The sequence below is a fragment of the Malania oleifera genome, chromosome 2 (assembly GCF_029873635.1).
Source record: "Malania oleifera isolate guangnan ecotype guangnan chromosome 2, ASM2987363v1, whole genome shotgun sequence".
NCBI lineage: Eukaryota > Viridiplantae > Streptophyta > Magnoliopsida > Santalales > Ximeniaceae > Malania > Malania oleifera.
The window spans coordinates 3,250,773-3,394,951 of record NC_080418.1 but is presented as its reverse complement, the minus strand read 5'-3'; the positions used below and the strand labels follow the sequence as shown (position 1 = coordinate 3,394,951).

The window sequence follows — 144,179 nt, the reverse complement described above, 5'->3', positions numbered from 1 at the left end:
CTCAACTTTAGTTGGTCTTCATGCTTGAAGACAAATATGAGCACATCATTTTTCTATACACTAGTTGAAATGCTACCTCTGTCTCGAAGTGGGAGATTGTTGAGATTGCAGCAGGTGGAGTCGTCGGCGGCATCTTCCCCGCAGCTTACGTTGAAATAGAGACCTACAGTAAATGGAGACTAGTAGCCCTCCACTAACCTTGCCAACCATGGCTGACATTAAGCCATCAACCTTTGAATTTTACCCCTTGTCCATGTATATATATATGATATGTGTGTGTGTATAATTTGTGTGCAGTGAGAGCAGAGCTGCGTGCATGAGTGTGTGAGGCAGAACAGAGTATTGTGTGTGTGTGTGAGAGAGAGAGAGAGAGAGAGAGAGAGAGAGTTGAGTTGAGTAGTGTGGCTCCTCCTCCTTGTATTATTCTCTCAATTATAGTGACTTGGTGTGTGTTCCGTGGACGTAGGTCGATTCGACCGAACCATGTAAATTTAGTGTTCCATTATTGTCTATTTATTTTTTCCCGTGTGTGATTGTTGCTTCTAGATCCACCCCAACATAAATAACATTATAACTCTTAGTAAATTTTAATTAAATATATTTTATACAAATCAATAGTATATTGCCATAATTTAATTTAAAATATTCAAATTTATTTTATAATTTTTATATTTTTTAAAATTACAAAATACAAATATTTTTATAGATATGAGATTCTATTAAGCCGCCATATAATTAATATGGCGACATGAAAAATATTTATTTTTGAATAGATAGAAAATATGAGGAGGTACATGGAAGGCGATGGAGGGGAGGAGCATGGTGGAGAAAGCTCCACGAGGGGCTGGGGCGCCTGATCCGGTTCTGGCGTTAGGTGTAGGAGCAGTGGTCAGACAAGTTGGCTAGCATATACGATGTGATTGTCGGGCCCTGGCCCATTGGGCCCACCCCTTAATTCCGGCCCATCTACCACCTTTTATTTATTTATTTGCTTGTTTGTTTGTTTTTGCCTAATATAATTTTAAGACCAAATTGTCCCTAATATCAACAAACATCATCTACTCATTTCCTACGCAATCGCATTATTAATTTTGAAAATTTTAACCCTTGTGTTGAAAATAAGAGTAGATTTAATGGAACCTTTTTCTTCCAAAATTGATTTTTTTTGGAATATTTGCTTTTAATTCACTCTTTTCACTTTTTTAATGACAAATGCAAATGGGTTTGTTTAAATTTTTCGCATATGATCTTATCGGGTAAAAGAAATTTTAAGCACAATCACGATTGATATAATTATTTTATTTTTGATATTTATACCTTAATTTTGTGGTCTTTTCTTTAAATTAGTGGTTTTATTCGGGTTGAATTAATTGCCAAGATGGTAAAATAATCAAACCCGACTCAATTAATAATTTTTAAGATCTAAAGTCAGACTTAAACTCAGTCAATCTCATAGGCATTAAACTTAATATATTTTCATTGCAAGATTTTAAAATGGGATCGACACAATTAAGTTAATTCAAAAACTCAAACTATTAGTAGCTTATTAAATTCCTCCCTAGATGCTCCCTAATAATTATTGGTGACAATTACGGATAGGGGTGGCAAAATGGGTTAACGGGTCGGGTTCGGGTGGATCATAAACGGGTCAAGGTTAAATGGGTTCAGGTTGACTCGTTTATTAGCGGGTGACTACTATATAAATCCAAACCCGTCCGTTTAATAAACGGGTCATAAAAGGGCCACCCGTCTAAAAAAGTAATTTTTTTATTTCAAAAAATAAAAACATTTCATATAAAATGAAATATATTTTTTATAGAAAAAATATACTCCATTTTTTTTAAACGGGTCACTTGGCGGGTGATCCAACCCAAACCTGCCTAACCCGTTTAATAAACGGGCCATATCTGGGTTGACTCGTTTATAAACGGGGTTGTTTGTATTAAACCCAAGGGCGCGCCATGTGTCACCTATTGGGTTTCGACTCGTTTTGCTACCCCTAATTACGGTCCATAATTTTTTTTTAATAATAAAGCTATCATAGTTTGCAAAATCCATAAAGTTTAATGATTATTTTTTTAAGGATCGAAAACTACGACTAGGTGGATAAAAAATTTTGACTAAAGAATTTGTGCATAAATGTATGTTGTTACGCTATAAATTCACTTTAATGATAAAAGAATCTTATATGTACAAAATATTAGGTACATGTATGAACGCTATGATATATATTACTTTCATAATATAAAAATAGAAAATTAAACAATTTCGATTAAATTTATGAATAGTATATAAAACCCAAATTAGTTTGAATGGAATCAAACTAAACAAAGTTTAAAAACAAGTCAAGATTAAATTGCGCGTAGCTTGATTTAATTCATTTATAGGCTTCTAATCTTAGATTAATAGAAATGCTCAAAAGAATTACAATTGAAATAATAGTTTATCTTTTTTTTTATACGTTAGTCTTCTGGGTATGCAAAAAATAATGTGTATATGGGTTCGGTTTCTCCCCACGGAGTTTACCAATCTACTCACCTTTTAGTGTTTTATTTTTAACCTAATATGATAAAGTGAAATGGAAACACAGTTACTTTTAATATGATTGTCTACTTTGATTCTCGTGTATTATTTTAATGCGTATGCAAAAAATGATAAGCATATGGGTTTGGTTTCTTTCCAAAGTGTATGCACATGGGTCTAACCCTCTCTCCTTTTGATGTTTTACCTCTAATCTTACACACCAAAAAGAAATGTTACACACGATAACAATTGATATGATTGTCTAATTTTGACTTTCATACGTTAGTGTTGTAGGTATGTGTAAAATTGTATGGGTTCGGTTTGTCTCCATATTCAACTTTTCAATTCTTAACTCACATAACCAAAAGAGATGCTACGCAATGTTTTAGCTCGACATTTGTATGATTCAAGATATTATATGCATGAAAATTCTATTCTTGTGAATAATGATGCGTTTTTTATTAGAATGCAAATTAATTACTAAAAAATAAGATTGAAATGAATGTTTTGATTCTCGTTTATTATTTCTCGATAAATGAATCTTGAGTTTTTAATTAATTTAGAAATATAGAAGTTTTAACATACCAAAATATCACTGTTAATAAATAGTGATGTGTGCGTCATGAGTTGCATGATTAGTGCATAGAGCCGATTATAGAAATTGTAGCTGAGGATGAATTGATGAAGTTCGAGTTCTTAGGTCAAACTATATCTCCAAGTTATTAGAGTGGGTCAATTAAATTTCAAGTATAAAATCACACATGATTAACGGTCAATGAAAAAATACCAATTTTTAATTTATGCTCACAACGAACTCATGCAGGACTATGAGATATGACAATTTTATAAAGTAAATACTTTTCATGATCCGTAAGATAATTTTTTAAAAAAATATTGTCCACACCTTCTGAAATATTAAAAAATTTTAGAAATCATATTGAAATTTTAAATGTTTATTTATTTATTTTTTTAAAATTTACGTAGGTCAAGAGAACTAGGTGGAGAAGGGCGAAGGGCGGGCCGGGAGGGCAGTAACCCTGAGCCTGCCACGTGGCAAGAATAGGGTCTGGGCTGGTGATCTATAGACCGTTGATTTGACAAATTAAGGACACCCTGCCCTTAAGTCCTTAACCCATGCACGCGCTGACCCTCATGTTGCCTTAAAGTTGGTCTAAACTCTGAAAGCAGAGGTCTGGCTCTTACTCCAGTCCCCACGCGGGGCGCTTAACCAAAATAATCTAAATGCTGGGGCCAAAATGGAATTTTTTAAAAAAAGTGCAAAAATCTTGCAGGAGAAATCTCAGATTAATAAGAAAATAACAATAATAATTATTAAACCTAGTCCAGCAAAGTAGGCTAAGATAAAGGAGCAGTCGGCGATCGAGTTGTCTAAAATGTAGAGAGGTGGTCTCCCCGCCCCTCACCTCTTAATTTTCAACAAGATATCACCATAAAGATTGTCATGTCCTCCCATATATATATATATATATATATATATATATATATATATATATATATATATATATATATGTACAATAGATAAAAGAGTAATATACGAATATTAAGAGCATATGGGCCCGTGTTAGATGATATTTGACGAGTTTGCCCCTTAACTTGGTGGTTCGTACTATATCTATGTTTTTATTTTATGAAACTCTGGTGAATTTATGTTTCTTAATTTATCTTGTCATTAGAATGATATAGTGTACAATTAAGACTATTTTTTTACGAATAGTTATTCATAAAATTTGAATTTTGAGAGTGCAAAGTGATCTCATATTTGCCTCTCTAATTCTTTTTATTTCTATCGATTCAGTTGCCCGCCTAAGAATGTGTAGAAAAATATTCATGTAGTTTAAGTGTTGCAATAACTTTTTTTTAACGAGTTTATTCATTAGTTGTAGTTAAAATTAGTGGAATTAAGGGTGGTTTGGTGTTCCTTGTTGCAACTAAGGCGTACTAAAAGCAGTATTGAAAAAAAGAAAAAATCTTATTTTTCACTAAAGGGGTTCTTCTCCTCATAATATTATGCTTTATGAGTGGTCTTAAATTTTCATCGAGCCCCTTAAAAGGAGATGCTTGTTTAGAAGAGTATCCCTCTAAGGGGAAACTCTTTAATCGCAAGAAGGTTCTTGTCCATAAAAGATATCTTCCCAAATGTCCCATTGGAAGGGGTAAAATCCTCACTTAAACTTGTTGAAGACTCATTTATTAATAAGGAAGGAGAAACCAAGTGACTTTAAGTTTTGGAAATCAATTATGACCACCATTCCAGAAGTTATGGATAATGTTAAAATTTTGGTGAGAGGTGGGAACTCTTCTTTTTGGTTCGACAGGTGGCTGTCATCAGGCCCGTTATCTATGAGCACTGAGGATATTTTGAATAAGAAACTATGTATTAAGGATTGCTGACTAAATAATAATTGGAACTCTGATTTAGTACGAGAATTGGTGGGTGCTGATAAAACAAGAGAAATTTTGCAACAGGTGCTGGCGGGTAAAAGTGAGCAGGATATTTTTGTCTAGAAGCTTGTCCCGGACAGTAATTTTTCTACAAAAACGGCTTGAGAGGCAGTGAGGAGTAGAAGTGATAATTTTTTGTAAAATGACTGGTTTTGACATTCTTTATTGCCCAGAAGAATCTCAATGTGTTTATGGAGAGCCTGGTTTAGATGCTTGACTGTAGATAATAGAATTCAGACCAAAGGAATATCGATGGCTTCGACTTATGATTGCTGCGTTCAAAGAAATCAGGAAAACATTGATCATATTCTTTCTTTAGGAGAGGTGGCTTCAGAGGTTTGATGTCGGGCTAGTGTGGCATTGGGGATTTCTTTCCAACGATCTCTTCCTTGGAAAAATAAAATGGCAAATTGGTTCCACTATGCAAAAAAATCGTCTATCAAAGGTATTTTAATCTAACTGATTCCATGTTTGATTACGTGGTGCCTCTGGAATCGAAAATGTAAAGCGAGAATGGAAGGAGTTTATCAAAGTGCAGACAAGATGTGGAGAAGTGTTCGATTTTGGGTTAGTTTTATTGCTGAAAGCACCATTTCTTTTCAAAAATTGAAGAAATCGGACATTAATATTTTGAATGAGTTTCAAATTAAGCATCGGGGAGTTTGCGATAGGTCTGAAAAAATTATTTCATGGGTTAAACCTCCAGTAGGGTGGATAAAACTTAATTGTGATGGGGGTTGTAGGGGCAATCCGGGTACTTCAGGAGGTGGAGGAATTATTTGAGATTACCATGACATGGTAAAAGCGATTTTTTTCAAGTTATTTTAGCAATGGTACGAATAATAGTGCGGAATTAAAAGCAATCAGGGAAGGAATTCGTTTGTGTAAATGTTTGCATTATATTAATGTGATTATTGAAAGTGACTCGCGAATTGTAGTTGATTGGTTTCGGAAAGGTAGATGTACTTTGTGGTATCTTTGGGAATTTTGGGAGGAACTCGTGGCATAGTTAGAAGAAGTGAATGTCATGGTGATGCATCAATATAGGGAAGACAATAGTGCGACTGATTTTCTTGTTAAAGAAGGAGAAATGGGAAACAATGTAATTTACGAAGAATAACACCTTCTACCACATTATCTGAAAGGTATCTTTCGGATGGATAGGTGGGGTCTTATTTTCGTTCGTCGTTAGTTCATCTCTAGAGTTTCGTTTGGTGTATTTCGTTTTGTTTTTGGTTGTTTTTATGTTTTTATCTCATTTGTTAGTTATGTTTAATTTTGTTTGTCCTAATTTGGTTGGTTGATTTTAACTTATAACCACGGTATTCCTCCGCCAAAAGTGAGGATTTATTAATAAATAAATGGAGGTGCCGCCCTCTTTTATAAAAAAAATAAAATAAAAAAAATTTAAGTATATACTTAAGGTTGTTCGCCATCCTTCTTATAGGGTGCAAAGCCTTGGGTCTGGATGTAAACACTTCCTTCTAATCATATCAAGTAATAATTTTTCTCATCTTCCTAAAAAATTTACCTATACACATAGGGCTCGTTCAATCAAAACTTTTGCTTGGGAAAAGTAAAAGAAAGGAAATAAGAAGGAAATTGATTTTTTGCTGTATTTTCCTTAATGCCAAAGACTATTAAAAATGAAAATTTGATAACCAAATATGAAAAAGTAGATTCCTTCATATTTTCCTTTCTTTTCCTTTCAAACAGGCAGATAAAGATTCATTAGTATAGTGGGTCATAGTTCCAATGTTTGTGTCATTTGATTCGTACATTTTTAATTACAACTAACATGAGGTATGTTTAGTTGGTTTTCTTTTGGTATTGATATAAATTTGTTTTCTTCTTTTGTTTGGTTTGATGCATGAAGTGTTATTTATTTATTTATTATGTAAGCCTCAAGTATCCTTTGTTTCCACGATATTCCTCTACCATAAGTGAGGGTTATTAATAAAATTAAGCAAGGAGGTGCCGCCCTCTTTTACCCAAAAGAAAAAAAATGACTAACATGACATGCATGTATTTAGAAAAAAGCTTATTTGAAATCACAATATCTGTATCATATGGGATATAGAGCCCAGAGGTTGTAGAAAATATCAAAGCTACAAGAAGCATACAAGTTTTACCAAACTCAAATGTTACAAATTAAGTGACTTTTAGGTTAAGTATAGTCCTAATCCAAATGTACTTAATAAGTTGTAAGTAGTCTGCAAGTTACAAGTATACAACTAAAAGTTGTAGAGAGTTTGGAGGTTAAAGGCTAAGTAAATTAAAGGCTACAAATGACCTAGAGGATGTGGCTAGTATAAATGTCGGAAATAGTTCCAAACTTGCCATTTCAGGACTTATAATTGGAGCTTAGTTATTGTTAATGAGATTTCTGAGTTTAGTAATTGTTAATGAGATTTCTTACTCCTGATAGAAACTTATATCGACATTATTGTAAGCAAATTCTTTTTAAATGCATAGGCTTTGACGAGATACATCATACATACACATACATATTTGTAGGGGTGAGCATAATTCGGTTAAAATCGAATTAACCAAATTAATCAAGTAAATTCGGTCGGTTCAGTTCGATTTTCATTTTTGTTGAATCTCAATTTTTGATTTTTGGGTTCGATTAACCAAATTAACCAAAGTATAAATTAATAATAAATAATTATATATATTATAAATATTAAAATTTTGTATATATTATATATATATTAAAAAAAATATATATTATATATATATTAAAATATTAAATATGTTAAAATTGGTTAATTGATTTAACCGAACTTCGGTTCGGTTGGTTTTGAATTTGATTAAATATGGAATTTCGGTTGGTTTAGTTAATCAAACCGATCGAATGCTCAACCCTACATATTTGTATGTTAGTTGTTATATATTTATAACACATCCTTCATCTCAAATTCCTTCTCAAGGTTAAAATTGAAAATATTTTATATAAGTCTCGTTATGCAACCATTGAGAGTATGTCCTAATATCCCTGTCATATTTTACTTGAAAGAAATACTTGAAAGAAACGATTCTATCCAGATGATCTGATTCCCACATCAATTTAATCATGAGCTGAATACCAAACACACAAAATCTACAACCCCTTTTTTGACAATTGCTGGATATTGGGGTTACCATTTTTTTTTCCTTAATGGTAATCACCTACAATGCTTAAAAAACCTATAAGTGGAGGTAGTATTTTCCAGGAGACTGTGAATTGGTCAATTTATCATTATACATTTTGTGAATTCAATGCATTGATCACGTACAAGAGCATAATTAACGTGTGTATACACTATGCATATTAGCTTCACGTTGCCGACGGAGTAACCACAATAAAAAAATATTGAGTTTATAAACTAAGAAGTCATGATTATTATCTTGACCAATGTAGGGCTACAAAAGTAAAGCCCTTTTGAAAATTGTTTCCTTATGAATTAAAGTAATGGGGAAAAAACTACAAGACTTTTCAGAGCCATGCACCAATATCTCTCTGCGCTGCCCTGCCCAGCCGAGTTAACTCAAGTGGTAAGAACGAACTTGTGACTTTGGAGATTCCAAGGTCACATGTTTGATTCCTTCCTAAAGAATTACGCTGATGAATTGCTAGAGGTGCGTCAATGGGTGGGCTACTTTTATCCCTAGGTTTGGTGTCGCACCATCGTGTTTAATGTGGCGCGATGGTGACAGGAGTCCCCGAATTTAAAAAAAAAAAAATCTCTATGCCCAATTTGAATTTATAGAGATTTGGGGTTGTTAGTGTTTAATTTTTAATATTTTTTTTACAAATTTTAATAATGATATCGAATTAATTTTTTAGTTCATTTAAGAGCCATTTGGTAAAATAAAGTATTAAGTTTGAATGTTGAATGAATTTATGAATATAGTAAATCGAATTATGAAAAAATGTAATTTGAACTAATGTTTGAATTTGTATGTTGAATTGTTAGATCATTGATTTTTCAACGTGTTTGTTTTGTCTATTTTAATTGTTTGAATAGTTGAAAATAATTTTCGGTATAAAATTTATAAAATACTAAGCAACAGTTATTGAAATTTAAATATTTTTATATTAACAAAATTATTCTCTTTAGGATTTGTTTGAATAATAGATATTTGAAAAAGAAAAAGGGTAGGAAAATAAGACAGAAAAATCACTTTATATTATATTCTCTTTATATTAAATATAATGTCAAAAACTAATATGAAGAAAAAGAAAGTAAAATCAAGTATTAATGTTGTGAAAAATCATATTTGTATTCCTTAATTTGCTATATCATTATTTTCTTTCTTATTTTTTCTGATAACTAAATATGAAAAATTAATTCTTTTGTATTTTTCTCTACTATCCGTGATATTTTCTTAAATGAAGTGAAGAGTAAATTCCCTTTCAAGAATATTAAAAAATATAAAGAATAAAAAAAGACTTCCTAAAATATAGAACATTTTTGTCATTAAAAAGGAAAAGAAACATATTGCTTGATTAGCCATCAAAGATTGATTGATTTGATTTGAAAGTAACACCTTTGATATTAGAAAATCTAAAATACACAAGATATAATGGTAGTAGGCATGTATATTGTGCTTGTGTTGTGATTTCGGTTGTTTGTGGAGATGGTTTTGTTCATATCCCTACCATGTATTTAAGTATGACTTGGAATTCGACACATAAAAATTAGTTTCCTCTTCTAGCATTTTCACACCCTAGATTTTGAGGAATTAATATTAATTTTGATTTTACTATTAGGAACCATTGTTAGCGATCTGCAACACGTAGATTCTAACTCTTGGATTAATTTCTATTTCTACTTACCAAACATAAGCTCGAGTTGTATTCTTCATTCAACATTTTCTTGTTTGATCATCTCAAGGACTTAGACTTTATGCATCTCCTAGTAATTTATCGCACTAGTGATATACCTCATTCATTTTGGGAAAAAAATAATCAGGTTACACTTAACATCACGTCATATTTTAGACAATCAATATCGTTGTTGAATCATATATATGTGGGTGTAGTAAGTCAAATTACCTCATAATTCTAACAAGAAAGAGCAAAATCAAAGAAGCAATGACGCAAGAGAGTGCCGCTCTTGTTAGACCAATTTTGCATCAAATTAACTTAAAAATAAGATAAAAAATACTATATAATGTAGTTTAAGAGAACTAATATCTTTACCTAATAATTTCTCTTGATTGTGTAAAATTTGCGATGCATCCAAACAACCAAACTCATTGATATCAAAATAATACAGTTTATGTGACAAGTGGTACAACATGACCAATATTACTAGTAGACAAATTATTTAGACGATACTTACATGCAGGTCAATTTTAATGAACGAGACAATAGTAACTCGTGACATGTGAGTCTTCCTCGAATCTACCAAATATTGGTATGGTGTGTAGGCCTTTGAAAAGTAAGAGGGGATTAGGTGTGGGAATTCAATTCCCTCGCTCCAACCTTTCCCCCAAAGGAAAATTTTTAAATTGAAAATATATTAAGGGGAAGATCGGTCAATGGGGTTTCCCGGCAGATTATGCTGCAATGGTGGAGAGAATTAAGGGTCCCTCGCATCAATACGGCACCGTATCCCAAGACAAGAGATAGAAAAAGAGTGATTAGATTCATTGCTATTTGCTGCTGGTACCGTAGTCGGCAAGGGGGTATTTTTAACTTTAAGTTTTAACTATTTAATATTTATTTGTGGAAAAATTTTTAAAGTAAAAACCCAAATAATTCATTATTTTTTTTAGGTTTTAGCAAATTGTCAAATCTGTTGGATCATCATGGCCCAATAGCTACACCCCACGTACGTCCTCTTCTTGCTATATATACATCTCTCCCTCTCCTCTCTCTCCCACCATCTCCATACATATTCATATGTAAATTTAGGGTTAGGGCTCTTAATTGAGTGATGAAGATGCAGTCCATGATCTATCTCCTTCATTACAAATCTACATACAGCTGCAGCAGCAAAGTATGGGAGATTCTGTAAAGCTCAGGAGGGATAGCGCCATACCTATATACTCTCTCTCTCTCTCTCTCTCTCTCTCTCTATATATATATATATATATATATATGTATACATATATATGAGATTAGATTATGAGTAGTGGCGCTATCCATCCTGAGTTTCACGGCTTCTTCCTACTGTATGATTATCATATCACGGGTACGTACGTAGCTGATCCATGCTGCTGAACATATATATATATATATATATATATATATATATGTATGTATATACATATTCATTCATCTGGGGTACGTATGAAATTTGCTTTTAAATGTTTAATTTGTTCTTAGGTTTGGAAATGAAGTTCTGATCACGACATATTGCTTCTTCTTCTTCTTCTTCTTCTTCTTCAATATCATCATTACCTTATGTTTCTGCTTCTGAGTTTCTTCTTATATCTGCTGTAATTAATTAATTTCTGGTTATGAGATATATATATATATATATATATTTGTGTGTGTGTGTGTGTTTACTATGAGTTTCTTAGATCGCTTTTTGGGTTTTTTTCTTTTTTGGTTAGTGTTTAATTCTGGTGTGGGGAGTGATGATGAGTGGGGCAGTAAGGACTTTAATGGAGGGTCTGAAACCCTAGCTGGCCTTCTCCAGAAAGAACCTAGCCTTTGATCAGTACGTTATGGCCTGCACCTTCTGCAGAGACCACCTGGCTATCTAACTAGCTAGGGTATTTTTTTTTCCGAAAATTGACTTAAATTGCTGCTGCAGGTTTCATAATAATAATAATAATAATAAGTAGTGGGTGTGTACATTAATCACTGTGGATGTTGACCCTTCTAATTTCCCACTCACCCCTTTTTCTTCTTCTGCTTCTTCTTTTCATCTAATCCCGTAGTTATGCAATGGTGTTTGGAATGATCAATCAGAGAATTAATTAAGTAATTAATTAGTTAATCAATTAGTATAGTTTGATCAGCAATTAATTGACTAAGGACTTAAGATGATGCACGATGCTGGACACGTGTAGGGCTGGGATGCATCTGGGCGAGGCCAATTGCGAGTGTTGAGAGGGTTGATTTAACTTTAGGGTACAAGGTGTGTCCTAGTGTATGGGGGACAAAGGAACCAGCAGCATTACCTGTAACAGATCAATCTCCATATATTATGTAGATCGCTAGCTAGCTCGGATCACATCATACATATAAAAATTAAGCTAAGGTCCTACCATATATTATGAAGATAATGTGCCACATTGTGCTTGAATAGAACCCCCCACTTTATTTGGCTAGGGCATTTTCCCCCTCTCTCAAGTTCCATACTACTTAAGTTCCATACTACTTTGATCAATTATGTTGATCTCTCTCTCTCTCTCTCTCTCTCTCTCTCCTGAAATACAAAAATTACTACATGTTTAGTGCATAAAGGAATCGAACTCTAAGGCTTTGGCCGGGTTGATTAGACTCATATTATCTCTTAAGGGCACGAATTTCAAATCTTGAACTTGGATTTGAACAAATTTCACTATAATTTTGTATTACCCTCTATCCAAATTCAATACAAATTCAGATCTAAGACTTCTCCGAATATAATATTAGTGTTTGAGTTCCGAAATTTAAACAAATCCGCACAAATGTGTGAAATTCATTCTCCAAATTCAACTTAAAGATCATTTAAACCTATTTTTATTATTGGGTAAATTGCATTGGGATGATCCCATATCATTGAGGGCACTTGCAAAGGGAGCTCGCCTCCAAGTGAGGGCCAGAGACATGCATCAAAAAGGTAAAAAGAGAAAAAGGGGAGATAGGAGTGGATTGTTGGATCACAGTATTCTTATTGCAGCAGTTAGAACATCACAACATGTGTACGTAGGTGCCATTAAGTGGTGGTGGGAGACCAAATTATTTCGAATTGAGATATTTATTATCCCAAAATTTTAAATTTGGTCCCACTGCCAAGGTACCACACTGCATGCATATAGTCCTTTGCACTAACTACACTTAAGCTTCAGCTGAATTTCCACTTTTGTGAGGGTGATTGCTAGAGGTGACTTGGTGGTGGCCGGTAATGCACTGTGGTGGTGGTGGCCGCGGCCGCAATGGTGGTGGTGGTGGTGGTGGTGGTTAGGTGTAGAACACTTGTCTTAATGATTACTAAAAGAGCATGATAAGTGGGTTTAGTCAAAATAATAATGACGTTTAATTACAAAGTTATTCATCAATCAAAAAATTATAACTAAAGGGTTACTTTTGATGCATATGTAATATATTATGAAGGAAAGCTAACGAAAGTTATGATTTTCTTTGAAACTTTTTCTTTGAAACTTTTCTTTTATTTGATGTTAATTCGAGATCACAAAAAGTAAATTTTACCCGTATCTTGAAATGTTGTTTACATTTTCAATGAAAAATTTGCTTGGTATGAAAAAAAAAGGGGGGGTAGACTCTAATGTGGGAGTGTCGATCCAAGCTCAAGATCTAGACTCTACCTTGAGATTCTTTCTACTCTTCCACTCGAAGTAAATAGCTCGTATCCTATTTACTATTATTACAATTTCGATAAATTTCGTAAAATAGTAAGTTATTTAAGCTTTTCAATTCACTTGTTTTTACTAACTTAAGTGTTCAGGGATAAAAAATTCCTCTAAAACTGTGTTTTGCTTGTTGCCTTTTTTTTTTTCTTTTATGGGCTTGTTTGCTCTCAACCTTTTTGAATATTTTTAGAGGAGAATTGGATTATCGTAGAATTTGAAACATAATTTATTTGAATTGTGTGTAAGCATTTTAAATGTTAAGTTTGATTTTTTTTTTTTCTTGATTTAGCGAACAGGTCCTTAAAGTGAAACATAATTTATTTGAATTATGTGTAAGCATTTTAAATGTTAAGTTTGATTTTTTTTTTTTCCTGATTTAGCAAACATGTCCTTAAAGTGAAGTGATCTATATATGGTGGGAGATGACTAGGCTTGATGCCTTGGAGATAGGTAATCAATTTACAGTTGGACTCTATATATATATATTTATTGAAAAATGACGTGTAGAATGATAATAACTTTCATATAAAACGTCAAATCAAGTAGAATTTGTCTATGATAATTTTAAAAAAGAACAGAAAAGTTAATCTAGTCTGTGTATGTAAAAATTGAGTTACTTATTTTTGTTATTATAACGTTTAATGGACATGAACTACATGACTCGTTGAGATAATCTATCCGTCCTTATGAACTTGAATATCCTTTTTCCATCATTGTGGCATATATTCATTTATGAATTTCATGAATGACTCGAAAAGACAAAGTATGTGTGGAGAAACTTGTGTAGTTCCAATCAAAATTAGAGATTCTTAATTTCTTTAATTGTTAATCTTTGCAGTTTAGAATTTAGAATTTTGTATTTATAGATCAGACTCATTTATTGATGAAATGTAGCGCTACATAAAAAAAGTTATATATATTTTTTAGAGAGGTAAATTTTTTTACTCTTAGAGGTAAAAAACAATAAGAAAAAAACCCGTTACAAGATATCAAAAAAATGAAAAAAAATAAAAAATTGACGTAAACTCTTATATTCACTTGAAAATTGCTTCAAAATTTTCTACTTGAAAATTTTCTACTCAAAAATTGCTTCAAATCTTCTCTACAAAGACCATTTCACTTGAAAATTGTACCAAAATTTTCTACTTAAAAAGTTTTTACTAGAAAATTATTTTGAAATTTCTCAACTGAAGATCATGTCATGCACGTACACACCCACATATATGTATTAATTAGATGCTTTTGGTCCAAACTTATTAAGGTATTGTTTGCATTGTCCCAATGTGAAGTAGTGATAGAAAAATTGAGCTACCATTGAAGAATTTATTGCTAAATTAAATGGAGAATGCAAGTAGGTATCACCAGCTAGCTTTAATTTATTCCTTTCTTCTTCCACTGAAGAGTCTCAGTAGTACAATTGGATTTGAACATGTGCTGTCATGTGGATGTCTCTGATAATTCCCATGTAAAATTTGTTATCCTATGGAATATTGACTCAATCACAAAATGTGATGGACCCTCCTGTGGCTGTGGGTTCTATGTGGTTCACCACCCAATATCTCAATTAATTCACCTCTGTTGGTGGAGAGGATGCAATGCATGTGCTAGCTGCTCCTGCACATTACATGCGACGCATTTAATTTTAATAATGTGCATCCTTTAATCCATATTACAAGTTCAAATCTATCGCACCTTAACCATTTCTTGTTTGGCTAGGGTTTAATAGGGTTCTAACCTTTTGTTCAAAAAGTTTAAATTTTTCAACTCCTAGGTCTCCTTGTAGGAACACCTTATTCGGCTAGGGTTTAATAGGGTTTGATTTGTTCATGTAAAGTTTAATTAAATCGGTTGAATCGTAGCTGCATTTAGTAGGGACACTTGCTTCTTGTTTCATTAGGGTTGGATTTAATTTCTTGATCGATCCTCATCAATGTGATCGAGTGATTAAGGGCCAAATCAGCCTAAATGAGTGAAGCTAGCTTTGAAACTCAACTTGACTTGATGTTGTTCGAATTTTAACGATGTTCATCTTTGGAACCATTCGACAAGCTTAAATTTGACAAACCCTTATTTCCTGTTCGGCTGGGGTTCAATAGGATTCTAATATTTTGTCTGAAAAGTTTAAATTTGTCAACTCCTAGGCACACACGTTGGTAGGGACACCTTGTTTGATTAGAGTTCAATGGACTTTGATCTTTACACGTGACTAGTTTAATTAAATTGGTTGAATTTGGTAGGGGCGCTAGCTTCTTGTTTTGCTAAGTTTCTATTTATTGGATCAGCGTTAATGAGTGAAGAAGCTAGCTAGTGCATATCACAACGTGGTTAAGCTCGACATATTTTGAAACTCGACCTGCCTAGACTCGTTCAAATTTGAATCGAGTACGAGCTCGAAAAGTTTGACAAGTTGAATTAGAGTTTTGACAAAGGACCAAATAAGTAATTAGCCAGCCAGCTGCACTATAGAGGAGCAAGTTGGGGCATTGCAGCATCTGCCTTCTGCGCTGTAAGTTAATTATATGGTTGCTATAGCTGTCACACACCTACACTCTATTAAATTTCATGCCCTCCAGGAGGAAACATCTGCCCTAGTTTTTTGGTAATCAAATCCTCCTGGGTGGTGATGGGCCCAAGATGGGGACACTATCCAGCATCACCACTTGTTGTGGCCGGCCCAAACCATTTTTACTGGGCTTCAGATGAATATCAATTCTTCTTGGGCCGCCTTGAACGTTTTTGTGGGCCGGCCAGCAGCTCCATTTTTATCCTTGAAATGGAAAATGGGCATTTTTTATTTTTTATTTTGTTACTTGTCCATGGAACGTGCATTGCACGTGTGTTCTGTTTAATTAGAAGGAGAAAAAAATATTGTTGCCGGTAATGTATAATGAAATTATTGATTGTACAAAATTTTGCATTTAAAGAGGTTCTAATGATAATGGGATATTAGAAAATAATAGCTTAGATGATTTATCTTATCGTAGAGGTTAGAGTTTAAAGGCACTACAAGAAATAAGGGTATTAGTGACGGTTTTAAATCGTCACTAATACTCAAAAAATCGTCACTAATACTATTAGTAACAGTTCTCTCAGTATTAGAGACGGTTTTACCTTTATTGCCATATCTGCGGATACTAATATTTATTAGTGACAAAATATTCAAACCGTCACTAATAGTTGAATATTAGTGATGGAAAAGAACCGTCACTAATAAACTATGACCGTCACTATGAAATTGCACATATGGTCGGCTAAGCTTCGTCACTAAAGCGCATATATTAGTGACGGATTTAATAATCGTCACTAATATGACTGTAATAGTGACAGTCAAGAAATCGTCACTAATAGTACGCTTTTTAGTGACAATTATTAAAACTGTTCTTAATAATTGACTATTAGTAGCGATTATAGAACGGTCATTAATATTTGACCCCCATAAGGTTGATTCTGTAGTGACGGTTTTGGTCATTTAGTGATGGTTTTTAAACTATCACTAATACTTCATCTTCCCATTATTAGTAATGGTTTTGAAAACCGTCACTAATGCTTTGAAAAAATTATTTTTTTTAAAAAATTCCTGTAAAAACCTTTAATTACATTTTAAAATACATAAAAGTGAACTTGAATTACTAAAACATTCATAAATTATTAAAATTTAAAATACAAATTGTTCAAAATCAAAATACATACAAGTACAAATTCAAATTAAAATATACAAATTCATTCTGTTCAGTTAATAAGAAATACAGGAAAAGTAAAAAGTTGCGTGCATTCAACCCCGACTAAAGTATCTGCCATCGTCGTAGTGTTCTAAGAGTCGCAAACCCAACAAAATTATAATTTCTTAAGAAATTAGCTAGCTAGTATACAATGTTTGAACATATATATATGTATATAGCATGATTTTGTGTTCATTACCAAAGAACAATCTATATTTAATCACTTAATGTACGCACTTTATAACCATTTTATCATAATTTATTTTTAGAAAAATCAACTGAAATTTCGGCAGCATGCCGTCTGTAAATAGAGTATTTTTTTCATAACAAAACATACATACAAACCCGAAAGCAATTCAGTATACTCAATATTTCAGTAATAATCCATTCAACACAAGCAGTTCAGTATACTCAATATTTGGCAATGTTCCATTCAACACAAGTAGTTCAGTATTGTAGCGACCTGGAAAATGGGAAAAATAAGAAAAACAAAGGAAAAGAGGAATTTAGTTTGGTGTAGACCAAACCATCGACGGTTTTGTTATTACTGTGGCAGGGTAAGGGTAAAACAGTAAAAACGACTTCGTTAAAAGACCAAACTGTCGATGGTTCCAGGGAAACCGTCGATGGTTTCCCCTGTGCCAGTAACCCTATATAAAGGGTTTAAATCATTTTAATTGATTAAAAATCAAACCCTCTCTCTCTCTCTCTCTCTCTCTCTCTCTCTCTCTCTCTCTCTCTCTTCATTTTCTTGCCTGACTTAAGCCCGAATCGAAGAAGGAACGTCATTTCAGGATCCTGACAATATTCTCTACAATTTAACCGGAGCGGTTTCGAAATTCAAGCATTTCAGGCACTACTCCAAAGTTAGGGTAAGGTGGTTATTCTTAAAAGTTTAACTAGTTATTGGTAATATATGAGCCTAGGTATGTTGAATGACCGTTATTCTGAGGTTAAGTTGATTGAATTAAGGTTTATGGATACAAGCTTTGTGCGGGCGCCACAAGCATAGTATTGGATTCCTTGCAGGCATAGTTTCAGGAAACAGGTAAGGGGATAGATTATGTCAGGTATTTTCAGAAAGTTCACCATTTAAAATACAGTATTTGATTCAGAAGTTGTATATATGAAGTATCTGGATATTTAGATTTATGGAAACAAATTTAATATTATTTTTTATAGAAAATATAATCTTCCCAGGTAATTAGCATATTATAGAATATCACTCACTTGTGTGGCATAGTATAAATATTTTACTGCAGATATTAGCATGTCAGGTTATTTTATGGTTATACAGAACAAGCATGTTTTATAACGAATTTTTAGAAAATCTATAAACAGTACATAACTTATAATATTTTCAGTATATTATAATTATTCAGCTGGCCCAAACGCTGTGATATTTCAGCTGGCCCAGATGCCATAATATTTCAGCTGGCCCAGATGCCATGATATTTCAGCTGGTTCAGATGCATATATATTTATAACAGTTTATTCAGAAACATTATTATGACATATTTTACATTAAACCATGAAACAGTTATATTACAGTTATTTATGAAATGTACTATATGATAGCAAAACTCAATTGACTTAGTCTAGTTTCAGAGCACAGTACCGTAGCTATCAGTTCAGATTAGTGCCATCACACATCTCAGATAGAGTGTCGGTGTATGGAGAGTCGATTGAGTCCAAGTAGTAGTGTGGCCCCCTGACAGTCAAGACTAGGTTGGGCAGACCAATCATACTTACAAACGAGTCAGTTTTGGCTTAGCATGGTAGGCCAACCATTGCTAGACCTTGCTTATGAGCTGCACAACCCAATCATGTGGGGGTAATACATGATATCAGCTAGCTATCCATCATAGGGATGATTTCAGTATTATACAGATATAGCAGGTAATTTATATGCGTACAGAATTTCAGTATTATACACATATAACAAATAATTTTTATACATATAGAATTTCAATATTATACAGATGATTTATATGCATACAGAAATTTATTATGACTTAGTATGTCTATGTTGAAATATGATTTCTTCATATTTATACATAACAAATTTACTTGATTTTTCAGATGCAGTTAATTATGTACAGTATATGTTTATAATATAATAAAACTCATGTGCCACACACTGATGCTAATCTATCCTACTTACTGAGAGGTGTCTCACCCCATAATTCAAACATTTCAGGAAACCCAGACAGACGAGCGAAGCAAGCTCCAAGATAGAGGACGTTTTAGTACTGCCCTAACTGCAGGGTAAGTATTTGAGTTAGAAGAGAGATTTTGTGTCCCTAGAGTATTTTTATGGATTTTTGGGGATGTATATGTATAATTATGAAGTTAGTAGGACTCTAGTATTGTGTATAAGGTTCAACTATATCATGTTTTCCTGCTGCACAGTTGATATGTATTTATGAACAGGTGTATCCCCGGTACCCCACTTTGGGTCCGAGTTGACTTTGTTTACAGTTTGTGGTATCAAAGTCTAATAAGTAAAATGGAAAAAAAAATATAGCCATAATTTTTGGGGCGTTACAATGTGGTATTAGTGCTTAGGTTGTAAGGTTTTGTAGACTTTATGCACAACGGAAAATAATACCAGAATATAGGAATAGATCAGGATTTTAGTGAGTCAATGTTGGAAGTTAAGATGAGAATTTAGGGTTTAGTTCCGCAGTTTGGAGGCAGGAACTTCGGGGTGGTTTTTGTGTTTTTCCTGAAATAATGATTTCAGGAAAACCATGGTAAACTATCGTCGGGTTTTGTTTTTAAATTGCAGGACTGAATCTTAAATTGAGAGTAAGGACGTTAGGTAAATGGGTTATATGAGGTTCTTAGATAGATTAAAGTATTAGTAATGTTATGATGTTAGGATTCTAAGATTATGTTGTTTTGTTTTCAAGATGGACCTTGAGAGAGTGATAACACAAATGCTAGTGGGGGTAATGGAGTCGGGCCTTCCAGTATGGGCGGCGGTGATTTTGATGCTGTCTTGGGTAGTGTTGCTCAGTAGGTTATGGTTGAGATAGCACAGAGTTCTAGGGAGCAGGGATGCCCGTCAGGCTGCACTATAAAGTTGTTCATCAAGATTAATCCTCCGGCCTTTTCAGGGAGTGCAGACCCGATTGTGGCTGAGAACTAGGTCCAAGAGATTGAGAAGATACTGACAGTGCTGCACTACACTGATCAATAGAGAGTTTTGTATGCCATATTCAAACTGATAGGGGAAGTTGAGCATTGGAGGTATACTATGAGACTCCTGGAGGAGCAGAGACCAGTACCTATAGCCATAACCTGGAGCCGATTTAAAGAGATATTTTTCAACCAATATTTCTCTGCCACCATTAGAGTAGCTAAAGTGGAGGAGTTCTTAAATCTAACCCAGGGGCATCTGAAAACTTAGCAGTACGTGGCAAAGTTTGTTGAGCTATCCCGTTTTGCCCCGTACATAGTCCTAGATGAGGCGAAGAAGGTAAGAAAATTTGAGAGAGGCTTGAAGCAAGAAATTTATGAACATGTGGTTGTTTTGAAGGTGCAGAATTGATAGATAGGGCTGCTGTAGCGGAGACGAGTAGGCAGAGGGGTGTCAAGGTGCAGAGTTAAAGGAAGATGCTCACTCCTCCTGGATTTCAGGTAGGTACTAGTCGGGGCCCATGGAGGAGAGGCAGATACAACGGGGGATAGAGACAAGAGATGGAAAGCTGTAGATTTGAGGGCTAGTAGACATACCCTATTTGCCCTAGATGTGGCAGGAGGCATGTAGAAGAGTGCCAAGTGGGAAGGAATGTCTACTCCTAGTGCGGTAGATCGGGTCACTTGGCACGAGATTTTCGTGCACAGTCGAGAAATGCTCCTGCCCTCAGACAATTCTGGGGAAACAATCAGGCACCTTGAGGTGGCCAGTAGAGGAATACCGTGCAGGCGCGGGTCTACGCACTGACACCAGGAGATGCTGAGGCAGCTGGCGATGTGGTGACATGTATTATTCCTATGCTTTCAATTAAATCTATTGTTTTATTTGATTCAAGAGCCACACACTCTTTTGTATCTTCAGGGTATATCAAGTTATGTGGGGTAGAAACTCAGTTGCTAGACACCAAATTATCAGTAACCACACTGCCAGGGATAGTAGTGAGGTATCAAAGGGTACTTAAAGGGTATCCAGTGGATATTCAGGGGAGAGTGCTACTAGTTGACCTCGAAGTGTTAGACATGCATGGATTTGATATGATATTAGGAATGCACTGGTTAGCCACCAACTATGCCAACATCGACTATCATTAGAAAGAGGTGGTATTCAGACCTCCTGGAGAGCAAGAGTTCAGATTTTTGGGGTCGCACGTGCATTCCTCACCATAATTAATGTCATTTGTTCAAGCAAGGAGGCTACTCTTGTACGGATGTCAAGGATACATAACTTGTATGAAGGAAATGCCAGAGAAAGAATTGAAACTTACCAATATTCCAGTAGTGAATGAATTTTCAGATGTCTTTCCAGGGGAGCTACCTGGATTACCTCTTGACTGTGATATTGAATTTGCTTTTAATTTGCTTCTAGGAATGGCACCGATTTCTAAAGCTCCCTACAAAATGGCTCTAGTAGAATTGAAAGAACCAAAAGATCAGTTGCATGAATTATTAGATAAGAGATTTATCAGACCTAGTGTATCGCCCTAGGGAGCATCCGTTTTATTTGTAAAGAAGAAAAATGGCTCATTGAGGATGTGCATTGACTATAGAGAGATAAATAAAGTGATAGTTAAGAACAAGTATCCTCTTCCCCGTATTGATGATTTGTTCGATCAGCTCCAGGGAACACGAGTCTATTCTAAGATGAATTTTCACTCTGAGTACCATCAAGTGAGAGTCACAACAGAGGATGTTTCCAAAACAGTGTTCTGAATTCGGTATGGCTACTATAAATTTTTGGTTATGTCATTCGGACTGACGAATGCTCCTGCTGCATTCATGGACCTGATGAACAGAGTTTCCATCAGTACTTGAACTAGTTTGTGTGGTTTTCATTGATGATATACTGGTATATTTGAGGATTCCTAAGGAGCATGAGACACATTTGAGGCTAATACTTCAGATACCTAGAAAAAGGGAACTATATGCCAAATTCAAAAAGTGTAAATTTTGGTTCAAGAAAGTTACATTCCTTGGGCATGTGGTATCCAAAGATGGTATCTTAGTAGATCCAAGTAAGAAATAAGCGGTGGTGAATTGGGCGAGACCGAGGAATGTTCAGGAGATAAGAAGTTTCTTGGGACTGGCAGGATATTATCGTCGTTTTGTAGAGTGATTTTCTAGGCTATCAGAACCTCTAACACGACTAACAAGGAAAAATGCTAAGTTTGAATGGAATGACGATTGTAAGAAAAACTTCCAGGAATGAAAGTAGTGGCTCGTCTCTACACCAGTTTTGACTATTCCATCAAAAGATGATGAATTTGTAATCTACAGTGATGCATCTCAGAAGGGGCTCGGATGCATGCTAATAGAATAGGAGAAAGTTGTAGCCTATGCTTCTCGTCAACTTAAAGAGTATGAGAAGAATTACCCTTTGCATAATTTAGAGTTGGCTACAGTGGTGTACGTATTAAAGATCTGGAGACATTATCTGTGTGGGGGAAGGTGAGAAATATTTACAGATTATAAGAGTTTGAAATATTTCTTCACGCAAAAGGAGCTGAATATGAGACAGAGGAGGTGGCTGGAATTGATTAAATATTGTGATTGTACCATCAGTTACCACCTAAGGAAGGCTAATGTGGTAGTTGATGCATTGAGTCGTAAATCAGGGTGCGCATTCATATCAGCAATAGTAATTGCACCTCATATCAGAATGTATTTAGAAAGACTTGGTGTAGAGCTGGTAGAGGGTAGTCATCAGGCATTAATTGCTCATCTGGTACTTCAGCCGACTTTGCTGAAGAAAATTAAGATTGCGCAGATGCAAGACGCAGAATTAGTAAAGATCAGAGATAGAGTGCAGAGTGGACAAGGAGCTGACTTTAATATTTCAGATGACAGAGCTCTGAGGTTTCGTAGTAGGTTGTGTGTACCTGATGATGCTGGAATTAAAAAGACGATTTTGGAAGAGGCGCACCGTTCCCTGTATATGATGCATCCAGGAAGTACGAAAATGTACATGGATTTGTGAATATCCTTCTGGTGGAGCAATATGAAGAGAGAAATTACTGAATATGTAGAGCAGTGTTTGACATGTCAGCAGGTGAAGGCTAAACATCAGAGACCGACGGGACCATTGCAATCACTTCACATCCCCAAATGGAAGTGGGAGCATATGTCTATGGGCTTCGTATCGAGGTTACCGCCGACACTTCATGGACAAGATGCCATCTGAGTAGTCTTTGATAGATTGACGAAGAATGCCCATTTTCTTCCAATCAAAGGTAACTACTCCATAGGTGGATTGGCAGAACTGTATATACTGGAAATAGTCAGACTGCATGGAGTACCTATGTCCATCGTTTTTTACTAGGATCCATGTTTCATGTCTCATTTCTTGAAAAGCTTACATAAAGCTTTGGGATCCTAGTTGGCTTTTAGCACGACCTTTCATCCTCAAGCCGATGGACAGACAAAGAGGACTATACTAATATTGTAGGATATGTTGTGTGCCTATGTGCTAGATTTTGGAGGCAATTGGATTCAGTACCTACCACTAATGGAATTTTCTTATAACAACAGCTACCAGGCCAGTATTGGGATGGCCCAGTATGAGTCATTATATGGTCGGATATGTCGATCTCCATTATATTTGGATGAAATTGGAGAAAATCAGATATTAGGGCCAGAAATGGTATAGTGAGCTTCTAAGAAAATCAAGCTTACCTAGGAAAGAATTAGAACAGCTCAGAACTGACAGAAAAGCTATGCAGATACCCGTCAACGAGCGCTAAAATTTGATGTAAGTGATAATGTGTTCTTGAAAGTGCACCAATGAAAGGGGTAATGAGATTTGTAAAGAAGGGTAAACATAGCCCTAAGTATATTGGGCCGTTGAAAATATTGGAAAGAGTTGGTTCAGTTGCCTATAGGTTAGCATTACCCCCAGCGCTATCCAGAATCCATGATGTATTTCATGTGACCATGTTGAAGAAATACGTCTCAGACCCCTCTCATATAATAAGTTATAAGACACTGGAGATTGGTGAGACCTTATATTATGATGAAGTGCCCATTCAGATCTTAGATTATAAAGAGTAGGAATTACGCACCAAGAAAATACCACTAGTGAAAGTACTCTAGAGGAATCATGCAGTTGAGGAAGTTTCGTTAGAGTTGGAGGGGGAAATGTGTTGAAAGTACCCACATTTATTTCGTGGGATATAGCATTAGCCGAGAAAAGGTAATGATTCAGGTAAGAAATCATGTATGTAAGTAGATTTTGTGTAGGATAATTAGTTGAATGTAATAGTTTTCTGTTTTGGTCGGTTTTAAGAGAGTTTTGATTTAGTTATTGTAATATCCCAGAATTTTATATGTAACCACGGTATTCCTCCGCCATAAGTGAGGGTAATTAATAAAATTTCAGCGTTTTTCTTTAAGGTTGGTGCAAATGAAAGATGACAAATTTCGAGGACGAAATTTTTATGAAGGGAGAATGTAGCGACTCGGAAAATGGGAATAGTAAGAAAAATAAAGAAAAATAATAATTTAGTTTGGTGTAGACCAAACCGTCGATGGTTTTGTTATTACCACGGTAGGGTAAGGGTATAACAGTAAAAATGACTTGGTTAAAAGACCAAACCGTCAACGGTTCCAAGGAAACCGTCGACGGTTTTGTTTGTGCTAGCACCCCTATATAAAGGGTTTAAATCGTTTTAATTGATTAAAAATCAAACTCTCTCTCTCTCTCTCTCTCTCTCTCTCTCTCTCTCTCTCTCTCTCTCTCTCTCTCTCTCTCTCTCTCTTCATTTTCTTGCCTGGCTTAAGTTCGAATCGAAGAAGGAACGTTATTTCGGGATCCTAGTGATGTTCTCTGTAGTTTAACCGGAGCGATTTTGAAATTTAGGCATTTCAGGCACCACTCCAAAACTAGGTTAAGTTGATTGAATTAGGGTTTATGGATACAGGCTTTGTGCGGGGGCCGTAGGCATATTATTGGATTCCCTGCACTCAGAGTTCTAGGAAACAAGTAAGGGGATAGGTTATGTCAGGTATTTTCAGAAAGTCCACTGTTTAAAACACAATATTTGATTCATAAGTTATATATATGAAGTATCTAGATATTCAGATTTATGGAAATAGATTTAATATTATTTTTCATAGAAAATATAATCTTCCCAAGCAGTCAGCATATTATAGAATAACACTCACTTGTATGGCATGAGTATAAATATTTTATTGCAGATATTAGCATGTTAGGTTATTTTGTGGTTATACAGAACAAGCATGTTTTGTAACGAATTTTTAGAAAATCTATAAACAGTACAAAACTTATGATATTTTTAGTATATTATGATTATTTAGCCGGCCCATATGCCATGATTATTTAGTCGGGTTAGATGCCGTGATATTTCAGTTGGCCCAAATGTCGTGACTAGATATATATATATATATATATATAACAGTTTATTCAGCAACATTATTGTGACAGATTTTACACAGAACCATGAAACAATTATATTACATTTATTTATGAAATATACTATATGATAACAGAATCCGGATGACTTAGTTTAGTTTCAGAGCATGGTACCGTAGCTATCAGTTCAGATTAGTGCCACCACACATCTTAGATAGAGTGTCGGTGTATGAAGAGTTGATTGAGCCCAGTGTAGTAGTGTGCCCCCCTGGCAGTCCGGACCAGACTGGGCAGACCAATCGTACTTACAGACGAGTCAGTTTTGGCTTAACATGGTAGGCCAACCATTGCTAGATCTTGCTTACGGAACGCACAACCCAATCATGTGGGGGTAATACATGATATCAGCTAGCTATCTATCCTGGGGATGATTTCAGTATTATACAGATATAGCAGGTAATTTATATACATATAGAATTTCAGTATTATATAGATATAACAAATAATTTTTATACATACAGAATTTCAATATTATACAGATTATTTATATGCATACATAAATTTATTATGACTCATTATGTCTATGTTGAAAATGATTTCTTCATATTTATACATAACAGATTTACTTGATTTATCAGATGCAGTTAATTATGTACAATATATATTTATTATAACACAATAGAACTTATGTAGAGACTTGATAAAATAATAGTAATAAATAATAAAGGAAAAGGAAAGAAGGAAAAGGAATTTTATTGAGGAGCGTCAGTAGGAGTTCGTCGACGAAGCCAGGGTTCTCGTCGATGAACGCCCTTCTAGATTTCCTCAACGAAGGACACGTGTTCATCAACGAGAAGATACCGAGAGCAGGGAATTCAAGCCATCAAAGGTTCGTCGACGAATTCATTATCTTCGTCGACGAACACCCTTTTGCAATTCGTCGACGAATACACGTGTCTTATCAACAAAGCCACGTGGCAGGCCGTCTATATATATATATATATATATATATATATATATGCAAAAATCACATCTTCAGCGAGAAAATTAGTTTTTTTCTGTTTCTCTCTCTAAATTTCAGGCACCTTACCTTCTCTCTACAATTTCGGCTCCATTTTTCTCCGTTTCGACGATCAGAGGTTACCACATTGATCCTAGGGAAATTCTCTACAACTTAGTCGGAGCAAATTGTTGGTTTAAAGTTCTTGGATTCCATCTCAAAATTAGGGTAAGTGAGTTATTTTAATATTTTCATGAGTATTAGATATTTTTGGACCCATTTGAGTTGCTTAAACTGGGGTTGATCTGATTTCAAGGTTTGGAGTTTTGGCACGCCGTACGCGTGATTTAGGATTTTAGTAGGTTTCCCTGGAAACAGGTAAGGGGATAAACTAAGTCAGGTATTTTTAGAAAAGCATTATTCAATATTTAGTTTTTAATTCAGAAATTATGTATAGTTTTGGGAATACTAAGATGGAACTGAGGAAACTTTGAAAAATATATTTAATATTATTTTGTCAAAAAAATATGTGTTTTTAGGCCAGATAATATGTTATAGTATAGTATTCACTTTTGTGTGACATGAGTATAGATTTTTAATGCAGTTAATAGCATGTTAGAATATTTCATAAAAACATAGAACGAACATGTTTTAACGACAATTTTCAGAAAAGTTATAAACAGTACATAAATTGTATTTTTACGTATATTATGAAATTCATTTGGCACAGATGCCGTAACTTTTAGTTGGCACAGATGACATATTATTCAGCCATCTCAGATGCCAAGATATTCAACCGGTGTAGAAACCGTGATCAGTTTTAATATAACAGTTTACTCAGAAATTATGAAATGACAGCCTTTATTCATAAATACGTAAAAGCTAGATTTTATTTCAGAAATATATATTATAAGAAATGTATTATATAATAGAAGAGTCCGGATGGCTTAGTTTAGATTTAGAATACGGTACCGTAGCTATCAATTTAGACGATGCTACCACACATCTCAAATAGAGTATGGTAGTTTGGATAGTCAATTGTGCATCAGCGTGGGAGTAGTTGCCCCGTGGAAGTCTGAACCAGGTTAGGCAAGCCAGTAATACTTATAGAATTTTTAGTTGACTAAGCGTGGTAGGCCAGCCATTGGTAGGTCCCGTCAACAGGCTGCACAACCCAGTCATGTGGGGGTAATACATGACATCAGCTAGCTATCTATCCAAGATATGATTTCAGTATTATGCAGATATAACAAATGATTTTTTATGAATACAGATGTTATATGAAATATGATCTGTACAGATTTATATAGAATAGTTTATCAGTTTTATCAAATGCAATTGAATTATGTAAAGGTTTTCCCTATTTAACATATATAATATACCATGTTTAGTATATATTTATATTACAATGATATTCACGTTGCCACACACTGATATAAGTTTATATCCCTTACTGAGAGGTGTCTTACCCTAGCATTACAAATATTTTAGGAAACCCAGATAGAAGAGCGAACCGAGATTCGAGGTAGAGGAGACCATTTTTATACTACCTTGTCTGAAGGGTAAGTCATGGGAATTGTGTTCAAGATGGATTTTTAGGGTTATGACCCTGGGATATTATGGTTCTTTTTGGGGATGAATATATGTGTATTTATGGACATAGTAGAACTCTGGTATTGTATATATATATATGGTTATGTAAATTATAGTTTCCACTGCATAGACGACATATATGTATAGAAAGGTATATCCCCGATACCTATGGTTCTGACTGAACTTTGACTTAATTAGTATGCATTGGTATTAGAGTTATTATAATAATTTTTATGAGGAAAAAATATAGCATAAATTTCAGGTCGTTACATTTTGGTATCAGAGCCTAGGTTGCTAGGTTCTATAGACTTTAGTGTATAACGGAAACAAGACCAGAGTATAGGAACAGAATTTTAGAGAGTCAGGGTTAGATGGTTAAAATGAGAATATAGGATTTTGTTCTGCAGCCTGGAAACAGGATTTCCGTGGTGGTTTCTGTGTTTTTCCTAGGGTGACAATTTCAGGAAAGTCATAGTAAACTATTGTCAGGTTGTGTTTCTAAATTGCAGGATTGAATCTTAAATTAGGAGTAAGGACATTAAGTTAATTGATGATCTTAGATTTTAGTCAGCTAAATATATATTAGTTATGTTAAGAAGATAGGGTCCTTAGATTATGTTTATTGTCTTTTCAAGACGGACCTTAGAGGTAGCAATGCTCACGCCAATGGTAATGATGGTGCGAGGCCCTCTAGTGTGGGCGGCAGTGATTCTGATGCCGTTTTGCGCAGCATAGCTCAGCAGGTTATGACCGAGATTGCATGAAGCTCCAAGGAGTGGGGAGGCCCATATGCAGATTAGGGTTGTACCATAGAGAAATTTACTAAACTGAATCCTCTGGCATTCTTAGGGGGAGCTGACCTTGCAGTTGTTGAAAACTGGGTGTAGGAGATGGAGAAAATACTAACAGTGATGCATTGTACGGATGATCAAAGGGTCTAGTATGCCTCCAATAATTTAATAGGTAAGGCTGAGAGATGGGGGAGAGTTATAAAATTACTAGGGGAACAGAGACTCGTACCGACAATCATAACTTGGAGTCGATTTAAGGAAATTTTCTTTTATCGTTATTTTCCTGCCACCGTCAAAAAGGCTAAGGTAGTAGAATTTTTGAATTTGACTAAGGGAAATCACACAGTTCAGCAGTATGCGGCGAAGTTCATCGAGCTATCACGTTTTGCTCCTTACATTATACTGGATGAGGCTAAGAAGGCAAGAATGTTTGGGCTTGAAGCAGGATATCTTTAAACAGGTGACATTTCTAAAGGTGCAGTGTAATGAACCGAATAATAATGGGATTTAAATAATAAAGAGGAAGGGAAATGGAGACAATAATAGAAGGAGGAAGTCGACGACATTGCACTTTGGAAGGAATAACCGAGGGGAAACATTAGGGCTTCATCGACGAATATAGGGGATTCATTGACGAGACCTTAAGAGAATTCGTCAACGAAGACTGAATTTCGTCGACGAAGAAATACCGAGAGAGGTTTTGTATGGACAGTTAGATTTTGTGGGAAATGTCCCTAGATCTTATTTTTGGGATGTATATATGGAAATACTGTGGATATAGTGACTCTGGTATTTATAGTAATGTGATATTGATATTAATATTATATTTTTTAAAAAAAATATGGGAAAATAAGCAGGTCGTCACAGTTTGGTATTATAGCCTAGGTTGCTAGGTTCTGTAGACTTTAGAATGCAGCGGAAACAATACCAGAGTTTAGGAAATGATTTAAGATTGTTCTACAGTTTAGAGGCAGGACTTCCATGGTAGTTTTTGTGTTTTTCCTGGGATGACGATTTCAGGAAAACCATAGTAAGCTATTGTCGTGTTGTGTTCCTAGAATGTAGGACTGGGGGATTAGAAAAGAGTTAGAAATATTAAGATAAGTGGTGAGGATAGGTGGGTAAATTATAAGGATAGAATTACTGAATTGTGTTTGTGGTTTCAAGATGGATCGGGGAGGAAATAATGCCCATGCGAGTGGCAGTGATGGAGCAGGACCATCGGGTGCAGTTGGGACCGACTCTGATGCAGTATTACGTAGCGTGGCTCAGCAAGTTATAGCTGAGATCGCTAGGAGCTCGAGGGAGCAGAGTGTTCCATCTGCAGGCCATGGGTGCACTATAGAAAAGTTTACGAAGATGAATCCTCCGGTGTTCTCAAGTGGAGTTGATCCTATAGCCGCTGAGAACTGGATGTAGGAGACCGAGAAAGTCTTGGCTGTATTACAGTGTATTGAGGAATAGAGGGTCCTCTTTGCCACCTATAGATTGACAAGAGAGGCCGAGAGATGGTGGATTGCGGTGAGACTGCTGGAGCAGCAGAGGGTGACTCCAATAGCCATGACATGGGATCGATTTAAAGAGTTGTTCTTTGATAGATATTTTCCAACTACTTTTAGGGAAGCTAAGGTAGAAGAGTTCCTGAATCTGAAGTAAGGACAGCTATCCGTCCAGCAGTATGTGGCGCATTTCATTGAGCTCTCTCGTTTCGCCCCGTATATTGTTCCTGATGAAGTGAAGAAGGTGAGGCAGTTTGAGAGAGGCTTGAGGCGGAGTATATTCAAGCAGGTGGTGGTGCTGCTGATCCATGACTTTGCTAAGTTAGTTGACAGGGCAGCTTTGGCAAAGATTGGCGAACGTCTAAATGTAGAGGAGCAGGGACAGAGGAAGAGGTCTGCATCTACGAGCTACCAGCAGGGTCATAGGTCGGGCCAGTGGAGGAGAGGAAATCATGGCAGAGGGCGGAGACAAGTGACGAGAGGACGCGAGGTGTAGGTAGGGCAGGGTGCTCCAGTATGTCAGAATTGTGGTAGGAGGCACTAGGGAGAGTGTCGAGCTGGTGGTGTGGTGTGCTATCGCAGCGATAAATCGGGGCACATGGTGCGAGATTGCCCTACCCCACCAGATGTAGTTCCAGCTCCTATACCATACTGGAGAGGTTATCAGATGCCACGTGGGGGCTAGCAGAGGAATATGGCTCCAGCCAGGGTGTTTACTCTGATGCCGAGTGAGGCTGAGATGGCAGGTGACGTGGTAACAGGTATGGTTATTATTCTTTCTTTTAAAGTTATTGCATTGTTTGATTCATGAGCTACACACTCATTCGTGTCTTCGGGGTATGTTAAATTATGTAGGGCTGAAACACAATCATTAGATGTTGAATTGTTGGTATCTACATCAACTAAGTTAGCAGTGAGGTGTAGTAGGGTGTTCCAAGGTTGTGCAGTTGATATTCAAGGAAAGACTTTGTCTGCTGATCTGATAGTGCCAGACATGCATGGGTTTGATGTTATATTTGGCATGAATTGACTAGCAGCTAATTTTTCTAGCATAGATTGTCGAGCATGAGAAGTGATATTTAGATCTCCGGGGAAAGCGGAATTCAACTTTGTAGGGTCGCGAGTGCAATCCCCGCCTTAGATAGTTTCAGCTATTCAAGCCAGAAGACTACTGCTGAGTGGTTGTCAGGGGTTTATGGCTGTTGTGAAGGAGATGTCGGAGAATGAATTGAAACTTGCTAGCACGCCTGTAGTAAAGGAGTTTATAGATGTTTTCCCAGATGAGTTACCAGGCTTGCCACCCGATCGTGAGGTAGATTTCCCTATTAATCTACCTTCTAGTACAGCACCAATTTCTAAAGTACCTTATCGGATGGCGCCAGTAGAATTGGCAGAATTGAAGAATCAGATGCAAGATTTTCTTGATAAGGGCTTCATACGACCTAGTGTATCTTCGTGGGGAGCTCTAATTTTATTTGTGAAGAAGAAAGACGGGACTATGAGGATATGTATAGACTATAGGTAGATTAATAAAGTGACAATCAAGAACAAGTATCCTCTACCTCTTATTGACAATCTATCTGACCAACTCCAGGGTACACGGGTGTATTCAAAGATTGAACTTAGATCCGGCTGCCACCAGGTAAAAGTGAAAGCAGAAGACGTCTCAAAGACAGCCTTCAGGACTAGGTACGGGCATTACGAGTTTCTTATTATGCCATTTGGTTTGACGAATGCTCCTGCGATATTTATGGACTTGATGAACAGAGTCTTCCACCAATACCTAGACCAGTTTGTTGTTGTTTTTATTGATGATGTACTGGTCTATTCGAGGAGCTATGAGGAGCATGAGACGCACCTGAGGTAGGTTTTGCGGACACTTCGGGAAAAGAAGTTGTACGCCAAGTTTAGTAAATGTGAATTCTGGCTTGAGAAGGTCGTGTTTTTGGGGCATGTTGTATCTGGAGACGGTATTTCTGTGGATCCTAATAAGATTGAGGCGGTAGTGAATTGGGCTAGACTGAGAAATGTTTAGGAAATTAAGAGTTTCTTGGGGCTAGCTGGCTATTACCGCCATTTCGTTGAGGGATTCTCAAAATTGTCAGGACCTTTGACACGACTGACGAGGAAGAATGTTAGATTTGAGTGGGACAACAGCTGTGAGTAGAGTTTTCAAGAACTGAAGCGAAGATTAGTCACAGTACTAGTATTAGTTATCCAATCAGGGGGTGAGGGGTATGTCATTTTCAGTGATGCGTCCTTAAAGGGACTTGGCTGTGTATTGATGCAGCATGGCAGGGTAGTGGCGTATACGTCCAGGCAGTTGAAAGAATATGAGAAGAACTACCTTACACATGATCTTGAATTGGCTGCAAAGGTGCACGTATTGAAAATTTGGAGGCATTACCTGTATGGCGAGCAGTGTGAGATTTTCTCCGACCACAAGAGCTTAAAGTATTTATTCACGCAGAAGGAACTAAATATGAGGCAAAGAAGGTGGTTGGAGCTGATTAAGGATCTTGATTATATCATCAGTTATCACCCAGGGAAAGCAAACGTGGTAGCTGATGCGTTGAGGAGGAAATCGAGGGAACCAGTGTTGGCAGTTATGGAGATCCAGTATCTGATCATGATGGATCTGGAGAGACTCGACATAGAGTTGATAGAGAGTGATCCTCAAGTATGTATCGCCAATCTAGTGGTACAGCCTACTCTGTAGGAAAGAATTAAAACTGCTCAAAAGGAAGACCTAGAATTAGCAGAGGTGATAGACAGAGTACATAATGGTCAGGGGGAGGAATTCAGTATTGCAGATGACAGAGCTTTGCAGTTCCGTTCCAAATTATGCGTTCTTGCCAATACTGAGATCAAGAGAACTATTTTAGAAGAGGCTCATAGATCTTTGTATATAGTCTGTCCCGGTAGTACGAAGATGTACAAAGATCTGCAAGAGTCGTACTGGTGGAGTGGTATGAAGAGAGAGATCGCTGAGTATGTAGCCCAGTGTTTGACGTGCCAGTAGGTAAAGGTTGAGCACCAGAGGCCAGCAAGGCAGTTGCAGCCGTTATTTATCCTAGAGTGGAAGTGGGATCATATATCTATGAACTTCGTGTCAGGACTGCCAACGTCATTACATGGCCAGAATGCCATCTGGGTGATTGTTGATCGTTTGACTAAGACCGCCCACTTTATACCTATCAAGATCAGCTATCCCCTCAGCTGGTTTGCGGAGATTTATGTCTAGGAGATAGTTCATTCTCATGGGGGTGCCAGTATCGATTGTGTCAGATTGAGACCCGCATTTTACGTCACGTTTTTGGAGGAGCTTGCAAGAAGCTCTAAGGTCTCAGTTATCGTTTAGCACGGCATTCCATCTGCAGTCAGATGGGCAGATTGAGAGGATGATAAAAACATTAGAGGATATGCTCCGTGCGTGCATATTAGATTTTTGGGGTAATTGGACTCAGTTCATGCCGCTGGTAGAGTTCGCGTATAATAATAGTTATCAGTCCAGTATTAACATGGCACCGTTTGAGGTTTTATACGGTAGGAGATGTCGTTCTCCTTTATTTTGGGATGAAGTGGGTAAGCAGCGAGTAGTGGGGCCAGAGCTTGTACAGCAAACGCGTGATAAGGTTCGGCTTATCAGAGACAAGATCAGTGCAGCTCATAGTCGACAGAAAAGTTATGCTGATAATCGCTGCAGGAATCTAGAATTTGATGTGGGTAATCATGTGTTTTTGAAGATAGCTCCGTTGAAAGGGGTTATGCGAATTGGGAAGAAGGGTAAACTTAGTCCTAGGTTTATCGGTCCATTTGAGATTCTAGATAGAGTGGGGCCAGTAGCCTACAGGCTAGCTTTACCACCTGTGTTGTCCAAGATCCACGACGTATTCCATATTGCTATGTTGAGGAAATACGTCCCAGATCCTTCTCATATCTTCAGTTATGATGAATTAGAGCTTAGTGATTCATTGGTGTATGAGGAGGTACCAGTACAGATTCAGGATAGGAAAGTGCAAAAGGTACGTAACAAAAAGATTCCTCAGGTAAAAGTTTTGTGGAGGAATCATGCAATAGAAGAGGCTTCTTGAGAATCCGAGGAACAGATGAAACAGAAGTATCTGCATCTATTCCAAAAAGTTTGATTGGGTAAAATGTAAGTAGTTAGGTAGTATTTCTTTTGCAGGTACATGTAATGGTTTAATTAGTGTAGCATTTTAGTTTTGGGGGAAATTTTTCTTTTGTATATGTAATCTCCTAAGACTCGGAATGTAACCACGGTATTCCTCCTCCATAAGTGAGGATAAGTAATAAAATGAGTAGACCCTTTTCTTGTTAAGGGATGACGAGTTACATGAACAGTAAATTTTGAGGACGAAATTTTATAAGGTGAGGAGAATGTAACGACCCGAATAATAATGGGATTTAAATAATAAAGAGGAAGGGAAATGGAGACAGTAACAGAAGGAGGAAGTCGACGACATTGCACTTTGGAAGGAATAACTGAGGGGAAATATTAGGGCTTCATCGATGAATACAGGGGATTCATCGACGAGGGCTTAAGAGAAATTGACTGAATTTCGTCGACAAAGAAATACCGAGAGAGGTTTTGAGCCGATTGAATTTTGTCGACGAGGACTGAATTTCGTCGAAGAAATTATAAAAGGATTCGTCAACGAATGACGTGGCTCGTCGACAAATCTAGTTCTATAAATATCAAAAATCTAAATTTTTTACTTTCTAATTAGGAAATCTCTCTCCTCTCTCTCTCCCCTTCGGTTCTCTTTCTCTCTTTCGTTGATTCCGAGCTAAATTTACGCCGGATCAACAATCTAAAGCCACCACGATGCTCCTGAGGAAGTTCTCTCCAAATCTGTCGGAGCGGATCGTTGGTGAAAGCAAGGTGGAAACCATCCCAAATCCAGGGTAAGGCTTTCTACTCAATATTTGGATTTTTGACAGTTGAGGAAAGTGTTATACACATAGAAATACTAAACTTTAGTACTGAGAGTTTTCATTTCTAGGGTGTTGAGTTGGGAACCCTGCGGGTGCAAGACAGATTTTCTTAGGGGCTTTTCAGGAATTAGGTAAGGGGATAAACTAAACTAGTATTTTATGGAAAATATGTATATGGTTATAGTATTTGATTTCAGGAAAATAAATATATTTATATATGATTTATATTTGAGAAAATACTGTTGAAAATGATCCTATGTTGAATATGCGAAAAATTTGTTAGTGTGGCATGAGTATAAAATGTTATGAAATACTATTTTCTGGAAATGTGATTATGATATGGATTTTTATAATGGAAAACTGGCGTACGGGCCGAGATTTTTATATATGATTTGCAGGCGTACGGGTCGTGCTATGTGTATGATTTGCCAACGTACGGGCTATGCTATGAATATATTTTTCCGGCGTACGGGCCGAGCTATGGATGTGATTTTCTAGCGTACGGGCTGTGCTATGATTTGCCGGCGTACGGGTCGAGCTATGATAAAATGTGTAATACCAGTGTACGGGCCGATAACTTTCATGATATACGTATATATGTAGAATGACATGATTGATTTGATAATTAATGATATAAAATATCCATGTGTCACAGTTTCAATATATGTTATATGATATCAGAACCTGGTTGGCTTGGTCTAGGCTAACACTTGCACGGTACCGTTGCTATGTGTCCATGGTCTTCGTGATCATGATATTTGTGTTAACGCCGTTGAACGGAGTAGTGTGAGATTGGATGGTCGATGTGGTTTTCAATAAGTGTGTGATCGCCCCTGGTGTACGGACCAGGTCAGGCAGACCCATCAGACTTACAGACTGTACTTTGACTTGGCAGTGGTCGGCCAACCATTGTCAAGTCCCGCCTTCGGGCCACATAACCCAGTCATGTGAGGGTAATACATGACAATAGCCAGCTAACCTATCAGGAATGTTTTGTATTATTATTATATGAGATGAAATATGTTTATGAAAATGCAGTATGTTCTGCTATGTTTTGATGATATATATGTTTTCCCAGATTTGACAAAACAATTACTGAATATGTTCTGTATGGTGTATGTATATCACAAAATACTCATGTTGCCACACACTAGTATCAGTTTATTTCCCTTACTGAGAGGTGTCTCACTGCTAAATTTTATAAACGTTTCAGGAGCCCAAGATAGGAGAGTGGGAAAAGCCCCGCTAATCTAGTGCTGTTTATCTGCCCTTTTTGAAGGGTAAGTTTTTGTAGGGACAGTTAGATTTTGTGGGAAATGTCCCTAGATCTTATTTTTGGGATGTATATATGGAAATACAGTGGATATAGTGACCCTGGTATTTATAGTAATGTGATATTGATATTATTATTATATTTAAAAAAAATATGGGAAAATAAGCAGGTTGTCACATGCAGGATTTCTCTGAATTAGTAGACAGGGCCACAGTAGTAGAGGAGAGCAATCAGAGGGATGTGGGAGCACCGAGCCAGATAAAAAGGCCCACGCCTTCGGGATTTCAGGCAGGTTCCAATCGAGGCCCATGGAGGGGAGATCGATATAGTGGAGGCCAGAGGTAGATGATGGGATACTGTGGTTTTCAGGGTGAGCAGACTTACCCCATCTGCCATAGGTGTGGCCGGAGACATATGGGTGAATGTTGGATAGGAGAGAACGTTTGCTACTAGTGTGGGAAATCCCGCCATATGACACGAGCATGTCCTGGACCGTTGGGTTAGCCACCAGCTCCTAGACCTTTCTGGGGAGGTCATCAGGCACCCCGTGGAGGCCAGCAGAGGAATGCAGCCCCGTCGAGGGTTTATACATTGATGCCAGGAGACGCCGAGGCTGCAAGTGACGTTGTGACATGTATTCTTATTGCTTTATCATATAAAACTGTTGTTTTATTTGATTCAGGTGCCACCCATTCTTTCATATCATTGGGGTATGTCAAATTATCTAGAATTGAGAAACAGTTTTTAGATATTGAGTTGTTAGTAGCCATGTCGACTGGATCAGTAGTGAGGTGTAGAAGAGTTCTTAAAAACTATCCAGTGGACATTCAGGAGATAATTTTACTAGATGATCTCGTGATATTACACATGCAAGGGTTCGATATAATATTGGGTATGGATTGACTGACAGCTAACTACGCCAGCATTGATTGCCATAAAAAAGAGGTGATTTTCATGCCACCAGGAGAGCAGGAATTCAAATTTATGGGATCACGTGTGCACGCCTTGCCACAGTTAGTGACGGCTATTCAGGCAAAGAGGCTGCTTCAGAATGGTTGATAGGGGTATGTAGCTTATGTAAAGGAGATGTTAAAGGGAGAATTAAAGTTTGCTGACATTCTAGTAGTCATAGAATTTCTAGATGTATTTCTAGAAGAGTTACCTAGTTTACCACTAGATCGGGAAATTGAGTTTGCTGTGTAGTTATTTTCAGGGTTAGCACCGATATCTAAAGCACCCTACAGGATAGCTCCAGTCAAACTAAACGAGCTGAAAGACCAGTTGCAAAAGTTATTAGATAAAGGGTTTATCAGGCCTAGCGTGTCGCCTTGGGGAGCATCGGTTCTGTTTGTAAAAAAGAAGGATGGAACGTTAAGAATGTGCATGGATTATAGGGAGATAAATAAAGTGATGATCAAGAATACGTACCCTCTTTCTAGAATCGATGACTTATTTTACTAGCTCCATGGAACCCAGGTCTATTCCAAGATTGATCTTTGGTCAGGATACCATCAAGTGAAAATTAAAGTTGAGGATGTTCAGAAGACAGCATTCAGGACCAAATATAGTCATTATGAGTTTTTAGTTATGCCATTTGGTCTGACTATTGTACCCGTAGCATTTATGGATCAGATGAATCAGGTATTCCATCAGTACCTGGACCAGTTTGTTGTCGTCTTTATAGATGATATACTGGTTTATTCAAAGAGTTTTGAGGAGCACGAGGATCATCTGAGACTGGTATTGCAGGTGTTTAGAGAAAATAAGATGTTCACCAAGTTTAAGAAGTGTTAATTCTGGTTGAGATAGGTCACTTTCCTCGGGCATGTGATCTATGCGGATGGCATATCAGTATATCCAAGTAAGACAGAAGCAGTGGTGAATTGGGTAAGACTGGGAAACGTACAGGAAATCAAAAGTTTCTTAGGTTTGTTAGGGTACTATCGGTATTTTGTGGATGGATTTTCTAGATTATCAGGTCCACTGACACAACTCATGAGGAAAAATGTAAAGTTTGAATGGACCGACGAGTATGAGAAGAGCTTCCAGGAGTTGAAGAGGCGCCTTGTCACTACATCGGTATTATTGATAACATCAGGAGTGGATGAATTTATTATATATAGTGATGCATCCCAGAAAGGTCTCGGGTGTGTGTCAATGTAGCACGGGAGGGTTATTGTATACGCCTCTCAGCAACTTAAGGAATATGAAAAGAACTACTCGGTATATGATTTGGAGTTAACTGCAGCGGTGTATGTTCTAAAAATCTGTGATGAGTCCCTAAAATATATGATTTTGTACCCTCATTTACGTATGTTTATCCTCATTTTATTATATATTAACCCAGAGTTATCATTGTTCAGAGTTATGCAAGGTTTGTTTGTATTTTCAAGAAAAACAGGTTAAAACCATGGAGTTAGACATTACAGGAAGCCAAGGAGAATTTAGAGGATTCACGCTCGAATTCAGGCGTTTAGCCAAGCTCCAGAAGCTTTAGAGTATAAGTGGACATGAAGATGATGCTCGATCATGTGGCGTGACCAGCAAACCACAGGAGCGACTTAGTCTTCCACTACAAACTCCAAGGGTCAGACTGAGATTGAATTATTACAAGGTTTAATCAAGTGCTCGACCTAGCGACCAACTGGGACAACCACGTCGAGATGTTGAGACAAAACTAAAATTCAGAAGTACCAAGTGTAAGAACCCCAAAAAGGGTTATAGAAGATTAGTAGAGTGATTCCAAAAAAAAAAAAATAATAATAATTAATTAATCGAATTTATAAAAAAATAATAATAAATAAAATTTATTTTTATTTTTATTAATAAAATATATTATTATTAATATTAATTATTACTATTATTATTATTAACCTACTTGAAGCTTCAAAGAAGCTTCAAGTAGAATCCTGAATTGTAGATTGGCGTGCCCCCCCCCCCCACCCCCAGCTTTTCTTCTTCTTTTTCTTCTTCTTCTTCTTCTTCTTCTTCTTCTTTTCTTTTCTCTTCCTTCGCAACTATGAACTCTCTCTCCTCTCATTCTCTCTCCCTCTCTCCTTGATTTCGTGACGGATTTTCGCTTGATCAAAAATCCGAAGATAACACTAGACTCCATTCTTTGCTGCTGTCATTTCTACTGGATAGGAGCAGCGTAGGCATATCTCCTGGGGTAAGCCAATTTCCCATTTTTCTTTAATTTCTTGCATATTATAAGTCCAATTGACGAATGGACACCACCACGAGAATCTAGGGATGATTCTCTACAAGTCTAGCGGGACGATATTCTCGTTGGGTTGTCTGGCCAAAACCCCAAATTTGGGATACGGGGGTTATTAAGGGGCTTATTTTTAATTAATTTGCATTAATTTAGAAATGCTAAAATATTGAGCATCTGGGGCTGAAGTAGGATTTCTGGAATTTAAGGGTCGGGTGAGTGCCGCACGTGTAATTTTGGGACCCGCATGCAAAATTTAAAAAATTAAGTGGGGTTGTTAAATAATAGTTTAAATATTAATTTGAGGTATATGGAGCCTAGGGAAGGCTAGATGAGTATCATTTTGGAGAAATAGATTAATTAATTTGGGGAAAATGCAAATTGCAGGAGTTGAATTTTGGGCGCCAAGGGCGTAGGATTTGGAATTCTAACGAGACTCTCAGTAAGCCAGGTAAGGGGAATAAATTATAACAGTCTTTTTATGAAAATTATGGGTTGAGAAATATGTGAAAATGGCGTATGTTATTTTACCTGAAATTTATTATGATATAAATATAAGATGAAATTTGTGTGGCATATGATTTGTATTGAGAAATGTTTAAACTGAATTAGATGATTTACCCTGTGAAATATGTGATACTGAAATGTGTTTTAGTATGAGAATTGAAATGTAGGAAAATGATGAAAGTGAAATGTGCAAAAAATGTATTCTCTGAGAAAATGAAGAAAGGTGAAATTTGGAAATGTATTTTGAGAAATATTGAGTAATTGTGAAATAAGATATGTATATGATAGTATGAGATGAGATGAATTATGAACTGAGACAATATCATTTAAATGATAAAATGTGTTCAGAATACTGGTATTGAAAAGTAAATATGTGAAATGAAAATATTGCAATATTTATTCTGCAATATGAAAATGAGAAATGTGGAAATACGTGAAATATGAATGATAAAATGTCAATACCGCATAATGATTGTGGGTATGTGATGATAAACCCTGTTGGATGGTTATGATATTGAGTACGGTACCATTGCTAATGGTGTCAATGCAACCACACGGACTCTTGGAGTGTGTGGCATGACAGTCGACTGTGCCATTGTGTAAGGTTGTTGGGCCCTCTGAGTCCGGATCAGGGTTATAGGCTAGCCAGTCACATTACAGACGCGATATGTGATATGATATTTGATATAACCGAGTCGGCCAACTGCGGTTAGATCCAGCCTTCGGGCCGCACAACCTTGACCATGGGGGGAAGCATGGTGTGGATAGAAAGATCCTTAGGGTGGCCATGAGTTACAGACGCGATGTTGGTATTTGATACCAAGGATACTCATGAGCCGAAAAATAAAATGAAAATGGAAAGTGAAAGAATGATAAAATTGACTAAAATGAGAAATAAAAGAAAGAATGGAAATTAAGAAATAAAGAATGATAAAATTGAGAAATGGAACCATGTGAGTTGATAATATACATATTTAAGGCGAAGTGAAACTCTCCGCCTGAGGGCTTGCTAAGTAAGGTGAGTGCCCTTATAGGTATCAGATGTGGCCATACGTGGTTGCATAACGTGTTAAGGCAGAGGGAAGCTACTTGTATGGGCGGGTAATCTTCCATATTCTTAGGAACTTCGCGGTAAATATGAATTGGAAATTATTGAATTTGAGAAATGATTTTAGAGCTTATAAAAGCTTGTGTTGTATATCTATATGATTATGAGAATATGTATATCGGTGTATTTTCTCAGATGAAACGATGATTTGAAAAGTAAAGTGTATTATAATTGAACTTATATGGCCACACACTATAAATAATTTATTCCTTCTTACTGAGATGTGTCTCACCCAATTTATCTAAGTTTTTTCAGGGAACAGAGACTGACCGGGTGATAAAGCTCCGTGATAGTAGGGAGTTGGAACCGTGATATACAGGGTGAGTTTGGATTAGGGTTGTATTGTTATTGGGTATGAGATAGTATTGTGTATATGTGTATATTGATACTCTGGGTATTGTATTCTGACTTATATGTATATACTGTCTTCCGCTGTTAGGTTGTATAATAAAATAACTTTTTACTCGGTACCAATGCGGGTCGGGTCGTATGAATGATAGTAGGATTGTTGACGTGGCCGATTTGTGGGTGTTGTGGATGATGTGTGATTATTTATTTATTATTGAAAAAAAAAATTGATACGAAAATCGGGGCGTCACAGTTTGGTATTAGAGTCTAGGTTGCTAGGTTCTATAGACTTTAGTAGACAGCGGAATACAATACCAGAGTATAGGAGTGGATTTTGAGGAAAATAGGAGATGGGTAGATTGAAATGTGAGTAAGTGGTTGTTAAAGGATGAAGTGAGAATTTAGGATTCTATCTTGCGGCCTAGAGATAGGAGTACTGGGGTTGTTTCTGTGTTTTTCTTAGGGTGACGATTTCAGGAAAACCATGGATACTACCGTTGGGTCTTGTTTCTGAGTGGTAGGACTAAGTCTTAAATGGGGATTAAGGATGTGAATAGAAGAATAATTTATGAGTTATTCAAGTGTATGGGTTGTGTAATAGTAATTGTATGCTGAGATTAGCTGTTTCCTTTGCAGGATGGATCCGGGAAACAATAACACGAATGCAGGAGGTGGTGAAGTAGGACCTTCCAGTATGGGTGGTGCAGACCCTGACGCGGTATTGCATAGCGTCACTCAGCAGGTGATGGCTGAGATGGCTAGGAGCTCGGGGGAGAGGAGCTGCACGATCGAGCAGTTCACACGTATACAACCTCCATCTTTTGCAGGAGAAGTGGACCCACTAGTAGCAGAGAACTGGGTTCAGAACATAGAGGACATACTGGCAGTCCTCTCACGTACAGACAAGCAAAGGGTGTTATTTGCCACTTTTAAATTGACTGGGGAGGCTAAACACTGGTGGAGGTCAGTGAGAGTACTGGAGGAGCAGATGCCGGATCCTATAGTGATGACATGGAGTGGCTTTAGGGAGATTTTCTTCGAATGGTACTTTCCCGCTACGGTCAGGAGCGCAAAGGGATCAAAGTTTCTGTATTTGACAAAGGGGTCTATGACGATGCAGCAGTACGCAGTGAGATTTGTTGAGCTATCCCGGTTCGCCTCGTATATGGTGCCAGATGAGGAAAGGAAGGCAAGGAAGTTTGAGGAGGGCCTGAGACAGAACTTGTATGAGCAAGTGGTAGGTTTCCGAGCTAAAACCTTCTCGGAGATAGTGGACAGGGCTGCAGTGATTGAGAGCAGCATACAGAGAGACGCAGCAGCCCCGAGCCAAAGGAAGAGGCCCGTGCCTTCTAATTTTCAGGCAGGGCCCAGTCGAAGGCTGTGGAGGAGATATGATACTAAGGGAGAACGACGACAGGAAGGAAGAGATCGAGCAGTGCAGGGCAGACAGATACCCCCTCCTTGTCCCAAATGTTTGAGGCACCCAGGAGAGTGCCGAGTGAGAGAGGTTGTCTGCTATCAGTGCCATCAGCTTGGGCATATTGTGCGGAACTGCCAGGCACCACCAGCGGTAGCAGCTGCTCCTCAACCAGTACAGAGGAGGCTACTAGGCACCTCGAGGTAGGCAGCAGAGGAATACTGCACCGACGCGAGTTTATGCACTGACATCGGGAGATACTGAGGCGGTGGGAGATGTGGTGACAGGTACGGTTTCAATAATGTCATTTAAAGCTACTGTTTTGTTTGATTCTGCGGCGACGCATTCGTTTATCGTCTGGGATTATGTTAAATTGTGTGGGTTTAAGCCTCAACAGTTAGAAATTAGTTTGTCTGTTGCTACGCCGACTGGGGTTGTAGGGGTATGTAGAAAGGTACTCAAGGACTGTCCAGTGGATATTCAGGGGAGGTCTTTGTTGGCTAATCTGGTGGTTTTAGACATGCATGGGTTTGAGGTAATCTTGGGTATGGATTGGCTAGCTGCCCTCTATGCTAGCATTGCTTGCCATCAGAGAGTGGTAGTATTCAGACCTCCAAAGGGATAGGAGTGCAGATTCTTGCTATCACGTGTGCGCACTCCACCTCAGTTACTATCTGTTATTCAGGCACGTAGGTTGCTATCAGAAGGTTGTCAGAGATAATTAGCCTGTGTGAAGGCTGTATCAGAAAGGAAACTGAGGGTGGAGGATATCCTAGTGGTGAGGGATTTTTCTGATGTATTCCCAGAGGATTTGCCGGGACTACCTCCTGATTGTGAGGTAGAGTTCGTTATTGATTTGGTTCCAGGGACAACGCCTATTTCGAAGGCGCCGTATAGAATGGCACTGGCAGAGCTGAAAGAATTGAAAGAGCAGTTGCAGGAGATGTGAGATAAGGGATTTGTTCAGCCCAGTGTGTCGCCCTGGGGAGTACCAATTTTGTTTGTGAGGAAGAAGGATGGCTCGATGAGGTTGTGCATCGACTATCGAGAAATAAACAAAGTTACTATCAAGAATAAATACCCGCTCCCGCGTATCGATGATTTTTTTGATTAGTTACAGGGGATACAGATCTTTTCGAAGATAGATTTACTCTTTGGGTACCATTAGGTGAAAGTCAGGGCGAAAGATGTTCTGAAGAGGCATTCAGAACACGGCATGGTCACTATGAATTTCTAGTTATGCCGTTTGGGTTAACGAATGCTCTTGCAGTGTTTATGGATTTGATGAACAGAGTCTTTCACCAGTACTTGGATCAGTTTGTGGTAGTATTTATTGATGATATATTGGTGTATTCGAAGAGCCCAGAGGAGCATGAGGAGCATCTAAGTGTAGTGCTTCAGGTATTGCGAGAGAAGAAGCTTTATACGAAGCTCAAGAAGTGTGAGTTCTGGCTAGAACAGGTTACCTTCCTTGGACACGTTATATCCAGGGGTGGTATTTCTGTTGATCCGAGTAAGATTGAGGTGGTAATAGGTTGGGTACGACCAAAGAACATGCACGAGATCAGGAGTTTCCTGGGATTGGCTGGGTACTATCGCAGGTTTGTTGAGGGCTTCTCTTGATTGTCAGGTCCATTTACCCGATTGACTAGGAAGGGAGTGAAGTTTGAGTGGTCTGATGAATGTGAACAGAGCTTCCAGGAATTGAAGCAGCGACTCATCACTGCGCTTGTGTTGACGATTCCTTTAGGAGAAGAGGGGTTCATAATTTATAGTGATGCGTCCCATAAAGGGGTCGAATGCGTGTTGATGCAGTGAGGGAGAGTGATAGTCTATGTCTCATGACAGTTGAAAGAATATGAGAAAAACTACCCTACTCATGATCTGGAGTTGGCGGCGGTTGTTTATGCGCTGAAGATTTGGAGGCACTATCTATATGGGGGTAGGTGTGAGATATTTACTGACCTTAACATTTTAAAGTATTTGTTCATGCAGAAGTAATTGAATATGAGGTAGAGGAGATGGCTGGAGCTAATAAAGGATTACGACTGCACTATCAGCTACCACCCATGAAAGGCTAATGTGGTCGCTGATGCTTTGAGCCAAAAATTAGTGGATTCATCTATATCTGCAGTGGAGATTCAGCATTCGATCGAGATGGATCTGGAGAGGCTCGGTGTGGAGCTAGTAGAGGGCGATCACCAGGCGTTCATTGCTGACTTAGTTTTGCAGTCGACTCTACAGAAGACGATTAAAGCAGCCTAGAGGAATGACGTAGAACTAGTAGAGCTTATGGGAAAAGTACAAGATGGTCAGGAAACTGAGTTCAGCATTTCAGATGATGGAACCTTGAGGTTCTGTACCAGGTTATGCGTTCCTGCCGATCCTGAGATCAAGAGGGTCATTCTGGAGGAAGCACATCGGTCCCTATATACTGTACATCCATGTAGCACTAAAATGTACAAGGATCTTCGAGAGTCCTTTTGGTGGAGTAACATGAAGAGGGAGATAGCTCAGTTTGTGGATCAATGTTTGACATACCAGCAAGTGAAGGCTGAGCACTAGAGACTAACGGGATCATTGCAACCACTCCACATTCCTGAGTGGAAGTGGGAGCATATAGCGATGGATTTCGTTTTAATATTACCGTCGGCATTGCATGGACAGGATGCTATTTGGGTAGTGGTGGATCGACTGACAAAGACTATCCACTTTTTTCCAATCAGAGTTAGCTACTCCATGGACAGATTGGCTGAGTTATACATCTAGGAGATAGTTAGGCTCCCTGGCGTCCCAATGTCCATAGTTTCAGATAGAGACCCACGGTTCATATCTCGTTTTTGGAATAGTCTGCAAGGGGCCATGGGTTCTTAGTTGTCGTTTAGCACAACTTTTCATCCTCAGACAGATGGACAGACGGAGAGGACGATACAGATTCTGGAGGATATGCTACGAGCATTTGTGTTGGACTCTGGAGGTCGTTGGATGTAGTATCTGCCACTGGTTGAGTTTGCGTATAACAATAGCTACCAGGCCAGCATTGGGATGGCACCGTATGAGACGCTTTATGGCAGGAGGTGCCGATCCCCGTTGTACTGGGATGAGGTTGGAGAGAGACAGGTATTGGGGCCAGAGCTGATACAGCAGACTCAGGGTAAATTCAGACTCATCAGAGATAGGATCAGGACAGCGCAAAGCTGGCAGAAGAGTTATGCTGATACTCATTGGAGAGAATTAGAGTTTGATGTAGGAGATCACGTGTTCCTGAAGGTGGCACCGATGAAGGGAGTTATGAGGTTCGGGAGGAAGAGTAAGCTGAGCCCTAGGTATATTGGATCATTTGAGATTCTTGAAAGAGTGGGTCCAGTTGCCTATCGTTTAGCATTACCAGAGGTCCTATCTAGGATCCATGACGTATTCCACGTTTCTATGCTGAGAAAATACGTTCCAAACCCCTCCCATGTGATCAACTATGAAGCACTGGAGTTGGGAGATACTTTAGCTTATGAGGAAGTGCCATTGTAAATTCTTGAATAAAAGGAACAGGAACGACGCACGAAGAAGATTCCATTAGTAAAAGTTCTATGGAGCAACCATGCCATTGAGGAGGCTTCCTGAGAACTAGATGATCAGATGCGCCAGATATATCCAAACTTATTCAGTGGAGTTTAGAGTTGAGCCAGTCAAAGTAAAAAAAATAATATTGTGTAGTTTTTATTTGTATAGTGTAACATAAGATAGATAGGGTTTTTAGTTTTGAAACATGAATGGTTTTGGGAGAATTTTGAATAGTTGTAATCTCCCAGAACCCTTGTTGTAACCACGGTATTCATCCGCCATAAATGAGGGTAATTAATAAAAATTAGAAATTTTTTCGCTAAAGAAGGGAAACAGGGGAATGACAAATTTCAATGACGAAATTTTTATAAGGAGGGGAGAATGTAATAACCCCAAAAGGGGTTATAGAAGATTAGTAGAGTGATTCCCAAAAAATAAATAAATTAATTAATTAATTAATCAATCAAATTTATAAAAAAAAAAAAGAAAAAATAATAAATAAAATTTATTTTTATTTTTATTAATAAAATATATTATTATTATTTTTTTTTTTTTCACACCTGGGACTAATCTGCGGGTTCGGGGCGTGACTGCTTGGTATCAGAGCTAATCAGGTTACTAGGTCTTGTAGACTTGGTTAGGAGTACTGATATGTACATACCAGAGTATAGGATGTAGGAAATGGGTAGTGTTGATCGAGGGTTGTTTGGTTGCTAGATCGGGATTTGTTGGCGGTATTCCGTGTTTTTCCTAGGATGACGATTCCAGTAAAGGCAGGGTAGACCATTGATGGATTCATGTCAGTGTGATGGGACAGGCTTAGATCAGTGAGAGTAATAGTTGACATGATTAGGTCTATGATTGTGTTAACGGTGTATAATATAGAAATTCCAACCAATTCCTATTTTGTTTTCAGAATGGAGCCCAAGGATAATAACTTGGAGAGTGGCTCCGAGGAGACAGCAAGCGATGAGTCTTCTTCTGTGTCTTGTGGTTTGGCGATACAGGTGATTCAAGAGATTGGGCGAAGTGTTAGGAGATGCGAGAGCTCTCCTACTAATGCGGGGTGTACCATCGAGAGGTTCACACACGTGCACCCTCCGACATTTACTGGAGGACCTGATCCGATAGTGGCAGAGGATTAGGTCGAGAAGACAGAGAGGATTTTGGAAGTCCTCCACTGCACTGAGAAGCAGAAGGTCTTGTATGCTACCTTCCAGCTGACTAGGGAGGCAAGGCGATGGTGGACGGCAGAGAGCTGGTCCATCTGGTATGACGTGGGGCCGCTTCAAGGAGGTATTTTTCGAGAGATACTTTTCGGTCTCCACTCGGGATGCGAAGGCTGATGAGTTTTCGGGCCTGACACAGGGAACTTTGATAGTGTAGAGGTATGCTGCCAGGTTTATCGAGTTGTCTCGATTTGCACCGTACTTGCTTCCGAATGAGCTCGAGAAGGCTCGGAGGTTTGAGAGGGGTTTAAGAAAAGACATCCGCCGTCTTGTGGGGATGCTGCAGATCCGTGAGTTCTCTGTCTTAGTGGATAAAGCCACCATAGTTGAGACCGACCTTCGGGGAGATGATGTAGTGCAGAATCAAAGGAAGAAGCCAGTATCTTCTGGTCCTCAGAGTGGTCCTCGGTAGGGACAGTGGAAGAAGAAGAAGAACTACAATTCTGGGTATCGGCAGAACACTCAGCGGCAGAGTTATCATGGGGATCCACCCCTCCTACCATGCGCCAAGTGCCATAAAAGGCACGATGACAAATGTCAGCCGTTCTGGGGAAATTGCTACAACTATGGCAAGCCGAGCCACATGTCACAGAGCTATCAGGCATCGAGGAGAGATATGCCTGCACAGAGCCAAAATCGTGAGAGTAATCAGAAACCTCAGGGGAACTACCAGGCAACCACGGCTCGGGCGAGGGTATATTCACTGACTCTAGCAGATGCGGAACATGCTGGGAACGTGGTGACAGGTACCATGTTACTGCTTTCAAATAGAGCTGTTGTATTATAGGATTTAGGGGCAACCCATTCGTTCATATTTGCTAGTTTTGTGAAGTTGTGTGGGGTTAAAACTTGTATGATGAATAAGATGTTGTCTGTGACCACGCCAACTGGGAGTGTAACGATCTGTAGTAAGTTGTTGGGGAACTGCCTAGTGGAGATCTAGGGGAGGCTGCTACCAGCGAACCTTGTAGTATACGACATGCGTGGTTTTGACGTCATATTGGGAATGGATTGGCTATTCTCCAGTTTTGCTGTGATTGATTGTCGTATGAAGGTAGTAGTGTTCAGGCCTCCTAGGGAGCAGGAGTATGAGTTCGTAGGATCGTGTGTGCATCTGATGCCATAGGTTCTATCAGCGTTACAGGCGAGAAGACTACTCTTGGACTAGTGTCAGGGGTACCTAGCTTGTGTAAAGGAACCACCGCGGGATGAGTTAAGACTCAAGGATATTCGGGTAGTCAATGAATTTTCGGATGTGCTTCCTGATGATTTACCTGGTTTACCTCCGAATCGTGAGGTGGAGTTTACGATAGAGTTGCCGCCAAGTAAGACACCGATCTCTAAAGCTCCGTACCGGATGGCTCCAACAGAACTACGAGAGTTAAAGGAGCAATTGCAAGAACTACTGGACCAGGGTTTTATTTGACTGAGTGTTTCACCCTGGGGAGCTCCAATTTTGTTTGTGAAGAAGAAGGACGGGTCGATATGCATGTGCATTGATTACTGTGAGATTAACAAGGTGACGGTGAAGAACCGTTATCCATTGCCTCGTATAGATGATCTCATTGACCAGCTGCAGGGAACGCAGGTCTTTTCGAAAATCGACCTACGGTCAGGGTATCATCAGGTGAGGGTTAGGTCTGAGGATGTAGCGAAGACTGCTTTCTGAACTAGATACGACCACTATAAGTTCTTAGTTATGCCATTTGGGTTGACCAATGCGCCGACAGTATTTATGGAATTGATTAACAGGGTGTTTCATGAGTATTTAGATCAGTTCGTAGTGGTGTTTATCGATGACATTCTGGTATACTCGAGGAGTTCAGAAGAGCATGAGAATCATCTAAGGTTAGTGCTACAGATTCTACGAGAAAGGAAGTTGTATGCCAAGCTGAAGAAGTGTGAGTTCTGGTTCAATCAGATCTCATTCTTAGGCCATGTGGTGTCTAAGGGCGGTATCTCAGTTGATCCTAGTAAGATCGAAGCTATAGTCGAGTGGGCGAGACCAAAGAGTGTGCAGGAGGTTCGGAGTTTTCTAGGACTGGCGGGTTACTATCGTCGGTTTATGGAAGGATTCTTTAAACTGTCTAGACCTCTGACTCAATTTATCATGAGGGGAGTTCAGTTTGAGTGGACTAGTGATTGCCAGCAATGTTTTCAGGAGTTGAAGCACCAGCTAGTTACTGCTCCGGTTTTGACCATTCCTTCAGGGGATGGTGGGTTTGTGATTTATAGCGACGCGTCTCTAAAGGGTTTGGGATGTGTGCTTATGCAGCAGGGTAAGCTGGTAGCATATGCTTCTCGGCAACTGAAGGAATATGAGAAGAATTACCCTACACATGATCTGGAATTGGCTGCTGTAGTTTATGCCTTAAAGATCTGGCGACACTACCTGTACGATGTTCAGTGCGAGATTTTCACTGATCACAAAAGCCTAAGGTACTTTTTCACGCAGAAGGAGCTGAATATGAGGCAGAGGCGGTGGCTAGAGTTGATTAAGAACTACGATTGCATGATCAGTTATCACCCGAGAAAGGCTAATGTGATAGTTGATGCGTTGAGTCGGAAGTCGAAGCTTGCGGCTGTATCGGCAGTTGTAGCTCAGCATCATATCATATGAGATCTGGGAAGCCTTGGCATGGAGTTGGTGGTTAGTGTTCAGCAAGCTTATCTTGCTAGTTTGGTGGTCCAGCCGACTTTGTTTGGGCGTATAAAGGCCCCGCAGGCTAGTGATGCAGAGTTGACGGAGGTTAAGGAAAAGGTACAGCAAGGACTGGCTACAGAGTTTAACATCTCTGAAAGAGGTGTGTTAAGGTTTGGGACCAGACTATGTGTTCCGAACGATAATAAGATTAGAAGGACGATTCTAGAGGAAGCGCATCGCTTTTTGTATACGGTACATCCGAGTAGTACGAAAATGTATCGGGATTTGCACAAGTCCTTTTGGTGGAGCGGTATAAAGAGGGATATTGCCTGGTTTGTGGAGCAGTGTCTGACATGTTAGCAGGTGAAAGTTGAACATCAGAGGTCGGCAGGGCCATTGCAGCCTTTGCCTATTTCGGTGTGGAAATGGGAGCACATTTCCATGGATTTTGTTACTGGATTGCCACCAGCGCTTCACGAACAGAATGCTATTTGGGTAATTGTGGTAGGTTGATGAAATCTGCTCATTTTGTACCGACGAAGGTTAGCTACCCTTTGAGTAGGCTAGCGGATCTGTATGTGCATGAGGTAGTGAGAATGCACAGCATATCGATGTCCATTGTTTCAGATCGGGATCCAAGATTTACTTTTCGATTTTGGAGGAGCTTGTAGGAAGCATTGGGGACAAAGCTTACTTTCAGTACATCGTTCCACCCCCAGACTGATGGACAGTCGGAGAGGACGATACAGATCTTGGAGGATATGTTACAGGCTTGTGTATTAGACTTCGGGGGTAGTTGGATTCAGTTTCTGCCATTAGTGGAGTTTGCTTATAACAATAGCTTCCAGGCTAGTATTGGGATGACACCATTCGAGAATTTGTGTAAAAACCCCAAAAAGAGATATAAAAGATTAATAGAATGATTCCAAAAAAATAAAAATAAAAATTAATTAAAAAAATATATTAATTAATTAATTAATTAATTAAACGAATTTAAAAAGAAAAAGAAAAAAATTAATTAATTAAAATTAATTTTTTTTAGTAAAAATATATTATTATTATTATTATTATATTTATCCTCCTGAAGCTTCAACAAGCTTTAGGAGATTCAAAGTATATTTATTATTATTATTATTATTATTATTATTATTATTATTCTTCTTCTTCTTCTTCTTCTTCTTTTCTTTTCTCTACAACTCTCTGAACTCTCTCTCTCTCTCTCTCTCTCTCCTCACGTTCTCTCTCCCTCTCTCCTCGATTTCGTGACAAATTTTTGCCCGATCGAAAATTCGAAGATACTACTGGACTCCATTCGCTGCTGCCGTAATTTCTACCGAAGCAGATTGGTGGTAGGAGCGACGTAAGCGTATTCCCTAAGGTAAGCCATTTTTTCCTTTTTCTTTAATTTCTTGCAAAATATAAGTCCAATTGACGAACGAACACCACCACAAGAATCTAGGGATGATTCTCTACAAGTCTAGTGGAACGGAATTCTCGTGGGGGTGTCGGGCCAAAACCCCAAATTTGGGGTGCGGCGATTATTAAGGGACTTATTTTTAATTAATTAACATTAATTTAGAAATGCTAAAATATTAAGCATTTGGGACTGAAGTAGGATTTCTGAAATTTAGGGCCCCAGTGAGCGTCACGGGTATAGTTTTAGGACCCGCAAGAAAAATTTAGAAAATTAAGTAAGGATGTTAAATAATAGTTTAAATATTAATTTGAGGTATATGGAGCCTAGGAAAGGTTAGATGAGTATTATTTTGGAGAAATAGATTAATTAATCTGGGAAAAATGTAAATTTCAGGAGTTGAATTTCGGGCGCTAAGGGCGTAGGATTTAAGTTCTAAGGAATTTCTCAATAGCCAAGTAAAGGAATAAACTAAAGCAGTAATTTTCCATACAAATTATTATTGATTATGAGTAAATTTATTTTCAGAAAAGCATATGTTATATTGTGTATTACGAATGAAATGTACGATTGGAAAAATACTGCTATGATGATTAAAATGTATATGTATGTGTGAGATGTAAGGAATTCACGATTTTAGAATATGAAGCATGGTTTTTTTTTACAGCACATGTGTGGCATGAATATTATTTTACGTGGAATGTATTATGATTTGAAAAATTTTACGAACGAAACATGTTTTCAGGTATTATGAAAAGATGAATTATGTTGTGATGGTTTTGACGATTATATGATAAATGATGTATTTTCAGAATATATATACCCGAAACAATTTTGGCGCGAGGCCATATATTTATGTTATCGGCACGAGGCCGTATTTATGTTATTGGCGCGAGGCCATATATGTATGTTATTGGTATGTTATTGGCACGAGGCCGTATTTATGTTATTGGCACGAGGCCATGTATTTATGTTTTCGGCACGAGGCCGTAATTACTATATTTTTGGCACGAGACCGTAATGATGTTATATATATGATCATGTATTATATGTTATCACCACCAGGATGTTAGTTTAATTCAGTTCAGGGGCTCGGTACCGTAGCTATATGTGTAGATCAGATATCTACGTCAAATTAGTGCTAACCATCCCACGAGGGGATGGGAGATGGATAGTCGATGTGGCTTTCAGTAGAGTGTGGACGTTCACCTGACAGTCCGGACCAGGGTGTGGCGGGCTCATTGTACTTACAGACATATTTGATTCGGCAGTGGTCGGTCAGCCATTGTCGGGTCCCGCCGTCGGGCTGCACAACCCGTCATGGGGGGTAATACATGACACCAGCTAGCTATTCATCCTGGGTTTGTTTTCAGTACTACAGTTATAACAGATGATTTTATGTATGTTATGATTTATTAACAGATGTGAAAATATATGTTTACCGAGTATGATATGATGATGTTTATAGATTTATGAAATGTACTATATACGTATAAATGCATTAAATATTCATGTTGCCACACAGCTGTATTTAGTTTATTTTCCCTTACTGAGAAGTGTCTCACCCCCGAACATTAAATGATTTTCAGGAAATCCAGTGAGATCGGCGGGCTAAAGCCGCCATTGAGTGATTGGAGACTCCCTACTAGAAGGGTAAGCATTGAATTAGGATCGGGAGTTTTTGTTATTTAATTCTAGTGTTATTTTGACTTTTGGAGGTTGTGTATCATAACAGTATTTTGATGTTATAGAAAGCTCTGGTATTATGTTTTATGATTGGATGTTTGAGATTTTATGTTTACTGCTGTTAGGTTTTTCGCTGTGTTTGACAGGTGTCCCCGCTACCCACGGGTTCGGGTTGACCATTTTATTTATTATGTGATATTGTATGTTAAGAAATTGAGGGACGTTATGTATGGTCAGTGGTGTCGGTCTCCTTTGTATTGGGATGAAGTTGGTGAACGTCAGGTTTTAGGACCCGAACTCGTGCAACAGGCGTCTGAGAAGGTTGGTTTGATCCGGGAAAATATTAGATGGGCTCAAAGTCGGCAGAAGAGTTATGCGGATGTTCGCCACTGTGAGTTGGAATTCGAGGTAGGGGGTAAGGTATTCCTTAGAATCGTTTCGATGAAGGAAGTAATGAGATTCGGAAGAAAGGGCAAGTTGAGCCCGAGGTACATTAGACCATTCGAGGTTATTAAGCGAGTGGGTCCAATAGCCTACAGAGTTGCACTACCCCCAACACTCTCGAGGGTCCACAATGTGTTTTATGTATCCATGTTGAGAAGGTATGTGTTGGATCCATCGCATGTTATCAGTTATGATGAGTTAGAAATTGAGGATACTTTAGTGTATGAGGAAATACTTATTCAAGTTCTGGACCATAAAGTTCAAAAGTTTCGCACCAAGGAAATACCATTAGTAAAGGTATTGTCGCGGAATCACGCGGTTGAGGAAACGTCTTGGGAAATGGAAACGGAAATACGCAGGAGGTATCCGCAGTTGTTCTAAGTAGTATAGTGGTATGAGTATGTATGTATGTATGTAATACTATGCTATCGTATTAGTATTTGGTGGTTAGTCTCTGAGAGAGTCCTGTTGTATTGTAAGCTCCTGAGACCACGTATGTATGTAACCACGGTATTCCTTCGCCATAAGTGAAGGAACGTATGTATGTATATATCGTAACAGGCCTGCGTATAAATGGCCGCCGTATTCTCTAGAGTATGTATGTATGTATCATGATGGGGCTACGAATAAATGGCCGCCGTATTCTCTAGAGTATGTATGTATGTATTGTGACAGGGCTGCGTATAAATGGCCACCATTTTCTTTAGAGTATGTATGTATCATAGAGGGGCTGCGTATAAATGGTCGTCGGTTCACCTTAGAGTGTGTATGTATGCAGTAGTATGAATGTGTTTGTAATGAGCGACTGCAAATTTCGAGGACGAAACTTTTGTAAGGAGGGGAGGTTGTAAAAACCCGAACTGTGATATATGGATTAATTATGTAAAAGAAGGGTAAAATGGAAAATTGAGCAGAGTTCATCGACGAGGCCCAGGGTTTGTCAACGAAGTTTCTTCTGTTCTCGTCAACGAAATTCAGAGGCTCGTCGAGAGGGGATGCTGTGAGGTTCGAAAAAATTTGAAATATCCGGCTCGTTGACGAGGTTACCGTCTTGTCGACGAAGGTAATGGCGAACTCGTCGACGAGGACGCCAATTCGTCGACGAAACCACCCGAGTCCAAGGCCTTTAAAATATATTTTGGGGGTTGCTTCTTAGCTAAGATTTGGAAATTCTCTCTCTCTCTCTCTCTCTCTCTCTCTCTCTCTCTCTCTCTCTCTAGAATTCAGAGCTCTTTCTGTCTGTCTCTCTCTCTCTCTCCTCGATTTCTCCGTCGTTTGTTGCCTGAATCGTAAATCGAACATTACTGCGTAGATTAGAGCAAGATTCTCTTCGTGAATAGTGGATTGAAATCTCGTTTCGAGATTTTCGGGTTTCAAGCTAAAATTAAGGTAAGGCTGCGTTTTCGTTTCTATTTCGGAATATGTATAGTAGTACGAATTGTAAGCATGTATTGTGCTGTAGTTTGTAGGTTTCGGAGTCTCGGTTCGTAGTTTTGGGGACCATAGAGTTCGTATTTGGAATTCGGGTTAAGGTAAGGGGATTCAGTTTATATCAATTTATTTTCGAAATCAGGATCAATAAGCTTGTAGGCTACGATCGTATATATGTTTTGGTAACTTATTTGGGGAAATCTATCAGGTAAAATACAGAATTTCGGGTTACAGTTTTTGAAAAAATTTGGGGATTTCGGGTATCATCTCTACTTTGTTTGAAAAACCACTCGTTTTGTTTAAACTGTATTATTGAGATGATTGTTATCCATATTTGCATAAACTGTATACTTGAAATGGAAAACGATATGATTTGTCATAAACTAAATAAGTGTGGTATGTATGGTTGTATGTATTTGTTCCGGGTATTTGTAAAACAACTAGTGGTGGCTAATTACCGTATGCTAATATGTATAGGAGTGTAAACTCCAAAATGATTACAGGTTTTGTGAAATAGGCTAGTGGCGGCTAATTACCGTACGCCGAAACAGCTATGTAGCGACTAATTAACATACGTTGCGCCATGTACCGGAGTGAAAACCATGGGCAAGAGTGTCCGGCTCTATATATGAGGGTGTGAAATATCATCACGTATCCCGGCTAGTCACCGAGGGGTGTGAGCTACACTGTATGGCAATGTAATCACTGTGAAGTTTGGGTTTCATGGAGTAGTTGCGTGTTGGCAATGTAATCACTGTGAAACTTTGGATTCATGGAGTAGTTGCGTACTGTTGTGAGCTACATCGTATTGGCAATGTAATCGCTTGAAGCTTCGGGTTTCATAGCATAGTTGCGTATTAGTGTGACGATACTGACCGTATATTTTGGGTATCGTATGTACTGGAATGCATTTGTGAAAATACTAGAACTATATGGAACTATATGGAAATGTTTTGGAACTGTATCGTATTGTATAGTGTTATGCCACACACTGATATAACCTGTTTTCTTCCTTACTGAAGGGTGTCTCACCCCGAATGTACGTACAAATTTTTTTTTTAGGTCCATTAGGTAGCCGTGTTTAGCATCCTAGCATTCGAAAGCGGGGGTGTCGTTAGCTACTACTAGTGCCTGTTAGGTACGAGTTTTTGTAACCGGGTCGTCGGGATGGTTTTGTAGGCGCTCGGAGTGTGTGTAATTATGGGAATGTATATCCTAGTTTTGTATAGACTCTGGTATGGTACTGTTTATGTATAGAAAGACTGTATTCTGCTGCGTATCTGATGAGTATAGATGTGTATGTTTATATTTTAAGGGCATCCGTGTACCCCACGGGGTTGGACCCTCATTTGGTATTGTATCATGTATGTTTTGAATTGATACAAAGACAGGTTAGGTTACTATATTCACACCTCGGACCCATCTACGGGTTCGGGGAGTGACATAGGGTTCGGTTAACCGACTATATTTTCAAAACCAACCGTTTAAATTTAAGTATGATATTTTTAAAATATAGTATTGTTCTTTCTGAACGTTTTTATCGATTGGACAGTTGTTATTTCAAACCATAGACTTGTTTTAAAATCAACCAAAGACGGTTGTTATTTCAAACCATTGGACAGTTGATTATCTCCATTTTTCCCATATTTAGCTATATATTTATTTTTAGTAAAATAACAACCTAGAAATATTCATACCCCGTTTTAGTAGCAGTATGTATGTTCTCAAGAAAATGAGTTATGTATGAGTTACCAGAAGAAAATTGTGTGGTATGAGTATATTTTTAATTGACATTAAATGAGCATGTTTTGTGTAATACTGAAATGTAACAGCTATAAGCCAAGATGAGAGATATGATGGCTATATGCCAAGAGATGAGATAAGATGAGATGAGATGTGACGGCTAAATGCGAGTTTATGATACGCTGATTTTTGCCAAGTCAGTATCGAACAAATGTTTCACAGAGTTATGTACAGAGCATGTTATATTACGGTTTTTATGAAATGAATGATGATTTTAGTTTTATATGATGTAAATTGTCATATATGATAGTAGAGCCATGTTATGATAATCTCATGGTTAGAGCACGGTACCGTAAATATGTATGTCGAGGTGCAACCATACTGCTAAGATAGAGTGTGGATGGGAAAGGCGACTAGTGGCCTAGGTAAAGTACTCCCCGAAGGAGTGATTGCAGGGCCCCATCTGACGAAGTATTCTGCATAACTCAGCCTTTGGGCACAGAGAGAGATTAGGCACCATCGTACTATTTTATGTTTGAGTTGGCATTAGTCGGTCTGCTATTTGCTAGGTCCAGCCTTCGAGCCGCACAACCCGTTATGGGAGGAAGCATGTCGTATGTGTGTGTGATGGCATGACAACGTTAGTCCTGCAGATCAGGCTGTATCTTCTAGGCATATATGGGCACATTTACTATAGAAAGGGCTATATTGAGTCAGAATATGTATTTTCAGAATTACAGAGCAGTATAGTCTTTAAATGTTAATTAAATGTATCGAAATGTTAGCAGTATTTGTATACACGAAATCTCATGCTAGCCACACACTGATAATAATATAATATGTCTTACTAAGAGGTATCTCACCCTAGCATACAAATGTTGTTTCAGGTCCTCTGAGGGATCGAGCCTAGCGTGTTGCCAGGCAGAGTTAGATAGTAGACAGTCTTTGTTAAAGTTGGTGAGATTTTATGCAGTGTATGTCTTTTGGGGATTGTATATATAAATATATATATATATATATATATATATATATATATATATATATATATATATATATATATATATATATAGCAGATTATGTTTTCAGTTATGTATGGCTGTATATGGGAAACATTTAAAGACTCTGGTAAGTTTTATTAGAAGATGTATGCAATCCGCTGTGCATGTTTATGTAGTTCAGTATGGAACACCTGATTTTCCTTTGTTTGGGTGGGTTGTTTTTGTATAGTTTCAAAGATATGTATGTATGTATGTTTAGTGGCACTCCGAACCAACCAAGAGGGTCGAGGCGCTACAGATGATGGTGTGGAGGTGGTACCGGGAAGGACCTCTGGGTATGGTGGTTGTCATGAGGATGATGGAGGAGAGGGAGAAGTTGTATGCAAGGGGGCAAGCATACAAGAGGGCAGTATGCGCATAGTGACACTCTGTGGGTGATGGGGTGAATAGTCTCTCATGAAGAGTGGTCTCCCCCCTCCTTTTATAAGCCCATTTGCTTTTGTTTTTTCTCTTGTTTTTGCATCTCCCCCCGAGGAAAATGGGGTGACCCATTGTTTGAAGTCGCACAAATTTTTTTTTAATGAAAACATATACCCCTATAGTCTTATATATATTATTATTTTTGCTTTTTCTTTTTTCCTTTTGTTTTTCTGTTTTGTTGTAACAATAATAATAATAATAATAATAATAATAATAATAATAATAATGGCAATAACAATAATAATAATAATAATAATAATAATTATTATTATTATTATTATTATTATAGCCGCTTTTTTTGTATTTTTATTCCCTTTTTGTATTTTTATCGTCGAACCTCATCTTCTTGAAAAGAGACAAGACTGAAAATTAAAACTTAATTTCCCAAAAATAGAAAGACTTGGACTCCATTTTTTCTAAAATGCCCGGAACTCGGTGAAAACACACCGGGAATCATTAAAAACACAACGGGACTCGGTACAAACACAGGGACTCATTAAAGACACTGGGACTCCACTTAAGACACTAGGACTCGTCGAACACATACCGGAACTCAGTAAAAGTACCGGGACTCAGTAAAAAATATCGGGACAACTTAAGATACAAGGACTCATCGAACACACATCGAGACTTGATAAAAACACCAAGACTCAACTTATGACACCAGGACTCAATCAGGTTTCTCAAAAAGGGTCTTCCAATTTTCGGGGCTCAAAGTCAACTTTTATTGTGACGGGTCTTCTTGGGGAGGCCTGGTTAAAATTTGGGTGTCAACAAGAGCAATTCTTAGAAATATATTATCTTCCACATCAAATTCTAGCTCTCGTTAGCGGGTATCAACATAACTTTTTTGTTGACTCTAAGCTGTTTTAATTCTATCTTGGATGAGTTTGATTTTCTTAGAAGTTTTATGTATAATCTCTGGTCCCAAAATTCGCCATTCACCAACCTCATCCCAATTCAATGGAGATCGGTACCTCCGACCATATAATGTTTCATACGGTGCCATCTCGAGGCTTACTTGATACCTATTGTTGTAGGCGAACTCAACTAAGGGCAGATACTAAATCCAACTTTCTTTAAAATCCAACACACATGCCCGCAACATATCATCCAATATTTGAATTGTCCTCTCTGATTGTCCATTAGTGTGGGGGTGAAACGATGTGTTAAAGGTAAGTTGAGATCCCAAGACTTTCTGCAAACTTTTTTAGAACTAGGATGTGAAGGTCCCTATCTGATATGATAGACACTGGTACGCCATGTAGTTTAACTATCTCCTGAACATACAACAATACAACTCTTCTAGTTTATTCATGGAGTAGTTAACTTTGATTGAAATAAAATAAGTAGTTTTTGTTAAACGATAGACAACTACCCAAATGACGTTTTGCCTATGAAGTGCTAGTGGTAACCCTATTACAAAATCTATAAAAATGTGCTCTCACTTCCACTCAGGAATATGGAATGGTTGTAATGGCCCTGCTGGTCTCTGATGTTCAGCCTTCACTTGCTTACACGTAAGACACTGCTCTACGAATTAGGCAATTTCTCTCTTCATGTTATTCCACCAGAAAGATTCTTGCAAGTCTCGATATATCTTGGTGCTTCCTGGATGCACCGTATAAAGAGAACGATGAGCTTCTTTCAGAATTATTCTTTTAATCTCTCTGTCATTTGGTACACATAATATGATTTGGAACCTCAAAATCCCATCATCTGAGATGTTAAAATTTGCCCTCAGTCCACTCTGATGTTTGAATTTTATGTGAGCTTTTAGTTTCCATTTGGAACTAAAAAAATATTAGGAAAAAGAAAATAAAATATCAAAGAATTCACATTTTCATGTTTGGTAATAAAGAAAAGTGGGAAAGAAAATAAAATTAAAAAAAACATAATTAACAAAATTTTGATTTTACACATCATTAATATTTAATTTTTCTTATTTTTAGTCATATTAATTAAAGTAAACTTTCATTTTTTTATAATATTTAATAGATAAGAAAAATACAAGAAAAAAATGAGTTTTTAAAAATACAAGAAAAAAAATGAGTTTTCTCCTTATTTTCCTTTCCTTTCTCCAAACAAAATCATTAACTCAAACAGACTCGTAGAGTCCGTTTGGATGGAAGATTTTACTTGGGAAAAGGAAATGAAAGGAAAATAAGAAAGAAACTCATTTTCCCTTACATTTTCCATCTCTATTAACTATTATCAAAAATGAAACTTTATTTTAATACGACTAAAAATTAAGAAAAATTAAATAGTAATGATGTGTAAACTCAAAGTTTTGTTTATGAATTTGATATATTTTTATTTTTTTCTCATTTTCCTCGACAATCAAACATAAAAATATAAATTTTTTAATATTTTTCTCTTTTTAAAAATATTTCCTAAGTTTGAATCTTTTTTTTTTTTTATGAAGTGGAAACTCCAGCCACCAATGAGTCCTTTGGACCTCTCGGCGTGGCACCAAACCCACAAGGATGAAGTGTTGTCGTCCACCTATTGACGCACACCTGGTAATTTACCGATGTTTACATAATGTTTCAGAGGGGAATCAAACTCGTGACCTTGAAATCTCAAAAGTCACAAGTTTGTCCTTACCACCTGAACTGACCCGGTTGAGCCTTAAGTTTGAATCCTTAATTTTTATTTTGTTTTTATGACCCGGAGACTTCAACCACCATCACGGCATTTTGGACGCTATAGTGCGGTACCAAATCCGGGGGATGAAAGTCATCTACCTGTTGACACACCCCTAATAATTCATTAGGATGAACTCTTAAGAAGAAATCGAACCCGTGATCTTAAGTTCACCAAAATCATAAATCATCCTAAACACTTGTACCAATCCGGATGAGATCCTTAAAGTTTTGAAACTTAACCGTCACGGATTACGCGGCGAAAGTGACAAAAGCAGAGAGTAAGATATGCATGCCCACAATCCTCTCCCTTTTTCCCTCACTTTGCCCCTGCTCATAATATTATCGTCGAGAAATTGAAAGCATTTTTCAAGTTTTTATTGCCATGCAAAAGTCACATTACTCGGTTAATCACCAACTTCACTAACCGTATATTTTTATTTCTTTATACTCACCATTTTACCATTACTACACCCAATGGTCAAACTCTCAACCTCGTTTAACGCACATCCATTCCTCTCTCTCTCTCTCTCTCTCTCTCTCTCCTTCGTTCTCTAGTTTGGGTTTTGAGTTAACAGTTATATTTTTATTTTGGTAATGGTGTGTGCATGCATGCATGGTTAGGTGTCCGTATTCCTTCTTCTTGCAGGACAAGTGGAGGCCCAGTTCCGGCGGCTTTCCGGCAATGATGAAAGTTCAGGTACCGAGTCCGGCCATGGTTCTCAAGCACGCTGCGGCCACCGCGGCTGCTGCCACCGCCACCGCCACCACCACCACCTCCATCCCTTCCGACGAGATCCCCATCATCACCTGTCACCACCTCCACGGATCCCACCCGTTCGGGCTCGGCATCTTCCGTGGGGAAAGCCCGCTCCGATTCACCTTTCCTCTCTTCCTCTTCGAGCTCTTCCTCGTCATCATCATCATCCACATCGTTCGCTTTCTCCTCAAACCGCTTAAGCAACCTCGTATCGTCGCCGAAGCCATTGTAAGCTTCTTCTTGATCCATCTCATTGCATTCAATTAATCAAAATCTAGCCTTTGATCCCTTTTCGGGATGATACGTATAAGACTCAAGATTGATTGTGAAAACTCACATTTAATATATATCTATAGGCGCCACACCTAACCTGCTTCTTGCTGGGATGGCCTACCAGGATTTCAATTCTAAAAAGACTAATTAATACTTTCTTTTAATTAATTACAACATGCACCATGCATATTTTATTAATATTATTTATTTATTTTTTCTTATATAGTGTATTTTTTTAGGTAAATGCAAATTTTATAAATTTATATAAAATTATATATCAATACAGGTTAAGCAAGTAATTTTTTATTGCGTGACAGTAGGGATAGGGATAAACCTAAAATAAGTTATGAGGAAATAGTGAGTAAGAAAAATCCCTACATCTGTAAAAAGAAATGATTTATGATTACTTAAATTGGTAAAAAAAGATTCATATAACCGAACACACCTAGTGAAACTTAAGGTTTGATTTTTGTTTGCTTGTTTATTTGTTTGTATTGAGCTCATCGAGCTCGGACCTCAAAATTTCTTGGTAAGATTTAAAGTTTTTTTTTTTTTTTTTGGAAAATAAAATGTCTACCTTAAATATTTTTGTTTAGTTTGGTGAAAGTAACATTACTATATATCACATTACTTTTTTCTTCCAAAAAATTTTATTCGGCCTTAAATTACCATTTTATTCTGCATTTCTAATTTTTTGAATAAATACAAAATACTGTCTTATTTTTTAGTTTTTCTGTACGAACATTCAAAAATATTATTCATCATTTTTTAATTTTTTAAAAAATGAGAGAATTTATTTATTTTATTTATTATTTGTCATTAGTATGTGCATCTTTGTCACCCACTATTGTAGTATTTAGAAATCTAAATTTGAGATTATAGATTTAAAATTGTCCAAATTTAGGGATATTTATATACAAGAATATATGAAATTTTTATCTAAATTTATATATTTTAAAATGCACTCCTCAAGTTTGTCAATGAATCTAGCATTTAAATAATTTAAGATTGCCCATGTTCGTTAAACAATCGAAATTAAGACTAATTTCCCCAGTTTTATAACAAAAAAATTGATTGTGCCAAAAAAATATTAACGCATTTGAAAATTGAATAAAATATTCAAAAAAATGTTAATCTGCCATTGCAGGGAGGCATCATAATCGGGCCTTCCGTTCTCGGCCGGAACAAGAAGTTCGCGGCGCACGTGTTCCCGGAAAACGCCCAATTTGTGATAAGGAACGTCGGAGTGATGGCGTTCTGCTACTTCCTCTTCATCTCCGGCGTAAAAATGGACCTCGGTGTGGTAAAACACTCCGGCAAAAGGCAACTCTTCACGGCGACGATTGGCGTCGCGGTTCCGTTGACGGCTGCGGTGGTGGCCTCGGTGATCCTCTGGAACTCGTTCGACAAGGACCTGAGAAGGATTACCTCCGTGGGAGCGGTGACGTCGTCGCTGGCGATCACGGAGTTTCCGGTGCTGTACCCGGTGCTGAAGGAGCTGAACCTGCTGAGCTCCGAGATCGGGCGGGAAGCAATGTCGACGGCCATCATCAGCGACATCATCGGACTGAACGCCATTGTGGCGTTCGAGGCGGCGAAGCAGGGGGAGGATAAAGGGATCCGATCCCTCTGGTTCATAATCTCCATGGTGATCCTCAGTATCACCGTCCTCGTCGGCGCTCGAAAGCTCATGATCATGATCCTCCGCCGCACGCCCGAAGGGAAGCCGATCGATCAGATGTACGTTCAACTCTTTCCATCCAAATTTCTATATATACAAATTCGTTTACTTACATATATATTTGTATTTTTATTTTTTTTTGGTCGTGTGTGTGTGTGTAGGTACGTGACTGGCATTTTGCTTGCAGTACTGGCGATTGGGTTTTTGACGGACTTTTTCGGGATAGCCATAGGGAACGGGCCGCTATGGTTGGGCCTGGCGATACCGGACGGCCCACCAATAGGAGCCACTGTGGTGGAGAGGTGCGAGGCCTTCCTAACGGAGTTTCTATTGCCGCTGGGGTTTGCGACGGTGGGCTTGACCACGGACCTGTCCACGATGAGCGAGGCCTGGCCCACTCTGCTTCCTCTGTTTGTGGTGTGCATTGTTGGCTACGTCACCAAATTTGCTGCCGTCCTGCTATCCTCTCTCTACTTTGAAATGCCACTCAAAGATAGCATCACCCTCGGCCTCATCTTGAGCATAAGAGGCACAGTGGAGTTCATCCTGTTCCTCCATTGGATGGACAAACAGGTTCTCCCTCTCTCTCTCTCTCTCTCTCTCTCTCTCTCTCTCTCATTTATAATGCACCAATCTTGATTTAGCATTTTTGTTTTATGTAAAGTAATTGATCTTTTAGAGATTTTTCGATCATAGCTAGAAATTATTATAAAGAGGGTGTATAACTTCACATGTTCGTGTATTTGTATTTTAGATGATAAATGTATATCAAATTTGTTTACATTCAAGTATATAAAGAGCGAGACCCATTTCTAAAATTTAGAAAATATATACGAATATGTGAAGGGGCCAATTTCTTATATAATTTTTCCTAGCTAAGCGAGTCTAAACCGAGTTTTAATATGTTTAGAATTTAGGAAAGAAACACATGGATGCATGAAGGGACAAGTCTCCTATATAATTTTTGGGTTAGGATAATGGGAACCCCATACATGTATTTTAAATTTTTTAAGATTTGTATTGAAAGGGTAAAAAATGAAATTTTTGTTTAAATATGCAAAATATTTTTTGTTAAATTGAATTTATGTGTGTATATATAAATGCAGATAATAGGAGTGCCGTCTTTCTCACTATTGGTGCTACTATCAACAACGATGACTGCGATAGCCACTCCCCTCATCAGCATCATCTACAACCCTACGAGGCCTTACATGGTGAACAAGAAGAGAACCATCCAACACACTCCTCCGGACACTGAGCTCCGCGTCGTCACCTGCATCCACGACCCAGAGAGCGTCGCCGGCATCATCAACCTCCTCCATGTCTCGAATCCAACCCTAAATACCCCCTTCTCTGTCTACGCCCTCCGCCTCATCGAACTCGTCGGTCGAGCCTCCCCGATCTTCATCGACCATGACCACAACGAACATTGCTCCGAGCACACCGGGGACAACGCCATCCACAATGCCCTCAAACAGTACCAAGAAACTGTAGGCGACGACGTCATCAAGATCCACTCCTTCACGGCGGTGGCCGCCCAGAGGTCCATGTACCAGGACATCTGCGAGCTCGCGCTCCGAAACAAAGTCACTCTCATCATACTCCCCTTTCACAAGGATTGCTTGGACCCGCTCGCCGGCGGCACCGAGCTGGTGCGGAAGGGGGTGCAATTGGTGAACTTGCACGTTCTAGCCCATGCACCGTGCTCGGTCGGGCTACTAGTCGACAAAGGTTCCTTCCGCAACCCCATCATCAGTCGGTCCATGCGTTACTCGTCCTACAACTTCGTAGTGTTGTTTCTAGGAGGCGCCGACGCTCGAGAAGCCCTAGCATACGCCGACCGGATGGCCGGGAGCCCTGACGTGTTGGTGACGGTGGTTCGGTTCCTCTCGCACAACTGCGAGGGGGACGACGAGATGGAGAAGAAGCTGGACGACGGGGTGGTGACATGGTTCTGGGTGAAGAATGAAAGGAATGATCGGGTTGTGTACAAGGAGGTGGTAGTGAGGAACGGGGCGGAGACGGTGGCGGCAATTCGAGCGATGAGCGACGGACATGGGTACGATATGTGGATCGTGGGGAGGAAGCAAGGGATAAACCCGGTGTTTCTGGAGGGATTGTCGAACTGGAGTGAGAATTTGGAGCTGGGGGTGGTCGGAGATTTTGTAGCATCTGTGGATTTTGGGAGTGGAGGGTCTGTGCTGGTGGTGCAACAGCAGATCTTGAGAGAGCAAGGGACCAGAGGGTGCGTGGCTGGTTATGTGGGGATTAATTTAAGAGAGAGATTTAGTTTGAGGATAGTTTAGCGCGTTGTATTAGATTCATCCATCTGTGTTTTATTTGTTTTTTTTTTATTTAATTGGATCTCTTTGTCACTAGGAACCCTAGCTTGTTGAGATGATTTGATGAACAATGTTTTAACTTGTTTATGTAAAAAAAAAATTTATGAGCTTAATTATAATTACTTAATTGAAGATATAGAAGATGTTGACATGCATGCATGCAGATCGATGAAGCTCAATTAGGATTAGTCAACATGTAAACCCTAATAGCGCAGCCAAAGTATTTAAATTTTCAATAGAAAAATAAAAAAAAACAAAGTACAACTAAGTAGAGGGCAAAATAAAATTGTGTGACAAGTTTATACAACAACAACCAAACCAAACTTTAAGTCCCATTAGGTGGGATCGGTTATATAAATAATTTTTCGTCAATTTATGCGATGTGTGACAAGTTTATGCCAAATGATATTGATTTCTTCCTCTTTTTTTTAATTCTAAAAAATATGGTATGAGAGGTTTAAATTATTTGTCAAGAGTAGAGATGTAAATAAGTGTTAGTACATTTACAAGTGGTCTATGTTTGGCTTGATTATTAAACATTTGATCTCATCCAATAAGATAAAGCCTAAAAGAATGCCTAAGCTGCGTAACGATGTCTAACTTCAATATTTTCAAATGATCATGATACACGAATGCTATCAAAATACTCTATGCAGTCTAAGTGAACATACAAATAAGATTAATTGGGTCAAATGTTTTTAAATAACTTGATTAATGCCTAAACAATTCCACGGCGATATTGTAATATGCACTTACATAAGGCTTAGACAATTACATGACAATATTATAATATGCCCTTAATTATATAAGGCTTAGATAATGGTACGATAATAGTGTAATATGACACTTTTAAAACAAAAACATTATTTTTGATGATAACTGTTGTTAAATAAAAACGTCGATGACCTCCGACGAACTCTCCGATCTCTCTCTTTCGAATTTATAATGCACCAATTTTGATTTAGCCTCTTTTTTTATATATAAAGTAATTGATCTTTTAGATATTTTTTGTTCATATCATGAAATTATTATAAAGATGGTGTATAACTTCACGTGTTCGTGTGTTTGTATTTTAGATGATAAATATGTGTCAAATTTGTTTTATATTTTTTAATATCACGTATATAAAGAGCAAGACCCATTTCTAAAATTTAGAAAACATATAGGAACATGTGAAGGGGCCAATTTCTTATATAATTTTTCCTAGCTAAGAGAGTGTAAACCAAGTTTTAATATGTTTAGAATTTAGGAAAGAAACACATAGATGCATGAAGGGACAAGTCTCCTATATCATTTTTGGGTTATGCTAGTGGGAACCCTAGGTACACTTATTTTAAATTTTTTAAGATTTGTATTAAAAGGGTAGAAAATAAAAAGTTTGTTTAAATATGCAAAATATTGTTTGTCAAATCCTTTCATGCATGCAAGCTCGCTCAACCCAGAATTTATGTGTGTATTGACTCACTCTAAAAATGAGCAACCCGGAAGTTATTCTAAGTATAGGAGTTTAGTTATGTAATAATTAGCTTAAGGGTTAGATCGTCTCCTCAATGAATGTAGTTTACTTCAAAATTTTGTGTAATTCCAAAAGAAATTAAGAAAAGAAAAGTTTACTGAACATGGTTTATGTTCAGTTTCTTGGAATTTTGAGATTGTTGTGATGAAACTAAAACATAACTTAAGATCCTAAAATTAAAATATAAAATAAGAACCTAATATGCTTAGAATAACAAAAAACGAATGACGGTAATTAAATCTTGTTTAGACAATAAATAAATCCTACATATGAAATTCTGGACAAAAGAAATTGTATGCTAAATTCAAGAAATGTGAATTTTGGTTGAGGCAGATTACTTTCCTTGGGCATGTGATCTCCAGGGATGGTATATGTAGTGACCCGAAGAATAATAGTATTTTAGTAATAAAGAGAGAGAGAAAATGGAAACATGAACAGAAGGAGGCCGTAAACTTCGTCGACGAATACAGGGGTTTGTCAGCGAGCGCATAAGGAAATTCGTCGATGAAGCCACATCTCGTCGACGAGAAAATACCGAGAGAGGTTTTGAGGCAGCCTGAATTTCGTCAATGAGGGAATAAGGTTAGTCGATGAATTTACTGAAAGATTCGTCGACGAGATGACATGTCTCATCGACGAATGTCGTAGTATAAATAGTGGAAAACCTAAATTTTTACCCATTTTCAACTCTTTTCTCTCTCTCCTCTCTCTCTCTCTCTACGTCTCTCTCTCCTTTCTCTCTTCAATTTCGGCCCCGCCAGTCGCCGAATCGATGATCCGAAGCCACTACGACGCTCCTAGCGAAGTTCTCTACAAGTCTGTCGGAACAGATCATTGATGAAATGAAGTTGGATTTCATCTCAAATTTAAGGTAAGACCTTTTAGTCCATTTTTGACCTTATGATAGTTATAGGAAATGATGTAGACGAAAAAATATTGATATTCTATTCTGAAAAATATTGTTTTCAGGGTGTTATGTAGGAGGCCCTGCGGGTGTTAGGCCAGTATACCATAGAGGCTTTTTAGTAGTCAGGTAAGAGAAATATACTATGTTAGGTAATTTTAAAATATTATACAGTTTATTAAATTTTGAAAATTATGTACTAAAGTATCGTGTGGCTTGAGAATATGAATATAGCACAGAGATATGTTTTATGAATTTCAGTATTATGATTTTATAAATTTCAGTACTATGATTATATGAATTCTAGTACCATGATTATACGAATATCAATACCATGATTATATGAATTTCAATATTATGATTATGCAGTTATCAGTGTTATGATTATACAGTTCTCAGTATTATGACGTATAAATTACAGTTACAGTTTATGCAGAATCATGGTTATTGTAGTTATTTTAGAATCATGATAAATCAGATAGTCGTATATAGAGATATATTATATAATATCAGACCCTGTTGGATTATGCAGTTACAGAGTACGGTACCGTTGCTACAGATATTATGTTATGTTATGAGTGCAACCACCTATTTAGATAATACGTGATAGTAGGTCAATCACCTAGGCCTTTGACGTGGACAGGCTCCCCATCAGATATGGGTTGAGGTGGGCAGATCAGATCGATGGAGTATAATGATTTACCTTGGTCGGCCAGCCAGTGTAGATCCCGCCTACGGGCCGCACAACCCTGTCGTGAGGGGTTAAATCATGACACACAATTATCCACAGGGAAAGTTTTTAGTTACTGTTACGTATGTACAAATTTACAGAAATAGGGAACATACTTATGCACACTAGAAGTATTTTGAATAGTATCCTACAATACTGTTATGTTAAGCAACATGGAAAGGGTGGTGTATTTTATTACTTATACTGTACTTACGTATCCAGTTATACATGATTATATGAAAACAAATTTTCATAATAATGTATCTCATTTGCCACACACTAGTAATAACATATTTTGTCTTACTGAGCGTTGGCTCATTCCAGTGTTGAATCATTTTTCAGGTGATCCAGGTAGGCGAGCAGACTAAACTCGCAGATAGAGGGGTTTCAGTAGTGCCCTATCAGTGAAGTGAGTATTGTGGAGAATTTTTGTATATCCCAGCATAGTTGAGGGTATTTTGGGGAACAGATATATGTATATTGTGGGAAACCTATTAGCACTCTAGTATTGTACATTATTATATATGGATATGTTTATTTGATTTCTGCTTCTCGCTGCTTAGGCTAATGATTGGTTTTACCCCAATATGGTATCGGAGCATGTAGAATATCATAGTAAGAAGAAAAAAAAAATAGAAAATTAAGCAGGTTGTTACAGTATATCAGTTGATCCGAGTAAAATATAGGCAGTAGTGAGTTGGGTAAGACTAGTGAATGTTCAGGAGGTCAGAAGTTTCGTAGGTACGGTAAGGTACTACCGACATTTTGTGGATGACTTCTCCAGATTATCAGGTCCACTAACACGACTCACGAGAAAGAATGTGAAATTTGATTGGACCGATAAGTGTGATCATAGCTTCCAGGAGTCGAAGCGGCAGCTGGTCATTGCACCGTTATTGGCTATTCCATCGGGGGAAGATGGTTTTGTGATATACAGTGATGCGTCCCAGAAGGGACTCAAGTGCATGTTGATGCTGCACGGGAGAGTCATTGCCTACGCATCTAGACAGCTTAAAGAGTATGAAAAGATTGAATATTTATTTACTCGTATTTTGATGTACAAAAGCATAGATGTGTATGATACATAGATTATTGAAGCTCAAACATTTCAAGTACAATATGAGAATTTGTTTTAAGCAAATTATGGTAAGTAGTTTCTATCAAAACTATAAATGATATCAATCTTGTCTTATTTTCTCATTTCTAACACTAACTTAAGCATCAAAAAGATTTCAAAAGGTCGCTTAAGCTCTCCCTAAGCTTTTATTTTAAGCATAAAAAATGTTGCAAGTGCAGTAGGAATGCCAGACGATCATTAGTGCAAGCATTCAAGTCCAACTCATATCAATTTTTGCATCAATAGAATTTCATATATTCTATTTAACTTATGATCTTAAACCTATAAGTCCTAAAACTTCTCAAAACAATTCTAACTTATATTTTGCTGTATTTTTAGTTTAAAAGGCGCAGCATAGACTTTTTCTAATTTTAACATGAAAAAAACTAGAGGGAATATAAAAGTTTTGAAAAGAAAAAATCAAGTAGGGCTGGTGAAATTTTTAGAACAAGAAGAGAAGTTGTGTCTTTTAATTAAATCTCGAGATGGCTCAAGGTTTTTATTTTATTTTATTTTATTTTTATAAGTATTAGAAAGTAAATATTCGGTAATAGTTTGCAGCTATAAACTGTTCTATGAAAAAGAAAAAAAAAAAAAAAAAAGGGAATAGTAAATAAAGACAGGTAGTGAGTTGATTTGCAGCTCTACGAAGTAACGAAGCACGGACTGTGTTGGTGTTCGACTGCAATTTGCAGCAATTCAAACCACTCCATCCCTGATCCCACTTTCAATCAATCTCCAACGACCCACAATTCTCTCTTTGATTTGTAGCTTTACGAAGAAGGGCCATTAACGGAAGTGAGTTGCGTTTTGGCTGCTACAAATTTGGGCAAAAGGTAAGGGAATTAAATTTCAAATCCTATGATTTATGTTGTTTTCTAATCTAGGGAATGTAGACCTGCCTAATCTGCATTGTTATATGTTCCTGGGTGTGAGATGTCTGCGATTGTTTATGTTTTTCTGTCGTGTTTGTTCCAACGTTTCGTTGCCGAGAAAATGTTTTTGTTCTTCATTGTGTCACAAAATTTTCTGCACTTGTTTTTTTAGTTATTGTTTTTTTTTTCTGCGTTTGGTTGTCAAGAAACTGAGAGACGTGTCTTCAGCTGTTTGTTTCTGATGGTTACTCGAGATGCGTATTAACTGTTCGTCGAAATGCCTCAATATGATTATGCTTGTTACTTGTATTTGTCTGGTCCTTTATCGAGTTTTGAAGGCTTTGTTATTGAAGTGTTGAGCATCTCTGCTTGCTACGAATGCAGGCAAAAATAGTTTGTATATGATGAAAAGATGCCAGCAACATAGTTTCAATCATTTTCACTTGGGCCAGACCAGGTCATTCAATAGCTAACAAGTAACTATCTCGCGGTTCAAAAAATATATTCATCATTTGCTTTAGTTTCAACTAATTCATAGAGTGCAAAAATATCATTAGCCAATACGAAGTTACTCATCATCACAAAGCACCCTCAAAGCAAAATGCTTAATGTGTCCAATACGAATCACCACTATTATTTAAAAGAACTTGAAGCAGTTTTTAATCTGCACTTTCCAATCACAGTATTTGGGAAAAAGCCTTTCAACATGTAATATATCCACTCAACATTAAATATTTTAGAGGAAGACTTATGAGTAATTAAAATATTTATTTAAAATAATCATACATTTAACATTTAAAATCACCCACTAACATTGGCAACGGCTTAAAACTACTCATTCTTACAGAAATTTTTTTAAGCGTTGTGATTAAATAATGTGTCGCACTTGCACACACAAGCTTGTGCTCAACCACTAGCATTTAAAAAACATGTTTAGTGATTGATTAACCAATTTTTTTCTCATCAAATGCAGCGATGGAGAAACATATCACTACAATCACTCCACTGCCAAACCCAGCCTAAATCTGTTGCATATTTTTAGAGAGGACAGATTGTTAATCTGTGTGTGCGCGCGCGCATGTGGGGGTGGGGGGAGGGGAGAGAGAACAGTGTCTCTAGGTGGGAATTTTCAACTGACTGGGGTTGGGGTATTTCTAGAATAAAGATTAGGCATTTTAACAACCAATCTGAAATTTAAAAAATAAAAAATAAAAAAATTGAGATATCTTTGTAATAGATTAATCCTAAAATTTTAACTGGTTATTCTTAAATGAACCACAAAATAAAATGAAGCATAATCCCAAAAGAAATGGCTGCTGTAACAGCTTGAAGGGTGAGAGAAATACAAAGAGGGAAGACCTCTTATGTTGGGCAGTTGCCTGTGTTTCATGTGGGGGAGAAGCTTGCTTTGGCCGTGGAGAGCTATGCATGCAAAGACCAATGGAATTTCTTTAGCTGAGGCACAATTAAAAAATTCAGACTTGAATAGAGATTCAAAATTGAAGTGTGCCTATTTTTTGCTCCTACTCAGCCTCTTTTCATTTTTACTGTTTCTTCTTCTTCTTCTTCTTCTACTACTACTACTACTATTATTATAAGCCTGCTACCTTGTTTAACGCAGTTCACAACCCCTACACAATCATACTCGATTGCGCTGGTCAAAGAGGTGGGCCCCATCAAGTGCATATGCCCTGGCAACAGGCACTGGAACACATGAATGGGAAAGTCCCCTCCATAATTTTTTAATAAATAGGAGGACCTCCAGCTTCATTCACCCGTGATGCACCACCCCCAAAGTTTCTGGCAGAAAATTCCTTTGTGCTGGGACATGTTGCCAGTGAAAAAATAATTGGGTTCACTAAAAACAGTAGATAGTGACGAGTCCTTTGTGAGTATACTAGTCGCTGCTAAGAAACTTTTAACTCACAAGCAGAAAGAAAATTTGAAACAACGTTGTTGCAGCAACATGTAATTGACTACACATAAGATGTACTGGGTTAGTAAGTGCATTTCTTTTAAAAATAAGATGTACTGGAGAGACTTTAGAAGTACATTTGTAGGAGCTAAAAGTTCTGAAATTGCTAGTAAGGAAAATGTGTTTAGTGAAAGATGTTTTTTAGTGCATGCCCCGTTATCTTGAAGAACAGCATTTAGTGTTGCAACACCTGTTCAAGTTTTTCATTCTGCAACAATCAATCTTACTTGGGCTTTGATTTCCTCTACCCTTTCTACTACATTTTGAATTGGTTGGTGCAAATAAAAGCCCCAAGAATGAATTGGTGGATCTCTTGTTCTCCTTATTGTGTATTTTCTCTTCTCTGACGAAACTCTCTTCTTATTAAAAATTGAATAAAACTCCCAGTTTGAGATGGTGTGATCGAAGGAGCTTTCTTCCTTGCACAGGTTGAAGTTGGTGAGCTATTTGCTCTGCTGCAGCACCCAGATTAGACCCAATTGAAGAAATGAAGCCTGCTTCTCTTTCTCTCTCTGTAAACATTGATTTACCCTCAAAAACCTCTATCTTTCTCTTTTGTTTGTTGTGATTATATTGCTCTCATTACAGAAGTTGTGACTGGATGAATATACGGCTGGATATGATCCAGCACCATTGAAACTGTGCTTTCTTCTTCTTTTAGTTAGCTTCTTTTTCGTTGTTCTATGTGGGCACCTGGGCATGGGCAGGCAGGAGTAGCCAAGCTTACTTATATTGTCTTGCTTCGGACCATGAGGAGTTTGTTGTCCCCTTTTGTTTCTAAGTTCTTGAATTCTCTTTAAAATTCAAAACCCTTGCAAATTTATGTTTAAATGGGCATCCAGTTGTTGTTGGAATGAGATTGGAGCAACAAGTTCCATTTCCCGCCTACCCGGTTTATGAGCCCCGTCTTCCTATACGGCTGGACGCCCAGCTCTACCAATTGGGGCCCTCCCTTCACCACCCCCATGGGGATGATCCGTCCTTATCCCCAATATCTTACAACATATGTTTGCCAGATAGAGCAAAGAGATGCCGACCCTTCTTGTGCTGTTCCTTTTTATAGTTGTGGAAAAAAAAATTCCCCCTTTGCTTCCAATTCATTTTTCTATGTCTGCCCATTCCCATGCTTATTGCTTGCTTTAGGACTCTGAAATTTTAGTTCCATTTTGACACCTTTGACTTCAGTCCTTCAATTCAATCCTGAGATATTTTATAAGTAACAAGTTTTCTTTTTTTAAATCTTTGACAAACATTTTTTAAAGTATATGTGAAAAACAGGGATGTTCCCATACAAATTTTTTTTTCAAAGTGGATGCCAATTTTGGTAGTTTTTGGGTCTTGATTTCTGTTCACTTTATGTTTTGTTTCTGATGATCTGTTTGTGATGATAAAGAATGGATTTCCGGGTGTGATCTTGTTTTATTTTTATTTTTCATAGTTAACTCTGAGAGAATATGAATATGTCATGGACAATCATTAGGTTTTCAACAATATTCTGTAGAGAACCCATAAGTCAAAACCTTCTTATGCAGCAGCCCCAATGAATTACAGTAGAAAGCTGAAACAATCATTTTGCAAAAAGCTCTAAAATTGTTCAAAATCTATAATTTTGGTTGCATGGGCCCCCTATGATGGTTGTGTAAAACAATGAGCCTACACTTGGATGTGCATATATGGACAAATCTTGCAAGTTAGTGTGAACTGAAGCGAGTGAGAATTAGAACCAGGCATTACATCTACCCTCTAATTAGTTAATTCACATAAAACTTCGTTTGTTCTGAAAAAGATAGCAGAGTTGGTTTTTTAAATTGGGACTTCCAAACTCCACATCTACTGAACAGGCTCATATTAGGAAAGCCAGGGAACTTTCTACCAAGAGTATTAACTATTTCTAAATATTGGCTGGAGAACTAAAAGTTATACTAGAGTTAGAACTCTCCCAGTTATATGAAGCTTTTTGCTTCTTGGGTCACTTTCGAGCAGTCATATTAGAATGTCCATTTAGTTAAGGCCTCTATCTTAGTGGCACTAATTTGCATAAAATTTCCCCCTTATCCATTTTTAGGTTGTGTCTTGCATTCTTATGGGAAAATTATAATTTCTTTTTTTGAAAACTGGCTGTCCGCAAGTTCTTTTTTGAGATTTATCATGGACTGGTAATTTTGCATTTTGGACCTCCAAAATGTGCTGATCTTCAAATGGATGATTTGGAGGCGTAAGATAATTAATAAACAAAATGCTGCAGAGCAGAAGCTTCAAGGCACATTATAATGTCGTTTTCCTTAAAACGTTTTTTGCCCCCACCAGATCGGTGTGTATTGAGTCAGAAAATATGTTTGTATGATACAATGAAGCCCAGAATATAATCTAATATCAATTTGCGTTATACACAAACGAAAAACCAATCATAAACACCCTTAAAGGAATCTAAACAAATTTCTGGAATTCTATTTTTGCAAAAAACAGAACCTAGGATTGAAGAAAATATAATTTTGAAAGCCTTATGAGAGAGAGAAAGAGAGAATGATTGAATATTTTTTCTAAATATTCTTGGAGTTAATTCTATCTTTAAATAGATAGAATTATGTCTTTTCTGAAAGGTTACATCTGTTCAAATCTATTTCATTAACTGTCATTCACAAAGCAGATTTCTGAAGTCGACCAGGCATTGTCCTAGTCGAGACATTCTGGAAAATCAATTATTCTAACCGTTAGAATATTTATACAGTTCAGATTGCACCACTTGATCTTATAAAAAATAGAAGATTAATTTTAAGCCATCCGATCATGATCAACGGTCACGATCTCGCAACAATGCAAGTGTGCAAAGTGCTAAGTGCTTGTGTGCCTACTAAATGCGCCACTAGTGCCCTACAGCTCATGCCACACGTGCGTGCGTATGCGTGTGCAAACAGTGCGAAGCACCGTTCTAGGGTGCACTAGAGTACACACTAACACTATTTCTTAACCAACTTTAAGAGATTATTCCACCTTATCATTTATTAATGGCTTTTCCTTTTTCACTCTTTCCAATGTGGGACAAACTCACATAGCATTAAATGCTCCTCATGAATGCTTTAGAGAATTTAGAAATGGAAGATTTTGAAAACCCATAAAATCGATTATTTTAGAAAATATTTCAACATTTCCTCGTCATTTTCAAAATATAGAAGAAAAACAATTTATTTAGATAAGAGAAAAATTATGCATAAATGAAGGTGTTTTTAGAACTTGAACCTTCACTTAGTGAATACCTATCAAAGGTAATCAGAATTACATAGTAGATGAACTTTGAAGTAGCAATCCTTTTTTATTTAACCGGATACATGTCGCACATAGATTATCAGATCTTTGGGTGTTACCAAAAGTCAACGCGTGGATTGGTCTTGCGTCTATATCCCAGTTTAATAAGTGCTCTAGAGATAAATCATTTTCTCATAGGAAGCAACACCACTTCCGACACTCATATAGGTAGGTTTATCAAATGTACTCCTCTAATTAAAGTACCTCACAGAACCTGTTGTAATCCTATTAAGAGCTTAAGCTCAACCTTCACCTTTTTCTCATTACAGGTACAAAGCACTATTTTCCTTCGGATGGATTATGTGACACATATACATCTTAGTGCTTCCTGTCACTACATATGATGTACTTTGCTCATTGAACTCAAGAGCTTGAAATTTTCAAGTGTTGAGTCGAGTTTCCATCATTGGTGACTATGAGTTATGGATTTAAGTCCCATACCCTTTGATGTTTTCCAATTTATTTCTCTTGCAAGTCCTTTTGTTAATGGATCAACCAAATTTGGGTTTGATCTCACAAAATCTTTGGTAATTATACCATCAGTAATTAATTGTCTCACATAACTATGTCTTAGGCCAATATGTTTGGATTTACAATTATATATATTACTATATGCCCGTGACAAAGTTGCCTCACTGTCACAATGCAAAGATATAGGTGGCATCGGCTTTGGCCAAAATGGAATTTCTAATAGCAAATTCCTAAGCCATTCTGCCTTCTTGATACAAGAAGCTAAAGCCACAAATTCTGATGTCATAGTGGAATTTGTTATAAGGCTTTGCTTCTTTGAACCCCAGGAGATAGCTCCTCCACCAAGGGTGAATATCCACCCACTGGTTGATGTATGATCATTACGATCAGTGATCCAACTGGCATCCGTGAATCCTTTTAAAACAATAGGATATCCTTCATAATGTATGCCATAATCTATAGTAGTTTTCAAATATTTTTCAAATACTTTAACACTCTATATATAGCATGCCAATGAATATTACTAGGATTACTAGTATATCTACTAAGTTTACCTACAGCAAATGCAATATCAGGTCTAGTAGAAGTCATAGCATACATCAAGCAACCAATAATTCTAGCGTATTCTAACTGATTTATTGCTCTACCAATGTTAGGATATAATTTCAAATTTGCATCATAAAGTGTGCTAACAGGTTTGCAGTCATAGTGATTAAACTTTTTCAGTATCTTTTCAATATAGTGTGATTGGATAAGAATCAATTTATCATTGTTTCTAATTATTCTAATACCCAGAATCACATATGCATTCCCCGTATCTTTCATATCAAAATTAGATGACAAAAGTTTCTTAGTACTTTCAGCACATTCAATATCAGTACCAAAATTAACATATCATCAACATATAAGCAAATAATTATACCTTTATTTCTATTGAACTTACTATATAAACATTTATCAAATTCATGTATCCTAAAGCCTTTAGAAAGAATAACTTGGTCAAATTTTTCATGCCACTGTTTTGGAGCTTGTTTAAGTCCATAAAGAGACTTAACCAATTTACATACTTTAGATTCATTTCCTGGCATAATAAAGCCTTCAGGTTGTTCCATGTAAATTTCCTGGCATAATAAAGCCTTCAGGTTGTTCCTGGCACATACTGTGGGATTGCCACAAACTTGTTAGAGTTGTTTCATTTTGCTTTTTCTTGAGAAGACAACACTCATTTTTGTAGTGTCCAGGTTTTCCACAATGATAGCATGAACCTTTCTATTTTTTATTTTGATTATTGACAGAATTGAACCTCCTCTTCAGATTCCCCTTTTTGGGATGTTGAGGCTGTTTAGAACTGTCTCCTTCCATCATATGCACTTTGGAAGTTTGCTCTTCTGCACTTTTCTAGTTCTGCCTAAACACTTCCTCAACTTGGAAATGTTGGCCCAATTGTTCAAGGGACATATCATCCTTCCTGTGCTTCAAAGATTTTCTAACATCTTTCCAGGATGGAGATAACTTATCAATAATAGACGAAACAGAAATGCATTCATCCATTTTCGTATTATGTTGATTAAATTGGTTAAGGATATGCATAAGAAAAAATTTCCAATAAAAAATTTCTTACTAGTCGCATCATTTGTGAAATACTTAGCCTCAAGTGCATCCCACAACTCTTTTGCAGTAGTCATATTCTGATACAGATCAAACAGATTGACTGACATTGAATTGGAAATGTGGCCTTTGCATATATAATCATCTTGTTCCCATTTTAGCCTTGCACGTTCTTGAGCCAAAGTTTCATTCTCATTCACAGTAGGTTTGGGGGTGGTCAAAACATACACCACTTTGAGACCCGCAAGAAGAAAGTGCATCTTTTTCTGCTAGTGCCTGAAATTGCTTCCATCAAATCATTCAATTTTGACAAAATCCGCAGCAAATTCCCTCAAGGTTGAAGAACCAACCATTAGGTAAATAACGTTTTAAGATTGTAAGATAATAAATAGAGAAAATGCTCAGAGCAGAAAACGCTTCAAGGCACATTACAATGTCATTTTCCTAAACATTATTTGCTCCCACCAGATCGGTGTGTATTGAGTCAGTAAATACGTTTCCAGGATACAATGAAGCCTAGAATATAATCTGATATCAATTTGCATTATACACAAACAAAAAACTGATCACAAACACCCTTAGAGGAATCTGAACAAATTTTTGGAATTTTATTTCTACAAAAAACAGAACCCGGGATTGAAGAAAATATAATTTGTGAAAGCCTTATGAGAGAAAGAGAAAGAGAAAGAGAAAGAGAGAATGATTGAATATTTTTTCTAAATATTCTTGGAGTTAATTCTTTCTTTAAATAGACAAAATTATGCATTTTCCGAAAGGTTACATCTGTTCAAATCTGTTTCATTAACTGCCATTCACGAAGCAGATTTCTAAAGTCGCCTTGGTCGACACAGTCTGAAATATATTCAATTCTTTCTTCGTGGTCAATAGACTTGGTTGCACTTCCAAGGTCTCCTGGTCGCACCTTGGTCGAGACATTCTGGAAAATCAATTATTCTAACCATTTGAATATTTATACGGCTCAAGATCGCACCACTTGATCTTATAAAAAATATAAGATTATTTTTAAGTCATCCGATCATGATCAATGGTCATGATCTTGCAACGATACAAGCATGCAAAGTGTTAAGGGTCTGTGTGCCAACTAAATGCGCCACTAGCGCCCTATAGCCCACACGCGCGCTCGTACCCGTGCGTGTGCGTGTGCGGACGATGCGAAGCACCGTCCTAGGGTGCATTAGAGTACATACTAGCACTATCTCTTAGCCAACTTTAAATGATTATTCCACCTTATTATTTATTAATGACTTTTCCTTTTCCACTCCTTCCAATGTGGGACAAACCCACATAGCATTAAATGCTTTTCATGAATGCTTTAGAGAATTCAGAAATGGATGACTTTGAAACCCATAAAATCGATTATTTTAGAAAATATTTCGACAGGAGGTCTCCCTTGCAAGTTTCATTGGCTTCCTTTTAAAAGAGCTAATTAAAACTGATTTGTACAGTGTATTAGTTTTAGACTAGATTTTGACAACTTTTGAGATTTTAGAGTTGGAAATTAATTTTGAACCCAAAACCATTTTTGGAGAAGGTTGGAAGCTTCATCCAAAGCTGATATTAAATCATTGACCTCTTTCCAACCAAATTGTTGCATGTTGCTTCTATACTGTGCAATCACTCCTACTCCAAAGCTGTCCCAAATATTTTGGGAATCAATGCTTAAATGCACTTGTTGTAGGCCAAGGTTTGCTGAATGAATTTAAATTCAGCTTCCATGGATTATATTTGTACAGGAGCATGTATAAACATGCAGATTTGTTCCAAACATCGAGGTTGTAAGCATGGGGCACTGAGCAGTATACTCAAATGAAAGATAGAATTTCTAGCAGGTGGTATAATGCATTTGGTTGAGTTAATCAGAATTCAGAAAGCACTATTAATTAGTTTCAGGTCCTCACTGGTTGTCAAGAAATCCGTACCTTGATTTGAGACTAGGTCTACCCTGATTTAGTAGTGGTGAATAAGGTGACTGGCATATGAGTATAGATTCTGTAGACATTCAATTCTTAGTTTACATTTCTACAAAATCACAAAATGATTTTTTTTTTGGTTATTCTCATTAGTAGGATGGTTTCCCATCTAATTCACTTTTTCCTTTGCAGCAATGGATGATGATATCTCTGGTTCATTACGTCGTATGTCAAGCCGAACTCGGAAGGTTGCTCCAAAAATGGCTGCTGCTCTTGCAAGCAGTGACAATCGAACACAGGTTCATATCTCATTGCATTTGAAATAATTTATTTGCCAGTTTGTGCATTCATGGATGCATGCGATTTTGTGTGATTTGGAGTACTTTGCTGTAGGTAGCTCTTGCTCGCCTTGAAGCTTTGGAAAATGACAATGGGGCAATGGAACTGATAGAGGTGAATGATGACGACGATGCTTCTTTAGATGATGATGATCAAGGTCTATTTCATGTTATTTACTCTGCCTCTTTATTTTTTTGTTCTAATTCTGTTTTCCTTTTGTTTTTTTTTGGTTGCAAATGAGAAGCCAATTCCAGATTTTTTTACTGGGATTCTCTTAGTTGTTTTAGGAAAAATACGTCGCACCTAATGTTGGTATATACCCCACAATTTAGGTTTCATTTTAGTATATACTAATGCAGTCATAAGCTCAAAGCCATATATCGGACCATTCTTCCAATCAAGAGTTGTCTCTTACACACAATTTGCACAGGGCTAAACTGTCAGATTGCTGTATGGATTTTGTGTTGCTATCTTTTTCCTCCTTTTGTCTTTGACAATAATAATAATTTATCAATATTACAAATGTTGCCATTTTGACAACACATATTTGTAGCTTCACAAGGAGATAGCATCTAGTCTTGATTAGATCAAGTTCAATCATTTGATCATCTCTCCTATTTTGTGTATTGTAAACATCATATTTGTCATTCATTTTTGTCCTTTTTCCATTTCAAGTCATATGCTGCTAGATCATAATCACTTATCAATAAGTGCCGAATTGGAAAAAGTATTGAGAATAAGTGCAAAACTTGATAATTATGAAAGTCATTAGTATTGTTTGATTGTGTCAGAAAATAAGTATTGATTATAAGTACTTGCAAAATAAATAGTATTTAGCCACCCACATTTATAATAAGTAGTGCATTTTTAATTGAATTTACTCATGCTTTTTCCTATAATAAGTTGTGGAGTGTCATACACTAATAAAAATTAATAAATTAAAATTGTAAGAAATTAGAAGTGATTGCAAACTATTTCATTTTTTAAATTTAGTTATAATAATATATTGGATCAAAAATATATGAATAATTGTTATTATTAAAATATAATTTATAATTCTTACATTTATATAAATTTCTAGAAATTTAAGAACATAAGTTATTAAAATATAACTTGTAGCTGTAAAAATGTATTAAAATTATTATTAGATTATATTTATAATTATTAAAATAATATTTTAAAATTTAAAATATGAAATTATATATTTAATAGATTAATAAGTTTATTAAAATAATTTATGTATTTTCATAATATATGAATGAGAATAACTAAATTATGAAGTATATGAATTATATTCAAAATTATTAATACAATTTATATTTCTTTGGCCCAGTCCAATTTGCTTTCCTGAAAGACAAAAAAATCTTAGATGCAGTTTTGGTGGCAAATGAGGTGGTAGAGGATGCAAGGAAGAGAGGCAAAAAGGGAGCGGTTTTAAAATTGGATTTTGAAAAAGCATATGAAATGTTCAACTAGGGTTTTTGGAGAAAGTTTTGCAGAAAAAAGGTTTTGGGAATCTTTGGCGCAAGCGGATAAAAGGGTGTCTCAGCCCTACTAATAAGTCAATGATTGTTAATGGGCAACCTAGGGAGTGTTTTGGTGTTTCAAGAGGGTTAAGGCAAGGAGACCCTTTACTCTGATTATAGATGTTCTTAGTAGGATGATTTCTCATGCCTAGACCGTGGGGGTTGTTTAGTGGCTTGTCTATAAGAGGGGAGGAGGTGGAGGTGCCTCATCTTCAATTTGCGAACGATACTATTAAATTCCTAAAGGTTCTAACTTCCCTAAGAATGAGAAAAGTGCGAGGCTGGAGATAAATCTGTCTAAGAGTGGTATAGCTGGTATTAATTTGATTAGTAGGGAGCTTGATATATTTATATTTTTAGCAAGTTGCGAGTCTTTGGCTTGGCCTTTTGTCTTATGTTGGTCTTCCTTTTGAGGGTAACCCTTTATCAGATGTTTTTTGGGACACAGTAATTAAGAGAGTGGGGAAAAGATTAGAAGGGTGGAAGAGGGCTTGTCATTCGCTAGGGATCGAATCACTCTCCTTAGTGCCTCTTTAGCTAATAGTCCTATTTATTTTCTCTCCCTTTTCAACATTCCCTCTAGGATGACTGGGAAGTTGGAGAAGATTATGAGAGATTTCCTGTGCTCGGGTATTGGAGAGAATAGGAGGGAGCATTTATTTAGTTGGGATGTTGTTAAGAGGGCTAAGTTAAGAGGGGGTTTTGGGGCTTGGGGGTGTGGTTTCTAAGAACATATCCTTAATAGGGAAATGGTTATGGTAGTTTCTTGTAGAATCTAATGACCTATGGCACAAAGTAACAAAGATGAAGTACGAAATACATAAGATAGATGGAATTTTAAAGGGAGTTGTAATGCCACTCCTTAATCCTTAGAAGTTTGTTTCTTAGGTTACTAGTCTTTTCTTTCCTCTCACTTGTTTTAAAGCAGGTATTGGGGATAAAATTCAATTCTGGGAGGACATTTGGGTTGGTGAGCCTTCGATGGAGCTGTTGGTGCTTTGTGTTTGTTTAGAGTTTAGACTTTCATTGTTCACAATGCACCAATTTCATATTTTTATTCTTTTGAAGGTGAGGGGCTCTTTCTTGGGATTTTCATTTCTTTAGAAGTCTCAATGATAGAGAGGTTGGTGAGTTCAACTCTTTTACTCGGTGTGTCGGATTCTTTCGGGCCATATTCATGGGGGGATACACAGCTTTGGAGTGAGGATGCTTTGGTGTCTTTGTCTTCAAAGTCTTTCTTTTCCAATCTCATAAAATCCACAAATCCTAGCCCTTTCCTCTTACACAAATCTGTTTGGGCAAATTTCCTTTTAAAATCTGGGCCTTCATTTGGAATTTAAATTCTTAATAAGATCAACACAAACAATATGCTGCAAAAAAGGAGGCCTTACAAAGCCCTTAGTTAGACATTTGGTGCAATGAATCTATTGAGACTATTAGTCATTGTTCATTCATTGTAAGGTAGCAAGATGCATGTGGAACAATTTGTTTTTTTCACTTTTGTGAGGTTTGGGGATCCAACTACAATTCAGGATTTTTTGAAGGTGAGGTTTTGGGGCTTCAGGAAGAAGGAGAGAGAGAGGATATTTTGGGACTGTACCGTTATTTACAATCTTGTGGTCGCTTTGGCTGAAAATGTATGCTAGAGTTTTTAAAGATCAAAAGACAACTTCAAGATTGCTTTGGGAGAAAGTTATTTCTCTTGCTTCTTTTTGGGTTCATTTTTTTCGGTTTTGGGGATCTTTTGCTATCCAATATTCAAAGGGATTGGAAGGCAGCTTTGATGTAATTTGTTTCTTTTGGACTTTTTCCTTGTGGGATTTCTTATCCTCATTTCATTGTAGTTTTCCTTTTATAGACTTGTTTTATTACCTAAAAAAAATTCAATAAATATGTTTATCTATACATTTTAATTGTAAAATTACTATATATAAATTTATAAATTATGAAAAAAAATTAATAGTAATTTATCATTAAATTACTAATTATTCAAACTTAAACACTCTGGGGGTAACAGAAACAATTTTAATAAGTGCCACAAAAATCATCCTGGATTGCCTATAAAAATGCACTTAAAATGAGAAGTTTTTTAAAGTACTCAATATAATAAGCACTTTTTTGAATTTGCCAAACAGAACTTAGTGCGCACTAGCACTTATTGTAAGTGATAAGTGCTACAAGAACTTTTTTAAGTGCTGCCAAATAGGGCAAAGGCTTTTGTTGTGCTTAATTGCATATAGGAAAGATATCATATTCTCTTCACTTTTCACTTTTCATTACCCTGGAAATTTTTTGAAGATATATCAATTCTAACCCAAAAATTCCAGGAGCTTCTTTTCCCAAAATTTTCTGAACCAATTTGATTCCTAAAAAAAATAAATAAATAAAAATCTGTACTTAGTTGTTGGTGGCAAAATTAGTATCTGAAGTCTCACATGCAATCCTGCCTTGACTAGTATTGTAAGAGTTCTTTTTGATTTTTTCTTCTTTCTCCATTAAATAATATTCATCCCTTTCTTCCAAAAAAAAAAAAACCTTTAAACCATATTTGAATTTAATATAAGACCATCAAAGCTTTCCGGTCTTATTGGACATCAGTTAAAAGAACTTCTGGATAAGCTTCCATAACTGAAGACCAAAGCAGAGCAAAGAAAACCACCCTCTCCTATAACATATGCAAAGGAAGATAATTACCTCTGAAGATCCTTCCATTCCTTTCCTTCAAAATGCACCGAATAATAGCAAACAAATCACATTTCAATGTCCTTTCTCCTTCCAAAAACTCCTATACATCAAAACAAAAAAATTCCTCAACATAGCCGGCGACACCCAACTCTTCTGCCCTATGCTAAAGAGAGAATTCCACACCTCTGAAACAAAAGGGCAATGTAAAATATATGTATATGTGTGTGTGTTTGTGTGTGTGTGTATGTATATATATGACGTTAGCCTGATTTCTTTGTTTACACAGAATGCAATGCAAATATCAGGCGATATATTTTTATTAGCCTTCCTCGTCTTCAAACAGTCATTAGCGTTGAGTATGTTGATAGCCAAGCACCAAATAAGGGCGTTAATTTTGAAAGGATTGTAGTATTATATTCTCGAACAAGGTTATGCCCAATAAAAAGGAACAAAGAAATGATAGATGATGATTGATGTCATGACCATGTGTGCGTATACTGGTAGAGTCTCGTGCCACTATTTTGCCTGATGGGCATGCAAAATCAAGAAAGATATTTTGCATACAATCCATAATGCATTTTCTTCTGTACCAGTTCCTTGCCCCATATAATTCACTCCATGTGATGCTGAACAAACTGAAAAATATTAGCAATTTAAATTGAAAACGAATGTAAGCTAAAACAGGTTGACTATAGAGGCAATTTGAATGACATAAAAAGTTGAAGTTTGACCACAAAATATGGATTAGTCAGATTGTGGGACTACAAAGCAACAAGGTATTTCCATTTGTCTGAGAAATTATGTCTTCTTTTTTTTCCTTCTTACTTGTAAGATTGGGATCCTATATCCTCCCATTCCCCTGCCCAACCCATTTGCACTTGAACCCGGCCTCAGGGGCTATCTGATACACTATGTAATAATTAATAATTCGTTTTTATGTTATTGAATCACCATCCAGTAGTTTATTTTCTCTTAAAGTGTAAGAGAGACAAAAATGCATTTACTTGTATCCCTTGTGACTTCCTGGATCACTCCTCGTGCTGATCCTTCTTACTTGCCCAGTGCATGACCAGCATGAACTTTGGAGTAGGATATTGATCGGACATTTTCATAGACAACAACTACTTGTGTTGAGTAACTTCATATTAAAGTAGATAGCAAGTTGTTTTCTTATGAGTTCTTCTGTTTTTCAAATGTCTTGCTTTGTCTTTATCTGGTTTAGGGTAAATTTAGTTTGTCAAGCAAGAAAAAAATGGACCCAAAATCAGAGTCAATCCTTATTTTATCTCAAAATTTCTTTTAGACAGGGATGTACTTTAACATGTTCAAAGTAGGAAAATTATTTCATAAATGTGGATGATGATTAAATAGTCTATATAAGGGACACATGGCCTCTATAAAGGAAGCTCAAAACAGTATCTCTTGGGACTTAGGTCTTGTCAAATGACGTTTTTGGTCAGCAGCTATCTACACAGGCAATACTAATACTAAAATTGTTTTTCCAAGCACAAGTCATCTTTATTCTGATTGTTAATGAATGAAGGGAAGAAGGAACTGGGAAAGAAAAGATGGGAATCAGCTTTTCATATTTCAAAATAAATTGCACTCAGCGCTTTCTCTCATATTTCCATGACTTTGCTGGTATGCATGTGAAAGAGGCTGCTCTCTTTCAACATGCAATGTTAGTTATTGCCTTTGAAAAAGATGGCATTCTTCTCTTGCAACACACACACACACACACACACCTGCACCACCCACCTGAATACCTGTTGCAGGACAACTATTGGAAAGTAGCTCTCCAATTTATTTGTCTGCACTATTTCTCTTTTCATTGTAATTATGTCCCTGAAATTTTCGTGCATTATATCCATTGCAGTGTACATGCAAAAGAGGCAGTCCAAGGGCACAAAACGTAAAACACGGCAGGCAAAAGCACTCGAAAATGCTAAGAAGGCACCAAGAACATTTCTTGAGCTCTTGCATGAGGTAAAGAGAGAATTGCTGCTTGTGTGATTGCCAGTTGCACAGTTATACCTGCATGCATGCATGCATACATACTACACACCCACACAGATGCGCACGTATACACACACCTATACTCCTAAAATGGAAGTGTTATGCTCTCCCTAAACAGGCTAATCTAGAATCCTTGCCTCCTCATGTTCCCTCCTATTTGAGAGCAGCAGTTGGACCTCCAAGCTCTACCTCCCGGCGCCAATTTTGCACTGTTTGTGGATTCACTGCCAACTATACATGTGTGAGGTGTGGGGTGCGCTTCTGTTCACGTCGTTGCCGGAATATCCATAACGATACTCGTTGTTTGAAATTTGTTGCCTGATTGGTGAGAAAATTCAACCAGCTGAAATTTGTTCTTTCAGCAAGTCAAAGTTAAAAGTAGTAGTATTTTGCTTGGGCTGTTACCTAAATTGTGTATGAAGATCATTGCTTATGATATTTGCAGCTTCTTTGGGGAAGCAGGGTTTCCTTCCCTTTCGCTTAAGATCGGTCCCTCTCTCTCTCTCTCTCTCTCTCTCTCTGGGCTGTAGTAGAAGACAATAAACTAAATATTGCAAACCTGAAATCTGTCTTTTTCATTGTTCGTAAGAAACAAATCGATAACAATCAATGAACGTGCTAGATCCAATGCTTAATGAAGCATTTTGCTCAGATCTGCACTATGCAATTGCAAAAGCAGTCACACGGGAGAAACCCAGACAACAATGAGTGCAAGCAAAGATTTCTATACCAAGGACTAAAGAAGCATAAAATTGTCTTTATTGGGAAAATGTAACCACTGGAGATGTTCTGCCAATGATCTCAACATGGAGGCAAATCTGCTGGAGGCGGCTCAATGGACTGCAGCTCTCCAACTCCATTTTCAACTACGAAGTTCATTGCTAGTCCCCAAGTCAGGTGAACATCAAGGTGACAATGCATCAGCCAGACCCCTGTTTTTGAATCAGAAACAAATTATGAACAAATTTTGTGCATGCTCCTGTCAAGAATCAGGTAAAAAAACAAACAAGAACAATTAATATACTTAATTGTTTGTTTCTCTACATTACCTGGATTATCAGCCACGAAGCGGATGACTGCCCATCCACCAACCGGTACTCCAATGGTATTCCTTGATGGTGGATCTATGAGGTTAAATTTTGCTGTATCTCTTTGAGCATTGAAGTTTCCAAAACCCTGTGCAATGAGGTAGAAATGGTATCCATGAAGGTGCATGGGATGCTCCTCTGTTGTGACTATGTTTGTATCCTGCAAGACAAGCTGAACCCTAGAACCATACTTCAACTTCAGAACCTCAGTTCCTGGTATTGGTTGCCACAGATTTCGGCTCACATTGCCTGTGTAATCAAATTGCACTGGTGGAACGGGTGGGAAGTTTGTGCTGAAGACACCCAGTCTACGTTGGTAGTACGCTTGCAAGATGGAGCTCCTCGATGGGAGCACAAAAGAGACATTGTTCATGCTGGCAGTGGAGCGTGTGCCGTTAGGGCCTTGACACCTCGGACTAGGGCGGGAGCAGTTAAAAAGGCCTAACCCTATAGTGAAAAACAGGTTCTCATCAATGTTAGTGGGGACTTCAACCTTAGAAGGACTCTTTATTTGGCTGGTGAATGCAGTCACAGTGGCTGTGTCATTGTAGGCTGGCAGTGGCGGGAGGATTGGGGTGGAGCGAAGCCCATTGTTGTACTTGAGGATTGCGGTGGTTGTCGTATTGTCAAAAGCTACATTTTGAGCGCTGGCATAGGCTCGAGCAGCCATGTAGTACCGACGAGGTGCTTGATCAGCTTTCAGGAGAACGTCCATGGTTTGACCAGGTCCTAGCATGAGAACTCTTGTGGTGAAGGGCTTGGTGTAGGCAGCATCAGCACCCACCACTGTTAGTCCATGGTTCGCAATGGCAAAGAAGAGCTGTTGATTGAGTGCAGCGTTGATGATTCTAAGGAGAACTGTCTCACCAAAATTCACAAGAAATTTCTCCGTCCCTGCAAGATGATATTTGGCAGGAGTCACGACTGGAAAAAATGTTATTAAGAATATTATTTAAGGATTTGCGGAGGAATTTAGATTTATAGGAACTTGGATAAAATATAATTCAAACCTTTGCTAGAGCATCTGTATAAATCGCCAGGTTGACCATTGATGGTAAATGCATCGGACACATTTGGAGGCGCTCCTGTGAAAGTTGCTTGTCTTACGACGTCAAGGGGATTCCTATTCCACCATTCTCCTGATCATCATAAAAAATGTTCATCATCGTGCCATAGAATTTAATTTGTAACTTGAATTAGCCTTGTGTTTTTGAGTCAAAAAATTATATCAAATTTTGGCTAAAAAAATTTGCACAAATTCAAATATAAGATTCGTAATTTATGCTTCCAAACATGACCATCATGTACCAAGAAGAAGGGGGAATTCCTTGACGGGCTTTTGGAATGGGTAGCAAGAGCCTAATTTGGGGTAGATGATGAGAGCTCCATAAACAGTAGCCCTAAGCCAGGACACATGAGCATGCCACCAGAGTGTTCCCTCCTGCTTCTCGATGGTGAACCGGTAAGTGTATGAACCGCCCGGTTGGATTGGGCACTGTGTCACATATGCCGGCCCATCAGCCCACGGCGTCCGCATTTGACGAATCCCATGCCTAATTCCAGCATATGGATAAAACTTTATTCAGATGTTAAAGTAAAATTTATAAACTATATTCATATCGTATGTTATGTACATATTAAAATTGTTCTTTAATTTCATGTGTTTTAATTTTTGACCTTGTACTGAAAATGGGCTAGCCTAACCTAATCTTGTCGAATCCCAAGAAAAACATGACCATTAAGCTCAAGCCTCAAGTTTCTGAACGATTCAACTAGGTTTTCCCGTATTCTAAGAGTATTCCGGGAACACACAACACTGAAGTAGGGTCGATGCTCGGGCATGGGGCTCACTCTGGTGTTGCGTGTTTTCGAAATACTCTGGAGATACATATAATTTAGAAAGGAGAGTATTTTGGGTCTCTAAAGAAATAATGAAGTGTGTGGACGAGAGAGGAGAAGGTGAGAAATTACCAATGAAGGGTGGCATTGTATTGAGCGAGGTTGATGGCTCTGATGACAAGAGTGTCTCCATCTCTTACTTCCAATGTTGGCCCTGGAAATTGCCCATTCACCGTCACCCTCTCACGGATCCTGCACAGCCTCTTCACTGGCTTTGCTTCTATCTGTTCCATTCCATTCCATTCATTCAACAAACATCATTAATAGTTAATTAGCCCTGCACTTATCATTGACAATCCTTTCCAAATAATAACAATAATAATGAAATCATGTTCGATTCTTTGGAAGTTTAAACTTGCATTTAAGTGGGCACCTGATGGATTATTGTCGTGCTAGTTGTTTAGAGATAACTGGTCAATTAGTGACCAGATCCCTTTTTTTTTTTTTTTCATCAGACTTACATCTAAGCGGTACTCGTGAAGGTTTGACAATCCTCTATATATAAGAGGATATTGTCCTATATGTGCAGGCCCCACCTAAGCTAGATAATGCTTTCATAATAATAATAAGAGGAAGAAGAAGAAGAAGAACACATGTCGAGTGTTTTTTCAATATTTTCGTAAAAAAACTCAAAAAGGTCGATCTTGGCACGCCAACCTAAGTCTCAAACAATAAGACCAAGCCTTAGTCACCACCCTAAGTTCCGGCAGGTAAAAAAAAAAAGAAGAAAATGAAAACGAGAAGTGAATGAAGAAGATGAGACATACAACAAACTCATAGTAGTGAATCTCTGCATCTGCAAAGGAGGCTAGGAAAGCAGAGAAAATGAAGAATCCAAGTAGAAGGCAATAAAACCAAAAATGCTTCAAATGGGTAGTGCTGTTGATTAGTGCCTCCATGGAGATAATATGATCCCTCTCCTCTTTGCTCTTTGTGGAGTGAATCAGTCAGTGGAACTCCAAGGAGGCAGTGTGTGAAATTAGACCATGGCAGAATAGCTATTTATAATACATGATAGGGGAAGTTTGGAAGATTAGGTGTGTTGAGTCAACAGAGAGATGTTAGGATTTGTAAGAGTGAAAAAAAAAAACAAAAAAAAACCAAGTCCAACAACAAAGGGAGGATTGGGTCACCCACTAAACTAGGGATGGTTCTATCTGCCCTGGAAGAAGAAGAAGACCAAAAGGAGAGTTAGAAACATGGCTCTATCACACCAGAGTCTACATATGGTAGCGACTTAGGACCTGTTTGGTTGATAGAAAGAAAAGTTTTTTTTTTTTTTTAATGAAAATATTACGTTGTTTTTATGTTTTTCGATATTTGTATAGAAAAGTTGAAAAAAAAAATTATTTTGATTTTTTGTATAAATGTTCAAAAACTAGAAAATAATGTGATAATTTTGGAGAAGTTAAAAAATATATTTTTTAAGATGCAAAGAAGTTCGAAAATATAGGAAGGCGTTTTCTAAATTTCTATGTAAATGTTAGAAGACCAAAAAAAGTAGATAGTTTACTCTGTAATTCTCTAAGATAAAAATAAAATAAAAAATTGAATTATTATTATTTTTTCACTACCTCATGCTTCTAAATATAAGAGGAGATCGATTAGCGTATTTTTGACAAACCTCAAAAGAGGTACATGAAATTTTTAAAGACCCACGAGTGTTTCTTAAATTTTTTGAAATTTTAGAAGAGGTTATTGCCTATTTATCAAATCTCAAAGATGTCGATCAGTATCTTTTGCCAATAGATAAATAATGATTTACTAAAAAAATAATATCATTACTAGACAACTAAAAATGAGTGTAGCCCTAATTCTCAAATTAGGATATATTAATATTTTTAGAACCAACATAGTACAGGTTTGTTGTGGTCTACAGTCTACACATGGGCAGCTCAATTGTCAACATAGATATTAAAAAAGAAAAAAAAAATTATAGCTTAGTAACGTGTACTTGTTATAAGACTAATTAGGATTTCATCATTGAGTAACCTTTTGCATGGTTTATGTTTCAACAATCCTACGTATAGGATACAAAATCAATTGTGCTAATTAATAATTCAATTTAATTACAAACTCCTGTCTTATTTAAATAATTAATTAACAAGTCAATTTTAAAAATGCTTGACTAGAATTTTCCCTAAGAAATCATTTTTTTTTGACACGGTATTAGAGTTTTTCTCAATCAAACTGTAAGAAATAATTAGTCCAGTCGGATCAGCTCAAGTGGTAAAGACGATTTGTGACTTTGGTGATCCTAAGGTCGCGGATTCGATTCCCTCTTGAGGCATTACGTCGGTGAATTACCAGGGGTGCATCAGTGGGTGGGCGGCTTTCATCCCTCGGGTTTGGTGTCGCACCATAGTGTCCAAAGTGGTGCCATGGTAGCTGGAGTCCCCGAATTATCTCCAAAAAAAAACTGTAAGAAATAATTAGAAGGGATGGTTGTTTGATCAAAACATTAGGGCATCTAAACAATTTCATATCTTTCGTGTGTTTTTCTTTTTAGTACAGGCTTGAGATATACAATAATAAGTAATTAATTTTTTATTACTTACTATTTCTCACCTCTGCTAAGGTTTGAACTCGAGGTCTCGGACATGAAAATTTTCACCATCCTTATTCCTGTGATTAAAACTAAAGATTACTTTTGATCCGTCTGTGTCACACAACAAAAAATAACTTCATTTGATAATTTTTCCATTTTCTCTTAAAAGTTTGAACTCATGACTTTCAAGGTATAAAAGTCACGAGGTTTAACTATTAGGATACCCATAAGAAACCTCTTAAAATCAAGTATTTCCACCCTCTAGAGTTCGATCTTCACTATCCCGATTTCTATAACCAAAATATAGACAATAATTTTTTTTTTTTGATTCATTAATTGGGATTTTAGAACATAATCTATTTCTTATTTAGTATCTCTTTCTATTGAAAATTTTTTTAGTGGAATAGTTCGGGACTGTTACATCTCTTTTGTAAGTTTTGAAATCTAAATTTTCAAAATCTAATCATTAAAATGTGTACATTAAACTTAAAAACCTCTTTTCATTACCTAATCTAACCCTGCATGAACTTTTCTTACCATTGTGGAGTACGTAACTCATTTTGAGTGGTGTTAATTATTATGTTCAACATCCCAAACGATTTGAAAGTCAAAAAAGAATCAGGACGGTCATTAATTCAGATACAATGATTTAATAAAATTGAATCCTCTTTGCTTCAGCTTTATTTTCTATTTCAGCTTTTTAAATATTACTTTAGTAACAAAATTAATAGTTTATTTATTATTACCTTTAACTCTTTCTTTAGCTAGTCATCAAATTTTAAAATTCTAAAATGCCCATATACAATTTTTATTTTATTTTTTTTAAAAAAAATTTATCGCTTTACTTGACCATATTTGTCGAACAATTATTGAGCGCAAAGTCGGGATTTTTTCTAGAGGGGAGAAGAAATTTGGGGAAATGAGGGTAGAGAGTTAAAGACGATAAAAAAGAATTTAATGAAATAATCAAGTATAAGATATAAAAACTATCATTAATTAATTTCAAAAAGCAATGAAGATACATTATACTTGCATCTCATGCCTAATAAAACAAAATCTAATTATATCCGTTGACAATAAATTAAAGCTAAAAACACAAGCAATTGATCAAACATGTTTAGTTTCTAGAATGAAATTTCCGAAGCGACTGAAAAACACCCTCTTGAGTTACGTAGTAAAAACAAATTCTCTTCAATTTTAGATATGCTTGACTAGAAATAAGAAATAAAAAAATCTACCGTGCATATAATTTGACGCGTGGCGTGGAATTTCAAGAGGACCAAAAAAGCATGCATGACTTTTTCGGTAGAAGAAAATTTCTGGAAGAGAACTAGAAATCAACCATGCATACTTTAGGGCGTAGAATTTTTTGTCTACGACAAAACAGCGCAGCGTGCAAGAAATCAAATTAATATAGAGGGATCTCACGTTGATACACTGTATTTCGTCACATAATTTATCTTATATTAAATAATTTTTTATATTATAATGGAAAATTTTCAAAGCCTAGGATGGTCCTCTAATCATCTTCCTGAGTGCATGATGACGTAGATCATTGTATAACATTTATTCACATAGTCTAACATTACAGCTCATGCTTACAATCTAGAAAAAATAAAATAAAATAAAATAAAATTAACCTTTTAATTTTACATGTTTGGAATTTTTTATTGTATTCCATTCACAATCCATTCAATTCTAGAGTATCAAATCTTAAGTAGCGCTTTATTTGTAAGGCGACTTTGCCAACTACTTTCTCCATACATGAACGAACAAATCCCGATACAATTTCTCCTTTCTTTGATAGATTAAAAGACCCACACCTAACTCGGTTATACAACCTGAAATCTCGTTTTACACCCCTTTTCATATTTTTTTACAATCCGAAGTAAGAACTCCAACACTAAAAGCTCAACCATCTTAGCTCTCTCTCTCTCTCAAAACACAGACAATGAACAGAGGATTTGTCAAATGGAATTGATTGCTATTGAAATAGCAAGCCACAGCTCTACTTCTCCATGAAAGGGCATGCAACGAATGGGATTTTCATACACAACCACCTTAAATCACGGCATCTATTAGTTCAACTGGCATTGTCACTTAGTTATTTTTGGGTAAAGAACTAGCACTGTCAGCTATTGATGGCTTATTATGAAAATGTGAATATCAAATACAATTATTAAAAATATGTATATGAAATATGCATGCACATAGTTTTTGATCTATCATATTGATGTGCTCCCCAAGAACTCTTTAATTAATGGGGGCAGACCGTAGAGGCTCAGCACATAGTTGACTTGTGCTACTAATCGGTATGCATTAGGTAGCCTGCCAAATAACTACGCCACCTTAGTTTATTTCTAGTTTGCTGATCATGAGTTCATCCATAATAATAATAATAATAATAATAAATTTCTACCTATACTAAAATGCTTTGTCATCCACAGTATTCACTGATATAAAAATAAAGAAAAACCCCTTCCCACAATTAGTCTATGGTCCTGCTGTTGAAAAATGCAACATGCATTCTTGTCATTTTTCCCACACCAAACCCTAATCGGCTTCATCATATCTGTAGTTCCTGCTCATTCAGGCTAGTAAAATCTTCCACATTTGTGCATTTGCAGTTCTCAACCAGAGGGAGCCGAAATGAATATTGCACAGCTAAAATAATTATTTACGAAAAAGGATACATGCGTACATAAACATGGACACCTCCTTAAATTTAAAAAACATTAAAAAAAAAAAAGTGTCTTCTTGTCTTTGGCGGAAAGTCTACTGGGGAAATATAAGGAAAATGGATTTTAAGAAAACCACCCAAAACAAATAAATAAATTGCAAGTCAATCTCGAAGTTTATCCCACACATCTATTGGAAAGGAAACCAAACCCCTCCCTCGCAAACAAATACAAGCTGAAATAGCACAAACTCAAACTCTGAATTCTGCTAACTCTCTCAGAGGCCAAGCAGCTAATAGCTTAGACCAGATCAGATCCATTGACCCCAAGGGTGGGGCAGAGCAACACCAGGCAAAAGTCCAGGTGAACGGTATACGGCCATACTACCAGAAAAGAGAAGAAAATCATTCTGCATGCCAAATAGTAAACTGCTAGACTTTAATTACCTGGTAGTTGGATGCTTAACAAGAGAGACTGCAAAGGAACGGAGTGTACTGAACCAGGAGTAAACTGCTAGACTCGAGCTGCCTGGTAACTATCTGCTTAACAGGAGAGATTGTAAAGGAAATGTATTGAACCATCTTCAAGCTTGAATCTGCCATATATGCTGCCTCAATGCCTGCAATGATTTCAATTTCAATTCACAAATTTGAAGAAACTCAGATAGTACTTCCCTCTGCCCAGATAGTATTTTCCTTGCAACGTCAATGGGGCTCCACAACTTAAGTGCTTGTACGGTCCAATCACCAAGTTCTGAATCGCTCATGCATGAGATTGAAGTTTCTAGAGTCCGGAGTACTTGCCCGGGCCTTTCATCTGTCGGCCCATTTCTATGGAGGGCGGACAGTATGGTTTCCAAGTTTTCATCCTCTGACTGGTTTATCTTTTCTCTCAGCCATTTTGACACCTCTTCTACTATATCACACAAAGACTGAATCGAAACCCGAATTGCACGAGAGATTGGAGAGGTCAACTGATCTGCAGGCCCACTTTTCTTCTTCTTCTTTCCAGATGGTGTGGCTGATCGAGCACATGACTGGATGAGAAGACTATGCCAAGCCAAGGATTCTGAAATCAACTGCAGCAAAATTGGGAGATCAACCCCAGCAGAGTAGGAGAGGAGCCCCATGGATCTGACCTTCTCTAGTATACACTTGCACAGCAATGAATCCACAATGTGCCAAATACCAGGCTTGTGTTCATCTTGGTCAGTTGACCCAAGTTCATGAGAACCTAAGTTCCACGCATTCAAAAATATCGCAAAATTTAACCAGTCGACCATGTTCCTGTTAAGAACCTGCCCAAAATAGGAAAGCAGTTAGAAAGAGCATATCAGATGGCCTACAGTAACAATGAATTTTAATAAAATATGCAGTACGAGGGGAAAAAATCTCTGGCAGGTTCCAGCCAATTCTGGCCAATATCATCAAACACAAGTGCCAGGGAGGTGGCAGATGCATATTTTCCTCTCCTCTACAGAAGATCCATCTACAGTCCATTAGCAATGAACTGTTTTTAACACGTTCTTTTGCCATTTCCGCATTTGAGAACCTAAGATATAATAGAATAAACTTGCTTCAAGGTCTCATATCTGAAACATGATATCCCAATTGTTCATGAACAAACACTAGCGCAAGTCTCATGGAGGTAGTCACTACTTGCTATTTAATTAATATCACCAATTTTAAATTTTTCATATTGCATGCACTATGGAGATTTATGGCAAAGTAAAAACATGTCAAGTTGTCAACACGAGCTCTTATATTCAATCACCACTTCCATACCCATAGATATTCACATAAATTTTAATGTGCCAGACAAAACTCAGTAGTCCAACAGCAGATGTGGATTTTCATGATGCACAATGATTTGAAATAAATAGCAAGAAAAAACTTGGAGTAAACTGGTGCCAGTATCAAACCTCAGAAGACTTTGAACCAGTTGAAACCCCAACCACCAAATCTACTGCATCACTGAAAGGCAAACCAAAGTATTTTGCATAGCGCTCAAGCAAGATCTTTAGCTCTAGAAAGATTTTTGGATCAGATGCAGAGCCATTGGCTTCAACATTTTCTTTGAGTGATGTCGAAGCACATTGAATAGACAAATATATCAACCGGGGAAGAAGGGATCTCCTCTCAATAACCTTTCGTACGTTTGTTTCCCTTTCTTTTGTGAGTTGCTGCTGCAAATAAATACAAAAAACAAGAATTTAATTGTAAGTTTCCATCTCAACTTAAATTGGTAAAAAAAAAAAAAAAGGAAAAGAGAGGGGGGCTGCAGAATTGTGCACAACAGGAAACTAAATAAATAAAACACTCAAAAGTAGCAGTCCACAATGGTTTTAAACACAAGGTATGATATAAGAAACATTTATTTAGCTTTTTCAAGAATAAAATACAAACCAAGGCAATCCCAAGCACAAGTCCATGGTAACAAAAAATGGCTCTTCAAAATAATCAAACTAGTAGGCCTCCTTGCTAAAAAAACATAGTTCCAGCTTACCTTTATTAAGCCTCTTACTGTCCACTACTACAAGGGCAATAGAGAGATCTTTTGAACACTCAGAAAGATCCTAAAGCACAAGGCCCCGAACAAAACCTCTTCCTTAAGAAGCCATTACCAATGAATGATCTTCCACCAAGAAACCCATCTAAACCCATACGCAGCCACATGAATGCTACCACATGAATCTCTAAAAATATATACCCTATACCCAATTTTTCCTTATTTCCTAGGGGAACACTCTCCCTAATGAGCTCAACATATCTTTCAAGTGGAAGTCTATACAAACAAGAAGTCCAGAAAGGACAAAAGTACATATTGAAATCTAATCAAACATGCAAGGCCCAAAGACGGACTAAGGAAGTTATTCATAATTGAAACCCAAAGATAAGTGAAGCAAGAAAGAATAATCCATTCCGCAACATTTTCTTCAAAGAACATCCATCAAGAAAACACAGAAATTCAGTCTGTCAAAAAACCTATTAAACTTCTAAGGAACCAAAATGCTACAGTAGCAATCCCTATCACCCCTGCTAGGGCCTCCAAAAAAAATTCACTTTACTAAATGCTCTAAATAAGAAAAAACTCATCTCCAAATAAGGAATTTGCTTCTCCCTGCTTCTTCCAGACTAAGAAGGAAACTGGAATTTTTTAAGCTTCTAGCTTGAAGTAAATCATCAGCATTCACATTTTGTAAGCCCATAGATATACTGGGCTTCAGGTGTTTAAATAAAATGGTAGATATCTTACTCTAAACTTTAGCTTGCCTCCTAAGCTCATACTTAATACAAAGGCTAGATAATTTCCAAATTACCAAAATCTCAAGCTACTCAAACTATCTCAGCTGTCATTACATGAACATTAAGAAGAAAAGAGCCCAATAATCGAAGTTCATCAGACAAACTTTGTTCGCCCCATCGTTTCATAATCCTGGTTCGATCTTTAAATGCTAAACCTCATGCTTGACCATTATTATATGGCATTGGGATAAAAGTTCCACTGTTAAAAAACATTTACAGGGTTTTCAGAAAATTTTGGGGAGGCTAAAGAGAGCTGCCAGTGATCTACAAGAAAATATAGGGCAAAAGACACCGAGGTTAGGCAAAAAGACATTGATCTCCCCTAATGTTCCAAAAATCCCCCACATCTCTCTTGAGATGTCAAGCATCTCTATAATCTCTCTTAAATTCGATTTTTGGGGCACTTATATCCCTAAAAAAAATTGTCTTTTTGTCAAATATAAGGGGAGTTCACTGTTCAATGTCTTTTTGACAAACTCAAGGGAGGTTTGTGAATTTTTAACATTAGAGGAGGTCCTTGAGATTTTCAAAACCTGAAAGGAGGTCAGTCTCTCTTTCCAACCCTCAAAGGAGGTTAGTGTCTTTTACCCTAAAATATAATGCCATAATTGTGGTAAAATTATTGATCTTTTATATTATTATTTTATCTTAAATCAATATAAAATAATTATTATACAATAAATACAATAATATTGTAATTATTGATTTATGGTATTATTACTGCATATTAAATACAGAAGTTTTATACTATATAGTGGCATAATTGACAAATTAGATTGATTCCACCTCTTGTGTCTGCATATACCAAACGGTAATATCCATTTCAATTCCAATTCTATGTTGACCCAAACACATGACAGGAATCTGTCCTTCAGTTTCTATTACCAGCGCATCCAGTTACAATTCTGATCTTGATTCTAGTCGCAAATATTTCACTTGGTTGAACAAAGATCATAATTAGTTGCTAAATTCTTTTAGAAACCCCCCTTCCGGAAGGGTTACCACTTGCAATAACAAATTTTACTGTAATAAATACTCTTATCTAGGGAAACGAGTCTTTCACAGCAGGAAGAATGTTGTCTTTATGAGAACAAATACAAAAAATATTCTGACTACAACAACAACAACAACAAAACCAAGCCTTAGTCCCACTAAGTGGGGTCAGCTATATGAATCCTTTTCCGCCAATTTATGCGATCATGGACTATTTCTTTTGATATATTCAAAGACATTAAATCCTTACTCACTATCTCCTCCCAACTTATTTTAGGTCTACCCCTACCCCTTCTACTACCCCCCACAGTAACTAAGTCACTCTTCCTCACAGGTGCACTATAAGGCCTATGTTGCAAGTGTCCATACCATCTGAGTCGTCCTTCCCTTATCTTATCTTCTATAGGAGCTACACCTAACTTACCACGAATATGTTCATTCCTTAATTTATCTTTTAATGTTATACCACTCATCCATCTAAGCATCCTCATCTCGGCAACTTTTACTTTTTGGATATTATGTTTCTTCGTCGCCCAACATTTTGATCCATATAGCATAGCTGGTCTTATAGCTGTCCTATAAAACTTCCCTTTCAATTTTAAGGGTATTCTACGATCACATAGAACACTTGAAGAACTTCTCCATTTTACCCAACATGCTTTAACTCTATGCATTACATCATCTTCAATTTCTCCTTCAACTTCCATAATAGATCCAAGGTATCGAAATCTACAAGTACTATTTATTTATTCATCATCAAGTTTAACTTTGTCTCCAATATTCCTCCTATCATTACTAAAATTAAATTTCATATATTCTATTTTATTTCTACTTATCTTAAAGCCTCTAGATTCCAAAGCTTCTCTCCATAATTCTAACTCAACCTCTACTCCATCCCTAGTTTCGTCAATTAATACAATATCATCTGCAAACAACATACACCATGGAACCTTCTTTTGAATACTCTTAGTCAATTGGTCCATCATTAAAGCAAAAAGATAAGGACTCAAAGCAGATCCTTGATGTACAAATATGGTAATTGGAAATTCTCTAGTTTCTCCATCTATAGTCTTTACACTAGTCATTACTCCATCGTACATATCCTTAATGATATCAGTATACCTACAACATACACCTTTTTTTTCTAAAACCCACCATAAAACTTCCCTAGGTATCCTATCATATGCTTTCTCAAGGTCAATAAATATCATATGCAAGTCCCTCTTCTTTTCCCTAAACTTTTCCATTAATCTTCTTAAAAGATAAATAGCTTCTGTGGTAGATCTCCCAGGCATAAAACCAAATTGATTTTCTGAGATCTTCGTTTCTAACCTTAATCTTTGTTCAACTACTCTTTCCCATAGTTTCATCGTATGACTCATAAGTTTAATTCCACGATAGTTATTACAATTTTGAATATCTCCTTTATTTTTGTATATAGGTATTAAAGTGTTTTTCCTCCATTCATCTGGCATTTTCTTAGTTTTTACAATTGTATTAAATAAATTAGTTAACCATATAATTCCGTTATCACCCAAGCATTTCCAAACTTCAATTGGGATGTTATCTGGTCCTATAGCTTTCCCATTTTTCATCTTTTTTAGTGCAAACTTAACTTCATTAACTCTAATTTTTCGAATAAATCTTATATTTTTAGTCTTTTCCTCATTTGACAATTCTAAATTTAAGCCTTTTATTTGATTTTCATTAAACAACTTACTAAAGTAACTTCGCCATCTTTCTTTAATATCTTCGTCCTTAACCAAGACAATATCATCCTCACTTTTTATACATTTTACATTTCCTAAGTCCTTGTTCTTCCTTTCTCTAGCTTTAGCAAGTTTAAATATATCTCTTTCCCCTTCTTTTGTACCTAATCTATCATACAAACTATTAAATGATCTATATTTAGCTTCACTAACGGCCCTTTTTGCATCTTTTCTTGCCTCCTCATATTTTTCAAAGTTATCGTTGTTTCTACATTTTTGTCACGTTTTATACCAAATTCTTTTTGTCTTTATGATTTTTTGTACATCATTATCCCACCACCAACTTTCTTTGCTATTTGAGAATCTTCCCCTTGATTCGCCTAAAATCTCTTTTGCTATCTTTTTAATAGAGTTAGCTAATCTATTCCAAAGAGTATTTGAATCTATCCCATCCTCTAAGGTCCAATCCCCATCTTTGATCATTTTATCTTTAAATTTTATTATATTTTCTCCTTTTAGGTTCCACCATCTAGTTCTCCTACACTGGTTTATTTTATCCTTTTTCTTCCATTTTTTAATGCATATATCTAACACTAAGACTCTATGTTGTGTGGTTAGACTTTCACCTGGAATAACTTTACAATCCTTGCATAATACACGATCTACCCTCCTAGTTAAAAAAAAATCTATTTGACTTCTATTTTGTCCACTTTTAAAGGTTATTAAGTGTTCTTCTCTCTTCTTAAAGCAAGTATTCATTATACTAAAATCATATGACATAGCAAAGTCTAAGATCATCTCCCCAGACTCATTTTTGTCTCCATATCCATATCCTCTATGTATCCTTTCATAATTTTTATTATCTCTTCCAACGTGTCCATTCAGATCTCCTCCTATAAATATTTTCTCAGTCCCTGGTATGCCTTGTATAATACTATCCATATCTTCCCAAAATTGTCTCTTAAGATTTTTTGCTAAGCCAACTTGAGGAGCATAAGCACTAATGATATTTATTATCTCTTGTCCTAATACCATTTTGATTTTTATAATTCTATCCCTTACTCTAATTACATCCACAACGCTATCTTTTAAGTTTTTGTCTATAATAATGCCTACTCCATTCTTATGTTTTTCTTTTCTAGTGTACCAAAGTTTAAAACCTGATTTATCGATTTCTCTAGCTTTCTCCCCTACCCACTTAGTTTCTTGAAGGCAAATTATATTAATTCTTCTTCTAATCATTGTATCCACAATTTCCATGCTTTTACCCGTAAGTGTCCCTATATTCCAAGTTGCTAATCTAATCCTAGTTTCCTGAACTAATATCTTTACCTGCCCACGTCCAGAATGATGCAGGAACCAACGCATATTTGACACCGTACCCGGGCGCCGACACGGCGTGTCGCTTCGGGGCAACTACCTAGCCCACCCTCGCCTACTTTTCGCTACACCCAGGTGGTTCAAGTGCAACGCGTCGCTCGTAGGGAACGCCCTAGCAAATATTCGGTAAGGATTCATATCATAGTGATCTGACAAATTTTACGCTAGCTGTCAGCTACCTAACGCAACCCTCCTCCTTAACCCGGGCTTGGGACCAGCTGTGTGTCAAAAAATATTCTGACTGAGCTCTATAAAATGCAGCAATCCATCATGAAACAGGAAATTTATATGTTTCATTACTAGCAACAAGGCTATGGACAAGATTAAATAAGGGAAAAAAATTCATACCAGTTCTTCTCTAGGACAATAGGAAACATTTTCAAACGGTTCTGCAAACAAGAATAAACTATCAGTATGGCTCACACAATCATTACAAATCAACAGCTTTACAAAATAGAATGTACTTTGTAACTTTCAAAGTCAAAATATGTTATGATTTCAAAGAAGAAATAATTTAAAAAGGAAGAAGCAATTCTTTCTTCATAAATTTTATCTGTAACTAGTTGCAGACTTTCAGATGCACATGTTTACTAGGCAGCAACATATACATTTATTGGACCTTCTATTAATAAATCAACCACATTCCACTAATGAGCCGCCCAACAGCTTTCTAGACCTAAGATCCATGACTACAAGTTTAGTTCCACAAACAGAAACAGGTTGCAAGTTGTACTGACCTAAAAGATAATTTCTATCTGAGGTTGGTGTCCACCAAGGTCGAGACTGCAAATCTTCATTGAAAGTCAAAGATTTGCTCCAAATCTCATTTGAGAGCTCAAGAAAGTGAACTCCGCACTTCAGGTTTTCGAGCACACTCTTAAAACAAGATACAAAAGTGTTATATACTTATATCTACCATCAAATATCATTATTAAGTTAAATAGGCAGTAAAGGCATATAGATTGTGGAAAGAGGAGGCATACCTCCTCTTCTTCTATGTTTTCTGCATTCTGTTTTAATTGTAAAATGGGTGCTTCAACCCTCACCATTAAATACTGATTAGAGCGTTGCAACCGCTCTTTAAATTGAACAAATTCAATAACCTGAAAGATGACAAACCAGAACCATCATGATCATATTATAGATTATCCACAAACTGCCACAAAATGCTATTTATGACAGCACTATTAAGCAGCCTTTCGCTTCAAAGGAGGAATATTGCATTATAGAATCAGATATGAATGTTATGATAAAGTAATATATCTATACCATATCTAAAAACGACTAAGGGCAGCAACATTTGGCAAAATATTTTTTGATGTCACAGCATCATTTGATTTTTTCCCCACTCAGAAGCCCCATACCCCCACCCCCCCCCCCCCCCCCCCGGGGAACCCCACTAATATATCTATACCATTTTGGCACAACATTTTTCAATGTCACAGCATCATTTGACTCTTTTTTTCCCACTCAGAAGCCCCATTCTCCCCTTCCCTCACCCCACTGACATCGTACTGAACAATGTAGTCATTGTGAGTCCCAATGGGTTTGGGACTAGGGAATCATTCCCCTCATCCCTTATCTTCCATACTTGTAAATTAATGTAACTCAACATCGTCAATAGGTTTGGGACCTGGGAGAGGAGGAAAAGAAGCGATGAATGAAAATAAATATGGCAGCCAACAAGCAACTTCTAATTCTACCTGCATGCGGGTAGCATATGCTATCCAACAAGGAGAAACTAATGTATGCAACACTAAAGAGAAGAGACCAAGAATCTATAAAAGTGATAAGGGGAAATATGCTCACAATATATAACATACTTTTGAGTAATTTCGATGGCGATATGCAAGAAACGTAAGATCTGCAGATTCTCTGAAGTAATCATCCATAAACTTGAGATAATCTTTTAGAATATAATTTAAATCTGTCCAGAGGGGAGATATCAGCATCTGCGGCACAATATTGTGTGAAACAGTTTCCAACAAGATATTCTTCACGTCCAGGGATTTATACCTGCACAAGCAATAGGCTGCATTTATTTTTCCTTTTTTTTTTAATGGAAAGGATTTTATTAAGAAGTGCAATAAGAAGCAAAGTAGTCTTCCTTAAAAAATACAATACAAAATCAAAATAAATCAAAACAGCACAACCAACCAATTACACTGTAAATCAGAAAATGAAACCCTAGAAACACCCAGCTGCAAAAAAGCAAAAAGAGGCCGAATACTGAATCCTATCCCAACGCATAACCGAAGACATCTTCTTCCCCACGAAAGAATAAAAGCATTCTGATCCAACCAAATCCCCACAAAACTGCAAAAATTGCAGACCTTCACAAGGCTGAAGCATCTGTACCCCTTCCAAAACCTGAAAAATGGAAAGCCAACAAATCTTCCACCGACTGAAGACCGACTATGGAAACACCCAATTATCTCCAAATAAACCAAAAAGGTTGTTTCACACCCTCCAATACAGAAAAGCAATGCAGGAAAATATGAGAAGCAGATTCTGAACTTTTAAAAGAGAGAGAGAGAACAAACATGCGGTGATAAAGCCTTAAAAGACCTCCTACTCTGCAACAAATTGCTAGTGTTGACTCTATTAAGAATAACAAACAGAATAAAAGCCTTTATCTTAGAGGAGACTTTAGTTTTCCAAGTGAATCTATGAAGCATGAAAGACAAGCTTTTATTTGTTAAATACTCATAAAAGGATTTACAAGAATACTACCAAGAAGAATAAAAAATCCAAGAACAATAGTCTCTCCTTTGGGACAGAATCCTACCATCCAAGCTCCAAAACCTCCCTATCATTAAGAGCCCTATGAAAATGGAATTCCCAATAGAAACTAGTCCCGTTAGAAATAAAGAACTTGGTTCAATGTTCAAAGGCGAAAAAAAAAAACAAACAGGGAAAAGATGAACACAAAGAACCCCCCACGGCCCCACCCAAATATCTTCCCAAAACCAACCACGATACCCATTTACCACAATAATATTTGTATAAGGAATAAAAGAGGATATAACTACAAAATGGCCTTTCATCTCAAACCCAAATTAGCATCCCACCCATTATCCTACAGATGCAGGGGCAGCATCAAGGTTCTGCAGCCATCGAGAAATTAGAAGATAGGAAGGAAGGGGAAGGGAGTAGAGAGGAGACACTTTTGTTTTCGGGGGGGGGGGGGGAGGAACTCACGTTCACTTCAATTCAAATTCATCCACTGCCTACAACATGGCTTTCACACACTATTTATAAGCAAGCCTCTTCACATGAAATTACATAAAAACCCCTAAAACTACATTACACTACAAACAAACCCGTACTTCACACAAATATTACAAAAAAGACCCCAAAATACACATAATATTATACTAATTAAACTAAATGCATAATAAACTACTAATTAAACCCAACAATCCCCAACCCAATTATTCTTAATTATTCTCCAACATGGCTCTTCCCAAGGTCTTGCTTCTTGTCCTACATCAACTCTCCCCTAGTTAGAAAAAATATGGCCTAATTAGAAAAAAATTGGCCTCGAATTTTGAAATGTTGAAGGATCAAAGGGAGAAGCAAACTTGGACTTTCAAAAGACAATGCTTTAAAGAGGCAAGAAACTACATTCCATTGGCAGCACCATAGACTTGATTGGAGAATTAGCATCAATGAATATATTAGGAATGACAAACTCAACAATTGGTATGTCTAAAAGACTTTGGATGTCTTCATACACATTTATTTCCTTCCTTGTGGTGTCTTTAAGTTGACCAATTGTGCCTGATTCCTTGTCATGTCTGATTGGTAAAGAGGGCTTCAAAATGATCTTCTTACCATTACAATGGAGACATACGTGTTCTCATGTCCTTGAATCACACCCAAATCATCCAACCAAGGAGAACGAAGGAGTACATGGCCAATCTTCAGAGGTATGACATCACACCAAACATTAGCCTAATATTAACCCATTTGGAACCAAACAACTGTTGCAAACATCTATAAAAGAGTTATCAACCCGAGATATCACATAAGGCTCTAGGCAAGGTTCGAGATGAAGCTACATTAAAGTGACTCCATTTATGGAAACCATATTCATTGGACATCTTCCACCAATAATGATTTTGCAAACCTTTTCTCCACATTTGAGAACTGTGTTGAAAAGCTTGAAATTGTACTCAAAAGTTTGGCAAATGGCATTCCTTTTTCCTTTAATTTGTCACCATATTGCTGAATTTATGCATATATATATACATATGCTGCAGCTATATATCACCAACAACCCTTTAAAACAATTTCCCACAAGCCCTACTCCCAAACTCTCAAAAACTATCTTCAATTCACTTTTGATATTGATTGTCTAGCTGAAATGAAACAAATTCCCAAAGAGAACTCACAAATTATAGCAACAAAACATGATTTTTAATGATGGCAGTGACAATTTGATGGTTTCGTACTTCATGCCAAATTATGACTCTTGCTTGCAATATGTTGTGCCCACAAGCAAAACATCTTCTCACAGATCAAAATATCTCAGAGAAAACACAAAATATCATGGCAGGAGCAAATTCTTGCGAAACTGGAACCAGGAGAAGAATCACCCACTCATAGATTGCTGGCACGCGTGCATGAACAACCGGTGGCAACTTTCCGGTGATGAGTTTTGGAGCGAAGGGAGATCAAGGAATGGGGAGTATAATGGTGTTGGTGGTGTGATGAGAAAAGCATAGGATATCAGGGCTTTCGAAGTGCCAACGGCTGGAGAAGTTTTGTCTAGCGAGTGGGGTGTCTTCTGGTGGTTGGACGGTAATGAAATTGAAGGGCAAGGGTTTTGGGGGGTTCTGTTTTTGGTGATGTGGGTGGTTTTTTAGAATTTAGGCTGGAAATGAAGGTTTTGAAAAACAGGACACGACTGAAGTTTTCCGAAAATTTTGGAAACTGCTTTTTGGTGGTTTTTTTTTTAATACTGGAGTTTAAGAACAGAAAACAAGTAGTTTGAATCAGAGAGAGATAGGAGAGAAGGAGAAGCATAGGATGAAGACAAGAACAGAGAAGAAAGGAGAAAAGGGAGGGATGAGGAAGAAGAACATAGAATCATAATAGAAGATAGAGAGTTCAGCATCAGCAAACAAGAAAGGAAAGAGAACTGAGCGAACTAAGGGAATTAAGGGGAGAGAAATAGAAGAGGAGGAGAAGAAGAGAATGAGAAGAGAAACAAAGAAGAAGAAGGCAGGCAGAATGCTGCTGGGCAGCAGGGAATTAAGGACAGAGCAAGAGATCAGAACAGAGAAAAGAAAGAAGAGGAGAGAAGGAAGAAGAAGAGAAGAGAAGAAGGGTGAGGGAGAACGGGTGGACTGAAATGGAAGAATAGAGATTGATATTGGGCTCTGATACCAAATGATGCAGGGGCAGCATCAAGGTTCTGCATGTCAATGGAACAGCAAACAGCAACAGAAACTGGAGAAATAAGTGGTAAACCAGAAACCTGCTGTGCCTGCTTGCCGAAATTCACAAACAGCAACAGAAGAAGTACCGAAAGAACAGAGAAAGATTCCAGAAGAGAAAACAAAACCACAACAGCCATGAAACCGAGAAGACAAATAATCGAAGGGGAAAAAAAAAAAACCTAGCAGTCGGCTGGCTCTGACACCATGTCAAATATTTTGTGAATGGCCGAATGAATTAGCCTTGAGTTCTGTATATTATATATAGACTTTTCAATAATGCTATACATGGAAGGTAAATAAGGTCTAGCATGATTCTAGCCCTATACAAGTAAACTATAATCTCTCAAGCCCTATACATGTAAACTAAATATATGCTAACTGTACAAAATAATGAATTGAAATATAAGGCAATAAATGTGGGCTGAAGTAAGGAAAGAAATCTTTTGCTTTGCTGTTTGCTGTTCCGTTGACACTGCAGCCATGGAGAAATTAGAAGAGGAAGGGGAAGGGAGGAGAGAGGAGATAACAGGAGAGAACTCACGTTCACTTCAATTCAAATTCATCAACTGCCTACAACATGGCTTTCACACACTATTTATAAGAAAGCCTTTTCACATGAAATTACATAAAAACCCCTAAAACTACATTACATAAACAAACCCATACTTTACGCAAATATCATAAACAAGCCCCCAAAATACACATAATATTGCACTAATTAAACTAAATACATAATAAACTACTAATTAAACCCAACAATCCCTTAACCCAATTCTTAATTATACTCCAACATGGCTCTTCCCAAGATTTTGCTTCTTAACCTACATCACCTACAAGCCAAATTTACTCTTAATAAATTTGTGCCAAAGGGAAGACTCCAAATAAAATCGCCACAACCATTTGCCTGTTAAAGCAATGTTCTTCGACACCAACTTACCAATACCTAAGCTTCCCTCCTTACTAGACTTACAAACAACCTCCGAACTAACCAAATGATCCTTATTCTCCTCCACCCTGGACCAAAGAAAGAATCCCATGATCTTATCAATCCTAGTGGCTACCCACACAGGGTATAGCTGCACAGGAAGAGGAACTACTGAATAAGTACAGCCAAAAAAGAAAATTACAACAAAAATATTGCAATTCCACTAGAAAAATATAGTGACAGAAGTTTGAAAATGACATTTTCCACCACCAAGTTGAGCTTGTTAGGAATACTTTACCGTTCGTAAGCTAATGAGAAGGCACCCAAGTGAGAATATAAGTGCAACAATAAAATCTTGTACTGCGATACGTATCTGCCAAACATGACCAGATGCACACATGTTATCTCCAAGACAAAAATACATACCTTCCTGATATAATAAACAGAACATAGATTTCAGAAGGAAAAAGTAATCAACTGAGCAAGGGAAGACAAGTACAGGATTCATAGTTCACCGTATCAACCTCCATCTGGATCACAAAATCTTAAAAAAGTATGGAGAAATCTTTTTCATTTTATAGTACGAGGGATCTCAAAATTTGCAGGATATTGTCCATTTGATGGGAATAATGCAGCATTCATGATGCCATGTACAGGAAAGAGGGAAATGCATCACCAAAATCACAATACATAATCAGGATAAAACCTCAAACAAGAAAGAATACATAACTAGGTTCATTATTCCAACTAAAAAAGAAATGGTGCAAAAAGATGCACTGAAGCTATAGGGTCAGCAGATGATCATGACTGTCATGCAAGCCTTCACCATTTATTTCAAACAATGTCACCTAGAAAACACAGAATGTTTCATGAAACAGGAATGAGATTAAGCTACAGCACATGCTCTAAAAATGTTGAAGGTTACAAGTATACCTATATGGGTATATTGATTGAAAAAATATGTAATGGCACTTGTATATTTTGGAGAAAACGTTGAGGTGTTTCTAAATCTAGAAGATATTTTTTCTAGCAAAACAGAGTATTAATGACTGAAAATAGAATTATAATGTGATAATTCTCCCCTTTGTCATGCTATGTGAAAAGTATTAAATTAAAAGTTCAGATCATTAGATATGGCATTCAGGAACGAAAATATACCACCCTTCGGAACATTCCCACCAATTCATGGTCAGCTAAGGCATTAGCATTCTCTTGTAACTATAGCTTCAAAAAATGAAAATAATAAAGAGTCTAGTACCTGTCTAAATGACCTGGAACTAAATATAATTAAGTTTTTCCATGAAACGAAAAGCACACATGCACGAAGCCAAAGTGGTAAAAATTACTAAATTCAATATTGCGGAAAGCAAAATATTAGATGAAAGTAATTTTCTTAGATAACCTAGAATACAGTAATTCAAACGACTGTAACTAAACCAATTGTTAATTAATATCAAATTACAAGAGTAAACACTTTCCTTTGTCAGACCTCTCAACAATATATTCTGGAAAAACAACCACTTTGCCTGATTAACATAAGAATAATGAAATTGAAAGCACATTTCATCATCAGATGAGCCTACTCCTACAGTACTGTGAAAATCCAGGAAAACATTTGTGCCATGTGCACACTAATAACATAATCTCATAGCATGGAGAACCTCCTTGGATGATGCATAACAACCAATCAATAGTACTTGATTTGTGAATTATCCCTTAAAAAAACAAGGGAAAAAATTTATGATCAGTGAAGTTTCTATTCCCTCAAAGGCTCTTCTATTTCTATTGTCATTCCCTCAAAGACATCATCAATCCTAGTAGACTAAACTCAGACCAACATATTAAAGATTGGTTATGAGTTCAAAATCATATTATGACATCAATCATCTAGTCCTTCTAAACGGGAAAGGCCAGGGAAGTCCCACCTTAACAACAGACTGGATTTTTTTGCATAAGACATGCCTTCCAATCATGATTATGATTTAATTTTTATTTCTAAATGGATAGTATTTAACTAAAGCACAAATAATGCATTTTTCACTAAGAGCTCCATTGATTTGTACGACTCAATGGATGATAATGATTATGAACAAAAAACATAAGCAGTAACTACCAACCTTCTGATAGTCAAGCCACATTCCAGAATCATGATTGCTTCCAGTATATAGCCAAGATCCCTGGTACGCCAAAATAACTGCATCCGCAAAGCAAATTTCAAAAACCAAGGCATCAAAACCAAAATTTGATGACTGTTACTCATTCCTTTAGTTATTTAGTAGTGGTGGTGTGTGTCATTGTTGTCTTATTAGGTGCGACTGAATGACTGCATGAGCTCGTATTATGGTCATCGTTATGAACTTGGCACATAAAGCAAGTGAATAGCAACACAGTTAATACTACTTGCTTATTACTTGCTATGAGTAAACAACTCTAATAATATCTTCTTGATATTCGACAAGATACCTGAATCAACAGATTGCATGCCATGGACAGAAGCTCTTCACCATGCATACTCTCCTGTGGATCCAACTCCTTTGAAAGAGGAAGGTTTTTGCAATACATTTCCACCATTTTTTCAGCAGAGCCCACAAGTTCTGGATAAGAACAGCTAATGTCATTATTCAACAAATCAAATATATGATTCAACAAGTTCTAAGAAATGCATGACATGAAATATAATTATATCTCATGATAAATATAATTATTAATTACAAACCCACGCAAAAATATAATGCAATTTTCAGAAAATGTACAGTAATTTTTGAACAGCATCAAAATACCACCTCAAAACCAGAGCAATTTTGTCATAAAAAAAAATCTTTGGGATAAATGACATAATTTTTAATAATTCTAACAGCCAGCATTGAAGTTAATGATAATAAGATGATTAAAATGATATCACAGGCATTTACATAAAATGAAAGAGCAGGATGCATACCATCAACAGGTAGCTTGAAAGTGTTACCAATCAACTCTTGAATTTTAAAAAGAGTTATTGATTTCCCAAGCATCTTGATTGGCACCATTGAAAGGGAGTCACAGCTTCCCTTCAGTTTCTCCAAAAGCTCTGTCCTTTTGTCAAGAGTTAAGACTTGAAGAAATACCTCAACATCAGAAGCAAAGCAGGCTAAGTGACCAAACCTGCATATGCAAAATTATGACAGGATTACAGCATCATAATATATTTTGAGCATAAAATCAATTTTAGGACACAAAAGCAGGATGATCCATCTGCCCATTGTTATATATATCACAACAATAACATCTGCATAAAAGTTAAAACAACACATAATTTGTGTAACGTGCATATTCTTGATTAATGTAATAACTGAGAAGGACAAGAGACCCCCAAGAGGAACAAAAAAATCAGAACGGGACACGAAAAAAAGACTGTACAATTAAATAGAATCTTGCGGAATGCAAAAACCTGTTGAAATCTACCTGAAAAAGTATTGCATTAGAGCCTCTATTAACTTGTCATCATCCCCTTTTCCATATAAGTGCTTCCGCCTTTCAATTTCAAGAATTGCCAAGTAAGGACATCGCACAACTTCACTACTAACTTCTGTTTGTAACTTTTGCACGAAAGTGGATGCATTTGACAAACGAGAACTGAACTGCACATCCAATTTTCCACAAATTAAATTCTGCAAATATAATAGTAGCAGCTGCTAGAAACATGCATGTGACGAAGAAATACAGAAATGGTGGTAGTCAAGTGCTTGTGTCAATAAGTAGTGTTTGGTTTACACTTAAATAAGTATTTATTTCAAGAAGTACTTTTCCTAACCATTTTTTTAGGATTACGAGAAGTAATCTTAGATTACTTATTATCAGTACTTTTTTCCAGATAAGTACTTGTTTTCCCAAAAAAAGTACTTTTTCAAATAAGTACTTTTTTTCAGAAAAGTACTTTTTCATAAGTGGTTCCAAATGATCCCAAATTTATAAACAAGCACCACTTCGTCCGTCAAATGAGAAAACTTGCAGCCTGCAAATTTAGCTGGATCGACTGGATCACTCGTAGCCCCATTGCACAAGCTGCTGTCATCCTCCAGCAAACAGCTTAGATAATGAAGGAAACACTCCCAATCATCAGGACTGTCAAACAAAAGAAACATCCTTACAAGTTAAAGACGGTCAAAGCAGAAGCACAATACTGTTATTGTAGGTAGAAAAGAGATATAAACCAGAATCCAGATTAAATTAAAATAAGAAAGCAAAAAATCATCTGTGAGAAGATTTGAGCATAATATAAAGCAGTATCTAACTACTGGGGTATTATTATCTTTGTGATGCTATAAATTCCACGCCATCAGAGAAATCTGTGGTGAGAATGAGGTATTTTAACTTATTAGCAAGAAAAATGGCTGATTAACAGCTTTTGACACATTACTCATCCATTGAGTTGGCAGGATAGCAGATCCTGGATCAATAGAGACCGTGTTTATCAAATTGCTGGAGGAATCTAAAGATGCAAACCATTTAATGAAGAACCTTTCCGTCCAGATGAAGAAAAGCAAATTTTAATATGTCAACAGTTGTGCAAATTCCCATAATCAGTCACTTCTGACTAAAGCAGCTACTGATTAATAGGCTAATAAAGAGGTAAATTTACGGCTAATTATGAATGAAAGAAAAGGACCAAGTTTTTGAAAAATTTGCAGGTTTACTGATAACTAAAAAGTTGTACCTGCTGACTCTAATTCAGCCTCTAAGAATTTGAACAATTGCCAAATTTCCAATGTTGAACCAGTCAATACGGGGCCATAGTCATAAGGGGAGCTGAGCAAAATCATCACTGCATGAAGAAGTTTGCCTGCCCTCCTCAAGCTAGCTCTAAAGCTAATACTGTACATTCAATCCCACCAAATTTTTGTTTTGGCAGCTAACCTCTAGAAGACAAATTTTACAAAATCTAGAAATATTTAGAAGGTTAGTGCGTTGGTGGATAACATACATTTACTGGCTCCAACTAGTAGAAAATCTAATTATTAGTCCTATAAAAGCTGAAGTCAAATGCAATGCAGCTCGAAATCGAACCCCCTCAGCGACAACCCTCACTGCTTCCCTTCGTCATCTCCCTTCGCCGACAACAATGGAGGTCCTCTTCTCGAGTTTCGACCTAAACTGGAGACCCCATTCGACCTCGTCTCCCATCTTGCTCGAGCAGTCCTCTTCTTGTCCTCTTGCTGCAAGCCCTAGTTTGAATCCCCTCCCCATATTTCTCCTAGCCAAACCTTCTTCTTGTTCTCTTCTCCTCAGCCATACCTTCATTGTCGTTCGTCACACACTAGGCCTTTCTCTCTGACTGCTTCCTCGACCTTTCTCTCTACTATTGGTGCTCGCTAGCTTCCTATTGGTCCACTCTATGACTGGTTCACGAGCTTCTCTTTGTTCTTTTAATGCGCAAGCTTTCTCCTACTTCACAAGCTTCTTTGGTTCACAAACTTAGCTTTCAAGTGTCCACAAGCTCCTCATGTTCGAAGTTGGCCTTTGGCCGTTCACTGGAAGTCCCTTTTCTCTCATGGCCTTAAACACTCTCTTAAAGGCTTGGTTATGTTTGTTTGTTGTCTGCCTTGACGAGATGTCGAAGCAGGGAAGCGTACTATGGTAGGAAGTCCTTCGACCTGCTCTTAGAAGGGAGAACTTCTTATTTCCTTAGAATCACATAATATCACAGGGGAAGAAGAATCTCCATCTTCCTAGAGATGGAAGAATTGAAATGGTTTCTTGAAGCTTAGGAGGAATTCTAGGCTTTGAAAAATCCCATACTTGGGCAACTTCTTGGTTTTTTCGAATAAGGAACAACGGTAGAACCCTCACTTTGCAGCTGAACTCGAACAAGTTTGGGAACCACCTTGCCCTAATGGAGACCAACAATGGTGGTTGGAGAACCCTTGCATTTATGAAGGGGCATGAATCCAAGGGATGGATCAAGATCTCCTCCTCAACAGTCGAGCTAGTCCGCCGTCTGTTTCCTCCCACAAAGAAAGGTTCAACATCTTTGGTCGTTCAGTAGGTGGAGAAGAAGCCTACGACCTCCCTGGTGAATATGAAGTATGAACCCAATCCTCAACACATCAACTCCCTTTTGCCCTTGCCCTCATTGTGTTAAGCCTTTGAGCCTATTGTTGAGTGGTGGCTTGACACCCAAATCACAAGTGGTGGGACAGATAAGTAATCCATTGCGATCCTTCGTGAGCGTTGTAGGGGAGAAGAGCAGTGCTGTAAACGGCCCTTTGGATTTCCCTAAGCAAGATAAAGACAAGCCCAAAGCCTTTGTCTTGTTTGAGGATGCCAGTGTGGATATTAACTCGAGCCTTGGAGCTACAAATACGGCGACCTTTTTCGGCCTTGAAATCTCACTTGACTACTCAAAGTCCAAACCCAACTCTTTTTCTCCCTTTAAGCTACATGACAGTCCTTCTAAAGCTGCCAAAAAATAGTCTGCTTTGGGAAGGATTCCTCCTTCAGGACCTCCCCTCACAGACAGCTGCAACTCAAAAGGAGACTATTCTAAAGAAGGAACCCCTAAATCTCAAATTGATGCTGAAAGACTAGCCCTGGTTCTAGCCTAGCATTGTCTATGACACTTTGTGTGTCAATCCCAACTTTGAGGATCTGACTGGTAGACCCAATTTTGATACTTTAAATGACTTGGGCTCAGACAGCACTCACTTCAAGAATCAGGTATCTGTTTGGGTTCTTCGAAGTTGAAACTGATAAGCAAAACCATAGGCATATATTTCGAAGGGTTTAAGGACAAAGCCTTGCAATGTTTAAGGATATTGAAAGAAAGAGAAGAGAGGAAATGGGAAGTAATCACCAAAAACCATTGGGCAGTATCAAAAAGTTGGATACAAATAGGAAATTAAAGCACTTGGAATGCACAGTGAACTATGGAAAAATAGGAGGATGCTCAGAAATAACAGGGGCATGCAATGGCTGAAGCCCTTGTGTTAAATCATGTTAAGTAAAATCATTTCCTAGAACATGAGGAGTCTTAACGACACATCCAAGTGGAGTGTGATTAAGTCCTTTCCTAAGGATTGGAGGGGTGATGTGGTGTGCTTGCAAGAAACTAAGGTGGAGATGATGGAGCAGCTCTTGAACAATATGAATTTTGGGGCTGAGACGCTTTATGATTGGATATCTCTTGGAGCAATAGGCAACTCAAGGGGTATTCTTGTCTTGTGAAAGCCTAGTGTTATGGAATTGTTGGACCACTCCATCAACTCCTTCTCAGTCTCTTGTTTGTTCAAAAGTACGAATGATAACTTTCAATGGATCTTCACTGGGGTTTATGGCCCAGGTGAAGGACCCTCCAAGGTCTCTTTTTGGAATGAGCTCTTCGAGAGGAGTAGATGGGATGCTCCTTGGATCATTGGAGGTGATTTCAATATGATTGCATATTCACATGAAAGAAGTAGGGGCAGCCTTAAGACCAATAGCATGAGAGAATTCATTGAGTGTATCAGCATGAATGCCCTTAGTGATCTCCCTCTCATTGATGGCAACTTCACTTGGTCCAACTCTAGGGAGTCGTCTTCCTTTTCAAGGATCAATAGGTTCCTAATTTTGGTTGAGTTGGAACTTCACTTTCCTCACATGATTCAAAGTCTACTTCCTAGGCCCATCTTGGATCATTTTCTCATCACCCTTGACACAGAGGGAGTTAAATGAGGGCCAACCCCCTTTTTCTTCAAGAATGTGTGGTTAAAACATGATGGTTTCAGGGAGTTAGTGAAAACTTGGTGGTCATCTAACTTGATCACAAGGAAGGCTAGTTTTAGTGCTTGTCTCAAAGTTGAAAGGAATAAAAGAAAAGCTTAAGATATGGAACAGAAACACCTTTGGAAATGTCCAAGCAAAGAAGATTCTTATTCTTAATGGCATCAAAGAGCTTGATGAGCAGGAAAAAATGAAGGGTCTTGATGATGAACAGAGAGCCAAAAGAGCTATGCTTAAGGAAATGAACGAGGTTATTAATCTTGAAGAAATATCTTGGACGAAAAAATCTAGAGCTTTATGGCTCAAAGAAGGGGCACGTAACACAAATTCTTTCATCAGACAGCGATAGCAAACGCTCACTGTAGAAGTAACATCTTATCCAACATTGAAATCGGTGAAAACACCTTAACCAAGGAAAAGGATTTTAGGAAAGGTATTTGTGACTTTTATAAAGACCTTTACACTGAATTTGAGACTTGGAGACCTACAATGGGTCGCATCAATTTCAGATCTCTTAGTTCTTTCACTGCAAGGTGGCTTGAGAGACCCTTTGAGGAAGTATAAGTCCTCCAAGCTATTAAAATTGCAATGGGGACAAAGCACTTGGACCAAATGATCTCCTTGGCTTTCCTTCAAGCTAACTGGAGCCTTCTCAAGCACGACATGTTAACTCTGTTCGAGGAGTTTCATAGATCAAGAAAATTCATCAGTTGCATCAATACCACATTTTTCACTTGTTCTGAAAAAAATTGAGGTTGTTAACATCAAGGGATGTTATTTCCGCCCTATTAGCTTGGTGGGAAGCATTCATAAAATCATTGCCAAAGTCCTAGCTAAGAGGTTTAAAAAAGCAATACCAAAAGTCATTGATCAATATGAGCATGCTTGTGGGGCTAGAAGATAGATTATGGATGCTGCCTTTATTGCTAATAAGATGGTGGATGCCTATCTGAAGGAATGAAAAAGGGGAATAGTGTGCAAACTAGATATGGAGAAAGCATTCAATCATGTCAACTGGAACTTCCTTCTTTATCTCCACAGGAAAATGAGCTTTTCAAGGATCACTGGTGTAGCTAGGTTGCTTAATGCATGCAAGCTTCTCAATGCTCATAAACGGTTGCTCCTCTAATTTCTTTCACTCCTCAGAAGGCTTCAGACATGGAGATCCCTTGTCCCTTTTATGTTTATTTTGGTGTTGGAGGTGCTTAACCACACGCTAATGAAAGCTACTGGAGGACGGATCTTTAGAGGTCTCAAGGTGAAGCAAAAATGGATGGCTTACAGAAGCTTCTCATCTCCTTTACACGGATGATACTATCATTTTTTGCAAAGATGACCCCCTTCATATCCTCAACCTCCAATGTAGAGATCATGGAGGGGACCTTCCTTGTTGGTCTTCTAGGTTCCAAGATGCGATCCTTTCCCATTAATTACCTCGGCCTCCCCCTCAGAGCCAAATTCAACAACAAAGGAGTCTGGGCCCTATATTGAAAATTTTGAAAGGTGATTAGCAGGATGGGAAAGGAATTTCTTATCAAAAGGAGGCAAACTCACCCTCATCAAAAGCACTTTGACAAATCTTCCAATTTATTCCATGTCCCTCCTTCCTTTACTAGCCTCAATCGCTGGGAGAGTGGAGGGAATTCAAAGAAGATTTCTTTGGGGAAGCTTAGAGGAGTTTAAATATCAGCTTGTTAGATGGGGAGTGGTCAAACAACCCATTCGTTCAAGAGGTTTGGGTTTGAAATCCCTCCTCAATTATAAATAATCCCTCCTCAAGAAGTGGTTATGGAGGTTCTTAAGGAGAAAAACCACTTTTGGTGGGATATTATCCTTTCTAAATATACGCTTAAGCATTATGATTGGGCAACACAATAGAAGGGGGCCCTGTGGAGTGGGAGTTTGGAAATTCACTAGAAAGGATGGGATGATTTTTTACAATTGGTGACATTTCAACTGAGAAATGGGGCCACATGTTTACCTTTGGCAAGATGTGTGGCCTGAGAACAGTAATCTTAGAGCTATCTTTCCTTCCATCTACAACTTGGCTTGTGACAAAAATGCCATCATCAACCATCATCTCCAAATCACTGGTTAGGAATTTTATGGAATACTCCTTTTACTAGGAATGTGGCAGACTAGGAACTTCATGCACTCTATAACTTTTACAAAATTCTCTATAAATTCCGTTACTGAGCCATCCCCAACGTGCCAAAATGGGCTTTGGACAAAAATGGTGTTTTCACTGTTAAATCTTTCTACAAGAAGCTCTCATCATTGGGAACAAATTGCAACAACTCCTCCTGGATTCACATTTGGACAGCAGCTCCTTCAAAGGTTGCCATTTTTGTTTGAGAGTCCATACATAGAAATATTTTTTAACCCTTGACAATCTGCAGAAAACAGGGCTTACAACCAAAAATAGGTGTTTTCTTGGTATGGCTGATGCAGAATCAGTCAACCACATTCTTCTCCACTGCCCTGGACAAGGAACTTGTGGAATTTGGTTCTATCCTTGACTGTACAGCAGTGGGTTACAGCAAATTCAGTTGGAGGGGAGATTTGGGCTTGGAAAGGCATCAGAGCCACCAAGAAGAAGCAAAAGGCTTCAAACCTCATCCCTCTCGCGATCTTTTGGTGAGCTTGGAAAGAAAGAAATAAGAGAGCTTTCAAAGATACAAAGACAGTGGATTGCCGTCTCCAGCTGGTTTGGTGGGAAAATTGTTAATGATCATAATGTAATCCTTGATGTTGGTGACACTATACAGAGTGGTTGATGATTTGTACCACAGGTTGGCATCCCCTTGATGCCTTGCTAATATAATTTTCTCTTTACTGATATATATATATATATATATATATATATACACAAAAAAATAAAAAATAAAAAATAAAAAATAAAAAAATAAACCAGTGGAAAAGCTCAGACATTAGCTGATTTCGTAATTGAGCAGACTTCCCCAGAGCTCAAAAAGTAACATACATTTACTGACCCCAACTAGTTATAAAAGCTCAGGCATTAGCCGATTTTGTATTGGGAAAATTAAATCAAAGTTTCCCAACAAAACAGAACAGCTAGCCCTGAAAACTTTGCACGGTAGATAAGCGCCTGGTGCATGCTATATGTTTAGGTTCTTTCAGGCATGGAGCGGCGGCACAAGACATACCCTCAGCTGACCAGGTTGCTGAAATCCAATGTCCTGAAGTTAGAATTCCGCACCACCAACAATGATGTTGAGCACGAGGCCTTGATCATGAGAATGGAACTTTCCACCAAAGTGGGCGCTTGAGCAGGTAGAGGCCCCCAGCAACTCATAGCTGGCAGTTGGTCAGGTGAAGGAGAAGTGTGGCCAAGATGATTAGTTAGTGATGCCAAAGTTCAAAGCACACAACAGACCAGCCGAGCAAACAACTAGAAGGCAGAAGATCAAACAGGCTTATTTGAAAAGGGTGAGAGACTCATTTCTCCGCCTATTGTGGTGGCAGATCCAAACTCATCCAAGCATACCCACCTCCCAATAAATTTTAAAATCCTAATCTAGAACATGAAGACACCCAGGACACAAATGAACAATGCAAAATGCTCAATTTTATTATTTTTCTCACTTTTGAATACCTACACTAGGGAAGACTAGAGAGTTCAGCATTGACATGAAATACTCACTGGATGTCAGAAATTGCAGCAGATCCCTCATTGTATCATTTAAAACCCAGTTGGCGACTTAACAATAGTTTTCTTGCTGAATTTTTAACCACTCAAAATACCAAAAAAAGAAAGCATAATGTGTATCTCTAAGAAATAAGTGTCTGAAAACTACCGAAGTAGATTTGCATGACCTAACAAAAGGCTGTGTAAATCAGTAAAGAGAAAAAAAACTGTAAACTCAGTGTTATGAGATCAAACATTTGGCCTGTCAATGCTGCACAGCTGCACAGACATATGGCCACCATAATCTGTCTGAAACCTGTAGGGTCATGGCCATTGCTAATCCTAAAAAATGGTGATAAATAGTTAAGCATATTAAATCAGATCAACATTTTGCTTATTTTCCTCACAAGGATCACCAATGGCTTATTAAACCCTCATTATGATACTTGCACTTGTTCATAACTATAATCAGTCTATAACCCTTTTTGGTCCAATGAGCCTCCAAGACAGCCACTGATGCTAAATTGACAGAAAATTACAACAGTTCAAGCTTCATCACACGTACCATAATTCTAAAATTTTCTGAAATATATTGGCAGCAGCAGCATAGTCACCTGCCCGAGCAAGAAGCCTCCCCTGTCAACTTAAAATCAACGAGTAGAAAAGTTGTTAAGAAAAATAAACAAGGCAATAGGCACAAGTTTCAAGCAAGATTAATGACCCTACAAGATTTGAATCCGTACTGTACAATATGGCCCAGTTTGTTTCGTACAATGGAGTGGTGTGATGAGATATGATATCCTATCCCTCCTCATCCAATGTTTGATTGCATGCGCAAAGGATGACATACCCCAGCAGGGCAGATCAACATTCATTTGAGTGCAGGCTATAGGCCCCATTCAACTTGGAGAAAAGCACTAATAATATATATTATTATAGGCATAGAATTGCAGGGTTTTGGGATCACACCCACCCAACATGGACTCTTAAGTCCAAATAAATAAGATTCAGGGAGCAAAGTTAAATTTTTAGATTTTTTTTTTTTTTTTTTTTTGGGGGGGGGGGGGGGGGGGGTTGGGGGGCGCTATTTAAAGTGAACAACTTCAGATTCCTAGATTTCTAGTGATATCTTCTAAAATTTTCATTCAAAATTCAGAACATTGAGTTATTTTATTACAAGTCTTAATTTGAGGTGAACCCTAAATTGTTACAGTTTCCATACTGAACACTAAATTATCGGATGATTGATTGTTTAGTCATTTACATTGACAGAGCGATTTTCAAATAAGTTGATTATGGGGCGATTCAAAAACATGAAAATCTTAAGGCTTCTGATTATGAAAATAATTGTAAAAAAAAAAAATTGATTATGAAAAAATAATTGTAAAAAACATAATTATTATAAAATAAATTAAAAAATTTTCAAGAGGTGTTTGCATTCATGAGGCATAAACGATTCAGCCACTACCAATTGTAGGTCCTGGATCTGCCACTATACCCCAGCCCAATTGTCATCCCATATAACTGGATAAATATTCCACATGGAAGTGCTATGATTTTGCAGTTTGCTTACTAGTCTAGTTTTATACGAAAAATTAACCCATATTATCTACCACATTTTTAGGCTAAATTTTTTTCGCCAAGCAATAAAACTATGTCCTTCCAGTTCCTAATACACCATATAGGTAGTGGCAACTGGCAAACTTTTCTTCCAAATATTTCCCTTCAATGACTCTTAGACTCCAACCCACCCAGAAGTATAAATCTTGGGGTTTTGCAGCTTAGTTACTCAACCTTTTAATATGCCATATACAATTTATAATAACCCCCACCCCAACCAAAATATATATTATTATGTGACTATTTTTTTTGGTTTAGCCTACTATTAAAATACAAGTCTTCTAATTTCCAATGGGCCACTATTAAGTAGTGATGTCACTAGCCCACAACACTAATAACATACACAATGGTAGAATTTACAACTGGGCAGTACTACAACACAATCTGTATGTATATGATTTAGATTAATTTTAAAAAAATTAAGTACAGTTAGAACATATATTGTGTGTGCACGCACACACATACAGACAAATGCATGCAATTAAAGCATGTAATTTTTTGTAAATAAAATTTAAAACTAAATATGTATTTAAATTTTAAACACAAACATATCAGTACACATAAACTCAAATATAAAGTTGACTATACCTGCATGTGTCTACTGTGTGCATATAAGTTCCATTTTGTTGTCAGCAACTATTTTCTACCAAAGAGCATGATTTCATGCAAGCCTATTTTATAACACTTTGTTTTATATATATAATCGCAGATACTTATTGTAAATGAACTAATTTTCAAATTGTTAAATTAAAAATTAAATGAACATATTATTTGGTTGTTAACAATAAATAATGACAGGAGAGGCAAAATCAGTGAGAATAAAGATGAATAAAATATCTGCATCCGCAACTCACACAAACCATGCAAATTCTGCTCCTTTTAATATGCCATTGTATAATTATTATAACCCCCTAAAAAATAAATAATAAAATTTATGCGAATTTTTTTTTTTTTATATGGCCAACTATCAAAACACAAGTCTCCCAATTCCCAATGCCCCACTATAAGTAGTTATTTCACTAATCAAAATACCATTAGCATGCATCATGTGTGTGTGTGTGTACAGATAAATTTAAATATACAGTTGCCTATATACTGCATGTTTGTATATAAGTTCTATTTTGTGGTTACCATTTTTCTACCAAAGAGAGTAATTTCATCGATACCTATTTTGTAGCACTTCGCTTCATACTAAATTAAATAAACATATTATTTCATTGTTCAACATAAATAATGCCAAAATCAGAGACAAAATCAGTAAAAATAAAGCTTAAGAAAATACCTGTATCCGCAGCTTATCAACTTCAATCATTAGAAGGGATCCTAATTTCCCAGAGAGGACTTCAAAAGCATCCCCATATTTAGCTTGCTGTTCCAATACTGAGATGTAAACAATAAGAGCTGCAACAGATTCCAACAGCGAGTGAAGTAACCAGCCATGTAACAGTATATTTGAACATAGTTTCCCATGATGACAAACAAAAGTGGAAAATATGCAGTGCACCTTCTGGCTCATGCAAGCTATGGGAGGCAATGTGCTTCTTGAGTAAACCTTCAGCTAAGAGTAACAGCTTCTCACCCCCATTGCCGCAAAACACCTACCAGATGAGTAAAGCTCACAAAATAAGCATTTCAAGCCCTTTCTTGAATTATGTCAACAAGTTTTATAAAATATCCACCTACAAGCATATTTAAGGGGGGACATAACCCTAAAGGTGTCATTTGAAATGAAATTCATAGGATTATCATTGTGTTATGGCTTATGGCATCGGACAATCATCATATGGAAGCTGCAAAGGATACAGATATAAATTATATATATTCAAATATATATTTTTTCTCTCAACTAACCAGCAAAAAGAAATATATCCGCCTCTCTCAACTAATTTCCTAGTCTTCCTAACCCCTCAAAACTTTCCTTGGGACTCAACTTCCCAATACCCAAAAAGATTTTTCCACACAACACCACCACTCCCCCCTAATACTCAATGGCCCATGTCCACCCACCACAGCTGTCAAATTGAGATTCAAATCATGAATCAAAATCCCAATTTCAGGAATCAAGAATCAAGAATCGAATTGTTAGATCTACAACAAATTCCCCAAATCATTTCCAAATGAAAATGCATATAATGATATACTAACAACAAGCAAAATACTAAAATACATTTAAATTTTGACAATTAAGAATCATATTTCATGTGTCTGCTTTCCTTGGACATAAAATGTAAGGGAAAGAGTCAAAAAAATATATAAAAATGAACTTTATGTAGTTTAAAGGAAGGAACCAAGAAAAAACTAATAAAAACTGAACTTTCAGAGTTTATCAACAATTTTAAAAAATTATATTTCATGCATATACTTTCTTTAATTAAAACGGGAAAAAAAACAATAAATGCAAACAAAATTGACAAAAATTAAACAAACTACTTAAAAAAAAAAAAAAAACCAACCTTCAGATCTTAACAACACAACAAAACATGAATACCAACTTAGCCAATGGGTGTTCTACCCCTTTTTCTCAATGGTAAAATGCCATCCTCCTTCAAGAGTAAAGAATGGTTTTGTGAAGGCAACATAAGACCTAAATTTTCACCGCTTTTTAGTGCATAAGTGGCATAGACAAGGAATGGAAAGTAATTACAACAAAAAAACAACAAACCAAGCCAAAAGTCGCCTACAATGAATCCTCTATCAGCCAATTTACACAATCGTGTACAATTTCCTTAACAATTAAGGGCTCTCAAATTCTTACTATCTCATTCCAAGCTATTTTAGGTCTATGCCTACATCACGAGCCGATTCACGGCAATATGCTTGTCTGTGACTACTTGTCTCGTGCGTTTAGGATGGGTTTCCATCATGTAAATACTAGTGTAGGGTTATTTGTCAAAGATAGTTTTTCCCTAGGCTAAAAAGGGGGGCATGACTCCTGGGTCATATTGATGCTTCCTAGAGCCAGAGTGAGAATAACATAGAAAGCATTTTAGGGGAGGGTGCGTGTTTCATCAACTTGTAAAGCTCACTAACTATTGTCAACGTTTTTAGCCTACTTGCCTCCCTCGCTAGACACACATTGTTAACGGAGGTGTTGATAATGAATTACGTTACTTCAATGTTTACTACTTAAGTGTCACTGCTTTCATAAGTAGCTTATTGCTTCTGTTTATATTTGCTTGAATGACAATGAAAGTGCTTTGTTGGTGGATTGTGGTAAACGCTAGGCTGGCTAATTAAAAAAAAAGGACTTTAGCTAGCGCTGCACCGTCCTTTCACAAAGGTGTGAAATATTCGGCCCGTGACACCTACCCCTTCTACTGCCACTAATGGCAACTAGCTCACTCCTCCTCACGGTGTATGTACTATTTGACCTATGTTGCGTATCCCCCTCAAAAAAATGTAATAATAATAAGAAAATGTTGTTTTGGGGGTTTTAATCCAGCTGGGTCTAACAGTACATGATATGTCTAGAATCTGCAACTGAACAGATCGTAAAGACATAAACATAAAATAGGACAGGGAGATTCGGTAGAACCTGCAACTGAATGCTACAAACTGCCCATAGCAAAAATCTTTCTTCACCAACAATCTTGTACATTTTAATTGCTGTCTACAATAAAATAAAAACCAAAAATAGTTTAGTCATTCGCACAAAACATGCCAAACAAATGCCACAAAATACTAATAGTGTTTATAGAAAATCCTCAACCTGTTGCTGCTTCACAAATGAGTACTCGCGAACATAACAATTGAAAAGCCCCATCATTAATTCCAAATTGTTAGGAAATTTGCCACAAGCATGCTCATAACAACTTGTAGCCAGATCCACTAGTAGCATAGCGAATGAGTACAAGTCAGAAAACACATTCAAATAGTTAATCTCTTAGGCAGTCAATCATTTACTTACAGCGGTCAAGTCGCTGGAATACAATTTGCAATGTGCTGAGAGTAAGATCATCAACCAAAATGGAATCCTTGGTATACAATTGGTCTTTGGCACTTAGGCAAGTAGATAGTGCTTCATCAAGTTTCCCCATCCTTTCCAAAATTAGAGCCTTAAGCGACTGCAAAATAAACAGGAATAATGACAATAATAACAATAATAACAAATGGTATCCATTCCTCAAAACCATCAGCACTATTAAAATAGATTGTTTTCTTCTGAACATAGATGGCAGGCTCTTCAGCCAAAAAATCCATTGGGATATGCAAATGACAATATGATATGCATAATTAGCATAATTTTCCATACACATATTAATCCTCTCCTCCTATCCCAGTAAAAAGAAAAGGTGATCAATTAAAGATCCCATAGCAATAAGACGCAATGAATTACACTTTTATTTTGTTCTAGAAAAGCAACTTGCTTATTTTCTTCCAATCTTCCCTTGCTTTCTTTAAGGCCACCCTTTTTTATTCACCAGGAGAGACACAAACACACAGGGATCACAGATTAAATCAAGGATGATATCTATTAATGTACAAACTTTTTGGTTTTGTTTTGAACTTTCAAAACATCAAACAAAAAAAAAATGAGAATTAAATATTAATAAATCTATTTTTCCTTCATTTCTTTTCTATTTTGCTTCTCGAGAAAAATGAATAAGAATATAAAATATGTAGAAAATCAATGAAAAATTTTTTTTTATTTTAAACGTCGTAAAACTTTATGTTTCTTAATTTTCAATTAAACTTGAATAAATTTTCAGCCTTAATAATATTCGAGCCATCAAATATACAATGGACACAAAAAAAAAATTTAATTTCCTTCTCTCTTTTGTCCTTTCCTCTACCAATCTAACCTCAGAATGCAGAACCCAAACATGGCCTTAAGAAATCGAGTATAGAGAAAAATACAGGTTCACAAAAGAGAAATCGAGTATAGAGAAAAATACAGGTTCACAAAAGAATTCCATGAGTACAACTTGTAAGTTGTAACACAGCATTTGCATTTTTTTCCCCTATGATGATACCTTCTTGCAAAACAAGCTCAGACTCCATTACTCAACTCGTGCAACTAATGCATAGGCCCTATCAAGCATTTGATCAACTAGTCTTTAGCAAGTTGACTGTTCTGTTTTGCATTTTGTGAACAACTACAGAAAGGAAAAGAACAAAACGCACAAGGCTGGAAGCCAGCCACTGACTAAAATGCTCGTGTTTTCAAATGGCAAATTTAAAATCTAATAAGCACACATCTCTTCAGAAATGAATTCACGGTCAACTGTTGAAAGAAATAAACAAAGTCCTGTAAACCAAACTAGGACTGCGACTCAACTCCTGCAAATAATAATAACAACAAGAAGTCTAAGCAGCATAATGCACTATCAAGTATTTCCTTAGCGACTAGTCTAGCTCAAGGTTCGTTTTTACATTTTTCGGAAACACTAGAGAAATCTTGAGTTTCAAAAGGCAATTCACTCCAGAAAAATGAATTTATCGGTAACTGTTGAGGGTAAACATGCGTGAAGATGTATGGCTCCACGCTCCAAAGCGAAACTTGCAAAAGTGAAAGATGTGCAAGAAAATGCTTACAAGAGCGTAAGGCGAGTTGGGGTACTTGGAGATGAGTGACTGCGAGAGCTTTAGAGCGGTCTTGAACTGCCGAGAATCGATGGCGTCCCATATCGGCCGCACCCGACGCTCCGGTATGCCGCCGGCCATCCCAAACTTCGAGGCCATTTCCCTCCCGTGAGGACTTCAGTCCAGAAATGCTCGAAGTAGAAACCCTCTCTCTGTGGCTCTGACGCGGTGACGGAATTTGAGAGACAAGACGGAGGGAAAGTGACGACGAGTGAACTTGTGCTTTCAGTTTGGGCGTCGGCTTCGTCAGCGAGTCCGAAGCAACGTCTGGAAAACCTAATCAGAGTGTTTGGACGCTAGGCTTGCCTCGTCTAGTGTTTGGATGCACCTCTCCCTTTTACAATAATCAAAAAAATAAAAATAACAATGGAAGGACAAAAAAATAAAAAATAAAAATAAAATTGCGTTTCTTGCCCAAAATATTCTTACCCAAAATGATGTTTCCAAACACCCTACTTATTCTTTTTAGCCATAGTCCTTCTCAAGTTTAAAATATGAATTGAGCATGTAGGTTCTAATTTTTGAAAGAAAAGAAAATATTGTTATGATAAGTTAATGCAAGAATTAATCATTTCTAAACGCAATAAAAAGCGTGTAAAATAAGAAGATCAACCTATTCCACCATTTCATCCTATAAAAATATCATCATTTTTTTTTGCAATAATAGTTCAATTATACTGTTGAATAAGTTGCATAACACACTCAACTCTGGATTTGGGTCAACCTGAGACCGATGTACTTTGGCTCCTTTCCAACAAACAACAGCACCCATATAATCACTTTATGTGAGAACCCACCAACAAGGTTGAGTTTGGCAATACTTAATTATTAAAAAAACTCATTTTCTCATAGGTGATTCTATTAAAAACTTTTATGTAACACTTTTAAAGAAAATTGTATTCTCTACACAGGGTCCTTGATAATGATGATTGGGCTTTATTACGGGGGCGGGATCAAATCTCGCAGCTCCAAGCTGCGAGATTTAAAAGGGACACCTATTATTATAATAATAGAAAGGAAATTCAAGTTGAATAAAAATAATGAGAAAAAAGATTTTTACATAAAGATTTACATAAAAGAAATTATTGATTATAAATAAGTATTTTGATATAAAAATTTGGATAAAATCCAAAAAAAAAAATTCAAAATATGATTCTAACCCCTGAAATTACAAAAAAATACTAAAAAATTTCTTATAATTTAATTTTATTGACGAAATGAATAATTTGTTAGTTAACTATTAAATGCATGTGGAATGACAAAATTTGTCTTTAATAAAATGATATTTTAAAATGACATTAATTTAGTAAATAAAAAAATATATATGATTAATATAATGATTAAAGTCAAATAAGTAGATTAGAGACCGAACAAAAATTTCGAATTGACTGCTTTGATGCTTTGGGCCAACTAATTATATAAGTATGACAAAATAATTTGTATTATTTCAAAATTTTATAAAAATATAATTGGAAAAGATAAATTTCTCAATAAGTTATAAAAATGCCTAGTAATTATAATGCTATAAAATGTTTATTAGATGTAATATTTAAAATTAACAATTAAACATTTTGCAAGACAAATTTAAATTTATTATTTAAATTTAAATTTAAATTTGTAAAAAGGGAACGTTATAATTAAATTTAAATTATAACTTTAAAAAAATTAAATTTAATTAAATTTTAAATTTATAAGGGAAAGTTATATTTTAACAATTAAGCAATTGTTATATTTTAAATTTAAGTTTTATAAAATTTATAAACTTAAATTTTATATTTTAAATTATAATTAAATTTAAATAAAACACATTGTTAATTTTAACTGAGAAATGATTAAAATTATACGAAAATTATCTTAGGATACTATCATATGGGTAGGTAGATTATTCTTATTTAATTTATTATTTTGAGATAAGGTATAAAATTGTTTTTAATACACAAGTAATCTTACTTTGACTGCTCACGACACTAAATACACCGCGAAAAGTAAAATCCATTAACCAAATACCATACAAATTTTAGCGATACGAATTTTGCAGTAAAAGATAATTCAATTTAAGGAATTAACTTAACTAGACATGCAAATTTTAGCGATACGAATTATGTGTCATTTTTTATATTTTGCAGTATTGAATTATTTAGAGATACGAATTATTAAATGATATATACAAAAGAATAAAAAAAAATAATCAATTATATACAAATGAAATCAAAACAATCATTGATATACATACAAATAAAATGCAATGAAAATAATGCTAAACTACTCCGTGCCGCAGCGAGGTCGTCTTCGAGGTCGTGGTGGCTACCGTCTGCGTCTACCCTCTCCCTGCTGGTCAGCATCATCAGGTGTCTTGTCCCGTCATGCTAGATGTGGATCCTTTCCCCCAAGAGGTGTTGCATAATCATCATCAGCCATGCAGAGCGCACGCGGTGAGAAATGATACAATGTCTCGGGACAAGAACGAGGCGGCATAAGGGGTGCATCGACCTCCACCCCGTCGAAAAAATCATCCAATAAAAATGACATCGATGGGGTAGCAGCAGAATCGGATGGGGCACCAGTCGGTATGCTTGACGGTCAGGCAATATCAGCTGCAGTGGAAGGCGCATAAGGCGCTGACGGGCCGAACAAGTACTCGGCCTGTACGACTGGTGGGGAGGACATGAGAGTCCCTGGACGACTAGAGGAGGCATGTCATCCTCCTCGTACTGGAGCTGGTCGTCCTCCTCGTACTAGAGTTGGTCGGCCTCCTCGTGCTGGTACATCAGGTCGACCTCCTCGTTCTGGGATCCGTCGACCATCCTCATGGACGAGGTCCAGTGCAACACTCATCAATCGGTGGATCGTAGGATCCGACGAGATCTAGTCTGCCTCAATGACTATGTCAGCCTACAGGTTATGAACATATATTATTAACGCATTCAAATCGGAAGGTATATATCATAAAATGAGTTGTGGCATTAGTCTTCTTACGAGGCTAAAATATATAGCTGCGATCCTGTCGACGAAGCAGCGTGTGATAGACCTATACCAAGTGAAGTATGGGTCATCTAGACGCATCGGAACGTGCTCCGCCACTCCTCGTACGATGTAGTCTTGCCGATGCTCCCACACAATGACGAATATCGCGTGCGTACTCGACCAGTCTGTGACCCCTCGACCACGCCCATCCATGCCGTGGAGATCATCCCCAACAATATCTACCCCCGAAGTCATAAATGGGGCGGGAATATCCTGTCGAAACCCGAACTGTCGCATGACTCGATTGGGGAGATACCACTCAAGAATATGAAAGCATATGAGTGGCACTCGAGCTACCCACAGGTCCCTCCCGTCTGCATAGGCAGGCGGCATGTCGGCTAAAATCTCTTCCGTGTAGGGCATCCATAAAAACTGCAGTTAGACAAAACAAAAAGATAAGCAGACTATGCACAATTGAAAGAAAGAAAGAATATCATGTGCTATACTTTAACTGATTTATACCTCATGCTCCCGGTGCATGTCCAACTCGAACCTATACCAGGGCAATGTGTGAAGCGCAACCATTGATGCCCTCAAGTCGTCTCTCCATCTGTATAGGATGAAACGTAAGTTCCCAAATGCAAGACTACTACGTATTACGAATTAGTATTCGCAATAGTTATTGAGTGAATGAGAAGGGATAGATAAAATTTGTACTAACCGGTATGCGAGTGGGAGAGGATCAACCGGACAACTGTCCTGATCCCTCTCAATCTACAGGAAACCTCGCCGCGTAGGCGCGAATGAAGGAAATCTCTCCCAAACCCAAACCTGGAGTAAGCGAAAGAGGCCCGCAATCTGTGTCTTCGAGTGGTGCGCGACGCGACACATCTCCATATACAACCACGCCAAAGTGGCAGACCCCCAACTATATGAGTGACACACTCCGAAGTCCTCAAGGAGTAGAAGGAACATAAGATGTGCATAACTGCCAGAAACATCAGAGAAGATCACCCCACAAATCAAACGCAACAAGTGGGCTCGTGCGTGGCATGCTATCGTCTGAAAATCTGCATGTGCCGGGAGCTCACGAAACGCATCCCCCTCGAGGAACCGCATAAGGATTCGTGCACCAACTAACTCGCTGTTAGGCGGAACGACACCTAACAAACGCTCGCACATAGTACGCAGGGCGAGTTGACCCTGACGGTCTGTAGGTCCCTCCACTGGTCCAGCAGTGCGACTAGTGACGGCTCGCCCATCAATTGGCAACCTAAACAAAATAGCTACATCTTGTAATGTGATGGTGGCCTCGCCATGAGGTAGGTGGAACGTGTGCGTCTCGAGTCTCCATCGCTCCACCAATGCTGTGACAAGATGTCAATCTAGCTAGATATGAGCAATCTGATAAATGCCATAAAACCCCGCATCACGTATAATGCGGGGGTTTGCCTCTAACCAACGCTCCGCAAACTGCGTGCCCCCTCGACAAAACAGGGGCTCCGCATGCCCATCAGTCCATGCTCAGCTGGCCTTATGATAATCACCCATCGTGAAGATGCTCGGATCGGACGGCCCTAGATCAATCCTGGAAAATGCATCGTTGCATCAGAATAGGTATATACAAAAAAAAAAAGGGTGTGAAAGAGTCTCAAACTGCATACAACATCAACGCGACGGTCCAGCTGCATCGGCCGAGTGGGTCCTTCTCGGACACCTTGTGCGATTATGTCCTTCTTGATGACATATACTGCACGTGCTCCTCTTCTTACCTTCCCTAGGGTCCATCTCATTGTGTATACGGGAGCTCCTTGGACAACCTTTATGTCAAGCATACACTGGATTTGCCTGTATAGTCGGCAACGACGATGCTGGCCAGTACGCCTCGTGCATAATCAGCTAAAAATCTGCCGCATATGTCGCATAATGTTCGGCGGTGCTCCAACAAGGCTCAACGTACTGCATGGCATTCAGTTATGTCTTCGCACATGCAGCGAGAAGGTGGGAGCATGGAAAGTGCAAGGCTTGCTACTTCCCACACGAGCAGACATGCAAATCCTAAATGCGCAGGGTTTGCACGTTGTTTCCTTTATGAGATCCCAACTGCGCAATCATGATGTTAAAAGTACCTCTAGACCGGTTGAACGTCATCACGCAATGTCCGGTCGCCTTCAACTTCCTTCTTTCCATCGCAAGCAATATATGAGGAGTTAATACATTTCCTGCTGATATTGCATTACGAGCAGCCTCTCGTCGGCTGTTGAAATAATGTGCAACGTGATAAAATGTCAGTTGCACAAGGGCAATGATTGGGAGGCTACGAGCGCCCTTAAGGACGGCGTTGACACATTCGACAAGGTTTGTCGTCATGTTCCCATACCTTCTACCACCATTGTGGCACTAAGTCCACATATGAGGAACGATTTGATCAAAGAACGTCTTCACGAGTTCCCCACCCTCATCGAAAATCTTGTCCATCCACGTGTTAAACTTTCTGACTTGATGCTCCCTTCCCGCTCGCTCAGTCATTCGCTTCAGATTGACACTATGCACTTTCGTGCTGAAGTTGCTTACAACGTGTCAAAGGCAGAATCGGTGGTGCGCATGTAGTGGCTGCCAATCGGGATTATGAGACACTGCAGCAATGATCCCTGGATGCCTATCTGATATAAGGCAAATGTCGTCCCTATCGGTAATGGAACGAAGACAACACAGAAACCAATTCCATGTGTCCAAACTTTCCTCTTGCACAATAGCGAATGCAAGGGGAAATATTTGCCTATTTGTATCCGGGCACGTCGCAATAAGGAGTTTTCCCTTGTACTTACCGTACAAGTGTGTCCCATCTATACATATCACAGGAGGACAGTGAGGAAAACCCTGAATAGATGCTGCGAACGCCCAAAAGACTGATACAAATGTTACGGTCTGATCACTGCCTGGTATAGGGTTCCACCTCCACTTGACGACAGTACCAGGATTATAAGTGCACATTGCTTCCATCCACCTAGGCAACGTCTGATAAGACTTCTTCCAATCGCTGAATACTTGGGCAATTGCCTTCTGTTTTCCTAACCAAATCTTCTTATATGAGATGGAATAGCCAAAACGACGATCTATGAATTCTTTCAATGTAGCGATTGAGGTCGATGCATCACCCCTTATCATATTCACAATCTCCCTAGCAATAAGGGACGACGTGATTTGGCTATGGTCTTGCGAGAGGAGTTCATTCAAGCATGTGTGTGGACCACCATATTGAGTGATTTCGAAGAATCGATGTTTTTGACGATACATCGCACACAGTCTCCAACTGCATTCAGAGTTCTTACACCTAACAACCCATAATAGTGGGGTCGACTGCAGGATGTGGAAGTCATGGTGCGTTCAAGCGTGGTAAATTCGCACAGCAGCTATCAATTGATCTTTTGACCCAAATAGCATCCCTTTACTTAGTTATGATGATTCATCCCAACGAGTTACCCGTATAGGAGGCTCGTCACCATGGGACAAATCTGCAGCATCTACATCAATTACACCATACATAGGAGGTTCGTCTATGAAATCTGCCGTATACGTCGCATCATTCGATTGACGGGGGGGTGGGTCGACATCATCGGGGAACTCGTTCGTCCCTTCACCAATTTCCTCCTCGTACATGTCATCTTGTAAATGAACATCGTTCGTGATGTTCATCCCCACGTATAGCGCGTTGTTCGCTATTGCTAATAACGATCCTAGTTGTTCTACTGAAACATCTTCGCACTACTAAAACATCTTCGCAAACACCATGATAATTCATATGAATAGTAGTTCTTTCGTATGTCTGCGGCTCGAATGATGATCGTGGACATTCGTTCATATCCACAATAGGCATCCCACCAACATCTGCATCTTCTTCCTCCGCTTCAACCACGTGCTCAATAGACTTTCCCGGCTGCCCATCTGCGGCGACACCCATCTGAGGAATGTTTTCAACATACAGTTGCACAGTCAAATATGTCGTCCCTACGCAGTGTGCATCCAACACCATGCGCAAACCGTAATCACTAGTTACGGGAACAACCTCATAGAAGATTGTATCATGATGCCCCTTAATCGGTTATCTTGCGGTTACCCGCAATGTATATTGATTTGGATCAATATGCAAATACTTGTATATCTTCGCATGCAATTTAGTTAATTTACACCTATGACCAATTCTAATAGGTTGAACTGGCGGAATACTATAACTAACACCGGTTTGTCCGGTTATAATGTTACCCCCCATGTACAACAATACCGAAACTAGAATACTACTTAAACTTCCTGCCATCTAGATTGACGCTTAGGAAATATAAAAGACCTACACAAAACAATAATTTTATGTATAAGTGATATGCTAAGTGAATAGTAAACAAAAATTATTTTCACTACGTTCATGTGCATGCAATATTTTCTAAATATTTCACTTGTCACTTTGAAAATATTCTTGCATGCAATTCTGACTTTTCTACGAAAAGTCGTATCGAAATTTCAGCAGCATGCCAAGTGTAATTTGAACATTTACCCATTTTTACAATGACCCTTAAACGTTTGCAAACAATATAATAATATAGTTTAAGCATGCAAGAACCTATAATATCTACCAGCATGCAATTCACATCACTGCATCAACCATGCAGGAGGCATTTAAATTCGCGCTTAGAAAAAAAAGACTTTTAGATATAACATATAATATCTTTGAAACTTTTTTGTAAGCAAGCCTTCAATTAATACGTGTGTCACAAATATTTATTTAATATTTCATAAAAATTAATTAACATTTTATATTTATATTATATAATAAAATTAATTATATATATATATATATATGTATCTATATACATATCTCAAATATAGATTGAAAAGCTCCAAAACATCATGTGCCATTGAGTGTATACTAAATAATTAACTTGTAATTCCTTCAACTTATATGCATGCCACTATCATATTCACATAGCTGCCAAACATTAATAAAAAATTGTTTTTAATATATCATTTATCTCCAATGAACTCATCTTGTCACTAATTTAGAAAGTTGATTTTTATACATAAGAAAGAAAATGAGATTCATTTTTCTATTTTTTCTTAAACAAAATTTGGGAGGAGTGAGAATCCACACATCAGTTATGATTCAAGTTTAGGTTATGTTGAATTTTATATAAATTTTAACAAATTTATATATACAGTTTCAAATTTATGTCATCAAATACAATATAATTTAAAAATTTTGATAAGTCAATATAGAGAAGTGATGCGAAAAGCTTGATGAAGATGACACTACAATGATAGATCTAAATAATTATCTCACAAAGGGAACTAGTTAACCACATACCTTTTGTCATTTATATAGTTTGTATTATCAAATTCCTCCTATCTTATTACTCACAATCTCTCTCTACTTTATTTTATTTTGTTTAGCTTCCTTCAAAAATTCGATTGTTTCAAATATGTATTTGTATTTATCATGTTTATTTACTTACTAGCTAATTAAGATATTAAGGACAAACATTTTAAAAGTAATTAATTACTCGAGATAAATAAGGGATGTTATGTACACATCCCGTGTTTTCATTGATTAGTTTGGTGAAATATTTTTTTGTGTATGTAATTTTTAGTGTTTGATATTATGAGCTCGTGGTGCCGTATTGATATTTAAAATTTAAGTAACTTCATTAAGCGAATTGTCTTATTTAATGTAACCAATCCTTTTATTTTCAACATAATGTATGATAATCTTGAAATATATAGCCCTTTTATTTGCATATATGCATGTCAAAAGAATATATTTCTTTTTCGATTTGAAAAATTTTAAGAAGGGTTTTCAAAAAATTAACAATTAAGTGTAAAAAACAGCTTATGTAGTACTTGTATGTATGTGTTGTTTAATTCTAATTGGTTTAGCCCATAGCTTATAAGGTAGAAATCTACCTACTAATTTATCCTTTTTAGGTGGTTACCGCTGTCACTCGTCATGTAAGAAGTCTAAAAATAACAACAATTTTTATTTTTTTGTCATTTTCTTTCATGTGACTCTAATAAATAATAAATATTGGTAAAAGATTAACTTTTTCTACGTTCACAATTTTATAATAATTTAGTTCGTGCGACAGCCAAAGGTATCTCAATTAAGTCATTTTGATAATGTAAATATCTATTACATGTTAAACTATCCTACCTCTTTGTCTCAATTTATACTTGATGATCAAGGAGACGCGCATAAGTAGTACACCCAAATAATAGATAATGTAAATTATGGATCAATTTATCTAATAATGGTTTTGTAATTAAACAACCTTATCAAAGTGAGTTAAGACCCACAAACAACACAAAAAATACAAACAAACAAAAGTCCTAAACAGTATTTTTTCTTTGATATTAATGAATATGTAAATTTAAAATATTGAAGATAAAATTTGAAGCATAAATATTAGATCAATATACTTTTTTTAATTTAAAATATTCAAGATTAAATTATTAAAAATTTACATGATATTATACATAATATGCATTATATATATATATTTATAGTATATCGGTTTGGTTTGGTTACTTGTGATTATTGAATGGGCCAAATAAAAACCAAATTGATAAATAAAAAAAATTAAAATTTTGTGACCAAAATTGAACCAAAGAAATGGTTAACCAATTTTTCGATTTGGTTTGGTTTGATGTTGCGATTCGATTTTTTATTATGAAACATAGAATCTTAAGTAATATCAATTAAGTAAATAATAAATAAATTTTCTAAACTGAAATATTCAAGACTACTCAAGTGACACAATTGAAATTAAACATTCAATTTCTAAAGATAGTAATAATAAACCTGAAAATGGGAAAAAAAATTATTTTCAAAAACTAAACAGGCCCTAAGTGTACAGCAATACCAAATTCTACAAATCATTATGCGGAGTATATACACATACTAATAGAGACACAAACGTTAATGAAATTATTAATTAAAAAAATTAACCTTCCTTTAGATGCAGCAACGAACCCAAATAGTCGGAACGCAAATATGATACGAAACCAACTCAAAACATAAAATAAATCTCAGTAAGTTAAATAATATATTCACGTTTTTTTCTAAATAAAAAATAACATACCCCATCTTCGGCCCTTAAATAGCCTCACCTCACCTTCGCCCGAACGGTCACTTGCCACCTCGAACGGTAACCTGCCAACGGTCCTCTGCAAGCTTAGCTCGAACGGTCTGCAACCTTTTCTCCTCTGCGATATTGTCTTCTGAGAGAGCTCGGGAAGGATTTGAGCAGACGAAGCAAATCTCGTAGGACTATCCTGCGAGATTTACCATGTGTCACCACGCAGATGGATTTTAGGCGCAAATCTCGCAACTTAGTCCTGCGAGATTCCGCCACACGTCACGTTCCAGTTCGATGCCTCATTAAATCTCGCAGCCACGTGTCACATTTCAGTTCAATGCCTTATTAAATCTCGCAGCTTGGAGCTGCGAGATTTCCTCAAGCGTCGCCACGCGTCACCTGCCCCCTGTTTCTCTCCTTACCACGCGTCGAAGGCAGAGCGGCCATCAGTTTAAATCTCGCAGCATGAAGCTGCGAGATTACGTGAGCATTATTTTGGGAAAATTTTTCCCAATCAGAGTGTTATTTTATATTTTATTTCTTTTTTATAATAAAATGGGAAAAAACTCAAAATATTTAGGTTTTGTTTGTATAAAATATTTATGCAAATATGTAGTAAAAATTATGCTTTGTGTTTTCAACATATTACGAATTTGGACCTTGAGTTCGTGGTCCATCTCTAGTTCTCCATTAAGCATGTTAGGGTCCAATTCTTTCTAGTTTTAGAAATGAAATTTAATAGGGTAATAGAGGAGGGGAGATTTGGAGGGAGGTAGTTTATTATTGTAAATCAATTAATATATACAATTATAGTTATAATTATACATAATTTTTTTTTAATTTCAACTCAGTTTTTTTTGGGGGGTGAGCGATTTATTAGTTAAGTTTAATGACATTTTGATTCTTGTTATTCATCACCATAACAAATTTACAAGTGAAGTGGCATCTATCATTTGTTGAAATTAGTTAATTATTTTTCCTCTCAACTAATATATTATAACAAAGCATGTCATACCACCTCAATTATGTTTACTGCAATGTCTCTTCCTATGATGAATATAATTTTTAATATTTTAATAAACAATTAAATAACATGCATAAGTTTCACAAATAATTGGCAGACTTTATCAATACTTTTTAATCGATTGTTGAACTTTGACATATAACAATCAGATAATGTTTCAATTTCACATTCAATAATAATTTGTTGCTATTAATAATTAGAGTTTGAAACGAGTTGAATTGAACCAAGTTGTGACGAGCATGCTTGTTTATTTATAAGCAAGTTCGAGTTTGACTCGAGTTTAAAATTTTTTGTTCAAACTCGATTCGTTTGGCATATATATAACTCAAACTCGACTCGAGTTTGCGAGCCAAGCTTGAGCTCAAGTTCAAACTCAACTCTACTGAAGCTCGTTTCAGACTAACAAACAAACAAAACCACTAACTTAATAAATTTATTGACAATTAATAAATATATAAAGTAAAAAATTAAAATCAAATGTTTAACGTAATTAATATTGAGTTTGTTCATGAGTATAATATCGAGTCAGTTTTTGAGCTTAATATTGATTTAGTTGACAAGTTATTAATGAACTAGTAAACGAACTAGCTCGCAAGTCTAATAAGTCGGGTATGAACAAACTCAAACTCAGCTCGTTTAGATGATGAGTTCAAAATTTGAGCTCAAACTCAACTTGTTAAAGTTAATAAATGAGTTCAAGTAAATCATTATCCAGCTGAGCACCAAATAGTTTATGAGCAATTTGGTTCATTTGTAACCGTGCTAACAATTGATGCATAGATCAATAATTGTATTTTATATTTTTTTTATTCAAAATATTATGCATTATAAACCATGCACCAGTACTTGACAACATTATAGTAATATTTTTTATTTTTTAATAATAGTACTGTTAACGCAGTAGCAATCCACAAATATACATTTAAAATTTGGTGTTGTACTCTTTTGAGTTTTACATAATAAAACTTGAATGATGATTGAGATTAAAAATCAGTTATTGCATAGATGTGGGGGTCATGTGGTTGCAGATAGTTTGTGTTGGCCTAACAAGGCTTAATCTTAGGTTTTGATGATACCAAATTAATAATACTTAACTTGTGTGTTTAAGTTTTCAGGCTTCAAAAGTGTTCGTGAGATCAAATTCAAGTGTCTAAAGAGAATGATTGACAATTATACTTAAAGACATGAGAAATGATGAAGCTTATTGAAGATAGAGTTCAAAGTGGACACAAAAAATGGAAGTTAAAGCATGGAGACTTAGTGCTTAGAAAGTTTTTTGAAAAGTCTCATGTAAGTACTTCACAAAATTCAATATTGATGCTTGAAGCTCTTAGGAAATATCGTTGACTTAGAGACCTATTTTTAAACCATAGAAAATATTTTTTATTAAGTATCATATAAGTTTTACAAGTTTAAAGATGAGCTTTGAAATCAAATTTTGAAGAACATAGAAGTTGCGAGCCAGGACGAACGATTGATGAATTTTCATCAGGCGATTGACATTTTGTGCTGATTATTTTTTTAGCAAATAGAATCGAGACAGGTGACTTGTAAGGCCCTATGAAATTCTACCATAAATAAGCTCTGATATCAAACTGTAAGTGTGATGCCCCGATTTTCATACAATTTTTTTTTTCAATAATAAATAAATAATCACGTCATAAATCCACTAATCGGCCACATCAACAATCCTACTATCATTCATACGACCCGACCTGCATTGGGTATCGGGTAAAAAGTTATTTTATTATACAACCTAACAGCGGAAGACAATATATACATATCAGTAAGAATACAATACCCAGAGTATCAATATACACATAAATACACAATACTATCTTATATCCAAAAACAACACAATCCTAGGGAGTCACACCTCCCTAGTCCAAACTCACCCTGTATATCAGGGTCCCAGCTCCCTATAATCACGGAGCTCTACCACCTGACCTATCTCTATCCCCTGAAAAATTTAGATAATTTGGGTGAGACACATCTCAGTAAGAAGGATTAAATTATTTACAGTGTGTGGCCATATAAGTACAATTATAATACACTTTGCTTTTCAAATCATCATTTCATCTGAGAAAATACACTGATATACATATTCTTATAATTGTATAGATATACAACACAAGATTTTCCTTTATAAGCTTTAAAATCATTTATCAAATTAAATGATTTCCAACAGATATTTACCCGTGACGTTCCTGAGAATAGGGAAGATTACCCGCCCATATAGGTAGCTTCCCTCTGCCCTAACACATTATGCAGCTAAGTATGGTCACATCTAATACTTATCAGGGCACTCACCTTACTCAGTAAGCCCTCAGGTGGAGAGTTTCACTTCGCCTCAATTATTTATATTATTAACTCACGCGGTTCCATTTCCCAATTTTATCATTCTTTATTTCTCAATTTCGATTCTTTCTTTCATTTCTCATTTTAGCCAATTTTATCATTCTTTCACTTTTCATTTTCACTTTACTTTCCGGCTCATGAGTATCCTCGGTATCAAATACCAACATTACCTTTGTAACTCATGGCTACCCTGAGGATCTTTCTATACACGCCATGCTTCCCCCCATGGTCAAGGTTGTGTGGCCTGAAGGCTGGATCTAACCGCGGTTGGTCAACCCGGTTAGATCAAATATCATATCACATATCGCGTCTGTAGTACGACTGGCCGGCCAATAACCCTGATCCGGACTCAGGGGGCCCAACAATCCTACACAATGGCACAGTCGACTGTCACGCCACACGCTCCAAGAGTCTGCGTGGTTGCACTAACACCACTCACAACGGTATCGTGCTCAATATCATAACCATCCAACAGGGTTCACCACCACATACCCACAATCATTATGGGATATTGGCCTTTTATCATTCATATTTCACGTATTTCCACATTTCTTATTTTCAAATTGTAGAATTAGCATTGCAATATTTTCATTTCACATATTCACATTTCAATATCAGTATTCTCAACACATTTCATCATTTAAATGATATTTTCTCAGTTCATAATTCATCTCATCTCATACTATTATATATATATATATATATATATATATCTTATTTCACAATTACTCAATATTTCTTAAAACACATTTCCATATTTCACCTTTCTTCATTTTCTTAGAGAATACATTTTTTGCACATTTCACTTTCATCATTTTCCCACATTTCAATTCTCATATTAAAACACATTTCAGTATCACATATTTCACAGGGTAAATCATCTAACTCAGTTTAAACATTTCTAAATATAAATCATATGTCACACAAATTGCATATGATATTTATATCATAATAAATTTCAGGTAAAATAACATACGCCATTTTCACATATTTCTCAACCCATAATTTTTATAAAAAAAACTGTTATAATTTATTCCCCTTACCTGTCTTACTAAGAGTGTCGTTAGAATCCCAAAATCTCACGCCCTTGGCGCCCGAAATTTCACTCCTGCAATTTACATTTTCCCCAGATTAATTAATCTATTTCTCCAAAATAATACTCATCTAACCTTCCTTCGACTCTATATACCTCAAATTAATATTTAAACTATTATTTAACACCCCCACTTAATTTTCTAAATTTTGCCTGCGAGTCCCAAAATTACACCCGCTGCGCTCACCGAGGCCCTAAATTCCAGAAATCCTACTTCAACCCCAGATGCTCAATATTTTAGCATTTTTGAATTAATGTTAATTAATTAAAAATAAGCTCCTTAATAACCCCCGCACCCCAAATTTGGGGTTTTGGCCCGACACCCTCACGAGAATTTCGTTCCGCTAGACTTATAGAGAATCATCCCTAAATTCTCGTGGTGGTGTCCGTTCGTCAATTGGGCTTATAATTTGCAAGAAATTAGAGAAAAGGGAAAAAATGGCTTACTCCAGCGAATACGCCTATGCCGCTCCTACCACCGATCCGCTTCGGTAGAAATGACGACAGCGGCAAATGGAGTTCAGTGGTATCTTTGGATTTTCGATCGAGCGAAAATCCGTCACGAAATCGAGGAGAGAGGGAGAGAGAACATGAGAAGGGAGAGAGAGAGAGAGAGAGAGAGAGAGAGAGAGAGAGAGAGAGAGAGAGAGAGAGAGAGAGAGAGTTCAGAAGCTGCAGAGAATAAGAATAAAGAAAAGAAAAGAAAAGAAAGAAAAGAAAGAAGAAGATAAGCAGGGGGCTGCGCCAATATCTTCAAGATTCTACCTGAAGCTTCGATTAATAATAATAATAATTAATATTAATAATAATATATTTTATTAATAAAAATAAAAATAAATTTTATTTATTATTATATTTTCTTTTCTTTTTTTATAAATTTGATTAATTAATTAATTTATATATATATTTTTTTTATTTTTATGTTTTGGAAAACATTCTGCTAATCTTCTATATCCTTTTTTGGGGTTATTACAGTAAGGCCTTGTGAAATTCTACCATAAATAAGCTTTGATACCACAATATAACAACTTGATACCTGAAGTGGGCACCAGGTACACCTGTCCATAACTCATCCCCACACAACACAACGAAACATACATGTACAAACTCCAAATACAATACCAGAGTTCTACTGTCGCCCGAAATACATACATATTTCCCCACAAGTCCTTAAATACATCCCTCAAAACACTAAGTATACCCATTTACATAACTGTGTCTCACAAAAATTTAC

The 144,179-nt window shown here is 37.0% G+C and overlaps 4 protein-coding genes across 7 annotated transcripts; 2 read left to right on the top strand and 2 right to left on the bottom strand.

Moving 5' to 3' along the window:
- Nucleotides 1-23,082: 23,082 nt before the first annotated feature.
- On the top strand, nt 23,083-71,066 carry LOC131149921 (cation/H(+) antiporter 24). The gene is made up of 7 exons (XM_058100717.1): nt 23,083-23,354; nt 42,720-42,825; nt 62,422-62,760; nt 63,953-64,545; nt 64,648-65,059; nt 65,593-66,731; nt 70,835-71,066. Exons 1-7 carry the CDS (start codon nt 23,083-23,085, stop codon nt 71,064-71,066), a joined length of 3,093 nt encoding a protein of 1,030 aa, XP_057956700.1.
- Nucleotides 71,067-71,512: 446 nt separating this feature from the next.
- Nucleotides 71,513-88,308, top strand: LOC131149505 (SWR1 complex subunit 6). 3 transcript variants are annotated; one of them, XM_058099994.1, is made up of 6 exons: nt 71,513-71,931; nt 81,451-81,557; nt 81,652-81,754; nt 87,685-87,794; nt 87,943-88,149; nt 88,270-88,308. In XM_058099994.1, the coding sequence occupies exons 2-5, from the start codon at nt 81,453-81,455 to the stop codon at nt 88,144-88,146; spliced, it is 522 nt and encodes a 173-aa protein (XP_057955977.1). In that variant the 5' UTR covers nt 71,513-71,931; nt 81,451-81,452; the 3' UTR covers nt 88,147-88,149; nt 88,270-88,308. The 3 variants fall into 3 exon arrangements, with proteins under 3 accessions (XP_057955977.1, XP_057955976.1, XP_057955975.1); XM_058099993.1 differs by adding an exon at nt 74,374-74,459 and having other exon boundaries at nt 87,943-88,308; XM_058099992.1 differs by having other exon boundaries at nt 87,943-88,308.
- Nucleotides 88,309-88,375: 67 nt separating this feature from the next.
- On the bottom strand, nt 88,376-91,655 carry LOC131149504 (laccase-12-like). The gene is made up of 6 exons (XM_058099991.1): nt 91,579-91,655; nt 90,884-91,035; nt 90,221-90,465; nt 89,923-90,051; nt 88,874-89,806; nt 88,376-88,756 (listed from the first exon to the last, which is right to left on the bottom strand). The coding sequence occupies exons 3-6, from the start codon at nt 90,447-90,449 to the stop codon at nt 88,626-88,628; spliced, it is 1,422 nt and encodes a 473-aa protein (XP_057955974.1). The 5' UTR covers nt 90,450-90,465; nt 90,884-91,035; nt 91,579-91,655; the 3' UTR covers nt 88,376-88,625.
- Nucleotides 91,656-96,009: 4,354 nt separating this feature from the next.
- On the bottom strand, nt 96,010-128,669 carry LOC131149381 (N-terminal acetyltransferase B complex auxiliary subunit NAA25). 2 transcript variants are annotated; one of them, XM_058099780.1, is made up of 19 exons: nt 128,335-128,669; nt 126,707-126,863; nt 126,509-126,627; nt 126,335-126,409; nt 124,304-124,397; nt 124,082-124,200; nt 121,745-121,815; nt 113,756-113,897; nt 113,238-113,413; nt 112,735-112,937; nt 112,260-112,390; nt 111,914-111,990; nt 110,095-110,169; nt 105,248-105,440; nt 104,408-104,527; nt 104,162-104,300; nt 103,773-103,813; nt 97,959-98,222; nt 96,010-97,334 (listed from the first exon to the last, which is right to left on the bottom strand). In XM_058099780.1, exons 1-19 carry the CDS (start codon nt 128,479-128,481, stop codon nt 96,621-96,623), a joined length of 3,057 nt encoding a protein of 1,018 aa, XP_057955763.1. In that variant the 5' UTR covers nt 128,482-128,669; the 3' UTR covers nt 96,010-96,620. The 2 variants fall into 2 exon arrangements, with proteins under 2 accessions (XP_057955763.1, XP_057955764.1); XM_058099781.1 differs by having other exon boundaries at nt 97,959-98,219.
- Nucleotides 128,670-144,179: the final 15,510 nt, after the last annotated feature.

Coding starts and splice junctions, on each gene's coding strand:
- LOC131149921 (XM_058100717.1), top strand. CDS start 23,083: ATGTATTTAGAAAGACTTGGTGTAGAGCTGGTAGAGGGTAGTCATCAG. Junction 23,355..42,719: donor GAAGAGGCGCACCGTTCCCT/GTATATGATGCA, acceptor TTTCCTTTGCAG/GATGGATCCGGGAAACAATA. Junction 64,546..64,647: donor GGGAAGCCGATCGATCAGAT/GTACGTTCAACT, acceptor GTGTGTGTGTAG/GTACGTGACTGGCATTTTGC.
- LOC131149505 (XM_058099994.1), top strand. CDS start 81,453: ATGGATGATGATATCTCTGGTTCATTACGTCGTATGTCAAGCCGAACT. Junction 81,558..81,651: donor GCAGTGACAATCGAACACAG/GTTCATATCTCA, acceptor ACTTTGCTGTAG/GTAGCTCTTGCTCGCCTTGA. Junction 81,755..87,684: donor TTTAGATGATGATGATCAAG/GTCTATTTCATG, acceptor TATCCATTGCAG/TGTACATGCAAAAGAGGCAG.
- LOC131149504 (XM_058099991.1), bottom strand. CDS start 90,449: ATGCGGACGCCGTGGGCTGATGGGCCGGCATATGTGACACAGTGCCCA. Junction 90,052..90,220: donor GGAATTCCCCCTTCTTCTTG/GTACATGATGGT, acceptor TATGATGATCAG/GAGAATGGTGGAATAGGAAT. Junction 88,757..88,873: donor CTTCGTGGCTGATAATCCAG/GTAATGTAGAGA, acceptor ATTCAAAAACAG/GGGTCTGGCTGATGCATTGT.
- LOC131149381 (XM_058099780.1), bottom strand. CDS start 128,481: ATGGCCTCGAAGTTTGGGATGGCCGGCGGCATACCGGAGCGTCGGGTG. Junction 121,816..124,081: donor TTGATAAGCTGCGGATACAG/GTATTTTCTTAA, acceptor TTAAGTTGACAG/GGGAGGCTTCTTGCTCGGGC. Junction 112,938..113,237: donor CTAATGCAATACTTTTTCAG/GTAGATTTCAAC, acceptor TTGCATATGCAG/GTTTGGTCACTTAGCCTGCT.